This window comes from Cervus elaphus, chromosome 20, assembly GCF_910594005.1.
Source record: "Cervus elaphus chromosome 20, mCerEla1.1, whole genome shotgun sequence".
NCBI classification, from domain to species: Eukaryota; Metazoa; Chordata; class Mammalia; order Artiodactyla; family Cervidae; genus Cervus; species Cervus elaphus.
In genome coordinates, this window is record NC_057834.1 from 111,992,787 (window position 1) to 112,107,175 (window position 114,389).

Consider the following 114,389-nt stretch of genomic DNA (forward strand, 5'->3'; position numbering starts at 1 on the left):
AGGTTTCTCAAGAGGCAGGTCAGGTGGTCTGGTATTTCCATCTCTTTCAGAATTTTCCAGTTTATTGTGATCCACACAGTCAAAGGCTTTGGCATAGTCAATAAAGCAGAAATAGATGTTTTTCTGGAACTCTCTTGCTTTTTCGATGATCCAGTGGATGTTGGCACTTTGATCTCTGGTTCCTCTGCCTTTTCTAAATCCAATTTGAACATTTGGAAGTTCACGGTTCACGTATTGCTGAATATTTGTCCCATTATGACATAGTAATTCTCTTTAACTTACTCAGGATTAACAACATGCCTATAATGAGCCACAGTCTAGCCATTAACTATGAAATCACATGTTAAAATCACTAGTTATATGTTTTCTAAAAAATATACCCTTCAGTTTTATTCATGTACTACCTCCAATGCTTTCACCTCTCACAAGAGACAACTACCAGTGCTTGACACACACTGTACTGTGGTGTTAGCATGACAGTGAGACCATGTCTCTCACTGCAAAGCCTCTTAGTGAAAGGAGAAATCAGCTATGGGTTAGAGAGATTATGCTAAACCAGAGTGTGAAATAAAACTCTCTAAAACTATTCTCTTCCCTCCTCACCCAAAATTCTACCTGTCCATCCTGCCGAAAGAACAGGGAAGAGCATGCGAGCACCGCAGAAGGCTCCCGGGGAAGGACGTTACCTGGAGTCCTCGTGAAAAGCAGAGATCAAGTCCGACTGGGCATACTCCGGGTACAGAAAGAGCACAGGCCAGCTCAGTCTCCCCTGGTCGTCCACACTCAGCCTGGCTCCACAGGGGTTTTCAGAGCTGAGGCCATACAGGGCGAGCTCACTGAGACCTTCTGAGGCCGAGTCTTCATCCTCTCCAGGAGCTTCAGCGACTAGCCTGATGTTCCTAGCCTGGATTAAAGCAAAAACATACATGTTATGTGAGAAGGATGCAAACTCACTTCACTAAAACAGGGAAAACCGTAACATTACGAGCTCTGTGAAGGCCAGCTCTACACATGGTTTGTCTTCATTATCCCTGACACCTGTTGAACTCACCTTTACCGGCCTTCTACCACAAGCGAGACTCTTGTCACAGACATGAACTAGACATGGTAATAAGTCCAACATAAGGGAAGAAGTAAAGCTGTGGAACTGCAGACCATGAATGAATAATTCAGCCTGGAGGCTGGAAGTGACTGGGGAATGCTAGGTCTTGAAAAATGATTCTGAAAGGCAGAAGAATTGGGGCGCAGGGGGAGTGGAAGGGCATTCTAACCCAGGGAACAGTCAAGGAACAGCATGTGCAAAGGTACTGAAAAAATGCAGAGTGGCATGTATAAAAATGGCAAATGCTTTCAATTTGGCTGGGACGTGGGATACTAAAAATTATACATACACTGACTTAATCTTGAGTCTCTCCTAGAAATAAGGATAAATCAAAGATCTGAATGGTAGAGTCACCTCTTACGTATGCTGGGGGTGGTTTCCTAAGGCTAGCCCACAAGGGAAAAATGACATGTAATCAAAACTACCTTGATGGTATCTCCTACACCAGGGGTTTGCAAACTTTCCCTGAAAGGGTCAGATTAAGAAATATTTTAGGTTTTGTGGACCAGATGATCTCTGTGCCACTGTAGTGTGAAAACAGTCATCAGTAAGACACAAATAGGCAGGGCCATGAGCAACTGGCTGCAGCTTGCTGACCCCGGCTTTAAACCACTAAAATACAATATATTTGGGTATATTACTCTCTAGAGTAGTTCTCAAGTACACAGAAGTTTCAGATGCAGAGTTAAAGGAGAGTACCAAAATAATGTCTGTATGCCAATGTCTAGGCATTCTAATACTCCACATTTGAGAAAATGACCAAATCTCTCTGGAGTTATTCCCTTCTGTTTCATCTGTTAACATGTTGACAGATTTTCTGTTGTAGGGCAGGACTAGTGGAGTGCATCTTAGTACTGTGAAGTTCTTTCTCAAAGCCAACAAATAATTTTAAAGAGGTACATAATTTAACTCAACAAAGAATGAAATCAAGAACCAAACTCATAGCCAGTATTACCTCCCCTGTGAAGCCAAGGCTCAATAGGTGACATGTGAAATCAAGATTTGGATCAGACTTTTCCTACATTTATTTAGAATGTAGGAGAGGGAAGGGGAGGTAGAATTTTGTGTTATTGTGATAGTTAGGACAGCTACATCCTAAAATCACTTTCTCAGGATGCAGTGTAACACAGGGACTAAGACCAAGGACCTGGCTCTGACGTACACTAGCTGTGTGAGGTTTCTCTGAGACTATGTGGAATAAGAAGGAACAAGAAGACCCACCTCAGAAGGCTACTATGAAGATTAGATAATGATTAACCCATAGCAACTATTCAGTATATGTTACCTGACACCAACACATGCATACAAGTGAGACAGCTGACTGAACTCAGGGGGTCTGACTTTGTCACACTGCTTCACCAAAAGCAGAAACAAAATGAACAACTCACTCAGGTAAAGCATCCCCAGAAAGGTTCCCGATCAACTTCATGATGAGTGAATTCTGCAAGACCACAGGGCAGAAAGTTTGAGAACTCACCTTGATGGCCTGGAGTAAAGCCTCATTCTGATCCTGCTTCTTCTTTTCTTTCAACTTTGCTTTCCTTATATCCCTCTGTTCAGTTCGCTGAAAATGAAAAATTCAGATGCATCAGCTCTAGGGAACTTGCCTCCTCTCCTCTTCTGTTACTCCAGCCTGACCCTAAACAGCTATCTCTTGTCTCTATTCAACTCTGGCTCCTGTATATCAAGGAACACCAGTGGCTGGATTCAGTTTGATAAACATTTAAGAAGCACATGTCTGGGTGCTAAGACCAGTGGCAGCAGTAATGTTAAAACCTATCCAAGGAACTCATAGTCTACTGAGGGGAACAGACATATGAAAAGGTCCAGTGTTAGCCTGGTAGTATGAACTGAGTGCTATGAAACACAGAGGAGGGAGTAATGGCTGATTCTGCCCCATGGAGGTGGTTTAGACAGAAACCAGATGAAAGAGAAAGGGCATTCTTGAAAGAGGACCTGACATAAGGGCCAATGGGGCATTAAAACTTCTCTGTTATGGATGGAGTACAGGAAAACACACTGGGAAAAACCCAGGCCAAGAACATATCAGAGACTCTGCCCTGGGCCAAAAACTTATCACAGACTGCCTTTTGCACAATTACAGTTCATGAGAGAAAAATATCACCAGTCTACTTCATCTGTCAGAACTATAACTCAGATTTCCTTTTCCTAATAGTCTACCCAAAACCAGCTGATCCTACTCCAACCCTCAGGACTGTGATTAATAGGGGCCAACTTTTTCTGTAAAGGGCCAGACAGTAAGTATTTTAGGCTTTGCAAACCATGCACATGTTAAAGCTAAAAGATCTCCAGTCTCATCTCTCTGTACATCTATGTGTACATTATGCATGTAAGATGTCTCTATGGAAAATATTATCAAAATCAAATGTAAAAGAAAGCTCTATTTAACAGACTTAAAAGTAAACACAAATTAACTTTTTCTAAATATAATGGAAACTGGCCAGAATGAATTTCAGATTCACATCTCGGAAATATTCAATATTAAATTATATCTGATAATGAAACTAGCTTAAGCTTGTTGGTTTAACCAATGTAAACATCTCTTACTTATTGTACTTAGGCTAACCAAGTTCATGTTATTTCTGCTGCAGAGTCTGTTAGCAATTGTTGACTGAAAAAAAAAAAAGCATAACCTAAAAAGGTGAGAATTTTGTTTTATTTGCAAGATTTGCCGAGGACTTAAACCTGGGAGGCAGCCTCTAAGATAGCTCTAGGAACTGCTCTGAAAAGGTAAGGGAAGACTTCCCTGGTGGTACAGAGGATGGGAACCCACCTGGCAATTCAGGGGACATGGCTTCGATGCCTGGTCCCACATGCCACAACTACTTAAGCCCACACAACTAGAGCATGTGGCTTTGTCCTAGAGCTGACTGTTTCTAGATGAAAAATAAGGAACTAATATGGATATAGAACGTTGTGAGATTTGGAAAAGGGAACCTTGAAAAAGAAGTTTTGTACACAATCAGGTTGGAATTAAATTAGGTAAATTTAATTTACTAAATTAAAATTACTAATAGTAGTATGGGACAGGATTTAGTTCCTCTATTGAGAGAACAAAGTTTTCTTGGAATATTGCTTTTGCTAATAGACTGTATGAGTTTCTTTGCCTTTGCATGCTAAGTCGCTTCAGCTGGGTCCAACTCTTTGCAACCTTATGGATTGGAGCCCACTCCTCTGTCTGTGGGATTCTCCAGGCAAGAATACTAGAGTGGGTTGCCATTTCCTTCTCCAGGGGAATCTTCCTGACACAGGGATCAAACCTAGGTCTCCTGCGTCTCCTGCACTGGCAGGTGGATGCTTTACCACTGAGCCACTTGGGAAGCAGAGGCGATAGCTCAGAACATTCATACAGGACCTTCTAGATTCCCAGGAATATGCTGGAGCTTTTCAAAGACCCTACAGAATCTCATTCCCCAGTTTGTCCTTTTAAGTTTTCTGGTAAGCCTATTACTTGCCTCAACTGTTTTCCACTGCCTCAGGCAGATGAAATCTTACATAATTACCTCAAATCGTATTTAACAAATGCCTCCAATCCCAACCCTCTGTGAAAAAGCTTTTCATACTGGGATAGTTTCATGATGCCTCAAATAAAAACCACTTGTGAGCTGGGTCTTCTAGATGGTCAAATAATGACAATCCTCTGGGAATGGGGCTTAATACTGTTCTGCCTCCTCTGGTGGCCACCAGGATGCTCATTTTCACATAATTGTGGGCTGTTGGCTTTCAAGGCTACTATGGACCTTGGGAGACAGGCGATGGGATAGGGCAAGGTAAAGTGCCACAAAGCTTGCTGTTCTTAAGGAAGTTCAGCCATTACTTTCGAATAACCACTACCCAGATTGCTACAAGGCTTTGGTTCATTTCAGAGTTATGCTTTTGGGCCCTGAAATCTCCCTTTAATTATACTTGCGCTACAGGACATAGACGCTTCTACTTAGGTCCATAGAGGAAAACAACAGAATGGGAAAGACAGGAGATCTCTTCAAGAAAATTAGATACACCAAGGGAGCATTTCATGCAAAGATGGGCTCAATAAAGGACAGAAATGGTAGGGACCTAATAGAAGCAGAAGATATTAAGAAGAGGTGGCAAGAATACACAGAAGAACTGTACAAAAAAGATCTTCACGACCCAGATAATCACGAAGGTGCAATCACTCACACTCACCTAGACCCAGACATCCTGGAATGTTAAGTCAGGTGGGCCTTAGGAAGCATCACTACGAACAAAACTAGTGGAGATGATGGAATTCCAGTTGAGCTATTTCAAATCCTAAAAGATGATGCTGTGAAAGTGCTGCATTCAATATGTCAGCAAATTTGGAAAACTCAGCAGTGGCCACAGGACTAGAAAAGGTCAGTTTTCATTCCAATCCCAAAGAAAGGTAATGTCAAAGAATGCTCAAACTACCTCACAATTGCATTCATCTCACATGCTAGTAAAGTGATGGTCAAAATTCTCCAAGCCAGACTTCAGCAGTATGTGAACCGTGAACTTTCAGATGTTCAAGCTTGTTTTAGAAAAGGCAGAGGAACCAGAGATCAAATTGCCAACAACTACTGGATCATCAAAAAAGCAAGAGAGTTCCAGAAAAACATCTATTTCTGCTTCATTGACTATGCCAAAGCCTTTGACTGTGTGGATCACAATAAACTGTGGAAAATTCTGAAAGAGATAGAAATACCAGACCACCTGACCTGCCTCTTGAGAAACCTATACACAGGTCAGGAAGCAATAGTCAGAACTGGACACAGAACAACAGACTGGTTCCAAGTAGGAAAAGGAGTACATCAAGGCTGTATATTGTCACCCTGCTTATTTAACTTATATGCAGAGTACATCATGAGAAATGCTGGGCTGGAGGAAGCACAAGCTGGAATCAAGATTGCCAGGAGAAATACCAGTAACCTCAGATATGCAGATGATACCACCCTTATGGCAGAAACTGAAGAACTAAAGAGCCTCTTGATGAAAGTGAAAAGAAGAGACTGAAAAAGTTGGCTTAAAACTCAACATTCAGAAAACTAAGATCATGGCATGTGGACCCATCACTTCATGGCAAATAAATGGGGAAACAGTGGAAACAGTGGCTGACTTTATTTTTCTGGGCTCCAAAATCACTGCGGATGGTGATTGCAGCCATGAAATTAAAAGATGCTTGCTCCTTGGAAGGAAGTTATGACCAACCTAGACAGCATATTAAAAAGCAGAGACATTACTTTTCAACAAAGGTCCATCTAGTCAAGGCTACGGTTTTTCCACTAGTCATGTGTGGATGTGAGAGCTGGACTATAAAGAAAGCTGAGCACCGAAGAATTGATGCTTTTGAACTGTGGTGTTGGAGAAGACTCTTGAGATTCCCTTGGACTGCAAGGAGATCCAAGCAGTCCATCCTAAAGATCAGTCCTGGGTGTTCACTGAAGGGACTGATGTTGAAGCTGAAACTCCAATACTTTGGCCACCTGATGCGGAAAGCTGACTCATTTGAAAAGACCCTGAAGCTGGGAATGGTTGGGGGCAGGAGGAGAAGGGGACGACAGAGGATGAGATGGTTGGATGGCATCACCGACAATGGACATGGGTTTGGGTGGACTCTGGGAGTTGGTGATGGACATAGAGGCCTGGCATGCTGCAGTTCATGGGGCTGCAAAGTCTGACATGACTGAGCAACTGAACTGAACTGAAGGGCTCTTCTGCAGATAGGCTTGGCAATGGCCTTCCACAGTAGCCTTCTAGATACTCTCTCCTGTATAAGCCACTTTTGGAAATTCTGGCCATACCCAGTTGCCTGGGTTCAAAATTCTGTTACTGAATCATGTGGGTCCATACCTCTACTTATGTAGACATGACCAGAATGACTTCTGACTAAAACTTATCCCTGTTCAGGGCCAGCTCTAGGCTCCCACGGTACTGAAAATTCCCATTCCATACTGTAAGCAGTGAAGAGAGACCTAGACCAAGAATCACTAGAACTGAAGTCTAGTTACGGAACAAACATGTGAGACAGTATTGCAGAGGACTAAGACTATAGACTCTGGAGCCAGACTGCCTGACTTTGAAGTTCAGCCTCACCAGCTATGTGACTTTCTGATCTCTCTGCTTCAGCTTCCTCACTAGTGGAAAGTCAATCAGAATACTGACTACCTTATAGGACTATGTGTGATTTAGACAGATTCATATAAGTAAAATTTTTAAATAGGATTTGGAACATACATATAGTAAGTGCTAATGTTGAGGTTTTTTGGGTAGTGATGGTCTGTTATTACTATTGTTTTTATCATCACTTTTGCTGTTATGTACCAGAAATGTCACATTTCATCAGCAAATTAAAGATGTCTTAATGTTGGGAGTTACACAGCATTATAGACGCCTAGGGCTTCCATGATGGCTCAATGGTAAAGAACCCGCCTGCCAATGCAGGAGACACTGGTTTGATCCCTCAGCTGGGAAGATCCCCTGGAAAAGAAATGGTAAACCAGTCCAATATTTTTGCCTGGGAAATCCCATGGACGGAGGAGCCTGGCAGGCTACAGTCCATGAGGTCATAAAAGAATTGGACAGGACTCAGCAACTAAACAACAACAAACAAATAGAAGCCTAACATCGTAAGTGTTTAACTGTCTTTCCCCTCCTCTTTCAATGGCTATACTCCGTGTGCAGACTAGACTATGCCACTAGTCTATTTATTCAAATCATAATAGTCACAAATTTATCAAGTACTATATATTCTTCCTTACCTCTATCATGTTATAATTACTTATTTACTTCTCTGTATCCTCTAGAGCCTCATGGGTAGAGACTGATTCGGGGTTGTGTCTGTTGTTGTTTTCTTCTTTCTTTAGACTTGTGGGATCTTAGTTCCCCCACCAGGGATTGAATCTGGACCCTCAGCAGTGAAAGCACAAAGTCCTAACCACTGGACGACCAGGGAATTCCCTGGGTTTTGTTTTAAAGGAAAAAAAGTATACAATGACCCAAGATCCACTCTGGGAGATGCTAATTAATTTTGCCACCAACCTTCAACTTGTCTGCTTTAGCCCTCAGGTCCAGAAGCTTCTTCTCTGTGGCATCTATCTGCAGCCCCTCATCGCACCAGTTCACAGCCTCGACATAGTTTTTCAGTTCCAAATGGCAAGAGGCACCTGTAGAACCCAGTACCCTTAGTATCTGGGGACAAGATGCATGGAAAGAACCATCCTTGCACCTGACCCCCAATTTCAACCAGCTACCAGCCAGTACCCTGAAGTTCTGGAAAATGGATGATTAAGTCCCTTTTAATGCATTACCAGACAAGGAACACTGTTTCTTGTATTTTAGATCAGAAAGGTTTCTAGGTCCCATTCAGCTCAAAACTCTTTTTCTGGTATCAAGGACTTTTAAAGTAGGGAAGGCTACAGCTTAGTGGCAAAGAACACGGTCTTTGAAATCAGAGAGATCTGGGCTGGAAATCTAGCTGTCATTAACCAACTAAACATTAGATAGTGGATTGAGTATTCCTGAGCTTTAGGCTGCTCATCTATAAATGAGAAGAATAAAGTCCATCTCAGGTGACTTTAAATGGAGAGAGAAAGCAGAATTTGCCTCAGTCACTCACAAAAGCAATGGCAAAACCAAACATGTTAGGTATCTCCTAAAACTGTTCTTGATGGCTACTAGTTTAAGCTGCCTCTCCTTTAATCAATCGTGTTTTTCCTCCAGTTAGCCTCTTTGGGCTTTCTACAGAGTTTAAAAACATCTGAACTAAAAAAATTTAAATGTTAACAGAATTCAACCTCATCTTCCAGAGATAGAGTGGGTGTCTTGCCAAGGCCAGATAGTAAAGTAAAAATGGCAATTCAAGCATGCTACAGACTTCCAGCCTGTAGCAAATTCCACATGACTATACATAATTTATTTGCCCATCTTCTCTCCCTATAGCTGAAGGGCCTGGATCTACATAAACTCCCTAACCATGATTACATAAGCATAATTTTAATAAAGCATTTTAAGTTGGTTCATGGGGATATAGAGATTAATATATAATGAATAAATTAAAGTTTACAAAGCACCACTAAGCTTCTCAAAGTAAAGGTGAAGTATGCAAGTAATAAAAGCAAATTATTACATACAAAGGTCAGACTAGGACAGAAAAAATAATCTGGGAACATCTCAACATTAGAGTTATCAGCAAAAGTCCCATAACTTATCTTTTAATTAACAATAACATGGCATTTGAAGATCTTGTCTTTCAATCAGCTAATTTGGAAAAAAAATTAGAATGTGGCTTTCAGAACTGCTTTAATTAATTTTATTCTTTATTAATTTATTTATTAATTTAAAATGAGGCGTTTCAATTTCTCTACCAATTCTTAAAACACAGAGGGTTGAATTATTCTATGAAGAATTCTTTTAAAAATGGCATGTTGCTGCTGATAATGACTTAATACCAAGATTGCAAAAATAAGGTAACTTCATTAGTATCTTAGCACCTTAATATCAAAGCTTAAAATACTTCTGGTGCTGCGCATACCAACTTTTCCATGGTGACAGTCACACTGTAGCTCTACAGGACTTACCTCTTATTATTGCTTTGAGGTGGCAGGGTTTTAGCTTTCTGGCAGCCATCACATCATTGAGAGAAGAACGAAAATTGCCTGACAAAACACCATTCAGTAAACAAGAAAGCAAGTTTTGAGATCAAATTATTTCCAAAATTTTGTATGTAGAAACAAGAACACTCTTGGACAATCTTAGAGAAATGTAAATCAGAGCAACTGTTTATAGAAAAAAAATAGTTATGCTCATCAAGCACCTCAGAAATGTTTATAATAGCAAGCAACCCACCAAACAACTATAAATGGCTAGTAAGCACACGGAAAAATGCTCAAAATCACTAATGATTAGAGAAATTAAGATTAACATGAAACTGAAAATTAAAAACAGGTAATACCCAATATTGGTGAAGATATGGTGAAAGGGCACTCTGAGAGTAAACCAAGAGAGCAAATTGGCGTGCATATTGTATATTCACTCTGACCCAACAATACTCTTCAAAAAAACTGATCCTCAAAATGGCTTGCAAAAAAACGAAGAAATGCTTGCAAAAAATGTACAATGACAAATGTAAAAGCATGTGAGCTGCTGCATTATTTTTAATTGTGAAAAGCTAAACTAAATATCCTCAATTTAGTGATGAAATATAGTAAATCCATACTATTGAATACAGCTATTAAAGGAGTAAGATAGATCTGTATGTAAAAGGCATGATAGGATGTCTTTCCTACATTGCTTTAAGTGGTGGGTCAATGTGTATAGAAGCCTATCTTTATAAAATAAACAAACCAATCTAAATATACAGGCACATGTACACACATATATACTTGTGTGCAATCATGAACACTGGTTATCCAACCTAGTTTATACTGTAAGTATTACTAACAGTTTGGTATATACTTACTAATTTAACTTCTAAAGCTCTAGCCCCTGGGCAAAATTTTTCTCTAAAGGGCCATATAGTAAATATTTCAGACTTTACAGGCTACATATGGTCTGTTATACATTCTTTGTTTCATAATCCTTTAAAAAAACACTTTTAGCTCACAGGAGATCAGGGACCCAGATGTGGCCTGAGTCATAGTCTGCCAAATCCTGCTTTAGCCTAAATAATCAGAATTATCGGAAAAATTTTATCACTAACTTTGTTCATTTTTGCATTACTTAAAAAAGCCTAAAAGCAGCTATATACTCAACAACAGCAGTACAGTAAAACAAATAGTGTAAACACTGATATGTCCATATGATGCAACTTTAGTATTCACAAATAATTTAATGACAGGTGAAATTGTTTACATTATAAAATTAAGTGAAAACTGAATACAGAATTGGAACAACAGCATGATCTGTGGAAAAAATACATAAAGAGAAATCCAAAAATTTCTGCTTAAAGGTAGTAGACTGAACATATGTATTTCAACCCCTATCACTTGACCAAAAAAAAAAAAAAAAAATCCATTAATCCAGAGACAAGAACGACAAAACGGAACACATTTTAAAGCAGGAGAACAAAGAGACACAGGCTAAATGACTAATTAGGCTTGAGACAACTGAAGTCTAAGCCAGTAGAGAGAAAACTCAAAGCTACCAAGTATACTGAAAAGCCTACAAAGTACCCAGTACTCAGGAATCAACAGCAGCAGGTACCTCTGTGAGAGTGGATAAAGGGGTCTTTTGTTTAGTGTCTTCTGAGTCACACTTGACTCTGAATCCTAATCCTAGCACTGCATACTCTTAAGGCAATTTATTTTACACATTTATTACATTTTACTACAATCTCTTACTCTGTTAACTAGGGATAAAGCTGTTAACCTTATTTACCTTACATAGTTGCTATGAACTCAAGAGGGATAAAAAAATGTGAAAGTGCTTTGTAAGCCATTCCAGTGACATCATTTAAGGAATGTCTCTTGATTATTAAGCATTTGCTCCTCTGGTATTGCAAATACCTGTTTCTTGTTTTTTTTTTCCCTTGCAAGGTGCTTTTGGTCTTACTAGGCCTATACATAACATTCTTTAGTTCCCCAAAAGGAACTATGTACCTCTTATTCACAGTGCAGTCCCTAGCACACAGCAAATGCTTTATACTTACTGTCTGAATAGGTAAATGAATGAAACTCCTTTAAGGAAAAGTCAGGTCTTACTCATTTCTATGATGCTAGTGCCCAGCACAGAATAAGAACTCAGTGTGCTGAATGAAGAAAATGTATTCCTCCAGAAGACGACGACTGGGTTTCTAGTCCAGAGTCTGGCACTAATCAAAGGGGTTCTTTTCTAGGCCTTTGTAAAATGAGGGGGCTGGTTGGCTCAAATAATCTCCAAAGTTCTATACCACTCTTGCTTTTTAGAATTTTATAATGAAACAGGCTAAAAAAGAAAAAAATTGTAGATTATCACTGGAAAGAAACTCTGCTCCAAAGGTGATATGTCCCAATAGATCTATCCCAGCTGGACTTAAAGGCTTATTGTCTACCAGTCCCTCAGAAAAGGTTGAAGTCATTCCCAGGTCCTCTCTAAAACTGTGGTAAGAAACAAGGGTTTAATATGCCTAAGATTAGATACCAACAATGATGTCACCCAAATAATTAATCAGTGTTTCCCAAAGTCATGTCTGCAAAACAGTCCTGCATGTTAATAAGTGTTACTTGAAAAGGAGGCTCACAAAACCTGAGAATCACAGGATAAGGTTCTCTGCTGTATGTTTTCTCAGTATTAACATACTAATGTGCACTGCAAATCTCCAATGAAGAGGCAGCACTGTCCTATTTTACTTGTCCAAGGAACGTTTTACTTCAAAGGGCCCACAGACTACTGAGAAATTCTCCCGTGGATTAATATAGTTTCTCTCACACAAAGAACTTTATCACCTTAATCGTTCTGGCATCCTTGAGAGGAGGCCAGAAAAAAACAAACTTACTTTTGAGAGAGAAGCATCTGGGCTCAAAAATTCCAGATCATACCAACTCATGTATTAAGGTATTTGATGTTACTCATCTGGCTCAACAGAGAAGGCACTAGCAACCTACTCCAGTACTCTTGCCTGGAGAATCCAATTCATGGACAGTGGAGGCTGGTGGGCTGCAGGCCACGGGGTCTCCAAGAGTCGGACACGACTGAGCAACTTCAATTTCACTTTTCCCTTTCACGCACTGGAGAAGGAAATGACAACCCACTCCAGTGTTCTTGCCTGGAGAATCCCAGGGATGGGGGAGCCTGGTGGCTGCCGTCTATGGGGTCGCACAGAGTTGGACACGACTGAAGTGACGTAGGAGCAGCAGCAGCATTTGGCTTAAATAGTAAGAATTATACAATCTATCTGACATCCCTTTTCACCGTATCTACCTGGAAAATCAAAGTTCAGCTAAAGTAAGCTATCTTAAGATTTCTGGGATAAACAGCTCCTTTTCCTCTGACACCTCAAACCCTCCCCACTAGCCATCATGTAATAGTTTTTTATCATAAGTTAATCTTTCAGAAAGTACTAAATAACAGAATAAATTACCCAGATAGTATTGTGCTGCTGCCCGATTGGTATAAAGAACAGCATTCAAATCAGGGTCTGCACATTTCTTCTTTAATCCTTCAGTGTATGAAATAACAGCTTTCTTATAGTCTTTTTCTTTAAAGTAATCATTGCCCTCATCTTTGTAAGTCCTGGCCTGATCTGCAAAAAAGAGAAGAAAAAAATCACTATCCCCTATTTTTTAAAGGGCTCATTAAAAATCTAAATCACACAATAATGTAATGACAAACCAAAAAGAACCAATACGGAAAGAAAACTCAAAAATGAATGCTATAAAATGGGTTATCAATATGGAGAAATAAAATCACATGTACTTAACTACAATCAATTCTAAATATCCTACAAGGTAGATTATTAAGTGCTCACATACACAAAAAAAAGCATAAAGGAAAAAAGTACACTTATCTCTTGAAGAGAGGGCTTTAATTACAGAAGAAATGGGGGGAAATTACACTACTGTTTTTTAATATGTTGTTTGAGTCCCTTGAAGGCAAATTCCCCCCCTCACTTTAGCAAAAGCCTACAAAATTGTTACAATTCAGTTCAAATTTCCCACCCATTGAAAGCCCACTCCTACACCCACCCTCCGGTTGGTGTTCCAACAGCACCTATAATACCTTGGCAATTATTTCATAGGTTTGTCCTGATTCTTTAGGACAACTGAGCTATCCACTGGAGTGTGACCTTTGAGGGCAATCTCATTCCTTCCTCTGTCCCGGTGCCCAGTATTTAGTAGGTATACAAAGAAGTATATATGGAATAAATAGTGACAAGTTAGCTGAGGCTAACTACTTCTGTTATTTATCAAAACCTTTCTGACTCACACTTTATCTCAATTTAATGGAGGAGCTTAGAGTGTCACTGAAGATACCTTCTGGAGATCGCTCTTCATCAAAAATAATTGACTGCAGGCAGGCCAAGTCAGGATTCTCCAGGGGATCAATTTCTGATGGCGAGTTCTTCATAAACAGAGGAATCTTTTCAAATTCCTGGAGGTTGTTAAGAGAAGAATGAACTATACGAATACAATTTTCCACTGAGTAGACCCAATCCCAGGTCTCCACATCAAAGTTTTTTCTCACTCATCATAATTTGCAAACCCTTATGACATCTCTCCCTCTCCGGCCTCAGTGTCCCACCTGTAAAATAAGAGTGCAGAATACCTAAAGACCCTTCAGTTCTCACATTCTTACAAGACCAGCAGTAACTACCAAACGAGTTGAACGCTCGTTTGTTCCTGGCGCTTCACCCATCCTCTCACTTGAGCTTCGCCACCATCCTACGAGATTGGTGCTCCAGTCAGAGGAATTTTACAAAGGAGGGGACGGTCTCAGATAAGCGGTGAACTCACAGGTTTCTGACTCCAAAACCTGAACATCTAAACATACTGTCAGCTTAAGAAGACCCTCAAAGCTTCGGGGCCGATTTTTAACACGCAAGTAGAAACCGCCTATCCGCCGGCATCGCCAAACCTCGGCAGTAAAGCGCCTCAGCGCCCGGGAGGCCCCAGGAGTTGGGACGACGCCCACGCACGCACGTGCTGAGACCCCGGGCCCGCCCACCTCCTCCCACTGGCTCTCGTGGAAGCCGCCACGGTAAGGCTGACTCTGGAACTTTTCCAAGAACGAGTCCATGCCGTCGTCAAAAGTGACGCCCGGGTCCTGCTGCTCCATGTCTGCTCCCTGGCGATCCAGCCACGGCCCGGGCGCCGAGAACCTTACAGCAGCTTCCGGCGGCGCGGGTGCCCCCTCTCAATCTTCCGGGTGGCGCCGGCGTGCTGCTTCCGGCGTCCTGGAGGCGTGGCCGACCCGACTCCACCCCTCCCCCGGGAAGCGCCTACTCTCCCGCGTACTTTTCGAATACTTTCGGGGTCGTGGATGAGCCCAGTGCCCCACAGTAGCGCACGATCACTTAGTTCACTCGTTTATTTAACCAGTCAGCACGTTACCTAAGCTCCTTTCTCGTGCCAGTGCTGTTGTAGTCGCTGGGTATACAGTACTGGGCAAAGCAAGTAAACCCCTGCTCTCTAGGAGCTGATAAGGTAGAGCGGAGAAAGTGAAAGTGTTAGTCACTCAGTGGTCTCCGACGCCTTGCGGACCCCATGAACTAGGCCTGCCGGGCTCCTCTATCCATGGAATTCTCCAGGCAATAATACTGGAGTGGGTAGCCATTTCCTTCTCTAGGGGATCTTCCCGACCCAGGGATTGAACCCCGGTCTCCTGCATTGCAGACAGATTCTGTACTATCTGAGCCACCAGGGAAGCAGTAAGCAGAGCGGAGAGACAGACAATAAACAAGACACGGGAGTTTGTCAAGTGGTAGCAAGGACTGTGGGAGAAAAGTTTTAAACAGGGTGGGCACGCATTCAAGCAAAGAAGCTTGGAAGTGGCCAGGGGGTGTCTGGGGAAGAGCATTCCCCAAGGAGGGAACAGAGGGGGCTAAAGGTGTGAGGTGCAGAAAAGACGGTGAGTAGCAGGTAGGTGGGAAAGATAATGAGCTGTGACTCTGAGGGTTTGGGTTTTCCTCACAGTGCAGTGGGACCCTTTGGAGAGCTTTGAGGAAAGGAATGATGTGATCAGACTATTTCTGATTGGGATTCTGTGGTGGGCTAGTAGTAAAGAACCCACCTGCCAAAGCAGGAGACATAAGAGATGCAGGTTTGATCCCTGGGTCAGGAAGACCCCCTGGAGAAGGAAAGGGCAACCCACTCCAGTATCTTTGCCTGGAGAATCCCATGAACAGAGGAGCCTAGCAGGCTATAGTCCATGGGGTCACAAAGAGTCAGACACGGCGACTAAAGTGACTTAGCACACATGCACAAACCCATACCCCCCACAGCTGAGATGGAAACAAGGCCTCTGGGCCAGGTGTGCCTTCCTGCAGCCACTGGGTTACCCAGCAAATGGCTGCTCGGCTCTGCATTGGGTGCCACAGTCTCAGGAGCTCACAGCCTGGTCTAGAAGGAAAGACAGGCACACAGCAGACCAGTCTAAATCCAGTCTGGTCACAAGCCTGCTCAGTGGAGGAACAGAGGGATGGCTGTTCCTTGGGGGGGGTTGAGGAGGGTTCATTGAGGAAGTGATGCAGATCTCAGAGCAGAGATGGGGAAGGTCTCTGCAGATGGATAGGGGCTAGAGGGAAATTGGGCATTTTAGGCAGTGGAAGTCCACGTGCAGAGACATGGGTGTGGGCAACAGCCTGCATGCTGAGTTAAGAGGAAAGACAGCAAAGTGGGTGGGGTCATAGGGCCTGGCTGTCCTTTCACCCTTTATGCTGCAAAGGACGATGAGATACTGACAGACATAAGGGCAAATTTGTCTTAGGAAGGCCTGAGTTGCCAGGTGAAGGATTGATAGGGGATGCTGGGTTAAGAAATTGACAAGGAGGATGCTAGTGAGAAGCCAGGGAAGAATAGAGATCTGAAGCCCAGAAGCAGAGCTAGCAAGCTTGTTATTTGACACAAGAATGAGACGGACAGCAGGGCTCAGGATGACACTTGGAGGGGCCGTGAGCCCTTCAGGCCCAGGGCTGTGTCATTTACCTTCTATGTCACCTGTGCCCAGGGAACACCTGGTCCATATGCTCTCTTCTTCCAAATCTAAATCTCCTTTTCCATGCTTCCTCCTCCAGCCTAGTCCCTAATGATTCCTGTATTATTCTCGTCTTCATTTCTTCCCTTCTTGAATACAGAGCCTGCAAAGTCTCTTTGCTCCCATTTTAAAAGTGTGATTCCTATGAAATCCCATAAGAACTCGTTTTGCAGGTGATGATAGGGAAGGTTCAGAGAAGGGAAGTGCTCTTTGACCCTTCCAACTTGAGACTGTTTGCCAATAATCGAGCCTGCCAGGGGCCACTGTGCTTTGAAACTGCCCAGCCCTAAAACATGGCAGCTCTTCTTTGTCAAGGCCACCCAGACCTGGGCTCTGTCTAGTGAAAGTAGCAGTGTCTCTGGGTGGAAAGGGCTCAGGCATGGGAGTTGGGAGGCCTTTGGGATCCACACTTCTAATTGCTTCCTGATGTGACATTAGACAAGACCCACCCATCTTTAAGCCCTGTCCTCATCTGTAGAACATGGGTAATAAAGCCAGCCTGCCTTTCCCATGACTCCCTATGGCTACCGTGAGATTCAAACCGGGCAATGCTGATGAACATTCTTGGCAATGGACAAGGTTATGTTATTCTATCTCAGGCCCAGGATGTTGATGGCCTTGGCCCACATTTGTTGGAGATGACTGTGTGGTCATCTTACAGACTTACGTCTCTTCCTGCTATGCACACACACCCAGGGAATCTCAGCTCACATCTGTGCACAGGTGAATATCCCAAATCTGTTTACATCTTAGATCCCTCTGCTGAGCTCCACTGTGTGCAGCCAGTACCTAGGAGATATCTCCACTATCATGGCAGACAAGCCCCTCAAGTTCACCATGTCCAGACTGAGCTCATCCCTCCCCAAACCTGCTCCTGGTCCTGAGGATCACTCAGTGGGGTCATTGGCCTGGTCATCTGCCCTGAAATCTGGGCACCATCCTGAGGTCTTGCTCTCCCTGCTGTCAACCACCAGATTCTGAAAATTCTTCCCCAGTCACCCACAGATCCAGTCATACTGTCCATCTTGCATTGCAGCCCAGGCCCCTGCCACAGCCCGAAAGCCCCCAGCCAGGTGTCCTCGTCCGTGTTCTTGTCCATCCCCCACCCAGCAGCTCCCCTTCGCTCCTGCATGAGCTTTCTTCCTCTCCTTTTTTTCATTTATTCCTTTTTATGCCCCTGAGCCTTCCTTCTTTCCTCCTCCTATCACTGTTATGTGTTTTAATGTGCCTTTTTCAGTTTGTAAGTGTCCTTTGCAAATGTAACTTCTTTTGTACATGCATGTTATTTTTTTTTTCCCCTCAGCACTAGGTTTAGGTCCCATCCATGGTGCTACACGTGCCCTTACTGCTTCTAACTGCTGCATGGGACTCCACGGTGCCCATTCATCCCTTCAGGGTAGATCTCCAGGCTGCCTCCTGTCCCAGGCATCACAAATAACACTAAGAAAGACTTCCTCATACATCTCCCCTTACGGACCTGTGGGAAGATTCCCCGAGATGTGTGGCCACAGTGGAAGTGCTGAGTCATGGGCATGCATAAACTTAACGTGACTGAAGAGTGACAGATTCCTGTTTAGAACGGCTCCTGCCCTCCCCTCAGCAGTGCCTGTGTGTGCACAAGGAGGAAGCTCTCTAAAGCAGACACCCTCCTGCATCTCCCCCTGCTTGCCTCTCCCCTTCCCACCACGCCTTCCCAGGCTCGCTGAAGTCTTCTCCTTAACACAGCCTCCACGGCCATATAACCCAGCCCTTGTCCTCCTCTCCCCTCCCACTCTAAGCTCCAGAGCACCTTCAGATCTGCCGTTGATTCCTGGTCTCATGCCCTGCTCTTCTCCATACGTGCCTACTGTGTAGGCATCTTTGCAAACCCACTGGAGGGGGCGTCTCTTTTCTGGGATCCTTCCCTGATCTCCCACCCCCAGGTAGCCTCTGGACTTCACAGTCCCCACACTGCCCAGCACAGCATTGACCTGCTGGGCTGTTGGTGTTTTATATGTCTCTAATACTTCCATGAGGCCACAGTTTATCAGCCTCGGCACTTTTGACAGTTTACGATGGACATATCTTTGCTGTGGGACTGTCCTGTGCACTGTAGGACGTTTAGCAGCATCCCTGGCCTCTACCCGCTGATGATAACAGCCCCCTCCCCAAGTGGAAACAACCAAGAATGTCTTCAGACCTGTCCAAATCACCCCCATTTGAGAACCTCTGCATCAGACTATCAACTGCCCAGGGCCTCAGGCTGGGTCTCATTCATATTTTTATCTCTGGCACTCAGAGCAGGCCTGGTCCAGGGTAGGTGCTCAGTAAATGTTGCCCGAATGAGTGGTGGCCAACCTCTGGGCAAAGACTCGAGGGTGGGGCTCAGAGATCAGGATTCTGGGATGTGCATATCATGCGGTGGAGATGGGGGGAATCTCTTCTTTTCCTTCTCTGAAGGCTACCGAAATCATCTCCTTTTGTTCTTATTCTCTCCCTGGGAGGGAGGGGAAGCTGAGACATCTAGCTAACACTGTGTGACCTTGAACAAGCCATTCCACCTCTCTGGGCCTCAGCTTCCCCCTTTATAAGACAGCCTACGTGCATCTATGAATGTTGACTGAGTCAATAATAAAGAACATGCTCATCTCACAGGAAAAACTCCATGGGGAGAGGCAAGCTATGTGGCATTTATAGTGAGCATGGCTGGGGCCACGGCCACCTCCAAGGAGGGCTGGGGGCTCAGGAACATCACTGCTTCAAAGACATCTTCCAGGAACCCAGCACCTGCATGATCCAGGAGCGCCGCTGGTGGGAAGTGGGCAGATTCTCACAGCTAGGGCTCCAGCGGTGCGTGGCGGCCGGGTCACACACCCATGAGTCCCCGTGTGGCAGTGGCCAGGAGTTCCGCCAGCAGCTGGCCAGGATGTTGTCCTGGGCCTGGGCAGCATAGATGCACACTGATGCTTCTGGGTCGTGTCTCAAGTTTTCCAGAGCTGAGTTATAGGGAGGAGAGAAGTCACTTGTTAAGTCTAGGTCCCCACCTGAGTCTCACACCTCATCCTTCTCACTTCATATCTTAGCTTGGGTACTCTGCTCAGCATCCCCTCATCTCCAGCTCTTCAAATTGTTCATGTCTTTCAAAGCTTGGATCAAAACCTGCCTTCTCCAGGCAGTCTTCTTGGACTGCCCAAGCCTTCCTTCATGCTCCCATCAGCTTTCCCAGTTATGAAATTAACATGCCCCCTTAAGAGTCTGAACTACTTGCCCTGCACTAAATGGTTTTTTATCTTGTCTTCTGAGTCTGGTTTCCTGGATTGTAAGCTCCCCTAGCAGGTGGACTGTGTGTTCTGCGTCTTAGTGACTCCACAGTAGCTAACATGTACTCACCTGGTCAATGTTAGCACAGTTGGACTGAGCTGAAGCCCCTGGCATTGGGTCGTAACCCTCCCCTCTCCCATTCCCTGCTGCGAGCCTACTCATTCCCGCACTGACTCTGGAAATCTCGCCAATGCAGGGCAGGACTCACCAGCTTTAACTTCATTCATACGATCTTCCGTCATGCTGCTCTCCATACAGGGGACCAGGGACCCTTGAGCATAATCCAAGATGTGAGTGGGTCCATCTCCTGATTCTGATCGCCCCCCCCTCAGACCACACCTCCTTGGAAAAGCTCTCCTAGTCCCACAAACGAGAACACGAACAGAGAACTTCGTCTTGACCCTGGGACAGATTCCTCGAGAGGGGTCCTGGGAGGGGTGGAAGGTCCAGTGGGCAGAGAGGGCAACAGGACAGAGACAGGAGCAGGGCCGTAGCTGACTCTGAGAGGTGGTCCTAGGAGATCCCTTCCCTTGGCTGGTCTGTAGTGTCCTCGTCTAAGACTCAGGGACGTGCTGCCTCGGTGCCCCCTTCTCCAAGGAACAGTAACAGGAGGGTACCAAGTGCCTCGCATACCTTCCCCTCAGGTTGTTGGTGGGGTCCCTGAAGAGGCTGAAACTCAGTTTCTCGGCAACATAGCTCAGCCCTCCCCTGCTTCAGCGGCTCCTAAAGTACCTGCAGATCCTTGAATGTGCCCTACCTCTCAGAAGGCCCCTCCCTTACTTTGTACCTTACTAATTCCTATTTGTCCTTTAATATTCAATTTAACGTGGCTGCTCCTCTAGGAAATTTTTCCCTACTTTGCCCCAAGCTAGTTATAAATGCCTCTTAAGGCTCCCAGAGTCTCTGAGTCTGTCTCCTCCTGTGTACACACTGTGATGTATTTTACTTGTCATTCATGAACATCTCCCACCAGACCTGGGGTTTCTTCAGCTTAGATCTGCTAGAGATGGGGGAGCGGGAAGGATAGTCTGAGGGCCTTTGAGACACTTGCTCAAGTGCATGCATGGTGCATATTTCTAGGGCAAGTGTTCCTAAATTTCTGTAGGGTCTCACAAAAGATCTGTAACCCGCAAAAGGTTAGGAATCAAAACACCAACATTCTTGGAAGTGATTAGTTTGGAACAAGATTTAGAGAAGCCAGAATTTAGGAAATACATCACTCTGTTTGAGGAGCTCCCCCTGAGCACGTCCCCACAGCCCAAAGGATGCTCCCTCCAGCCTGGGCGTTGCTCATCTGTCCCAGAACTGACCATGTTAACAGCTGCCCCCACATCTCCCCAGTCCTGACCATCGGCATCACCTCCTGAAAATTTCTTTGTTTCTCTAGACTAAGCCCAGTGCCTGACACAGAGTAGAGGATCAATCAGTGTATGAGGCCGAAGCCAACGGATACATGCATGGATGACAGGACGAATGAGAAATTGCACATGAATTGGGCAAAGGTACAAGGTGGGGGGCCTCTCCAAGCCTCTCTGCAGTAGGGTCTCCTGCAGACCCTTGAAGGATATATGGCTGTTTGGGGGAGGGAAGGGGAGTGGCTGAGAGGAGACGGCATACCATCAGAAGTGTCCTATGGAGAGATTCTGAGTGAAGGGAACCTACTTGGTTTTTTCCCCAGAAAGATAGAGGTTGGGGCTGTGGGAAGAAGGAGGAAGGTGACTGTCACTGAGGGAGAACTTTTATCTGCCAGTCTTCACTTTTAAAAAATTCTCATCCAGGTGACAAAGCAGGAGTTGATCCCTATCTTGCCAATCACCTTACAGATCTTACAGAGGAGGCTCAGGTGGTATCACACAGAAAAGGGGACTATGGAGCTGAGATCCTAGTTCAGTTTCCCCCTGTGCAGACGGGTGCTTCCTGCTGCAGGGCAGGCTCCTGCTGCACCTGGACCTTGCTGTATTGGGGGCGGGAGGTGGGACAGGTGAAGCAGTAGTTCTACTGCCTACAAATGTCACGGTTATGACCTTGGTCCACTTCCCGAGCAGTGATCTCAGAAGAAGGGAGACCTTGCTAATTTATATCAAAGCTGTGTGCTGGCCAAGCCTTGCATCCAAAGGGAGGCATCCACCCTGGGCCAGAAGGGCCACTGCTTCCTTCCAAGGGGAGGAAGTAGCAGGACTAGGTCTGCCAGGGCAGGTTACCTATGAACATGACTGAGGACTTCCGGAGGGAGGCCCGAGGACTCTTGGCATACTCCAGGCTCTGACTGAGGAACGTGAAGGCGCTGTCTCGATGAGTGTCCACCTGGAACAAAGAGAAGCCAGAGAGTGCTGGGCCCTCAGAGGGACTAACCACCCATCCACCCCTCCCAGAGCTAGGAACCAGGACCCAGTCAAGCAGCTGAGCCCTGGCCATTTGCCTCCTAAATAACTCTGCTACCCATTCTGGACTCTTCCAGAAGCCAGACTTCATGTTCTCTTAGCTGACTGCAACAATCACGTTAATGATCTTCCTGCCTTGGGTGTCTCCTTTTCTAACCCACCCACCTGCTACAAGCCAGAAGGCAAGTTCTAAAATGCAAGTCCAGCCAGAGCTGAGAAAAGATATGGCATGTGAAGGACATGACTAAGGAGACGGGTCTGACTAGGTAAAGGATTCAAGTTACAAAGCAGTGGGAATAAACTACAGACTTAGGAGGGTCTTAAAAGTCCTTCAGATACAGACAGAAATAGGGCTTCCTTATGCATTAAAAAATAAGAAGCCAGCATCCATTCTTAATAGGGCAATGACAAAGTAATGTTTTAGGCAAAATAGTCTGACAGTGGTGTTCAGGTTGGGTTTGATCAAGTAGAAACCAGGGGGCAGGCAATCTGCTAAGAGACTGTTGAGGGAGATAAAGAAAGATCTGATCTGATCACTCTCCTATTGACAATCTGCATGTCGGGCAGTAACTGTGGTATTGGAGAAGACTCTTGAGAGTCCCTTGGACAGCTCGGAGATCAAACCAGTCAGCCCTAAAAGAAATCAACCCTAAATATTCATTTGAAGGACTGATGCTGAAGCTGAAGCTCCAATGCTTTGGTCACCTGATGCAAAGAGCCAGCTCATTGAAAAAGACCCTGATCGACTATATGGACACGAGTTTGAGCAGACTCCAGGCGATAGTGAAGGACGGGGAAGCCTGGCATGCTGCAGTCCATGGGGTCGCAAAGAGTCAGACACAACTGAGCGACTGAACAACAGCAATAGCAATGTCAGGGAGTAACCTCCTGGGCTTAGTGTGCAAAGTGTTCACGCTCACGTTCTTTCTCAGCCTCAGGTCTTTCTCTACCACTGCCTCCACGCACACCATGCTCCAATCCCAGGTCGAGGCACAACTCTGCCCAAATGCATGCCCGACACAAGCCACTGCTCCTGATTGGAGCCCCTTTCCCTCTTTCCTTCCTGATGAGTCCCCTCTCATTCTTTGAGGCTCAGCTCAGAAACCGTCTCCTCCCTGAAGTTTTGCACAACCCTCCGGCAGAGCTAATCTCACCACCTTGGCGTCCCTGCAGCATGTTGCACAGCCCTTGCCATGGCACCTATGACACTGGACTTATAATTACTTATACCTGTCTCCCCCACTGGATCTGTAGTTCCCCCAAAAGAAGGGACCTTCTCACTCAGCTCAGAGTCCTCAGCACCCTGGATGGAGCTCTGCATGGTACAGGTGCCCAGAAAGTATTGGATGGATAAATGAATGAATGACTAGGTTACTGACCCCTCCTTAAAGCTAAGGCTAGAGGTTGGCCTTCATATGAGCAGAACTGTTGATGCCTGGAGAGCAAAGAAGAGCCTGAGAATCCAGAGGGTCTAATGCAGAGGTCACAAGCTGGCAGCCCACAGGCCACAAATGACTGGCAGGGCAGAGGCCAGCGCAGCATTTTAACTAAATTGATTGTTAATTAAAGTCTTATAAAAATCTAGCTTTTCTTGTGAAACTGAAGGCCCTGGTGAGAGTTGGCTGTATGGTGGCTGGAGCTCTCTGTTCGTGCTTTCAACAGAGCCTGGCCCCTCCAGGTTGCCATGGCCCTATCACCCCTACATCACTTATTATCTGCCCAGTCACTGGGTCATGGTTAGTATTTGAATTAGCAGCACCAGCCAAACACTTCCTCCAGGCCTCTTTTTCCCTCCGTATAAGGAGGTAACAATATTAGGCACTGGATTGCAGAGGCTTTGAGCATTATTGATAATGATTATTACTGCAAAATAGCAATCTTTTGTTTTGTTTATTCCTGTTAGGTTGGTGGGGGAATGGGGATGCTGCATGCCCCGTCCAGACCTCCCTTAGAGTGTGAAGGATTTATTTCCCCAGGTGCAGATTGCCTTGGTGGAAGAGAACTGCTGGCCCAAAGTCACGTCCCTTCCCAGGCCAGCTGGCGACCGATGACGAGGCAAACCACAGCCTCAAGACCTTCTTCCAGGGGCAGAACCGGAAACTGACAGACCCCTCAGTCTGTGCCGAGACCTGACCGCCAGCCCCAACATGAGGAATCTTGGCATCATGTTGGCCGAGACCTTCCCTGAAACCGCACTGCAGCTTGACTCCTGCCACTTCCGCTCCCTGCCCTCCCTTCTACAGCGGCTGGTCCCAGGGTGCTCCCTAATAAACCTCCTGCATGCCAACCTCTGCCTCAGAGCCTGCATCCCGGGGAGCACAGCCTGTGACTACAGGAAAGGCAGATGCGCCTCTATGGCAAAGCGTCCGAAATGATACGTGAAGGAGCCCGGCTGCATCCTGCTGTGCAGCGTGTCACTGTGTGTAGGGCTTTCTCCTACCGTAGAATGTTCTTGGGTGTTACCTGGAAAGGGGGTTCTGTGCTTTAATAATTTGGGGAAACCATGAATCAATCATGAAGTTTCCTCGGCACAGAGCATTTCAGAGCTCTTTGGTGCTGGTGACACTGCAAATCTCCGAGAGGAAGATAACAGTGCAGTATTTCCCAAACTTACTTGTCTGGGATCTTTTCTCTCCTGTGGGGCATTTCTTGTAGGACTGACATCACAGCAAATACACACTGGAAATTACTGTGGTAGAAGAGGGAGCCGGTAGAGTCCCCCAGGCAGGGATATGATATAGACAGACTTGGGTTTTAACCAGATCATTCTGGTAGCCTGAGTCGGGAATGGATTGGAGGAGCTGAGATTCAAGACTGGGAGACCCACTGGATGGCTGGACCCATCTGAGAAACATTTATGATCTGAACTAAGGGTAATAATAATGGGGAGGGGGAGGAAAAAACAATTCAGAGGCATTTAGGATATTTAAGATTGATCAAAGGTGAAGGCGAAGGGGATGAAGAAGCCTTGGATGGTTTTAGGTTTCAGCTTTGGGAATTTAGAAGGAGAGAGAACTGACATTGGGAAGGCCATAAGTTCAGGAGATACGCTGATTTTAGTTGTGTGTAGTCATTGTGGGCAGGGGAGGGCTTTCCAGTTGGCCCTAGTGATAAAGAACCTGCATTGCAACGCGGGAGACATGAGAGACGCAAGTTTGATCCCTGGGGTTGGGAAGATCCCCTGGAGAAGGGCATAGCAACCCACTCCAATATTCTTGCTGGAGAATTCCATGGACAGAGGAGCGTGGTGGGCTACCATCCATGGGGTTGCAAAGAGTAGGACAGGACCGAAGCGACTCAGCACAGCACACACACAGTCACTGGGGGAGATGTCCAGTAAGCCTTGGAGAAGGAACACCAGAAGTGGCGAGAGAAGTCAGAGGCAAAGATGAACTTTCAAGAGCCAACAACTTGTAGGTGGTAATGGAATTGTCAGTAAGGATGCTCATGTAAAAAGGAGGAAGAGACAAGGAAAGAACTGGCCACCTCCAACATACTCATAAGAACCCACTGTAGTCTTAGAAGTACTCACAAGGTACTTGCAAATTTTAGCCACCGTCTGCTGCTGGTTGTCCCAGGGCTTCCGGCTGTAAGCTTTTTTTGGCAACTCCCAAGCCATGAAGCAAGAACAGCGGAACAGGGTCTTCACACATTTCTGGGGGCCAATAGAAAGAGAATACCAGAGCTATGCAATTCCAGAAGAGTTGAACTATGCTCCGGGGGTGGGGGGGGGGCATGAAACTGGATTTTGGGAAAACAATTCCTATCAATACTTGAAACATACAAGGAAAGTTGGCTGTTTTGAACAGAAATACTGGCTTGGGTACCTTTTGAAAACAAGCTTGGCCAGACTTGGTCGCATGATGGATTGTCTGTGATTCTAGGATGGGTTCTGTAAAGCGGGCTGCACCCTCAGGACTCAGGGCTCTGCACACTCACCTGGCTCACCTTGGCATTGCCCTCTTGCATGGTCAGCAGCAGGGGCACCAAGGTGCTGATCAGCTGCTCTTCCACAGCCGGGGTGCGGGGCGACCGCAGCTTCTGAACTACCTTGCCGTACAGGTTGATGCAGGAGGAGCGCACGTCCTCCCGTGACTGGGGCAGATCCAGAGGCTCAGGCAAGCTCCATCCTCCAGGAGGCTGCCTGCACCTCTGTGCCCCACGTAGAGGCTCATGGCCTTCCTTCCACTCATTCCAAGGGCCCCTCCAAGCGCAAGACACGCAGAGATGAAGAACACTGAAGGCCACCTGACGGGGCTGATCTGGGGCTGGCTTCCCCGTGGTCAGAGCCTGGGTCTGGAGCTCTGCCCGCTCTTCCCAGCAGGAACCCCACTGTCCTAAAAGGTGCCTTTGTGCCAAGTAGAAAAATGCCCCCCCTCTGCTGAGACCAAAGAATTGTGACCCCCTTGGGGGAAAAATGGGGGAAGGGATAGTTAGGAAGTTTGGGATCAACAGGTACATACTGCTATATTTTAAATGGATAACCAACAAGGACCTACTCTATAGCACAGAGAACTCTGCTCAATGTTATGTGGCAGCCTGGATGGGAGGGGAGTTTGAGGGAGAATAGATACATGTATGTGTATGACTGAGTCCCTTTGCGGCTCACCTGAAGCTATCACAACATTGTTAATTGGCTGTACTCCAATTTAAAAAAAAAAAATTCAAAGGAAAAAAATTGTGACTCCTTTAGATGGACCAATCACAGAGAGGCAAGTCTCTGGGGTAACGAGGACACAAAAAGATCTCCCTCTGTGAGAACCAATTAAAGAAGGAACTTTCTCTATGCAAACCAATTACAAAGAATTTGGACCAGCTGGGATGAGCACCCCTTCCCCTGGGCTGACTCAGCCCTGCCCAGGTCCCAGCAGGCCATGGGAGCTATTACGACCCCCAGAGTAGTAAAGAACTGCTCTCCAGGTGTTACACCCCCATCCTTCCACCCTCACGGAATTCCTTACATCACTGAAGTGTGGCAGCAGAATCTGCAGTATCTCCACATAGACTGAGTTGTCCATCAGCTTCCGATCATGCTTGAAAATGGTCTTGAGGTTGTGGACCGCCTCCACCACCAGCAGCCCATCCACACTCTTCAGACCCTTCACCATGGAGGGCAGGAGGGCCTGCACCTTGGCAGCCTGTGGAGAAGGAATATTTGGGATGGGGGATCCTATCTGATCTAACAGGTGAGGGACCCAGCCTCTGATTCACAGAGATGAACTTGGTCAAGCAAGTCATACCTCCTGGCCTTTGCTTATGTTATCCCACCTGCCTGGCATGCCCTCACTCAAACTCTTGGTGTCTCCAAAGCCCTCTTTGGCCTCACTGACTCCTTCTTAGCCTGCAACCCTGAGGGCTTTTGTTGTCTCCCCACTTCTTGGCACTATCTATAGATGATACCCTGTGTTGTTAGTTTTCTGTGTTGTTAGTTAAGTCCTGTCCCTTTGTCCCTCTAAATCATAAGCTGTAATGACAGTGCTTAGTAGAGAAAAACACAGCACTTTTTAAAAGGCTAATGAAATATCAACAACCTGTGACTCAGCTTCCTAATCTCTAGAATAATATTTTAGAATTTTAGAATATTTACTTATTATATTATTATATTATATATATTATATTATATTATATATTAAATATTTAAAATTTTAGAGTAATTATTGCTATCCCCAGCCCCTCCTAAATATACTGCTCTTAGGGTCATTGTGAAAAATCTGAATTCGGCAAGTACTTTTCAAAAAATAAAGCATATAGGGAATTATTAAGGGATACCCATTTTACAGATGGGATAATTAAGACAGAGACAGAAATGAGCCCTAAGTCCAGTCACCAGCACTGGAGAGTTGAGGATGGCCAAGCTCCATCCTTCCTCTTGTCGGGGCCCTGGCTGAATGGGCTCTCCCCTGCCCTCAACTCACCTTTTCAGTCCTTTGAGCCAGGATTACCAGGCCTCGGATGGACAGCACCTTCATGATGGGGTCCCGATGGCTCAGGCCTTCTGCCATTCGCCCCAGAGAGTACTCCTCAGGGATCCGCCGTACCTGCTCCATCCGGAGGAGCTGAGGGAATAAGGATGATTACTCCCCAACTCAAGGAGTACCCTCAGGCCCCATTTGCCCCTGGGGCCTCATTCACACCTATCCACCCTCTAGTCTGTATACCACCAACAAGCTTCTAACCAAGCTTCCCATCATTCATGGAATGACCCAGGCTGTTTTGTCCCTTCTGTGTGGGCAGGGATGCTCTTCTGCCAGGCCTCTCAACTCCACTCTAGCCCCAGCTCCACCCAAAAGTCAGCTCCCTGATGCCATGTTTGACAGTGTCCCCAGGCCTCACCTAGGCTGACTGCCCCTTCTCTGTGCCCCTGGGGGCCCTGAACACAGAAACATTATTGCCCCCATGAACTTATGCACCTGCCTCCTGAATCCTATCCCCCTGGAGCTTCTTTGAGGACACAAACTGAGCCTTTCTCCTTGGGCACCACTTACTGATGGAAGCTCTGGGATTGAATGTGTGCTCAGGGAACCCTAGTTGCATGAGTTCACAACCAAGAAATGGTTCCTTTCCTTCTTGGAATTGCCCTCCTCCAGTGCCCACCATTGCAAGGTCAGTACCACCAGCCCCACTTTGTCCCAGCCCCAAACCAGGCATCATCCCCATCTCCCTCCTCTCCCTCTGCCCTGCCACCTCCAGCACCCAACCAGTCTTCAGCTCCTGCCTAGTCACCCTCATAAGCACTTCTCCCATCTATTCCCTTGCCCCGCATCTACTGTGACTATTGAGACCGTGTGTCTGTGATGAAGAGAAAGGGGAGACAGCAGACAGGACAGCTGAGGGCGTGGGGTGGGGGAGGCAGGAAAGGTGGGGCTCCACCTACCACCCACCCTCCACCCATCCACAGAACTGCACTCAGCTGCTCTGTCCCAGGTTCTGGGCTGTGACTAGACACACAGAAATGTGGCAATCACAGCAGCAACAGAGCTGACTTGGGGAGTACTTCCTGCGCTGGCACTTTACATGAACTCACTTACTCCTCATCAAAACCCTATGAGGTGGGCAATTCATTATCCTCGTATTGTAAATGAAGAATGCAAGGCACAGACAGGTTCAGCAACTTGCCGAAGGTCACACAGCTCCCTTGAGGACTCCACCTACCACTGGGAGGAGCAAGGACCCCTCCAGGCACACATCTGAGCAACATCAAAGCATCACTATGAATGTGTTGAGACACCCCTTCTGGGGAGAGAGAGAAGGACTTGAAGCTGGGTGAGGACCCCTGTCCCAGAGAGGGAGGGCCACTGCTCAGGGCTCCAGGGGAGTGCTGGGAAAGATTAAGCCTACAGTCCCTGACCTTATGGATGTGGGAGGGCCAACCTCCACCCCTTCCCCCAAGGGCCTGTGTGGCAGCCACTAGCAGACAGTGAGGAACGCCTCTCCCACGAGACTAACCAGGGTAGAGGAGCCAGGCGGGCAGAGCTGGTCTGAATCTCTCTGGACAGCTTGAGCTGTGTGACCTTGAAAACTGCCCCTTATCTCACCAACACATGAGCGTCACAATTCCTGCTTTGTAGGGCTGCTGTGCACATGAGTGGGGTCGTATACGTAAGAGGTCAGCGTGGTGTTTGGCACACAGCAAGCCCTCAAGAAATGACGCTTTCCCATTTCCTCACCAGGGTCATGGGGACCATGGCAGAGCTGAGACTGTAACCTGGACTCCTGACCCCAAGCCACATGCATGTCCTCCTAAGGTGACACATTCTGCAGGTGCCTGCTGAGCCGGGCAAAGTGCTCACCTGGGTACTCACTCACCCATCTGATCCCCTCTTCTCAGAGGCCTTCTTGGGGCTGGGTCTAGGGATGCAGGCAAACATGATGTGGTTCCTGTTCCCCAGGCTTGCAGTCCACTGGGGAGGCAGTGCTGGAATTGCCAAGCTGCCCCTGTCCACCTGGCTGTCTTTACTCAAGGCCCAGGTCAAATGGCAGCTCATCCAGGAAGCGTCCTTAGCCTTCCACTGTCTGAGCAGACAGTGAGCCTCTGAGCCCCACTGTACAGACCCTGGTGATAGCCTAGACCCCCTGTGTGCCAGCTAGCACGTCACAAGAGGACAGGGTGGTGGTTAAGTGAGTGGGTTCTCCAAGTGTCATCGACTAGTGGCTGGAGAAACAAGATGTGGTATGTACATGCAATGGAATATTATTCAGACTTAAAAAAATAATGAAATTCTGACCTCTGTTACAACATGGATGAGCCTTGAAAACATTATATTAAGTGAAATAAGCAAGACACTAAGGGGCAAATATTGGTGGTTCCATTCGTGTGAAACCTAGAATAGGCAAATTCATAGAAACAGAAAGTAGAATGGTGGTTACAGGGTCTGAGAGGACTAGGGAAGGAGAGTTAGTGTTTAATGGGTAGAGAATTTCAGTTTGGGGAGGAAGATGAAAAACTTCTGAAGATGGATGGTGGTGACGGTTGCACAAAAGTGTGAATGCACGTCACACTGAATGTACAGCCAGTGAGCTGTACACTTAAAAATGGTTAACATGATAGCTTTTATAACATGTATTTTTTTATTACATCCATAAGCACACACACAAAGCTAAAGAGTGAGTGTGTATTTTAGAGCCCAGATGTCTGGCTTTGCATCCTGGATCTGCCACTTACCGAGCTGTGTGGCCTTGGGAAAGTTACTTGAATCTGTGCCTTGGTTTCCTTCTCTACAGTAGGGGATGGAATAATATGTGCATCATAGGATTATTGTGAGAATTAGATGAATCAGTATGTGCAAAGCTCTAAGAATACACCTGAAAGGTAGTAAGTGCTCAATGAAATTGTTGGCCATTATTATTGGCAAGTCTTCCCTTCTGGGGCTGACACTACCAACCTTCTCCTGACTTAACTCTCCTCAGTACCCACTTTAGTACCCCTATACACTCACTCAGCTTAGATGTCACTTCCTCCAGGAAGCCTCCCTGATGTTTCCCCACCCAATACACCCAAGATGTTCACCCACCACAGCCTGAATTGCCCCCATTAGCACAAATCACTCTAAGGTACCCTGTGATATAACCAGGATGTCCTCTGTCTCCCCTCCCACACCAAGAACTCCTGAGAGAAGAGCAGAACCAAGTTTATATTTGTGTCTCCAATCTGGTACCTGGTATACGGCAAAGGATGGTGGTTGCCCAAGGTACTAGGGGAGTCTGGGAAGACTGAAATGGGGTGGAGGGATGGGAAGAGGAGGAGAGATGGGAAGGAGGAGGGAGAAGACCCACAAGATCTTTTTACTCAAGAAAAGTCATGTTCAGGAAAGACTCTAAAGTATTAAGTACTTATCGCACAAGAGAAATGACCAGCAACGGGAACTGAGGCTTATGCTCCTGGGAAGGCCTGGGGTAGCCCCCGCCCCGCTCTGGGCACCCGGTCAGTACCTCCACGAAAAAGGCGGTGGCGGTGATCTTGTGCTTCTCGTCGCCTCGCTCCAGGAGTGGGATGAGCAGGTAGAGGATGCGGCACAGCTCCTGACAGGAATAGTGCACCATGGCCCTGGGGATGGGAAGAGCAGTGCCCTTAGGCTCTCCAGCCCCGTGGGGACCTGCTACACAGGGGCCTGGGCAAGCCCCAGTTCCCTGTGTTCCTGCATCCCCAGGGTTTTCCACCTGAACAGGATCTCGGAGGCCATTTGATCACATTGCTTCATTTTACAGGAGGGAAAACTGATATCCAGAGTGGAAAAGTGATTTGCCCAAGATCACAGAGAAAATCAGTAAGAAAGACAGGCCTACGACCCCTGAATGTGCAGGACCACTCCAGGAGGAAAGGACAGGAAGGAGAGAACGTGAGGACCCACTCACTAGGCACCAGGCTGCAAGCCAGATGCTTTCAGGTCCTTATTGCATCGGATCCTCACCATTACCCTTTGAGGCAGGTTACTGTTGTTAACCCATTTCATAGATGAGGAAACAGAGGCTTTAAGTGTGAACTGCCCAAGGTCATAGAGCTGGAAAATTGCAGAGCTGGCGCCCCAACCCAGGGGTCCCTACGGCAGCTGCCTAGTTCATTCTACTAAGCCAGCGATGTTCCAAGTGCGGCCTCCGGATCAGCAGTATCAGCATCACCTGGGAACTTGTAAAAAAAAAATGGACATCCTCAAGCCCCCATCCCAGACTAACTGAATTAGAAATTCTAGAAGTGGGGCCCAGCCATCAGTGTTTTAACAAGCCCTGTAGATGATTCGCCCTCGCAAAGTCTGCACTATGCTCTGTTAGTCAATGAATCCAGAAAAGTGTGTCAGCCATATAGAGTCTGGTATAGGATAGCCTGGGTTCAAATTCTGTTACCACTAGCTGTGTCACTTTGGGCAAATCACCTAACTTCTCTGGGCCTCAGATTCCTTATGGGTAACTCTGGGAAAGTAATAGTGTTATTTCATCAGTCACTGCTGTTGTTGTTGTTCAGTTGCTAAGTCATGTCTGACTGTGACCCTGTGGACTGCCGCACACCAGGCTTCCCTGTCCTTCACCATCTCCCAGAGTTTGCTCAGACTCTTGTCCGTTGATTTGGTGATGCCATCCAACCATCTTATTTTCTGTCACCCCTTCTCCTCCTGCACTCAATCACGGTGCAATTATGTCACGGTGAGGGTTAAATGGAATAGTCCGTGAATAGACAGCTCTTTGCAAGGTGCCTGAAGCATGCAAGTGGTCAATAAATACAGTTTTATCTTGAGACTGAAGAGGAGAACCCCACCCTGGACATTCAGGGTGCAGGGCTAAGAAGCAGGATCTTCCTGCAGGAACCACATGAGTGAATCAAGGTGCACCAGCCCCTCATCTCCTTTCCCTAAGGGAGGCTGTGTGTGACTGGGGGGAAGAGCCCTGATCTGGGTCAGGGGGTTATTTCCTGGCCTTGCCACTCCCAGGCTGTGTGTATCTTTGGTGCATAACTATCCCTCTCTGAACCTTGGCACCCTCCCCTGCAAAATGTGCATTAACAATCCTTGCCCCACCAGTCAGCATAATGATAACAGAAGCTAATGTGTTGAACTCTTTCTATGTGCAGAGGCTGTTCAAAGTACTTTAATCTTCACACCAAATCTCAGATGTGAGTCCTGTTATTATACTACTGATGGGAAAACGGAGACACAGAGAAGGAAAGGAACTTTGCGCTAGGTCACACAGCTGGAAAATAATAAGTTGGGATTCAGAAGCAGGCAGACCTGTTCTCAGACCACACTCTAAACTGCTCAGCTAGACCATCATTTCTGTATTAGCATGGGAATTAAATTAATAATGTGGTGAGAAAGGTGCTTTATAAATAACCTAAGTAGCTCCCCAATGCCAGGTACTGTTACAACCACAGTTTGTAGAGCATATGTCATCTTTCACATTTGTATTGTCTACTCGTTGATGGAGACAATACTCTGCTGATCTTAGAGAAGAGGTGATGGAGCAAGGGAAGGGTCTTGCCCAGAAAGAGATGCAAACCCAAGTCTGTCTGAAGACACTGAGGTCTCTTCTCTCCCTCTGACCCCTGCCCCGGGGTCCTCACCTGGCCAGCAGGGACACTCCGCGGTGGTGGTTCTCTGCCTGCCCCATAAGCTCCCAGCCGCCATGGTCCTCCAGAAAGTTAGCCTCGTATGAGCAGCCCATCTTCAGAAGCAGGGTTTTCACCACTTTGACCATCCAGCTGCCAAGACAAGGAGGCTGAGATCCCATGTCACCCTGCCCCCAGCAGGCCAGACCTTAATATAAAGAGCTCTTACAAATAAATAAGAAAATTCCCAAAAGTCCTATTTACAATTAGGCAAAGAACAAGAACAGTTGCTCACAAAAAAGGAAATAGAAACGGCATTTAAACTCAACCACATTCATAGTAAGAGAAATGCAATCTGAAATTACAGCAAAATACCTTTTTTTTTTTTTGTCAACTTTCAGATTGGCAAAGATGAGACTGTGATGGCAAAGTTGTGGGGAAATGAAGTGTCATATACCACTGGCAAGCTGGGTGCTTTAGGAGGTACTTCGTTTCCTTTCACTCACTGATCAAGAACTTTTTCCACCATATCTTCCTGTTCCACCGTAATATTTAAACACAGAAACCTTTTGATGCACCCATTCTACTTTCAGGAATTCATCCTATGTGTACAGTCACATGTAAATATCAAGACATATAAACAGCCTCATTCATGGCAGCATTGTTTGTAAAAGGCTGTGAAGCACCTAAATCGAAATGATCCTGGTTAAGTGAATGGTGGTATATTATAATGTACACAGAGGGATATTATGCGGCTGTTAAAAATAATGAGGCAGTTCTATGTGTAATGATCTCAAAGACACAGTATATAATAAAAGCAGAAACATGTAACTGTGTAAGGTTCACAACCACTGGTGTGAAAGTAGAGAATGAAAACACATTGGCTTAGCTCTGCATCAACCCCATCCGAAGGGCAAGAAAGAACCCAGTTCTTATGACAGAAAACTGGGGTAAAGAGAGGAACAGAAACTGTTTTACCATCTTTGAAGATTTTTACTTATGGGCCTATATTAACTATTCCAATTAACTAATGAAAATCAAATAGTTCAGCCTTGGTTATAAATCTAATACAAATCACATCTCTAGGGAGGGAGGAGAAAAATTGAAATGGTGATCTCCTTGGAGAAGGCTGATTCCTTCCTGCCATCCAGCCCTAAGCAGAGAACACATACAGCAGATGTTCACAAATAGCTCTTGAACACGATTGGCTCTGTCTCATAAAAGTGCACTTCTGTCTTCTTTTCTAGCTGCGGAGCTAATTTCTACCGATCAGTTGCCCTAAAGACTTCCATAAGAGCACTTGCTGGTGGCTGTCCCTCGGGGGACAGCAGGAACATACCGTACAGGGACAAAGCCAGAGGTCTGGACGTCCTTCTTGGCATCCTTGCGGGAAGCCACGCGGCCAGGCAGGCTGAGGCCGATGTGGTAATGGACCTGAATGAGCAGGGCCAGGAGCAGCTGTGGGTAGATGCGCCTCACACGGCCCATGCAGCTGTTGACGGACAGGAGCTCACACAGGCCACTGGCTGCCTGGAGGCGGAGGGAAAGCTGGTGAGACATCACCACCCACCATCCCAGCACTCCTGACTGGGCCTGTACTGATTCTCTAGGAGGTTGGTCCTGGATCTTTGCTCTTCTCTGGCCCAACATGGGCAAGGCCAGATTCCCCCACCACTGCATCCAGGCCCTCTGGGCGAGCCCTGTCCCAGAACAATCACAGTGACCCTTTGCTGTTGACACAGCCCTGGAAGGACTTCTTCCCACATTTATGAGGTAGAGTCTTGACCCCACTGTGCAGGGAAGGAGACAAGATCAGAGGCGTGAAGGGACTTGCCCAAAGATACCCAGCCCCTCGGGGCAGAGCTGGGACTTGAACCCAGGTCTTGAGATTACAGGAGCCCTGCCTCTTACTGGTTCATAACATAGGTGGGATATCAGTTGCCTCTTTGTTGGGGGCTGTTAAAACTAGATTTCCCTCACTGCCTCCTCTGAGTGACTTGAGAATATGCCAACACACAGTGATCAGAGGAGGAGTGTGTGATGTCCAAACCAAGGATGGAATGGGTGCTGGTCCTAGTCATAGAACTCGGTGCTGGGGGAGAGAGGCAGGGAGATCCAGAGGTAAAGCATGGGGCTCGGGGGCAGGAGACCTGGGTTTGAGTCCTGGAACCACTGCTCAGTAGCTGCGTGACCTTAGGTGAGACATGGAATGTCTCAGCTTTAGTATCTTCCTGTGTTAAGGGATAATACCACCCGCTCCTCTATCCACCATGTCTATTTATTGACTTTCCTCTACCAGATTGTCTTGCTCTCTGCTGAATCCCTAGAAACTGATGAGTATTCTTGGAACATAGTAGGTGCTTAATGTTTGAGTAAATAAACCAACCCAACAAAAAAATTTTTTGAGTGTCTACTGTATGCGCTGAATTCAGGCATCTCATAGATTAATCACATGACCCACTCTATACACACACACTATTGTTAGATCACAACTGGGGTGAACTCTTCCAAGATAAAGTATGTGATGTGTATCTGCTCAGTCACTCAGTCATGTCCAACTCTTTGTGACCCAGTGGACTATAGCCCACCAGGCTTTTATGTCCATGGGATTTTCCAGGCAAGAATACTGGAATAGGTTGCCATTTCCTTCTCCAGGGGATCTTCCTGACCCAGGGATTGAACCTGCATCTCCTGCATTGGTAGGCAGATTCTTTACCACTGAACCACCTGGGAAGGAAAGTATAATATGCACAGATTTGATCTGGTCAGAGAGGGCTTCCCTGAGGAGGTGATAGCTTAAGAGATAAGGGATGATAAGAAGTTAACTTGGTGGACAGAAATCTAGGTAGAGAAAACAGCATGTGCAAAGGCCCTGTGACAGAAGATAGCACCGTGATTAAGAAGACCTGACAAATAATGAGGTTGGAGCCATGCAAGCAAGAGGATCACACAGTATAGTGAGGCCAGTGAGGGTTGCAGGGCCTAGCAGCACCAGCAGGAGCTCTGTGTTACCCTCAAGGGCAGTGGGAAGCCATAGAGAGAGTTGAGAAGAGCAGATGCGCATTTCTCAATGATTTTCTTAGCTGTGATACAGATTGCAGGGGCTTGAGTGGAAGCAGGGAGGTGAATGCGGTATTATCCAGCTGGCTAGGTGACAGAGCCAAAGAGAAATCTGTCCACTTAGCCCCCTTCCCATTTCAGAGCCTGTTCCCTCTGTGTTCCCAGGGCCAACCTCTAAGAATGGCAGCAGATGTGCTTAGACATTTTATGTCTCTAAAAAGAATAAATGAGTTACCTTCTTTAATTTTCATAACTGCCATATGAGGTAGATATTATTTCTATTTACAGATGCAGAGACTGAGCCTCCGAGAGATGAAGTGACTTGCTCAGGTTACAAAATAGTAACAGAGCAAGGCCAGTTCTCAGCCTAAGGTGTGTGCATCCCAGTGCCCACTATTCCAGGCTGCCCCAGTCACTGTAAGTGGCAAAAAGATGGTGCTGCTGGTGGTCCAGTGGATCACAAACAAGAGCCCGGGGACAGACTTGCTCAAGGCCACCAGTTAGCTCCGGGCAGAGCCGGGCACTAGAAGACGGGTGTGCAGAGCTCAGCGAGAGTGGGAGGAGGACGTGTTGGGCAGTGATGGGGCTGCTGGGCAGGGGAGGAAGGGGGCAGGAGGAGAGCTCCTCACCGCCAGGGGCACGATGGAGGCCCGGCCCTTCTTGGTCACTGGCTTCTCCTTCAGGCTGGTCAGGAGCAGGTCCAGGAGTTCTCGGACGTCACAGCTGGGCTTGCGCAATATCAGCTGCCTCCACATCTCTGCTCCATTGCTGACAGGCCAAGAGTAGGGACAGTTAGTGGGGACAAGGGCAGTGGGGCCAACACTGCCGCCGAGTTGTTTTGGGAGGGAGAAGGGAAGATGCCTTTGAAATGGCATCCATGAGTATGCCGAAAAATTTCTTGAATGATCTAAGGAGCCTGGGACTAACAATGATCAAAAATCCTATTTCTCAGGTACTTTGCCAGGTGCTTTGCATACAAGTTATGACTTCAGCAAATATTGAGCATCTGCTGTCTGCCAGCGGACGTAAGCAAGATCTTCAAGAAACTCAGGGTCACTGAGTTCTTACAGGGACTCGCGGTGGATTGTCAGTCTCATTTTACAGATGCGGAGTTAAGGCTTAAAGAGGTAAAATCACCAATCCAGGACTGCACGCTAATGAGCTACAGAGTCCAGAAGTGACCAGGTCTGATGACTCCAATGCTTGTAACTGTTCCTCTATGCCTAGGAGCCCTTTGGGGCCTGGGTCTTTCATTTGTCACAAAATGTCAAGGAGCTCCCACTCCTGACCCTTAGAAGGCTATACACATCAGGGACTTCCCTGATGGTCCAGTGGTTAAGAACTCGCCTGCCAATGCAGGGGACACGGGTTTGATCCCTGCATTTTGGGAAGATGCTGCATGCCACAAGGCAGCTAAGTCCGTGTGCTGCAACTAGAGAGTAGCCCTGCTCACCACAACTAGAGAAAGCCTGGGAGCAGCAACGAAGACCCAGCGCAGCCAAAAATAATAAAAAGCTAACAAAAAAATTAAAAACAAAAAAGAAAGCAATACACTAGTCAGGGGAAAGCATCTGGATCAACCCGCACCAGCCTATAGGTTCTATCCTGGGGAGGTGAGAAGTGCTGACAGCCCAGGGCACTAAAGGGTTAACAAAAACCCTCTCCCCCACCCAAATCTGGTTAAGAGTTGAACCTTCCATTAACTTTCCAGCTCTGTTCCCCTGGAAACCTGATAAAGATAGTATGTCAACTATGTTGCTAGGCAACATTGCTTATGGTAAAAATGACCCAATTGGTAAATTGTGTCTGGGTGAGGAAGAACTGCAAATGAACTATAAGGACCACTGGGGACGCTGTGGCATTGAGCTTCTCAGGGTGCAGAGACTCTTATGACTGGGTTTGTCCCTGTGAGAATCTGGGAGGCAAAGTCCAGAGAGATTACAAGAGACTCTAGTTCCTTTAAAGCCCAAGACACTTAAGCCCGGGTAGCACCTACATCTTTCAACTGGGAGGCCCAGGGCCAATACTAGGGTGAGGAAAGTGAGGCATCTAGGGCACTACATTTAAGGAGGTCCTCACTCTCAGGCATGCACAGGAGTGGCACTTGCCAACAAGACCTCCTTAAATCTCATCCCAGCTCTGTCTAATCCTCCTGCACAGGGTGCTGTAAGGATACTGCCCTGTCCTACATCCTCCTGAAGTAAGTGAAGTCAGATGTGGTCCTGGAAGTCTTGAGTCTGAATGTTTAGTGGCTCTAAGAAGAAAATTCCCTGGCTTGCAGTGAAGCCAGAAAGGGTTAAATTCTTCCAGGTGGGAGATGGGGGTGTGTCACTCCTGCACTGCTCTCCCTGGTGTCTGTGGATGACACCAGGTCTCCTGGTTAGAAGTGCACCCCACTTGCACAGTTCTGCATAATTCTTTTCTGTTCACTCTCAACCAACCGCCTTAAGACATGGATCACACACTTCTGCCTTGTTTTCATTCAGAGGTGCGGGAGCATTTCCTGGGCCAGGAGCCTGGAGCAGCCAGATTTGTCTCTCTTGCCCACAAGCTGATCACCATCTGGCCACAGTCCCCTCTGCCATCAGACCAGAGCTCCCTGAAGGCTGACAACATGGAGCACAGGGCATGCACTCAGCATGACTTGCTGCTTTACTGATCATGCCCACCCATTTGGGGTGAGAATGTGGGTGTTATTTTCTCCTTTTACATATGGAGAAAACCTGAAGCCCAGAGAGGGCAATAAAGCTACCCAAGACCACACAGCATCTGGAGGCAGAGTTAGGACCAACATTCAGTTTCTTTTTCCCATGGCATCAGTGAAGAGCTCTGGGCTTGTAGTGGGTCAGATCTGAATTTAGGTCCTCATTCTGCTGCTTGTTCAGTAAGTTCCTAAGGCTAGAAATTTTCCGTGAGCCTCAGTTTCCTTATCTGTAGAATGGGGTGGTTATACTTGTGAGAGAACAAATAAAAGTGCAGCAGACACCTGGCAGGAAGGGCTTAAGGGTTGTCATAAGCAACGTCGATCATGGAAGGGGGACCACTGGGAGGGCGAGGGACTCCCCTGGGTAGAAGGAGGGATTCCCAGTCCTGGAATAGGGGGCTGTATCAACTCTGTGAGAGGTAGTGGCTAGAAGCACCCGTCACTTGGTACCTGTCCAGTGGGAGGGGACACATGAGCAGGGCAATGACGACCTCGGTCATGAAGGAGCTGGCCAGGAGAGAGACGGGCAGCAGAGCCACCTCGCGGGCCCGCGGCTCCTGGATGTGGCTCAGGTGCACATAGATGCCATGCATGATTTCTGGGATCTGGGGCACAGCCAGACCACCAGGGAGCAGGCAGAGGGCCAGGCGGAGAAGCCAAGTGGGATGGGGGAACAGGGAGATGGGAGGAGGGAGAAGAGGGGGATGAGGAAGAGGAGGGCACAGAGGGGAGAAATGGAGAGACAGGTAGGCAGAGCGCCTGCCCCTTCCCTGGAGACAGTTTGTCTTCACTGCCCTCCCGCACCCCTCACCAGACAGTTGAGCCCTTGGGGGCTGATAAGCAAGTTGAGAGCTTCTAGAACTCATTCACCACCCACCCTGCCCTGGCTGCGGGATGAGTGAGCCCTGTGGGGTTTCCCAGCCCAGGCCCTGCCCCCAGGGGACCTTACCACCTCCAGCGCCCTGTGCCGGTACCACTCCAGCACCGAACTGAGCGTGACCTCCGAGGCTAGCTGCATCATCTCCCCCGAGTCCTTCCCCCGAGCCTCGGAGCCACCTTTCAGCCCTTCCAAGGCTGCTAGCAGCAGGTCCTTTACCTGCTGGGGCCCCAGGAAATCCCCGAATTCCTGAAACAAAGGCAGAGAGATCCTGACACACGTGGGCAGACCTGGAGTGAGTCCTGCATCGATGCACAAACACCGCCATACACGGGCAGAGGTCAGCAAGGGGACCACATACTTGGTTAATCACTGAGTGTCGAACCCTTTGAGGAACTGTGACAAAAAGAGGGGGTGACATGGCCCCTGCCCCCCAGAACTGGGTGCCACAAGCTATGGCACAGACCAGAGGGGTGGGGAGCCCACAGGATGGACCTGTGTGGTTGAGGAAGGCATGTAAAGGAATATGAGGGGGGATTGAGCCTAGAGGGATGGAAGGAGAGGAGGCAGCACTGGGGCGGGCTGGTGCTGCCCTTCCTCTCTCGTCCCCATCTCCCAGGAAGGCCCAGGGCTGCTGGGCAGCAGGTGGTCACCGCAATCACACGCAGAATGTTCTGGCATGGGCTGAGAGGGTTGTAGGGCCCCAGGAAACGCTTGTTGCTCTCATACAGCTCCTTCTTATTGGTCTCTTCCTTATCTCTGGCTCCTGCAAGACAAGAACCTTTTCAGTGAGATCTAAACACCTATTTGGTTTCTTAACTTTTTGCTAAACATGGATATCAAATGTGCATAAATCATAGGTAACCAGCATGGTAAATCTTCTTGATGAGCACATCCATGTAGCTCTCACCCAAGTCAAGAAACAGAACACAGTCAATACCCCAGAAGGCCCTCCTATGCCCCTGTTTCAGGCCATAATCCCCCTCCCCCACTCCTATCCTGACTTCTAAATCCACAGATTAGAGCTCCTTGCTGTTGGATGTCAAATAAATGGACTCCTACTGTATGTTGTCCTTTATGTCTTGCTTTCACTCAACATTATGTGGGTGAGATTCTCCCACATTGTTGCAAGCTGCATGGGTTCATTCATTCCCAGTGCTGTACAACTTTCCACAGTATGAATATGTTACCATTTACTGGTCTACTGGTCTACTTCTGATAGACATTTGGGTTGTTTCTAGCTATTATACGTAGTGTTGATATGAATGTTCTAGTATATCTAGTCCATGCCTTTTGTAGGCATGTAGCTAGAAGCGGAGGCTTCCCAGGTGGCTCAGTGGTAAAGATTCCACCTGCCAGTGCAGGAGACATGGGTTCGATCCCTGGGTCGGGAAGATCCCCTGGAGAAGGAAAGGGCAATACACTCCAGTATTCTTGCCTGGGAAATCACACGGACAGAGGAGCCTTGCAGGCTACAGTCCACGGGGTCTCAAAAGGGTTAGACAAACCTAGCACCTAAACAACAACAACAGCAACAAGCTAAAAGTGAGACTGTGTCCTAAGGTGGGTAGAGGTTCTGCTTTGGAGGATATTGCCAGAAGTTCTCCACGGTGGGGGCCAGCTATGCTTCCACCAGCAGTGTGTGAGAGTTCAGCGGCTTCACATCTCGCCAGTGAATTTTCTGTTCCATTTTTGCTGGGTGTGTGGCAACACCTCCTTTTAAACTGCAATTCCCTTACCCCTGGTATTCCCAACCTCCCTTTCCAATTTTTTGTTTCTTCCTTTGATACTCATCATCATCTGACTTACTGTATATATTACTTGTTTATTTTGTTCATTGTGTTCTGACAAGAAGAAGATAAGCTCAACAGAAGGACTACTGAATTAATTTTTTTTTCCTTCTGTGTCCCCAGTGCCTAGAATAGTACTTGCAAATTGGAGACCCTTATTTTCTGCTGAAGGAAACACATTTCAGGCACATTTCCTGAGTCTTATGGTGGTCTGATTCGGGTCCTAGCTGGATTCCTCAGCATGTACAAGACACAAGACGTGGGCATGAGAAAGGGTCATTGAGGCAGAATAGCATACAGACCAAGCAAGCAGGTTGTCTGCAAAAGGAAGGAGCTTGAGACCTGATATCAGGTAGTGTACGTGCATGCTAAATCTCTTCAGTCATGTCCAACTCTTCGTGATCTCATGGACGTAGCCCACCAGGCTCTTCTGTCCATAGGATTCTCCAGGAAGAATACTGGAGTGGGTTGCCATGCCTTCCTCCAGGAGATCTTCCAGACCTAGGGACTGAACCCACACCTCCTGCATCTCCTGCATTGGGGCAGGTGGATTCTTTATCACTAGCACTACCTGGGAGGCCTAGTATCAGGCAGACCAAGGTTCAAATCCTAGCTTTGCTGCTTCCTACAGTCCAGAGGCCTGGATAAATCACTCCTTGAGAATCTAACAGTGGGAATTTGTCCTTAGAGTCACCACATAAAATACAAAATACCCAGTTAAATATGAATTTCAGATAAACCAGTAATTTTAGCAAGAGTATGTCTTAAATATACCAAAAGGTATTTACTGTTTTTCTGAAATTTGTATTTAACTGAGTGTCCTATGTTTTTATTTGCTAAATCTGGCAATACTAATTTGGTGTATACTATTCCTGTCCCCAAGACTGATCCTTAACATGACTTATATCACCTTTATCCACCACTCAGAAGATCTATGTGTCTCTTGGGCAGCAGGGGGAAGTCTCCTAGGGACTAAATGTTTGCCCCAGATGCTAGAGAACAAGAAGAGCAGGGATACAAGATAGATCCCAAAAGACTGAAACTAATAAGATGGGGAGGGATGGGGGGAAAAAAAACTTTGTTGGCCCATAATGTGTGGAATGAGCTAGTCATTTTACACATATGATCTCATTTAATTTTCCAGAAATCTTATGGTTTGCATCCTGTGTCCTTTTTACAAATGAGGAAACCCAGGCCTCGATAAGAAAAGTACTTTCTTGAATTTGTATAGCTAGGAAGGGCCAGAGCTAGGTGTGGTACCCAGGTCACTCTGCTTCCAGAGCCAGAGGACTTTAAACAATGTGCCAAGGTCCCTTGGTTTGGAGCAGAGTTGGGACGTTGCGGGGAAGGGGGGCGGCAAGTAACAGTCAGCACTGCACGCCTCTAAGTGCAGTGAGTGCCAGCTGGGATTCTGTGTCAGCCCTTACCATATCACTAGCTTCCCGCAGCTGTTTCAGAGATGTTCTCCCGTCTACAGGTTTTAGCCACTCCAGATTCCAAGATAGGATCTGTTCTTTGTTCACTTGTCCAATACATGTTCATTGAGCACCCGCCATGTGCCAGGCCCAGGGATAGATCTTGGGCATACCGTAATGAACAAGACATAGACTCAAATGAACTATAGACTAATGGGGAAGACAGATTAAAAACCAGGACACTGGGGCTATCATACCTGGCTGCACATGGTGGCATGGGAATGTGAAAATGAGAATCACAAATTAAACTAGGAAGGAAAAGAAGAGGCTTATATAGAAGCATTGCTTAAATCAAAATGTGTTTGTCACCTCTGTCTCCTAGTTCTGTGGGGACTAAGCTTCACACTGGTTTCCAGACCCCTTTGAACTTTGTGTTGGTCTTGTCCATCTCCCACCATTGCCTTGTTGCCAAGGGCCCGTTCAATTCCTAGGCTGAGTACCTGCTCAAAAGCCTTGTTTTAGAGGCACTCCAAAGGGCTTACGTTTTTGAAGCTCCAAGATGGTGTAAAGGATGGTAATGCCGTCCAGAGCCTCACGGCCAATCTCCTCATCAGGATCCCCGATGCGAATGATGAGCCTCCCCAGAAGAAGCCCCAGTGCCGGGAATCCCGAGGACATCTGTTTGTGTCATAATCTTAGGGACTGAGACTTATAGGTTCAATAATGCTATACAGTAAATGGTGAACAGAGCTTGATGGCCTGGCCCCGAGAGCTGAATCCTCTGAGGAGTGAGGACCACCTAGGAATCTCTGGGCGGATGCATGGGCTCCATCAGAGTTGAGAACATTCTCCCTAGCTGTCCTCCCCTCCCCCGTCCCAGAGCCACTCACAAGGAAAGGTGGGGTCTGAAGCGCATGGTTCAACACAGAGACATTGCTTTTCACAGCCCGTGCTCTCTCGTGGGCCTTCCCAGAGTTCATCCAGGGCCCAAGAGGCTGTGGGGAGAAGGGTATGACTCAGAGCTATGAGCCGGATGCTAGCCTCTGCCCCCTGGATGGGCAGGCCAGCCTTCACCAGTTATCAGGAAGCTTCCGGGGAGAGCATCAAGGCAACCCACCGCAGCCCTCCTCCTCTTCTTAGAGCATAGGGACACGTGGGGTCCAGAAGCAGAGGACAGAACTGGAAGACCAGAGGGAAGACAGAGGTCAGTGGGAGAGAGATGAAAGGTGGAGAGTCTCGAGGATAGGAGAGAGACATAAGGACAAGAATTTAGAAAGCAAGGATATGGGGGCAGCTATCGCAGGAGTTGCAGGAGTATGGGGAATAGGGAGAGGGAGAAGGAGTTTGGGACACAACCTGTGAGAGGGGCAGGGAAACAGAAATCTGGCACAAGATTACATCCTGAAGTCAAATCATTCTTTCTGGGTCCAGACCCCAGTTCTCCTGAGTCAATTCCCCATCCTCCTCCACCCTTCTTCTCCTTCCTGCCCCCACACCTCCAAGATGCTCTTCAGCCCAGCAGGAGTGGGGTCCTCAACAAAGAGGGCATTGAGAAGTGTCTGCAGGGCATCCAAGGTCTGACAGTAAAGTATCTGTGAACAGGAAGAGGACCAAGTCACTAGGGAGCCTCTGGGGCAGACCCCAACCCCAGGCAACCCCTGATGTGGGTCAGGGGAGGAAGGGGTACTCAAGCCCAGGAGTGCTGCTTTCTGGTCCCTCCATGTGAGACTAACCTTGATGTGTGATATTGGGCAACTGGCTTCCCCTCCATAGGTTACAGGTTCTTTATGGAGAAACTGGTAATTATTATCCCTGCACTTCTTAGCTTATAAAGGGAAGAAGCAGAGGCCCAGGGAGAATCTACTGAGAATTACAGAGAATCTACCACGGGCCAGGTGATTGCCTCATGATTGGCACAACCCTATCTTAGGAGGGTGCAGACATGACACCTACACAAAGCTAAGGGGTGTCTTTGAGGCCCTCTCTTCCTGCCTCCCTTCTTTCCATCATCTCCACATCTTCCTTCCAGGTCGTCTTAGTCCAGGCTTCCTGAGTCTGAGCACACCAGGCTTACACCACAACCACCAAGGAAGCCTTGTTCACCAACTCCCTCCTCCTACCCGCCCAACTGCAGTCCATCACCATGCAGCGCTGACCTCTGCTGGCCTGGCCTGGTACTACAAGAAGGCTGCAGGCTCTCTTCCTACCCACCCCCGCCTCCCCTTTGGGTCTCCTCTCAAGGGCACCACCTCCAAGGCTCAGAGCCATCAGTCTGTGGCTGGTCTGGCTCCAGCTGCTCTCTCACCTCACCCTCTGGACTCTGGCCACTCTGCCTCCTTAACATCCTTGCAGTCATCACGTTCTCTCCGTCCTCAGGCTGCTGCACAGGCCGTTCCCTCGGCCTCTCACACTCTTCCTTCTGCCACCCTCTTCAGCTAATTAACTCTTCTAAACCTCTTGCCTCTAGCATCATGACCTCTGACCCCCAACACGGTCAGGTTCTCTCCATTCCAGGCTCTTCATAGTATCATGTACTTCTTGCTTGCACCAAGTACCGTTGTAATTCTGCATTTATTTGTACGATACTTTGATCATCTGCCCCTCAGCCCTACAGTATGTCAGTCCTGTACTTCTGGGTTATTAGTTAAAATTTGCTGGATGAAAGGATGTATGCATGTGCCTCACCCAGAGCTGAAATCTCTCTCCCTAACCTCCCCTACTGACCCCATTCTACATGAAGGGTCTCCTCTGATCGCTCTTCCAGGGACCATCCTGCAGGGGGTTGAGGGTGCTTATGAGAGCCCCTTGAGGTTCCACTTCCAGGCCTCAACCCAAACTTGCCCAATCCTCAGGCCTTTTCTTCCTAATCCTGGCCACCTCCTGAGCCATGCCACCATATGCCCACATCCTTCTCATGGGACAGAGCCCAAAGTGGACAGTGCTTCAGATGAGGGATCCTTTATTCCACAGACTCACTCATTCACCAATTATTTATCAAGTGGTTGCTCGGGCCAGGAGAGGGGAGGTGAATTACCCAGCTGCTTAAGTAGGAGGTTGAAGATTCCAATCTACCTCTCACAATGCCCTTCCTCTCCCTGCTGGGAGTCCAGGGACGTGCCTCCCTCTGAGGATAGCAGTCAGCCCCAAGGCCCTGCTTGGGAGGGCCCTGCCTCACCTGTAAGGCATCTGCCTTGGCCTGGTCTTTCTCCTGCATGGCCTGCACAGTGGGCAGGGAGAACACACTCTTCACACATGTGTTCACCAGCTCCAACCGTTCCTGCAAACCCAGGACAGGCTGGGAATGACTGGGGAAGAGACAGAAAGTGAGGGCATGGAGTGAGGGGGCACCTGAGGCTGGAGGCCGGAAGTGAAGGGTACAGGGCTGAGACAAGGGCTGAGATTCAGATCCACAGAAGGGCAAAATGAGGTAGGGAGGAGGAGGGTGGTGGGGTACAAGTCAGATAGCCCCGGCAGGGCCTGGGCAAGGGGAAGGGAAAAGGCCTGGGACTAGGAAAGGGCCACGCACAGCAGAGAGGCCTCTGAAGATACAGGCAGAGCCTGAGGGTAGCGGGGAAGGGGCTGAGGCTTGGGAAAGGGGCCAAGGTCACCTCAGCTGGGTCAGGGTCTCCATGGCCTGCTGGCGGGCAGAGCTCGTGAGAGAATCCTGCGGCTCCTCCTGGATCTGCTTCTGGATGGGGGACACAGAGGTGTCAATGAGGGGGGCAGGCCACCACAGACCACCAGTGCCGCAGCCGCTCCTCAGGGAACCGGGCCACTCTTCAGCCTGGGCCGGCTCCACTCCCTGCCTGGCCTCCAGTGGAGGGAGCCAGCTGACTGCTCTAAACCCGGTCCAGAGCACTCAGTTCAAGGCCTTCAAAACAGGCCTCACTCCAGGGCCTGACCCGCCGCACACATGCAGGGCTCAGCAAGAACTGTTTCAGCAGCCCTGTGGTAGGGAAGTCTAAACCGTGGACTGGCCCCCAAACACCATGTACGACCCTTGAAAGTGGTCCAGTTGAATTCCTTTAAAATGTCCTTCCAGTTACTTCTCACTTTTGATCTAGCCCAAACTCCCAATAGATGCTCAATTAATGTTAATTAAATGAACATATCAGAGGCACAGATTTTTTTTTTCTCTCTTTATAGCTAACTATTGATATAATTCTGGAAACTTCAGTGGCTATCCCAGCCCAAACACTGTGGTGGATAACTGAGAAGTGACTGCATTTAGCAGAGAGAAAGAAAGTTCCTTCAGAAGTTCCCCCATCAGAAGAACTATGGGGGGAAATAACAGATAAAATAATAATGACTGCTCCCAGGGGCCTAAGAATTTACAGTGAACTAACCTTTGGGTTCTGTCCTCCAATGACACAGGTTTTTTTAATCACAGTCACTTGTGAGATATTAAGAGTGAGACTCAGGGAAGGGAAGTGACTTGGCCAAGCTCCCTCAAGGTAGATGGGGGGCAGTTCAGGGTGGAGCTGAGACCCATGCCCAGATATCTGTGCCTTGATGTCCTCTGCCCACCCCACCCCAACCCCGCCTCATCAGTGGGTGGACTCAGGACTTCCGCCCCCTCCCCACCCTGATGCCACAGACCCGCAAGCTGCTTGCGCACCATCATCTTCTTCATCAGGGTCTTCTTCTCTTCTTCCTTGTCCAGCACATTCTGGCTCTTCTGGAGGCTGAGGGCACTCCCGACCTCAGGGGCAGCAGAGGGCGAAACCACAGGGTGAGAGCCACACAGAGCCCAGCCCTGGGGCTGCCCTTACACCCCGTCTTTGCACCTGCCACTTGCAGTCAAGCTGCCTGTTCCTCCCCAGCTGCCAGCCCCCAGCATCAGCCCAAGAGAAGTGAGAAACCGCAAGGGAACTCGGGGTGGGGGGAGGGGTAAAGATTTGAGAAGATGGTGGTGGCAGCAGGTTGAGGATAATCCCTGCAGGTCAGATTTGGGGGAAAACCAGATATCAGGTTCAGATTGCAAAGCATCTGTCAACTAAGGAAGAAGGGGCAGGAGCTGGTGGGACAGAAAGGGTTCCAACACCTCAAGTTGAAATGTCATCATTAGAGATACCTCGTGAGGGCCTTCTAGCATCAACCCTTTGTAAGGACACCCACTAGTCGGATTAAGGCATTCTGCTACCGGAGAGGGAATACATTAACCAATGTCCCATTAATCTATCAGTTCTCTTTATCTTAAGGTAGAAGAAAAAAAAAACATGAAAGAGATAAAATATATAGTAAAGAAAGCAAAACAAGTGTATCTGATGGGCAGTATGGTGGGTTAAAGATGCTGCAAGTTCTTGCCATTCCACCTGGCAAGAAGACAGGTTGTATGGCCTGTCCTGGGCAGACCCCTTGCCTCCAGACTCTGTCTGCCAGCTAGGCTCACCCACACTCCGTGTGTTACACTCACTACCAGCCTGTCCCACTGGCCCTCACCAAGTCCTGAAGATGCTGGCTTTCTCTGGCCTCCCAAGGCCTGCTACATGGCCAAGACCCGGGCTGGGGCTGTGTCCTGAAAAGGGTCATTCCAACTTTTCTTTCCCTTTTAGAGACCTTCACAATTCATTCAGTTGTTTAAAAAAAAAAAAAAAACTGTTATCAAGCACTTAGGATGTGCCAGGCACTGCTCTAGATTCTAAGAATGCTGCTGAGAATAAGACAGACAAAACTCCCTGATTTATGGAGAATGGATTCCAGTGCGAGGGACTGACAAGAAATAAGATAAACTAATAAAACCATAGAGCAGAGAAGAATCCGGCAGAGAAAAGAGAAATGCTGAGGGTGGAGTGGGAGGTGGAGGGAGAGGGCATCCCAAGAAATCAGTGGCGGGGAGGTGGTTTGGCAGGAAGCATACCAGAGCCATTTTGCCGCGATCGTCTCTCTGCCCTGGCACCTCCACCAGGCATGCAGCTACTTCATCGAAGGCTCCTGCATGTCATAGTTCCATTGAAGAAAAGAAGAGGGAGGGTAAAGGTACAGTGCAGCAGAATCCCATCTCCCCTTCCGCATGGGGCCCCTCCAAGCTTTACCTCCTCAGCAGCCAGACTGAGCCCCTATCCCTAAAACCCGAAGGGCACCCCATGTTCCAGAGCATAAAGCTCGCATCCTTATCAGTGCCTTCAAGGCCCTGCCAGGTCAGTCTCCCCTGCCCACCTCCGCAGCTCACTTCCCCCCACTCTCCCCTCACTCACCACGCTCCCACCACACTGGCCTCCTTCCAGGCCCAGCAGGCTTTGCTCTCAGGCCTTTGCACAAGCTGTTTTCCTCTACCTGGGCCCTTCCACTGTCAGACCCCCTTGCCCAGGTTGAGGATAAGGTCTGCTTGCCCGCCACTCCTCAGAGCAGCCTCCCCTGACCTTCAGAGTAATGGAGGGCCCACTGTGATCCTGTCATGCATCATTCAGTTCTCTTCTCTTGGTTGTTATCACATTTTATAGTTAAACTCTTACTTGTTATAGTATTGGTTGGCCAAAAGTTCATTCAGTTTTTCCCATAACATCTAACGAAAAAACCTGAACGAACCTTTCAGCCAACCTAATAGATAATTGCTATTTTGTTAGCCCCACAGTTCCTCATCTTTCTTCTGGTGGCCAAGCCTCTGTCTTCCCTGCGGGCTATTCATTTCATATAGGTAGGTGAAGCTACAAGGCCTACCCATCACCCCTCTTCAAATAAGGATGGGCTTTACTCTTGAAATCAATATAATATTATACATCAACTATACTTTAATAAACACACAAATGGATAAAGGTGGATCTGGAAATCATGCTTGCTCGGTATGAGATTTCCATGCCCCCAGCCACAGTGACTGGTCCAGGTGTGGGCACTTGGCTGAGCAGGGCCCACAGAGTCCTTGACTCAAGGCGATGAGGGGAAGCCCAAGGAGAGAGACCCTGGAGCTTCAGGGACATCTTGGCCACCAACCTCCGGGGTCTACTGGAGGATGGAGTCAACAGTGAGAAGCAGAGACATCTCAGTGATAGTGAATACAGCTAGTACTAAAACATTGGCTTCTTCTAAGCATTCTTGACCACTAAAGGGAACAAGTCTCCTAGGAGAATGAGGTGATTCTAAGGACTTGGGCAGAGAAAGTGCAGGTGAGTCTGAGACATCTTGTACCAGAAAACAAGGAAATAAGCCCAAGAAATTGTGAGGATATGTCAAAAAGACGTAAAAGCTGGCTCAAAGAGAGCTTCTGTATCACAATAAATGATGGTAACAATAGATTATATAGTCTATCGAGTAAACTAAGAAATTATAAGTCCATGCTAATATAAAAAAAGAAATAACTAAATTGAAAGTTTGATGAGAAATGGGATATTTACATAGTTTCAAAGGATCTCTCTAGTATTTTTTGTGTATTTATGACAAAGGGGTAAAGAATGACTTTATAGTGGAAAACCTTGGCAGCAACCATTGAACTCAAGTGATCAAAGTGAACATCACCAGTAATGCAACAAATCAAAATCATACACCACCAGATAGAATGTAGTGAGAAAAACCCAGCATCATGTCTGTGCTATTTCCACCATCTTTGGGAATAGCATGAATAGCATGACATGAATCTGATCATGAGAAAACATCAGACAAGCCCCAAATCAGGCAAATCTTATAAAACAGCTGGCCTATGATCTTCCAAAGTATCAAGGACATGACAGTCAAGGAAGGTCTGGTGGCTGAGGGAAACAAAACAGATGAGATCGAAAACTGCAATGAATGATTCTGACCTGGATCGTTGTTTTTTTTTTTTTTTTTTTTAAATTTATTTATTTATTTTTTCATTTATTTGGCTGCACCAGGTCTTAGTTGCAGCATGTGGGATCTAGTTCCCTGACCAGGGATCGAACCTGGGCCCCCTGCATTGGGAGCTCAGAGTCTTAACCACTGGGCCAGCAGGGAAGTCCCCTGGATCGTTTTTTAATAAAGGATATTTCCGGGACAATTGGTGACATTTGAATGGAGCCTGAGGATTGAATGGTAGCAGTGTATCAGTGTTAATTTCCTGATTTTGATGGTTAATTTTTATCCTTTTTTATAAGAAACACATACTAAAATTCAAGATTGATAGGGTATCACTTAGCAACTTATCAATTCAGAAAAAACATTTTATACTGTACTTTCAACTTTTCTGCAAGTTTTTATTATTTCAAATTTTTAAAAGAATGATGGATAAATAGAGGCATTTTCAGTAAAAATGGAAAGAGTTTGCATCAGCAGAGCTCACTAAAGCAAAAGGGTGTATTTCAGCCAAAAGGAAATTAATCCCAGATGAAGGTCTGAGATGCAACAAGCAAATAAAAAAAAAAAAAGAGCTTAATATTTGGGTAAATATAAGAACATTAACTACATAAAATAATAATAATGTTCATAGAGTTGAGAAAAAGAAAAGATAAAATTAATATACATTACCAGGAGAGCATATAAATGGGAGAGGAGGTGTTAAATGAGGTTAACATGTTTAAATCATCTGGGAGGAAGAGAAATGCATTGACTAGTTTGGACGTTGTGATTAATTAAATACACACATTGTAGCTTCTCGAGAATTAGTAACAGACTTTAAACAGTATATAACTTCCACACAAGTAAGGGAGAAAAGAGGGAGGAAAAGCAACCCGAAAACCAGAAAAGGAGAAAAAAGAAATATAGACCAAACAGAATAAAGAATATAATTGCTAATCAACTATAGGCCAATTAAAAATTTAAAAAATGTTTGACTATGCATTATTACATTAAATATAAATGAACTATGGGTTGGAAACAGTATCATCTAATTCACTTTCTTGATCTAGATGCCATTTCACTTTTTATCTGTTTGTTTATTTTTGGCTGCGCCAGATCTCAGTTGCTGCATGGGCTTTTCTCTAGTTGTGGAGAGCAGGAGCTACTCTCTAGCTGCGGTGCACGGGCTTCTCATTGCGATGGCTTCTCTTCTTGCTGAGCTCAGGCTCCAGGGGCGTGAGCTCAGTAGTTGTGGCACCTGGACTCAGCAGTCTCGGCTCCCCGGCTCCAGAGCACAGGCTCAATGGTTGCGGTTTTAGCAACACAGGCTTAGTTACTCTGCAGCGCGTGGGATCTTCCCAAATCAGGAATCCAACTCGTCTCCCGCATTGGCAAGTGGATTCTATACCACTGAGCCATCAGGGAAGCCTCAGAAACAGTATTATATAGAAGACAATGCTGCATAAATTGATTTGTAGTTTCAGTGAAATTCCAATGAAAATCTAACAGATTTTTATTTTGTTCTATGGAAATTGACAAGCTGCTTCTAGAATTAAAATGGAAAAGTAAAGCACCTGGAACTGACAATCCTGACAAAGAACAAATAGACAATCTCGACAAAGGGGAGGAGTCATACTACTAAATAAAAAGACTTACTCTAAAACACAGTAATTAAGGCAATGGTTGAGGATAGACAAACGAAGGATTAGAAAGAGTCCAGAAATAAACCTACACATATACAGTCACTTGATTTACCTCAAAGTGACACTGCAATTCAGTGGGGGAAATTATGATCTTTTCAATACATGGTCCAGAGCAATTAGATATTCACATGGGGGGAAAATGAGCCTTTTAAGTCCCTCTCTCAAACTATTTTCCAAAATTAATGCACAATGCTTTATAAATTTTATGTGAAAGACAAAACAGTAAAACTTATGGAGGAAAATATAACACTATTTTCATAACTTTTGAATACACATAGCAGGATTATATAAAGAACTTCCACAAATCAAGAAGAAAAAGACATCACAAATTTTTTAAATGAACAAAAGACTTGAACGAGCCCTTCATTATAAAGGATATACAAATTGACAATAATCATATTGAAAGATGCTTAACATCAGTAATCATCAAAAAATGCCATTGAAAACCACATTGAACTGGCATTAGATGCCCACCAGAATGGCTAAAATTTTAAAAACTGACTACCAAATGTTTGTCAGAATGTTGAGCAATTGGAAGTCTCACATGTGAGAGAGTAAATTAATTCAACCACTTTGAAAAATTTGCAGTATCTATTAAAGCTGGACATGTGCTTATGCTATGACCCAGAAATTCCTCTTCTAGATGAAAAAGTATATCTTTGCACTAGAAGACATGTACAGAAGGGTTCAAAGTAACTTTATTCATAATATCCAAAAAGTAGAAAAATTCCAATGCCCATCAGAATGAATCAACAAACTGTGGTATGTTCATAAGATAGAATACTGCTGCTGCTGCTGCTAAGTCGCTTCAGTCGTGTCGGACTCTGTGTGACCCCATAGACGGCAGCCCACCAGGCTCCTCCATCCCTGGGATTCTCCAGGCAAGAACACTGGAGTGGGTTGCCATTTCCTTCTCCAATGCCCGAAAGTGAAAAGTGAAAGTGAAGTTGCTCAGTCATGTCCGACTCTTAGCGACTCCATGGACTGCAGCCCACCAGGCTCCTCCGTCCATGGAATTTTTCAGGCACAACAGAACAATAAAAAGAATCAACTATGACACATGCAACCATGTGGATGAATCCGCTAGATATAATGGGCTAAAGAAGCCAGAATCAAAACAGTATAAACAGTAGTATCCTATTGATAGAAAGTTTAAAAACAGGCAAAACTAGTCTATGGTGATACAAATGCAAAGAATTGTTCCTTCTGTGACTGTTGATAACTGAAGGAAATCCTGACCCCTATTTGCCATTTGGCAATGTCTGTAGACATCTTTGATTGTCACAACTTGTGAGGGAGAATGTTCCTACTAGTATCTTCTGCAGAGTCTAGGGATGCATCTTGTGATGCATAGAACAGCCCCCATGCACCCACACCCACAAAACAAAGATCTATCTAACACAAAACGTCAATAGTGCCAAGACTGAAAAACCCTACACGAAGAGCCAACCCACTGGAAAAGACTTTGATGCTGGGAAAGATTGAAGGCAAAAGGAGAAGGGGATGGCAGAGGACGGTTAGATAGCATCACTGACTCAGTGGATATGAATCTGAGCAAATCCCAGGAGATAGTGAAGACAGGGAAGCCTGGCATGTTGCAGTCCATGACTTAGCAACTGAACAACGAACAACCCCAGAAGAAGGGATATTGATTGGAAAGGGTCACAAGGGAAGGTTCTGGGATGCCGAAAAAGATCTGGGTCTTGATATGGGTGGGAGTTACCAATGTGTATATGTAGGTAAATATTCACCAAGCTGTACACTTTAGTAGTGTGCTCTACATATTTTACTGATACATGTTATATATCTTGGAAAACTTTTTAAAAAACAAATGCAGTTTGAAAATACATTGTTTTTAAAACTACAATTTTATACAATTATCCTACTAAAAAGCAAAGATTGATCCTAAATAGCCAAAACAATCTTGAAAAAGAACAAAGTTGGCAGACTCTTATTTCCTCCTTTCAAAGTTACTACAAAGCTATAGAAACTAGAACAGTGTGTTACTGGCATAAGGACAGACATAAAGACCAATGGAATAAAATAGAAATAAATCCTCATATATATGGTCAATTTATTTTTGACAAAGATACCAAGACCTTTCAGTGGAAAAAGAATGCTCTTTTCAATACATAGTGCTAGAAAAACTAGATATCCACATGCAAAAGAATGATGTTGGACCCCTTCCTCACACTGTACACAAAAATTAACTCAAAGTTTAAACTTAAAAGCTAAAACTATAAAACTCTTAGAAGAGAACATAGGAAGAAATCTTCATGACATTGGATATGGCAATAATTTCTCTTATTTTTCAGACTACAGAATTATTCCATTTAATTCAGCTCAAAAAATACAATTCTTTTCTTTTTTGCATGTTGTTTGTTTTCAGCACTTTAGGGAACACATCGTTTTTTTAAAAGAACTTTTTATTTTGTATTGGAGTATAACCAAAGGCAAAAACTTCTTAAACATAACACCAAGGTAACAGATAATAAAAGAGTAGACAAATTGATTCTCATCAACTTAAACACTTGTGCATCAAAGGACAATGTCAAGAGAATGAAAAGACAGCTCACAGAACGGGTGCCAGTATTTACCAATTGTATATCTGATAAGGAATTAATATTCAGAATATACAAAGAACTCCTAAACTCAACAACAAAAAGCGACTAAATTTGGGGACTTCCCTGGTGGTCCTGTGTCATGACTCCCAGCTTCAAATGCAGGGGGCATGAGTTTGATCCCTGGTCAGGGAACTAAGATCCCACATGCTGTGTAGCATGCCACAGAATTAAAAATAAAAAATAAAACAATCATATTTGAAAATAGGCAAAAGACATTATACAAATGTCCAATAGGCATATTAAAAAATGTTCAAAGTTATTCATTAGTCATTAGGGAAATGCAAATCAAAATCACAATTGAAATATTACTTCACACTCTTTAGGATGGCTATTATAAAAGTGTTTTCTAAAATAAATAAATAAATAAATAAAAAGTGCTGGCAAGGAGAGTTTAGTAGTGCAGCAATAGAACCCGTTGTACATGAGAACCTCTGTACATTGTTGAAGGGAGTACAAAATGGTACAGCTGCTATGGAAAATAATTTGGCATTTCCTCAGAAAGCTAAACAAGAATTACTATACGATTCAGCAATTTCACTCCTAGGTATATATCTAAAGGAATTGAAAGCAAGGATTCAGAGACTTGTGAGCTGATGTGTATAGCAGCATTATTCATCACAGCCAAATATTCGTCCACAGACAAATAAAATGTGGTCCATTCATTAGAATACTATCCAACCACAAAAAGGAATGAAGTACTGATTCATGTTACAACACAGATGAACGTTATGCTAAGTAAACCATATACAAAAGAACAAATGTGTGATTCCATTTCATGAGTTACCTAGAGCAGGCAAATTCGTGGAGACAGAAAGCAGGTTAGAATTCATGTGGGACTGGGGAGAGAGGAATAGGGAGTTACAGCTTTATGGTGAGACCTTCTATTTGGGATGACAGACAGTGGTAATTTTACACAATATTGTGAGGTGACTAATGCCACTGAATTAAACACTTAAAAATGTTTAAAATGGCAGATTTATGTTATATATTTTTTACTACAATTTTTAAAAGATTTATCAAGTAATATACCAAGAGCCACTGAATTGTGTACTTTAAATGGGCAAATTGTATAGTACGTGAATTAGATCACAATAATAACTGGACTCCACAAGTAAAGGAATGAAGCTGAACCCCAGTTTCACTCCATTTCACTTGAACAGATGGATATATTAATAACACTCCAACAAAAATGCCAGAAAGATTTTTTGAGGACCTAGACAAACATATTTTAAAATGTATACAGAAGAAGGAGGATGTTTGAATAGCCTCCAGGGCATGGTGTGGAGTCTGTTGTTCTTGAAATAATCTTAAGAACTTTAAAGAGGCATTCTTTCAGATATGAATGCATATCTGTAAAGCCATGGTAATTTTTAAAAATTGCAATGTGGTATTGGTAAATGAGCAAATAAAAATATTTGGAGGTATAAATAACTGGGAAGAGATCTTCACAACATCAAAAACTTATGGGGGATTCATTTACATAACTCGTGCACATCAGAAGTGAGTCACAGGTTCCAGACAGGACCCCAAGGCTTCACTCAGGTGGGAACCTCAAAACCTCAGGTCTGCCTGCTCCACTGGTCAAGCTCTGACCTGAGAAGCCAGACCTGAAATTCATCAAGAAAGAAAGGAAGGTATAGTTAGATGACTTGTAATTTGTACAGAATGAAAGTATCATAAGGAATATCATATTACAGTTAAGAAAATTGGAGCTCAGAGAGATTAAGTAACTCATCCCAAGTCATACAGCAAGCAGGGGCTGAGCACTAGATCTCTCGTGTGTAATTAATGTATCGTGTGTTATCCATTATATGGTGTTTCCTTCTTTCCCCTCTCCTCTTCCCTCCCTGCCCTACAAATCTGAAGAGAGTTCTTCCAAGTCAGTGCCTTCTCTGGGGCTGGCACTCTGGCCTTACTCACCCTGAGGGATGCCCTGGAAGGCCGTGGAGTCCTTGTTCGTGGTGTCACCGGTGGGGAGCCCCGGCGGGAACTGGCCCACCTCCACACTAGTCATCTCACTCCAGCTCCCCAGATTCCCCTCCAGAGGCACGGTGTGGATGCTGCTGTCCTCGAAACACTCCTGCTGGCTGCTCAGTGTCAGGGTGGAGGTGTCGCTGAAGATGAGGCTGGAACCCAGGCTCAGAGTCTCCTTGGAGCCCAGGATCAGGGTCATGCACGAGGGTGGCGAAACGGTGGAGCTGGGTCCACGGGTGCTGGAGTGCAGGCTGACGACGTCGTTGGAACCAGGAACCAGGGTCAAGCATGAGGCCTGAGTGACGGTCATGTTCAAATCAGACTTGGGGTTGCCATTTGAAGCCACGCTGATTGTTCCCTTGGAACTTGTGTTCCAGACTGCACCAAAGGCTCTATTTGAAACAGATCCAGAGATGTTATGTGAAACCAAAGTGATGGTCTCGTTTGTGTCTGGCATAAGGGACTCAGGAGAACCTGAAGCCGTGTTCAGGTCCAGCTTGGATATGTTCCCTGAGTCCATGCTAGGCAGCTGATTGGAGTCAGGATCCAGAGAAGAAGTTGAGGCTGGAATAAGGAGAGCTTTTGAACCTGGCCTGGAGATGCTGTGGCCCAGAACAAGGGAGTCTTTGGAATAAGGCCTTATAAATGGGTTTGTCTCAGGCCTGGAAGGATTGGAGTTGCTCTGACCCAAATCAAAAAGATCGCTTGAGCGGGAGTTGACAGCCTCCTCCAAATTTGGCCCAGCGTGGCTCCCCAAGCTCATACTCTGGGCCTCTATAGAGCGGGGGCTCAGAATGAGGTTTGAGGCTGGACTTAGGGTCCTCTGTGAGTTAGGCCTTGAGAGGTGATTGGAATCCAAAGCCAGGGCTTCACCAGAGTGGGCAGCAGTGATCTGGAGGGAACCTGGAGTCGTGGACCTGCTGTCATCAAGTCTGGGGGTGTTATCAGACTCCAGGCCAGGGGCCTCCTCTGAGATCAGAATCAGAGTTGGATTAAGGTCTGGAACAACAGCCACGCCAGGACTCAGGGGTGGATTCAAGAGAGTAACAAGGTCTGTGTCCAGACTGGGCCCAGAGATGATGCCAGAGCCCAAACCAGGGGCCTCAGTGGAGTTGAGATTGGGTGTCATGTTCGCGTCTTCACAGAGGACCAGACTAGCCCCTGGACCCAAGGCCATGCCCGGTCTGGAGGTCTGTCAGCGCCACTGCCCCTTCTGTCCAACAGCTGACTGTCGAGCTCCCTGCAGTGCTCCTGAGAGAGAGAAAAGGCAAGTTCAGCCTCACCTATTGAAACCTTTCCATGGCTCCCCATGGATGACCTCCATGACCATGCCCAGCCCACCTGTCCAGCTCCATCCTACTTGGCTCTCCCCCAGCTCTCTCAGCTCCAGCCCCATCCCCTGTGTTCCCTTCTTTGAACACACCCCACCCCCTTTCAGCTCACAGTCCTTAAATGTATTTTCCTTGGCCTGGAACCTCCCCCTACTCTCCTCCCTGATCCTACTCCTCCAAGCAAATGATACATGGCAGTTAATTCCAGTGACTTGTTTAGTGGTCCAGCCCCTGCTAGAGATGAGTGGGGACATTGGCGAGAACTGTGCACGTCTTAGTCCCTGGGGCATCCCCAGCACTTAACATAATACTAGGTCCGCAGTAGGAAGTCCATGAATACTAGACAAATGAGGAACCTCTCCCACCTTAAGGTAGAAAAGGAGAAGGGGAAGTCTCCTTATTTACTACTTCCAGCCAACTCCTAAGTTGCTAGAACTACTCTGTGAATGGCTGTGGCACTAGATACCCAAAGGAGCCTGGGCAGAGCTGCCCACTGCCCTTAACAGTTTGCTCTGGGTGAGGCAGACTAAATGGAGGAGAACCTGGGGCTATCATCCAAAGCAAGCCTGTCTCAGCCCAGGAATCTCACTGCTGGGTGAACTCCACAATCCCCACACCCCATCCCATCCCAGAAAGACTAGACAAAGGAGGAAACGCTCCGACCTTACCCTACCCCACCCCCACACCTGGGCCACCCTCCCTATGGGAATCGTAGGGACAGCTCACCTGCATGCATGGTGTTCTTAAGCAGGAGTGGGCCCCTGTGAGGAGATGTGAAAGGAGATCAAGTCAAGCAAGAGTGGCTTTTTCGGTACTTACTGAGCAAAGTCTAAAGGCCAGGCACACACTTGTGCTAACAAAATCCCCCTGTGTGCACACACACACACACACACAGAGTCCCGGAAGTTAGATATGCTTACTCCATTGTATGCTCAAGGAAGTGGAGGTCAAGGGGAGGAAGGTCACCCCACAGGCCCTCAGGGAAGCCAAGACCACCTCTTTATGCCACCTGACTGCCTACCCTCCATGGCTTCCCACTGTCTTCAGGACAGCATCCCAAATCCATAAGGGACCTAAAAGGCCTTTCTGCATCTGGCCCCAAGTCCTTTTTCACCCTTCTTGCCCCTTCATAATCCCTCTACCTCTGCACCCCCTCATTCCAACATCCCTAAACTACTTTGAGTTTCTACAGAGTCACACTCCCAGGTTAAGTCTGGCCCTCCACAGGTTGAGCATCCTTCAGTCATTTTCCTTAGCTAACACCTACAGCTTCACCCCTTCAGATTTCAGCTTATATGCTACAAGCCTTTCAGGTCCCACAGACAGGTGAGGTCCACCTGTAAGTTCCCAGGGCATTTTGCCCACTTCCCCTTTCTTGGCACACAATATCCGGTTTCCTCACTAAACCATAAGATCCACAAGAGTCTAGCACCCCCATCCCGTCCTGGAGCCTGTGCTCCACAGCAAGAGAAACCACCACAATGAGAAGCTCGCACGATGCAATTAGAACATAGTCCCTGTTCGCCACAACTAGAGAAAGCCCTCGGCAACCACAAAAACCCAGTGCAGCCAAACATTACAGTAAATAAATAAAATAAAAGAGTCTAGCACAGCACCAGGCACATAGTAAATGTTCAATAAATGAGCTTGTTATTTCATCCTTTTATCTCTTCTTCATTCATTCATCCATTCCGTCACTAGCTCATTTCATAACGTGTTCATTTCTTATTCATTCATGCACTAACTCATTCACTAAATCATGTACTCATATCATACATTTTGCTGTGTACCTTATGGCTTGGCTTTGAAAAAAATATAGATTCATAGTCACATTGTCCTGGGTTCAAATCCCAGCTCATCCTCCTAATAGTGTTAGTAAACTTGAGCAAGAGACACTCCCCTCTCCAATCCTCCTCATCTCTAATATGGGGAACATAAAGCCATAATAATGGGGGACTTTTAGCCACCCAGGGTGGTTAAAGTCTCAGCGTCTGGCATGGAGCCCACTTGGCCCACTGAAGGTCTTCTCTAAATTACTCATTCTGTTACTGTCTGTGAGGCACTATGAGCAGAGTAAGGTGCTTAGAGCCCAGTGGGACCTTCCTTCACCCCCAAGCCAGCAGTCCATGCAGAGCTTTGCAACTTGCCTCAGAGGAAGGAAGGCTCACCTACCATCAGCACCAGCGGTGATTTTACCCAGAAGCTAATGAAATTTAAAATTTCAAGGCTCCTTGCTCGTACAATTCGTTTCCAAAGGGCCTGCACGTAATTTTGTATTCATAATTTTGTCTTCTTCTACTTAAACAGGAGCCTGAAAACTGTAAAAAGCCTTAGGGCTCCAAAATACCCTGGATCACCCCTCCCATATTCTCTACTCTGTACACACACATACACATACAAACACACGCCGTATTTATCAAAAGGAGGCATTTTCAACCTGGAAAAAATCTGAGTCAGGTACAGCCTATGATACAGTCAGTAGAATTTTGGAAGGCCTACCTGGTTTAACTTGTGAAAGAACATAATCTCTACTCCTCTGACACAACAAATGCATAATACTGGGTCACTGGGCAAAAAGCCATGGGTCTCAAGCCAGGCTGAACCTCCTTTATCTATGAGAAAAGAGCAGAACTCCTTCACTTTCTCCTGTTTCCTCAATCCTCCTCCTCCACCCTGCAACACACAGATGAGTCTTCAGAGCTTAGATAGTCAGCCCACATCTTAGCCTCCACCAAAGGGATATTGTGCATTAGGAAGACTGGTGATTGCGGAGGTGGGACCCAGGGGAACTAAAGGAGGTTGCTATATAGCTGCTTACTGGTCTTTGCCCCCAGGTCCTGGAGCCCCAGTTGAGGAGAACAGAGGGTGGCAATAAACCACCTAGCCCTATCAGAGAGTGAGAATCATTGACTGAATCCCATCCTTTCTCCTTCACCTTTATGAAACCTTCCAGGCCCTTGATAAGGGTTTCTGGGGCTCTCAGGAAGAGGAACTATCAGTGGATCTTCCAGTTCCTCATTGAGAACGTATTTATCAGATGTATAGGCCTGGAATGTGTCAGGCACTTGTATGAATATGTACATACACATGCACGCACACACGTCTGACATTGTTATACGTCGGTTCTAGAAAATCCAAAGCAGACTTTGCCATCATTCCTCCAAATCAGATCCTCTTATTCTCCTACATTGCAAGGCACTGGAATCATAATCCAAGCCAGACACAATATCATCCTTGACTATGCTCTTCTTGACTTGCTGAATCCAAATTTGGCTGAGTTCTGCTAATTCTAGCTCCAGAAAAGTTCCCAAGTATCTCCTCATATTTCCATCACCACTGCTAAACCCTAGTACAGCTCCCACTGCTTTGGGACTCTGTCTTGGAATTGCCCTGTCAACAAGGGTCCCTGTGCACTGGGTCACTCCCAACAAACCATTTTCCAAATTGAGCCACAAAATTCTTCCTTTAAAAGTGCATTCAAAAAAAAAGTGCATTCAACAGTATGGTACTGGAAAAAGATAGACACATAGGCTAATGGAATAGAACTGTGAGTCGGGAAATAAATCCATCCATCTATGGTCAACTGATCTTTGACAAGGATGCCAAATCTGTTCAATGGGGAAAAAATATTCTCTTCAACAAATGATGCTGGGATGACTGGAAATCAACATCTGAAAGAATAGAGTTGGCCTCTTTCACACTAGATATAAAATTTAAATCACAATGGACAAAAGACCGAAATATAAGAGCTAAAATTGTAAAACTCTTGGAAGAAAATATATGGATAAATCCTCATAACCTTGGATTTGGCAATGGTTTTTTAGATATGACACCAAAATCACAAGAAACAAGAAAAAATAGACAAACTGAACATTAGCAAAATTAAAAACTTGTGTATCAAAAGGCACTATTAGAAAGTGAAAAGATGACTTACAGAAAAGGATAAAATATTTATAAGTCATACACCTGATTAAATCTAGTATCTAGAATAAATAAAGAACTCTTACAACTTGACAACAAAAAGATAAACAACCCAATTTAAAAATGGGCAAACAACTTCAGAGATAAATCCACGAACCTATGGACAACTTATCTTCGACAAAGGAGGCAAGGATATACAATGGAAAAAAGACAACCTCTTTAACAAGTGGTGCTGGGAAAACTGGTCAACCACTTATAAAAGAATGAAACTAGAACACTTTCTAACACCATACACAAAAATAAACTCAAAATGGATTAAAGATCTAAATGTAAGACCAGAAACTATAAAACTCCTAGAGGAGAACATAGGCAAAACACTCTCCGACATAAATCACAGCAAGATCCTCTATGACCCACCTCCCAGAATATTGGAAATAAAAGCAAAAATAAACAAATGGGACCTAATGAAACTTAAAAGCTTTTGCACTACAAAGGAAACTATAAGTAAGGTGAAAAGACAGCCCTCAGATTGGGAGAAAATAATAGCAAATGAAGAAACAGACAAAGGATTAATCTCAAAAATATACAAGCAACTCCTGAAGCTCAATTCCAGAAAAATAAATGACCCAATCAAAAAATGGGCCAAAGAACTAAACAGACATTTCTCCAAAGAAGACATACAGATGGCTAACAAACACATGAAAAGATGCTCAACATCACTCATTATTAGAGAAATGCAAATCAAAACCACAATGAGGTACCATTACACGCCAGTCAGGATGGCTGCTATCCAAAAGTCTACAAGCAATAAATGCTGGAGAGGGTGTGGAGAAAAGGGAACCCTCTTACACTGTTGGTGGGAATGCAAACTAGTACAGCCGCTATGGAAAACAGTGTGGAGATTTCTTAAAAAACTGGAAATAGAACTGCCATATGACCCAGCAATCCCACTTCTGGGCATACACACTGAGGAAACCAGATCTGAAAGAGACACGTGCACCCCAATGTTCATCGCAGCACTGTTTATAATAGCCAGGACATGGAAGCAACCTAGATGCCCATCAGCAGATGAATGGATAAGGAAGCTGTGGTACATATACACCATGGAATATTACTCAGCCGTTAAAAAGAATTCATTTGAACCAGTTCTAATGAGATGGATGAAACTGGAGCCCATTATACAGAGTGAAGTAAGCCAGAAAGATAAAGAACATTACAGCATACTAACACATATATATGGAATTTAGAAAGATGGTAACGATAACCCTATATGCAAAACAGAAAAAGAGACACAGAAGTACAGAACAGACTTTCGAACTCTGTGGGAGAAGGTGAGGGTGGGATGTTTCGAAAGAACAGCATGTATATTATCTATGGTGAAACAGATCACCAGCCCAGGTGGGATGCATGAGACAAGTGCTCGGGCCTGATGCACTGGGAAGACCCAGAGGAATCGGGTGGAGAGGGAGGTGGGAGGGGGGATCGGGATGGGGAATACGTGTAACTCTATGGCTGATTCATATCAATGTAGGACAAAACCCACTGAAATGTTGTGAAGTAATTAGCCTCCAACTAATAAAAAAAAATAAAATAAAATAAAAATGGGCAAACAACTTGAATAGGACACTTAGTCATTAGGGAAATGCAAACCAAACAACACTAAGATAGCACTTCACACTCACTATGGTGTTTATAATTTTAAGAATGGAAAATAGCAAGTGTTGACAAGGATATAGAAAAATTGGAACCATCAAACGTTGCTGGTGGGAATGAAAATCATGTGACCTCTGTAAAAACCAACCTGGCTGTTCGTCAGGAAGTTAAACTAGAATGGCCGTATAATGCAGCAATTTCACTCTTATGTATGTACCACAAATAACTGAAAATTGATGTTCCAACCAAAACTTGGACACAAAATTTCACAGCTGCAGTATTCACAAGTAGAAACAACAAACATGTCCATTGACTGGTAAATGGATTAAAAAAATGTGGTATATTCACACAATAAAATATTATTTAGCCATAAAAAGAATTGAGTACTGATACATGCTAAATATGGTAAACTTTGAAAATATTATGCTAAGTGAAAGAAGCTAGATGCAAAAAGACACATATTATATGATTCCATTTTTATGGAATATCTAGAATAATCAAATCTAGAGAGATTAATAGCAGATTAAAGCAGACAGACTGTCATGGGCAGGAGAAATGGGAGAGTGGGAAGAGACCTCTTAATGAGTATGGGGTTTCCTTTTGGAGCAACAAAAATATTATAGAGCTAGATAATGGTGATGATTGTGCAACATTATAAAGGTACCAATAGTCACTGATAGTAAATTCTATGCTATGTGTTTTGTACAACAGGTTTTCTTTTTAATGCATGTAACAGATACGAGAGAGTCCCTTGAACTTCAAGGAGATCAAACCAGTCAATCCTAAAGGAAATCAGTCCTGAATATTCATTGGAAGGATTGATGTTGAAGCTGAAGCTCCAATACTTTGGCCACGTGATGCAAAGACCTGACTCATTTGAAAAGACCCTGATGCTGGGAAAGATTGAAGGTGGGAGGAGAAGGGGATGACAGAGGATGAGATGGTCAGATGGCATCACCGACTCAATGGACATGAATTTGAGTAAGCTCTGGGAGTTGGTGATGGACAGGGAAGCCTGGTGTGCTCCAGTCCATGGGGTTGCAAAGAGTCTAACACGACTGAGCAACTGAACTGAACTGAAGGGAACTAAGATCCCACATATGCTACACAGTGTGGCCAAAAGTATGATAAAGGAAAAATGAGTGTGAATTCAACCATGCCACACCCCTCTTAGAATCCCTCTGTAACTTTTCATGGCTTTTTAGACTGTGGAGGTGTGGGTTATATTTTCTAAAAGACAGATTCCCAGGGCTTCCCTGGTGGTCCAGTGGTTAAGAATCCATCTTGCAATTGAGGGGACACTGGTTTGATTCCTGGTCTGGGAAGATCCCACATAACTCGAGGCAACTAAGCCTTCAAGCCACAACTACAGAGCCCACAGAGCCCTAGAGGCCATGCTCTGCAACAAGAGAAGCCACTGCAATGAGGAGGTCAAGCACTGCAACTAGAGAGTAGCCCTGGCTTGCCACAACTAAAGAAAACCCGCTCAGAGCAACAAAGACCCAGCACAGACAAAAATAAAAGCTAATTAATTAAAAAAAAAAAAAAAAAAGATTCTCAGGCTTCACCCTTAGAAATTCCACTTTGCAGCTCTGAGGGGACCCAGGAATCAGCCTTTTCTCAAGCTCTCTCCCTCCACTCCTTCCCAAAGTGATAATCACATAGCTAATGGACAGTTCACAAGGGGAGACACTCGGATCTTCAATCTGATGTCTATGTTTCATTTGCCAAGACCCTCAGTCCAGGCTTTACCCTCCATCTCTTCAGTTACATTCATCCTTTCCCAAGCTGCATGCTTGAGCCCCTTTCAAACTTCTTCTGGTGCTTCCAAAGGGGCCTTTGCAAATACTCTTTCCTCTTCCTGCAGCCTTCCTCCAGACTGCCCACCACTTCATCGCTCCCCTGGCTAACATCTAGTCATATTCCAGATGCCAGAGGAAAGGAAACATTCCTTTCCTCTAGGAACATTCCTAGGACCCTCAGATCTGGCTGAGGTGCCCTCCTCATGTGATCACCTGTACCAGAGAATTGCTCTGTTTACCTGTGTGTCTCCAGTTTAGAAAATGAGCTTCGTGGATACCTATTACTCCTGTTTTCCCAAGACATAGCACAGTCCTAGTACCCACAGCAAGATTCAGAAAATATTAACAGAAGAAGGAAATGAATGAATGACAACTCTTCAAGACAGGTATCATCATCCTCATTTACTGGCATGTCAATTCAGACTGCTCAGGGGACATAAGTAGATTTTTACAAAGCCTCCCGCAAGTGGCAGAGGAAGGATTCAAACCCAGGTATTCTTAGCTCTCAAGTTTCCCTCCAGGATCCCAGAGATTTCCAAGGTACGAGTCACTCAGTGAGACCACATCTTCCCACTTCTCATTCCTTATTCCCTCTGCCACTCTTAGGCCTCTGTGATGTGTTGTCACTTCAGTTGTGTCTGACTCTTTGCGAACCCATGGACTGTAACCCATCAGGCTCCTATGTCCATGAGATTATCTAGGCAAGAATACTGGGGTGGGTTGCCATATCCCCCCCTTCAGGGGATCTTCCTGACCCAGGGATTGAACCTGTGTCTCATGTCTCCTACATTGGCAAGCAGGTTCATCATCACTAGCGCCACCTGGGAAACCCTCTTAGGTCTCTATACTACAGGAAAAGTCCAGTAAAAACAACACATCTCTCCTAATGCCCAGCTATAACGCACAAATCCAGGGCTTTGGAGTCAGCTGAACGTGAATTCAAAACCTGCTTTCTCTCTCACCAGAGGTGTGAGTCAGGGAAGGAAGCTTCCCCACACCACATATCTATCTTAATACTCAATCCGTGAGATAAGCATAGAGAATAAAATGTGATAATGCACATAGGAATTTTCATAGCATCTGGCCCCCAGCAGTTCCCCAGTAAATGTCCATCCTCACTGTCCCTTCCTCCCTATGGGTGACGGTTGGGTGGGGGCCTTGAGCAAAAGGCCAAGTCTGGCTTTCAGTTCTCTGCACCCTTTCCCCCTAGTCCATGGTATTCCCTCCCTGGATCTCACTCTCCCTCTCCTCCCCCAGACTCCCACCCACCACATTCTCAGAACTTGATATACTAAATGCTTTGTCCATGAGCTTTAAGAAACTGTTGTAAAGTTCAATGTGTTACCTCCACCTGGGGCATCCACATGGTAACAGAAAATTCAGCCTTAAGTCAAAGGTACGAAGTTCTAAGAGTGGAATTACAGCCAGAGGGAGACTTTTACCCAGGGGGGTGGGGTCAAGATGGTAACTGCCTTGTGGAGGCTGTGGCGGCTGCCCCCACCCCGGGACTTTCCCAGAGCCACCCTCCTGCTTACCTAGGCTCTCCCCCCCAGCTCTGGTGTTGTGGTCTTTGTGAGGTCACCATGACTCAGAGTTCCCAGCCAATGAGGCCCCTTCTATGCCTACACAGTTGGAAGAAGCAGGGAGATGTCCTTTCTAAGGAGGCATCTTCAGACCCTCCACTGCCTGGAAATGACCTAGCTCTGTCTAGCTCAGACAAAGTCTGATTTCCTCACCTGGCATTCAAGTCTCCTCATAAAATCCCCTCACCCTGCAACTCTATTGTTGCTGTTTTTCAGTTGCTAAGTCAGGTCCAACTCTTTGCGACACCATGGACTGCAGCACGCCAGGCTTCCCTGTCCTTCACCATCTCCCAGAGTTTGCTCAAACTCATGTCCATTGAGTTGATGAAGCCATCCAACCATCTCATCCTCTGTCGTCCCCTTCTCCTCCTGCCTTCAATCTTTCCCATCATCAGGGCCTTTTCCCTGATGAGTTGGCTCTTCACATCAGGTGGCCAAAGTATTGGAGCTTCAGCTTCAGCATCACTCATTCCAATGAATATTCAAGGTTGATTTCCTTTAGGGCTCACTGGTTTGATCTCCTTGCTGCCCAAGAGACTCTCAAGAGTCTTCTCCAGCACCACAATTCAAAAGCATCCATTCTTCAATGCTCAACCTTCTTTATGGTCCAACTGTTACATCCGTACATGACTACTGGAAAAACCATAGCTTTGACTATACAGATCTCTGTCGGCAAATTGATGTCTCTGCTTTTTAATATGCAGTCTAGGTTTGTCATAGCTTTTCTTCCAAGGAGCAAATGTCTTTTAATTTCAAGGCTGCAGTCACCGTCCACAGTGATTTTGGAGCCCAAGAAAACAAAGTTGTCACCCAACTCTACCCCATTCATCCTGGCTGAGGGCCTCAATGTCAGAAGCCCAGACTCTGGCCCGTCTTCTCAGTAATGTCCTGCAGAACAGGCTCTCCCCTCTGCCAGCCACCTCCAACCTGCAGCAAGGTCATGTCCATGCTCCTGGTCTGGTCTCTTCACAGTCTGCTTTTGCTTGCCTATCCACCTTGTTTCTGCTTCCTTTTCAACATTTAAAGTATATACTGGAGCATCATATACATGTCAGATTCCCTGGTGGTTCAAACGGTAAAGAATCTTCCTGCAATGCAGGAGACCCTAGTTCAATCCCTGGGTCAGGAAGATCCCCTGGAAAAAGAAATGGCTACCCACTCCAGTATTCTTGCCTGGAGAATTCCACAGACAGAGCCTGGTGGGCCCCAGTCCATGGGGTTGCAAAGAGTAGGACACAAGTGAATGGCTAACACAAAGCATGATATACAGGCAGAAAATTGCACATACCAAGTCAATTTTGGATGACTCTTCACCAAGAGAGCACACCCGTGTAGCAGGCACCCAGATCTAGAAATAGAAACTACCAGGATCCCAGAAATCCTCCGGTCAGTATCTCCTGCACCAAGGGTAATTGCTAGCCTGATTTCTTATAGATCTTTTAGACTGGCCTGCTTCTATACTTTATACAAATGGGATTATTCAGCACAAACTCTTTTGCTTCTGGCTTCTTTGATTCAATATTAAGTTTGTGAGCTTTTACATATTTTTGCACATGGTGGCTGTCCCTTCTTCTAAATGTTGGCTCTCTTCTAGTTTCTTCCTCCTTTTAATCTCTTTCCAGAGCCTCCAGGTAGTTAGTTGTTCTTCATATTTTGTCCAAAGTTCATAACTGTTATCTCTAGGGGGTTGGTCTGATAGGAGCTACCTTGACATTACTGGAAGTACAATAGAATCTCTCCTCTTTAATATTTTTTCTTTTTTCCTTTCTTTAGGATTACTGATTTTGCCTTTCTTCTGTCACTTCTGTTTTTTTCCCCCTTTTCTATTTGTATGAAATTTACATATTCTATGTCTATTCCTTACAATTACTCTAGCCATTTTAATGTGGATACTTTAAATAGAAAAATCCAAAATTATACTCCAAATATAACAGATAATACTGTTATCTACTATCCTCTTTCAGAAAAATCAAGAAACAAGAGACAGCAGGAGAGTTTAACACTAATTAGCCAACTTACATACCATTGTTATCTTTTATTTTAGTCCTGTTCTGATTTTTAAATCCTACCAATTAGAAGTATTGGCAGCTGAAGCGTCAATACTTTGGCCACCTGAAGCAAAGAGTCAACTCATTGGAAAAGATCCTGATACTGGGAAATATCGAGAGCAAAAGGAGAAGGGGACGGTAGAGGATGAGATGGTGAGATAGCATCACCAACTTTATGGACATGAATTTGAGCAAACTCCAGGAGATAGCAAAAGACAAAGGACCCTGGCATGCTGCAGTCCATGGGGTCAAAGAGTCGGATATGACTTAGCAATTGAACAACAACAATTAGATATCATGGTTTTATGCAATCAGGGTTTAGATTTAACCACTGTGTGTGCATGTGTGCTAAGTTAGTTCAGTTAAGTCTGACTCTTCTCAACCCTATAGACTATAGCCCGCCAGGCTCCTCTGCCCATGGATTCTCCAGGCAAGAATACTGGAGTGGGTTATTGTGCCCTCCTCCAGGGGATTTTCCCGACACAGGGATCGAAAAGAGGTCTCTTACATCTCCTGCCTTGGCAGATGTTCTTTACCACTAACGCCACCTGGGAATCTTCAGATTTAACCACTATCCCACAAATATTTTGTCTGATCATGTAAGCAGCAGGACTCTATCGGCCTTCCTGGGACAGAACCATCCCCTCCTTCCCCTTCACTTATCTCTTGTTTGTAGAAAAGCTTTAGTCTCCTAGGCCTACCCAAGTTCCAAAGAATAAATTTAATTAGAGAAGTGAGAAAGTGCAGAAGCAAAGGAAAAGCCAAGCAAGACGAAATAATAAGTTTAGCCACTAAACAAAGGGCTTCCCAGGTGGCACAGTGGTAAAGAATCTGACTGCCAAAGCAAGAGACACAGAATCTAGGGTTCAGTCCCTGGGTCAGAAAGATTCCCCTGGAGGAGGAAATGGCAACCCACTCCAGTATGCTTGCCTGGAAAAATCCCATGGACAGAGGAGCCTGGTGGGCTACAATCCAAGGGACCGCAAAGAGTCAAATACGACTGAGTGACTGAGCACATTAAACGAAGTCAAGGGCCTTTCATTCCTCCTCAAGGGCTATAGATAATATCCTGAGCCATGTCCTTGGAGCTGTTTTGCAGAGAATAAAACCTCCACCAGGTGGAAGAAGTTAACTGTGTGCTGCCCACAAGCATGAAGACCCCAGGCTGCTTGGAACCAGAAGGTTGATGATGTTGACTCCCAACTACCTCACCGTCAACCAATCAGAAGAATGTCTACCAGCTAATCGCACACCCCACAATCTGCCTCCCTCACCCTGTCTTTAAAATCCTTTCCCTAAAGCCATTGGGGAGTTTGGGTCTTTTAAACACTAACTGCCTAAACTCCTCACTTGGTGCTGGGTAATAGATACTGCACTTTCCTTCACTGCAACCCACTGTCAGGAGATTGGCTTTATTGCACACAGCGGGGTGAGTGGACCCAAGTTTGATTCAATAATGATCATTTTTTAAAATTTAATCTCAGATCTCCTATCTGGGATCAATTTCCTTCTGCCTGAAGAATGAAAAGTGAAAGTTTTAGTCACTCAGTCGTGTCTGACTCTTTGTGAGACTGCCAGGCTCCTCTGTCCATGGACTTCTCCAGGCAAAAATACAGGAATGCTGGAGCCATTCCTGAAAGACCTGAAGAATAGCCTTAATAAATTCAATAAGAATTTATTAGTGATGGGACTTCCCTGGTGGTCCTGGGGTTGAGAGTCAGCCTGCCAATACAGGGGACTCAGGTTTGATCTCTGGTCCAGGAATATGAGCCCCTGCACACCAGCTGCTGAACCTGCGCTCTAGAGCCCAGGAGGTGCAACTGCTGAGCCCAAGAGCTGCAGCTACTGAAACCCGAGTGCCCTGGAGCCCCTGCTCAGCTACAGGAGAATATAAGAGAAGCCCGTGCACCCCAATGAAGAGCAGCCCTCACTTACTGTAACTAGAGAAAGCCCACACGCAGCAATGAAGGCCCAGCCCAGCCAAAAATAAAATAAACAAATAAAATTTTTAGAAAACAATTTATTAGTGATAAACTCTTTTAGTTTTTGTTTACAAAAAAATATTTTATCCTCATTCTTGAAAATATTGTCACTGCATGTAGGATTCCAGGGTGTCTGTTACTCTGTTTTAGCACATCAAAGTGAATCTCCCACTGCCTTCTCGCTCCCATTGACATATCTAGTTCATTATTCTACTGGAATCATTTCCCAGTCTCATCTCCTACCATTTCCTTCTACACAGTTTCTGCTTTAGCAGCACAGTGGTCTCCCCAAACTCACAGTAACATTTCTTACTTTTATGCCCTTTCTCAGGCTGTTCCTTCCATCCAGAATGCTTTTTTCCTCCTTTTCATCCCCATTTCATCTGCATGACTCCTACTTATCTGTCAAAACCCAGGGGTACCTTCTCTAGGAAGTCCTCCTTGAGCCCCTCCCCACAGCTCAGTAGGACTTTCTCTCTGCTCTTGCGGCATAGATTAGAACCGTATTACAATGTGCTATAAATCTCTGGAAACTTGATTGTTTCCCTCTCTACACGGAGAATGCTTTAAGAACGGAGACCATGACTTATTCATCTTTGCACACCAGGTACCCGAGGCCTGTCCTGTACGTGGTGCCAAGTATACTTGGCAAGCATTTCAATTCTTCAGTAAGTATTTCCTGAAGAAATGTTTTACTCTCACTCTGGCCTCCCACACCTCACTCCCTGCCCTGTTCTTTAACACTTAATCTGTTCTCTGCCACCTCCTCTCCACTGAGGCTCTCCTCTGAGGACATGGCTGATTTGAAAGTCTTGTCCTCTGTCTTCATTCTCTGCCTTCCCTAGAGCATCTGCTTTACCATGCTCCAAACTTAAGCCATTCTCCTTCCTTAGTTCCTGGGGCACTTCACTCTGCTGGTTCTCTCCCTGCCCCAGATTCTTTTTCTCTCGTGTCCCTTTCACTGTCCCCATCCTCCCCCCGCCCCCCAGTTACATTTGCATCCCCTGGAATTTTAGGCTTGGGTCTCCTCTTTCTCACTTGGGACCTTGTCCATACACCTTTCTTTAAAATGGTATCCATGCTTGTGATTCCTGGTTCAGTCAGGGTCCGTCCTGGAAAACAAGAAACCACACTCCATATTTAAAACAGAGGTAATGTTTAAAACAGAAGAAGCAGGGTCTTCCCTGGCGGTCCAGTGATTAAGACTCCTGCTTCCACTCCAGGGGACATAGGTTCGACCCCTGGATGGAGACCTAATTTTGCGTGCCTCTTGGCCAAAAAATAATTTTAAAAAGAAAACAGTTTCATGGTGATAGCTGAGGAGCCAAATGAGCAGGAGGCAGGGATCCCAGAGTAGGAGTGTGAGCCATTCCTTGCTAGACACATTCCCTGAAGCAGAGGGAAAGAGATGACAAAATACACTGCCTCTCCCTTTTCCCACCCTCCTACTGACATGGAGCAGGACCTTATGGTCCTTGCCCCCCACCCCTCACCATGTTCTCTGTCTGCCTTTTGTCTGTGGAAAACTTTAGTATATTATATTAATCAGAGAAGTGAGAAATGCTGAAACAAAGGAAAACAGTCAAAGGAGACTAAATAATAATAACGTAGTCATTAAGCATATGACTTATGAGCCCAAGAATCTTCAGTTCTTTCCCAAAGGCTATAGATAATATTCTGAGCCATATCCTGTGAGCTGTCTTACAGATACCAGAACACCAGGTGGAGAAGTTAACTACATGATGACCAGACTATACCCAGGACTTGAGCTGCCACAATTCTGAGAACTGATGCCAAGAAATGGGAACAAGTGCACCCCGGAACTGAAGATTAACTGTACCTAAAACAACCAAGATGATGTGATGATGCTAGTCAGATGACCAATTTGAAGATGACTGTTAGAGATGACTGTACTGTTTCTGCGTGTAACCCCCTCCCCCCACTCTGTCTATGAAAGCTCTCACCCCCTGCTTCTCAGAGGGTGAGTTGGCCTTTGGATAGTTGTCTGCCACCCTCCCCCTACCCTCAGTTGCCGGCATCTAAAATAAAGCAAACTTTCCTTTCCACCAGCCTGGCCTGTTTACTGTCTTTTGAGTGGTGAACAGCCGGACCTCTCAATGCACACCTTTGGTAACACTACTCCTGCCAGTACCGGCCCTTGGTTGACGCAGCTGGAAGACAGAAACAAGGAGGCAGGGTTTAACTCAGTGCAGGGCCAGGGAAGAGCCAGGAGTGGATCTGCGGATACCCTGGGCTGAGACTAACGTAGCCCCATCCCTGGGCTTCCTGCCCCAGCTTGTTCACCATCTACATACCCCACTTGTGACTCATCACGTCTTACTTGAATCTTCATCCCACAAAACAGTTTCCTCCTCCCAGCTTTCTTATTTCTATCAGCGATCCCTGATTCTCCAAGAGACAGGCTGAAACCTTCCAGCAAAGCCTCTGACTCCTCCCTCCCTCCCCTCCTTTCTCCATGTGGTGTCAGTTTCCAGGTCCAAAAGATTCTTTGATGAAAATATACACAGATCCTCCCCTTTCCTCACACCCAATTCAGACCTCCTCTTTTGCTTGTTTTTTGTATGTGTGTGTGGCATGAGGCTTTCTCTAGTTGTGGCACACAGGTGTACTTGCCCCACAGCATGTGGGAGTTTAGTACCCAGACCAGGGATCAAACCTGTGTTCCCTGCGTTGGGAGGTGGATTCGCAACCACTGGACCACCAGGGAAGTCCCTTGTCTGGCTTCCGACAAGAGCTTCTTCGCTGGCTTCCCTACTTCCGTTAACCTTTTCCTGATTCATCTACACCACAGCCTGCCCATCACCAGTGAATCAAATATGACTTTTTCCACCCTGCAGCCTTGTTGCCCCACCACAGGCTCACTCAAACCTCATGACTTAACAGCCTTCTCCCAGTTCCCCTAGGGGGTCCTGTCCTCTCTCCTTCTGAGCCTTGGGTCATCCTGTTGGTTATCTGGAAAGGCACTTGCTCTTTGCCTCTCCCCCAGTGGAAACCCCACCCAACCCTGCAGCTCCACACTGATGTAAATCTTAGGGAATGAAATTTTAACAGAGATTCCAAAAGTCTTAAAAATATGTATTACACTTCTGAGAATCTGTCCTGAGAACATCATCAGGAATATGGCCAAAGAGGCTCATTGGAGCATTTGCTCATTAGTCAAAGACTGTAAACAATCCAGGTATCCGACATGGAAGGTAATGGTTCCGTAAACTAGGGAAACAGCCATTGAATGAGATTTTATACATCTATTAAAAGTGAAAATTGGGGGACTTCCCTGATAGTCTGGTGGCTAAGACTCTGAACTCCCAATATTGGCAGCCCAGCTTTGATCCCTGGTCAGGGATCTAGATCCCACATGCCTAAAAGAAGACAGAAATCCTGTGGGCCACCAGTAAGACCCAGTGCAGCCAAATAAATAAATTTTTTTAATGATAAACGTAATCATATAGGGAAATGCTCATATTATGTATGTGTGGAAAAAAGGAGATTACAAACTCATATTTTATAAATTACATACATACATATACAACAACACATCATCTTTATCAAGCACTTGGTTGATACCAGGTACTGTCCCGAGTGATTTACATGTGTTTATTCATTTAACCCACACGACAACCCTGCTGCTGCTGCTAAGTCGCTTCAGTCGTGTCTGACTCTGTGAGACCCCATAGACGGCAGCCCACCAGGCTCCGCCATCCCTGGGATTCTCCAGGCAAGAACACTGGAGTGGGTTGCCAGTTCCTTCTTCAAGGAAAAGGGAAAAGTGAAAGTGAAGTCACTCAGTCGTGTCCAACTCTTAGCGACCTCATGGACTGCAGCCTACCAGGCTCCTCCGTCCGTGGGATTTTCCAGGCAAAAGTACTGAAGTGGGGTGCCATTGTCTTCTCCGACACGACAACCCTACAAGATAATAAATGAGGAAACTGATATACAGAAAGGTGAAGTGACTGCCCTAGGTCACACAGTTAGTGGGTGTCAGAAGGAAGGACAGGCAGCCCAGAGTCTATGCATTTAGCCATGCTGTCTCCCACAGGCAGTGGAACCCCAACCATTTTTTTTTTAAACAGGCAAATTCAAATATTCTCCAGCAGATTTTACTACCTTAAAACCAAACAAGTACGATAAATGTTGGGATGTGGTACAGTATCACAGGACAATTCCTTTTTTTTTGTTCCCTTGTTTTTTTCTTTTGTTTTACATAAGAATTCTTTTTTAAGGTTGTTTTTTGGTTTTAAAACTTATATACTACATATGCCTGGAAAAAATCTAGAACAATATCCATCACAACTTTAACAATAACTTTCTCAGGATGGCAGTATTATTATTTTTTCTTTCCTTTTTTACTACCTTTGGTTTTTCTTCAAAATCTACAATATGTATATATTATTAGTTTACTATTGTTTGGTTTCAAAAACAATATACGATCTAATTAGGGCAGCAGCTGTGCCATGCTGGTGTCTCTGTCCCCGACATCTAACACAGTGAGTCGCATAGAGTAGGTGCTCAGTAAAAGTGAACTGAATGTCCTTTAGTCATAGATCCTGCCTCCTGGACAGTCACCCTATAAAGGGATTTCAGGACAATGTGAGTCCACAGAGCTCAAGGATATGAAATGACAGCAGGCAATTTTCACAGGAAAGAGGCTTCTACGTATAGGAAATCATTTCAAAGCTGCATTCTTAGGAATCGGTAACCACTTTTCTCTTTGAAACTAAGCATTTTGAGTGATTTATTACAAATTTACAGTGACAGTTGTGAACACCAGTTGGCTTTTCTTTTTTTTTTTCGGCGTGAGGAAAGACTCTATTGATTGCCTTGCTGCTCAAAATAAAATAAAAAGGGGAAATAAAAGCTAACCCTTGCCATGGCAGGTAGAATAATGGCCCCCCAAAGACAGCCACATTTTAACCCCTGGAAGCTGTGACCTTACTTTATATGCAAAAGGAATTAAGATTACAGATGGAATTAAGGTTTTAACTAGCCAACCTTAAAGTGGAGAGATGATCCTGGATTATCTGGGTGGGCCTAATCTAATGATAAAGGTCCTATTATAAGTGGAAGAGGGAGGCAGAAGCAAGTGAGACTGAGAGATGATAATATGCCCAACCTTGCTGGCTGTGGAAATACAGAAATAAGGCTGAGAACCAAGATGCAGGCCAGCTCTAGAAGCTGGAAAAGACCAGGGAACAGATTCTCCCCTAGGGCCTCAGAAAGAAACTCAGCCACACCTTATGTTGATTTTGGCCTAGAGAGACTGGAAGATTAAAAATGTGCTCTTTAAGCCAGTAAATTAACACAGCCACCAAAACAAAATTCTGGTAATAAATGTGCACTAAAAAAGGCTGAAAAAATCTTGAATTGAATGAAAGCAACCAGTTAAAACTGCTTGGTGAAACTCTTTTTAAAGAATGATCACTTCTTTTAGGGGAAAATTCTCGCTAAGAAATCCTACCCAACCTTCACTCAGTAAGTTCAGTCGCTCAGTTGTGTCTGACTCTTTGCAACCCCAAAGACTGCAGCACACCAGGCCTCCCTGTCCATCACCAACTCCCAGAGTTTACTCAAACGCATGTCCATTGAGTCGGTGATGCCATCCAACCACCTCATCCTCTGTTGTCCCCTTCTCCTCCCACCTTCAATCTTTCCCAGCATCAGGGTCTTTTCAAATGAGTCAGTTCTTCTCATCAGGTGGCCAAAGTATTGAAGTTTCAGTTTCAGCATCAGTCCTTCCAGTGAATATTCAGGACTGATTTTCTTTAGAATGGACTGGTTGGATCTCCTTGCAGTCCAAGGGACTCTCAAGAGTCTTCTCCAATACCACAGTTCAAAAGTGTCAATTCTTCGGCATTCAGCTTTCTTTATAGTCCAACTCCCACATCTCACATTAAAGGACGCTTACCCCATGGGAAAAAAGTTATGACCAACATAGACAGCATATTAAAAAGCAGAGACATTACTTTGCCAATAAATGTCAGTCTAGTCAAGGCTATGGTTTTTCCAGTGGTCATGTATGGATGTAAGAGTTGGACCCAAACTTCAAGGTCCAGGTCAAATGCCACCTCCCCCAGGAAGCCTCCCAGATGCCTTAGCCTTGGTCAGGGGCGGCCTCTCTTCTCCCACGGCCTTAACACTGCACCCAGATTCTAAACACCTCAGAAGAATCCATGTCGTATTCTCCCTGTGTTTCAGGGGCCCCAACTGGTGAGTGTTGATTGTTTAGGAACATTCAGTCATCTTCCCTCACTGAGGGGCCTCTAGGCTGTATTTCCCCACTGCCTCTCTCAGGGCACAGTGGGCAGAACTCCCTGCAACACCAGTTCTAAAGATCACTGTTCCACATCTGAAAAGTGGGTGCTTCCTCACAACCTCCATTTCTATCCTTACCGTATAGGAGGAAGGTATAAGCAGATATAGTAGGGGAGACATGCCCAGAGAAAGAGAACTGGGCTTGACTGTCTTGACATAAGAGAAGCCATTTTGTGATCTAAGCCTGGCCACAATGCTTGTCCTTGAACACATCTCAGTTATCTACAATCTTAAGGGAAGTCAGGGAATGTAGGAACAAAGGAAAAGCCCTCAAGAAACAATAGTTCAGATAAAACAGAGCCCTAGTTCTTTCTCAAGGGATATGTGTAAACAATCTGACAGGGAATTCTGCCAGGACTAAGGCTTGCACCCAGGTGGAAGATGGAATGATGTTGACCTTCCCTTATCTTCAAGGTTTCAATCAACTAAAACTTAGATTCTGTCATCATTAGCCCCAATTCTATGCAGAATTTTCCTCTGCACAAGCCCCTTCATGAATATACCTGTATCCTTTCTTACTAGCTGCAAATAATAAGTCCTTCCTTCTCTGAATTTTTGGCTTGGTTGTGTCTTTTGACTTGGCACCAGTGAGAGGTGAACCCAGTTTTCCAGTAAGGGACAAGGTAAATGAAGTAACCTAGGAAAGAGGCTGGGCCTGGATGGACCCGTGTGGTTCTGAGTGGAATGGACTGGGAGGTCATGCAGCTCTGTGGTAGGGAATGGGAGGATGGGAGGTGTGGAGGGGTGCTGAACCTGGATGGCCTCAGGGCTAGGGACAGGAGGGGCCCCCTCCAGCCACTCCTCAATAGCAGTATCCAGAATCATTTCCAAAATGCAAAGCTGAGCCTGTCTCTCTCCTGATTATCCCACAGACGAACCCTCCTGGTTGGAGTCAAGCTCTTTATCAGGGTGACCCAGCCCTGCTAGCCTCTCCAGCCTTCTCTCCCGAGCATCCCTGTCTCTCACCTGGCAGGGTCCAGTCCCACTGCACTGCTGCCCTCCCGAGCAAGCCCTTCTCCCACATGCTCTGCTCCCTCCACACACACTGCCTCCTCATCTAGAACATTCTTCCCTAGCCCTGGTCCCCTATGGCTCTCCAAGTCCTCCACATCTCCCCTGAAAGCCACGTGGTCCTACCAGGAGGCTGGGACTCCTCCTCTGTGTTCCCAGTTCCTTTGCGTCTCTTGATCCATCAGGCTCCACCTCACAGGTCCTGCTAGTAACCATCCTTTACAGGCTGTAACCCCACTCCCACAGCATCAGCTCTAGAACAGCAGCTCCACCTAAGAGATGCTGGAGTCCCTGACAACCCCCATGTTCTCCTCTCCTATCATATGTCACAGGGGGCTGACGGGTCCCCAGAGCTAGCATGGTACTCGGCACAGAATAGGGCTCAGTACCGTCATCAATTATCTGTCTCATGAGGAGTGTCATAGGCAATGGGGTCCTTTGTGGCCTGAAGACCAACCCAGAGCTCTTCCTCCTGCCAAACGCCAGAGCTGAATAAAGTCCCTCTTCCTCATCCAGACTTCCCTAGCGGCTCAGATGGTAAAGCATCTGCCCATAATGCGGAAGACCTGGGTTCAATCTCTGGTTGGGAAGATCCCCTGGAGAAGGAAATGACAACCCACTCCAGTATTCTTGCCTGGAAAATCCCACGGATGGAGGAGCCTAGTAGGCTTCAGTCCATGGGGCCACAGAGTTGGACACGACTGAGCGACTTCACTTTCTTTCCTCAAAGACAGCCTGCAGAGGCCACAGAACCGAGAGAGGCAGCTAAGCTAAGTGCCTCAGAACCCTCCAGCATCCTTCCCAGGGGTGGACAATACTCAGTCTGCTGGGCAGAAAGACTCAGATTCATAACCCAGCTCTGCTGCTAACAGACTCCGGCTCCCTTATGTGAAATGTAGAAGTGATGCTTCCCTCAGAAGAGTGTCACGAAGACTAAATCAGCTCACAATTCTAAAGTTGATAGCATGAAAAGATGCTCAAAATCTCTCATTATCAGAGAAATGCAAATCAAAACCACAATGAGGTACCATTACACGCCAGTCAGGATGGCTGCTATCCAAAAGTCTACAAGCAATAAATGCTGGAGAGGGTGTGGAGAAAAGGGAACCCTCTTACACTGTTGGTGGGAATGCAAACTAGTACAGCCGCTATGGAAAACGGTGTGGAGATTTCTTAAAAAACTGGAAATAGAACTGCCATATGACCCAGCAATCCCACTTCTGGGCATACACACTGAGGAAACCAGATCTGAAAGAGACACGTGCACCCCAATGTTCATCGCAGCACTGTTTATAATAGCCAGGACATGGAAGCAACCTAGATGCCCATCAGCAGATGAATGGATAAGGAAGCTGTGGTACATATACACCATGGAATATTACTCAGCCGTTAAAAAGAATTCATTTGAATCAGTTCTAATGAGATGGATGAAACTGGAGCCCATTATACAGAGTGAAGTAAGCCAGAAAGATAAAGAACATTACAGCATACTAACGCATATATATGGAATTTAGAAAGATGGTAACGATAACCCTATATGCAAAACAGAAAAAGAGACACAGAAGTACAGAACAGACTTTTGAACTCTGTGGGACAAGGTGAGGGTGGGATGTTTCGAAAGAACAGCATGTATATTATCTATGGTGAAACAGATCACCAGCCCAGGTGGGATGCATGAGACAAGTGCTCGGGCCTGGTGCACTGTGAAGACCCAGAGGAATCGGGTGGAGAGGGAGGTGGGAGGGGGGATCGGGATGGGGAATACGTGTAACTCTATGGCTGATTCATATCAATGTATGACAAAACCCACTGAAAAAAAAAAAATAAAGGAGAAAAAATAAATAAATAAATAAAGTTGATAGCAAGCAGCACCCTGTGGGACTCCTGGGAACAGAGGCCTTTATGTCCATCATTTCTTACAGGCCAGACCCAGGCTCCATGACCTTCTCTTGGCTCCAACTGTCAGAACAGTTGCTAATGAAGGAAGGAACGGCAACAAAACCACCTGAGGCAAGATTAAAGGGACCATAGAAGCTTATCAAGATTAGGAGACCGGACCACGTAAGACCCTTTTGTTGTTCAGTCACTCAGTGGTATCCGACTCCTAGTGACCCCGTGAACTGCAGCACGCCAGGCTTCCCTGTCCTTCACCATCACTGTGTCCGTTGAGTCGGTGATGCCATCCAACCATCTCATTCTCTGTCGTCTCCTTCTCCTCCTGCCTTCAATCTTTCCCAACATTAGGGTCTTTTCCAATGAGCCAGCTCTCCGCATCAGGTGGCCAAAATATTGGGGCTTCAGCTTTAGCATCAGCCTTTCCAATGAATATTCAGGGTTGATTTCCTTTAGGATCGACTGGTTTGATCTCCTTGTTGTCCAAGAGACTCTCAGGAGTCTTCTCCAACACCACAGTTTGAAAGCATCGATTCTTCCGTGCTCACCTTTCTTTATGGTCCTACTCTCACATCCGTACGTGACTACTAGAAATACCATAGCTTTGACCATATGGACCTTTGTACTGCACACACCTTAATCTTGCCAGCAACCTCACCCTTTTGAAACTTTGCAGAAGAAATGAAGACTGTTACTGCATTGATCCTTATCACATACCCCTGCCTGACTATGTAACCTCTCTTGATTCATCAGGAAGGGGGACATAGTTCTTGAGGTGCTAGCCTTGGGATCCCCCTTTGCCAGGCAAAGTAATAAAGACACTCTTTCCTTCTCCTCAGTAACTCTGTCTCCATATTTTTGTTTGGCATGGTGCACAGAGAGCCAAGATTTTGGCAATAAAATGAGGGCTGTTTGTACGTGGAGAGCCTAGTTAATTGTACGAGCTAATTTCTAGATTTTTCTTTCAAAAAAGAGATTTGTCTAGTGTTAGATATTGTAACCAAAAAAGTGACCATCGCACTGTAAATGGAGTGTGGACACTGCCCTCTACAATATCACCTTTTCTCTTATTGTCAAGTTTAGCAGCACCTTGCTGTCCTTATGGGCCTCCATCTCCAGGAACAGGTAACCACCCTTTTCTTCTCTAAGTGACCCTTCTATTGGCTCCCTGGACCTTCCCCACTTCCTGTCATTCTATCCCACAGCACTTAACTGGTTTCTCTTCCCCCACCATCCCTAAGGTCTGTAGTCCCCAAAATCTGCCTCCACTCCCTTCTCTCTTTGCTTTGAGCAGGAAATGATGCTCACAGCTTTGTGTTTTGTCCAGAGTCCTAGACCTTTACATCCAATTCCTTCCTGAGCAGCTCTTAAGAGATGATCCAGAGGAGGCCTCAGCCAAATTCCCTCCTGAGCTTCTCCTTACTTCCCAGATTCCCTGAATCTTCCTACCTGGGTATCCTTCTAGTCACTCCTACATACACACACATAGACACACTTGAGTAACCAGGGGCTCTACTGGATTTTTCTATGCACCTCTGTAAGCCCCAAACCCCATGCACATGACAGGTACTTCTTGCACAGATTTAAATTCCAGGGTCCCTGAAACAGGGACAATCTCTAACTGCCTTCCTATACCAGGGACCGTACGTAGGACACCCTCTGTGCCAGGCAGTGACCAGTCCCTCCCCTATGGACTCAGGAGTGGCCTGCAGCAACCCAGGCCAGCATGCCAGTCTTATCAATTTCAACCCCAGGTAGATAATCTATCTGGGATGGAAGGAAAATTCATGTTCCCTGGGCGGATCTAATCTGTTCCTGTCACTCACCCTTGCCTGAACTTCCTGACTCTCTGGAATAGGGCAGAAAGAAGGAAGGACCAACTAGGTACCTCCTTTTATGCAGGGGAAGAAAACCTCCTCGTCTTCAGGAAAGCAAGGTCAAGCTGGGTCCAGATCCCTAGGCCCCCAACTCTCAGGCTGGAGCAGACAGGCAGCAGGTTGCTGGGAGGGAGGGCAGTGGTGGGCTCCATCTAACATCTGCTGCTGTCTCTTACTGTGCTCAAAGGTCATTTTGGAGGTGGCAGGATTTTCTGCTTGACTTGTTAAGATCCTGGGGGAGAGAGAGGAGGAGGAGCACAGGAAGGTAGGCGGGGCCTCCAAAGCTGTCTTTTGGACATTCCAGGCCTGCAGGAGCTGTCCTGCCAGGGGAAGAATTAGGTGCTGCTAAGGCTCCTACCTCCCACCTGATCCCAGCTCTCAGAGCCTCAGGAGACACTACCCTTCAAGGGGTATTCTCCCCAGAGGGTCATCATGGCCAACAAGAAGGGGTGCTGGAAGTGGGCGATTGTCGGCGGGGTCAGTGCAGCTGTGGTGTTCGCCATCGCGATGGTCCTGGGCTTCTCGCTGCAGAAGCATACCATCCTGCCAGGTAGGAGCAACCATCATGCCATCTGCTTGGCCCCCTCCATCCCTCACTCTTTGCCCCCAGAAGGTTCTGTCCCCATCGACAGCCCTGATGGCCTCTGCTCTCCTCCCTGTTGTTGTTCAGTTGCTAAGTCGTGTCCAACTCTTTGTGCCGCCATGGACTGCAGCACACCAGGCTTTCCTGTCCTTCGCCATCACCATGTCCATTGAGTCGGTGATGCCATCCAATGGTCTCATCCTCTGTTTCCCCCTTCTCTTCCTGCCCTCAACCTTTCCCAGCATCAGAATCTTTTGTAGTGAGTCGGCTCTTCTCATCAGGTGGCCAAAATATTGGAGTTTCAGCTTCAGCATCAGTCCTTCCAATGAGTATTCAAGGTTGGTTTCCTTCAGGATTGACTTATCCTCCATCCACAGCTCTACTTGCCCCTCCCATCACCCCTCCCATCACCAACCCCACCGAGATTTGATCTCCAACAAGCAGGCTCATTACCTTTGTTTCCCTTCCTCCTTTACCAGGCGTCAGCTCTCCTTCCATGCTCCCAGATGAACACTTCTTGTTGGAGGGTCATTCAGGCATCACACTCAGCAGACTGGGCTGAACTTACCCTCACCCCCCTGCGCCCTCTCCTGATGAAGGGTCCTCCATCTACATGGGGACCTGGGAGCAGCCTCCTCTCCTGCCTCATGCCTGTATCTTCAGTCCTGTGCCTCGAGGCTTCTTCCTTCCCATCCTCTATCTCCATTCCCTGCTCACCCTAACCTCTCAGCTCCCCATCTCCTGCTGGACCCCTGCCTCAGCCCGCCCCTTCCCACATAGTCTCTGCCACCAGCCTGCTCTTGCCCATCCATTCTCGCCCTGACACTAAGGAGCACTTTCTAAACACAAACCTGTTTGCTATCTCCAGCATATACCCCACATTTTTTTTTGCTGGAACCCAGGGAATACCAGACCACCTTATCTGCCTCCTGGGAAATCTGTATGCAGGTCAAGTAGCGACAGTTAGAACTGGACATGAAACAACAGACTGGTTCCAAATCAGGAAAGGAGTACGTCAAGGCTGTATATTGTCACCCTGCTTATCTAACTTATATGCAGAGTACATCTTGTGAAATGCTGGGTTGGATGAAGCACAACCTGGAATCAAGATTGCCAGGAGAAATATCAATAACCTCAGACACACAGACGACACCACCCTTATGGCAGAAAGCCAAGAACTAAGGAGCCTCTTGATGAAAGTGAAAGAGGAGAGTGAAAAAGTTGGCTTAAAACTCAACATTCAGAAAACTAAGATCATGGCATCTGGCCCCATCACTTCATGGCAAATAGATGGGGAAACGGTGGAAACAGTGAGGGACTTTATTTCTTTGGGCTCCAAAATCACTGCAGATGGTGACTGTGGCCATAAAATTAAAAAATACTTGCTCCTTGGAAGAAAAGCTATGACCAACCTAGACAGCATATTAAAAAGCAGAGACATTACTTTGCCAACAAAGGTCCGTCTAGTCAATGCTCTGGCTTTTCCAGTAGTCATGTATGGATGTGAGAGTTGGACTATAAAGAAAGCTGACTGCCAAAGAATTGATGCTTTTGAACTGTGGTGTTGGAGAAGATTCTTTGATCTCCTTGGACTGCAAGGAGATCAAACCAGTCAATCCTAAAGCTCCAATACTTTGGCCACCTGATGTGAAGAACTGACTCATTTGAAAAGACTCTTATGCTAGGAAAGATTGAAGGCAGGAAGAGAAGGGGATGACAGAGGATGAGATGGTTGGATGGCATCACCGATTTGATGGACATGAGTTTGAGCAAGTTCCAGGAGTTGGTGATGGACAAGGAAGCCTGGCATGCTGCAGTCCATGGGGTCTCAAAGAGTCAGATATGACTGAGCGACTGACTGAACTGAGGGTCATTTACGCCTAGATCATAGGCCTCTTTCCCAATCTTGTCCTATCCCATTTCTCTGTATCTGTACCAAAGCAATGGTCATTCTTTTATGCAACTACACATTTCCTATGACCATACCTTTGCTTATACTTTCTCTCTGTCTGGAATAACCTAGATCCCCTCTTTTGGTCAAATTTACACAGCCATCCTTCTAGGCCTCCCTTAAATGTTCCCTTATCAATGAACTTTCCAATGTCCCCAGGCTGGTCCAGAGAATCCTTGTGCTCAGGATCCCACATGTTTCTCTCTCACAGCACTGATGACTCTGGGGTACACTGTCTATGCTAGATGGCAGGCTGAACATGGCCCTAGGGCCCAGAGAGGGTTACTAGGATGTACAGACAAGATTCTTGGGCTGGGGCAAGAACTGATGCTAACAGCCTCCTTGTCCTTGATTCTAGACTGTGAACAAGATGGGACCTGCCGCTCTGACACAGACATGCTGGACTACCTGCTGAGCTTGGGTCAGATCAGCCAAAGGGACGGCCTGCTCGTCACCTGGTACCACCGTGCCAACAGCCAGGAGCAGATGCAGGCTGCCCTCAGCAGTAAGTCCAGTTGCCAGGATGGGGCAGGCTGGGGCAGAGGTGGAGAAGATGGAGGGAGAGTGGAGGCAGGGCTAAGACAGCATTACCTGTGAGGTAGCATTAGGATGGGTGTGGCCGCGTTCTTGCCATCATCCACTTGAGAAAGTGAGGGCTCACTGGTTATGTGACTGGCTCAGGTTGTAGGGAGATGTTTGGGCCCAAGGTCACATCCTGCTCTCCCTCCCAGGCCTTGCCAGGAGACAACTTGCCTGCTAAGGAGGCCTTTGCTCTCAAATCTGAGGAGCCAGAAAATGTGTTTGAGTTCTAGTACTACCAAAACGAGTGTAAAAGTCTGGGCGAGTTGTCTCAATATAACTCCTGAGCCTCTGATCCACAATGATGATGGCAACCAGTCAGCCACGCTGCCTGCGGGGACACACTCACTCAGTCATGCTGGGGCTCCTGGAACCACAAGCAGCCTGTTCTGTCAGTGCCATCCCACAGAAGGAAAATGGGGGCTCAGAAAAGCTAAGTGACTTACCAAACTTCACACTAAGGTCACACTGTTTGCAAGTGGCTAAGCCAACATCGTGGGTTTCCATGGTGGTTCGGTGGTAAAGAATCCGCCTGCCAACGCAAGAGACGCAGGTTAACCTGGGAAATCCCACAGACAGAAGAGCCTGGTGGGCTACAGCCCATGGAGTACCAAGAGTCAGACAGGATTTAGTGACTAAACAATAACAGCAAGCCAGCATCGGAACCCCCAGGGGTTGGCCCCCATACTCTGAATCACTGCATTATGCCTGGCCCAGTTCAACAGAGGAGACCACTTTTTCAGCACCGTGGGAAAGCACGTTAAATCATGTTCATGAATGTGCTTGTTAATTCTAAAGCAGTGACTATTTGAGATGAAAAGAAGGGTCCCCACTTTGAGCATGCTTCAGAAGAGAGTTTCAGATTCAGTGGCTCTGGGGCGGGGCCTGAGAGTTTGCATCGCTAGTAAGTTTCCAGGTGGCGCTGATGTTGCTGACCCCGAGATCATACCTTGAGAACCACTGCTCTACCCAAACCCCTCAGTTTTAGAAAAGTGAGATCCTGAGTGGGAGAGGGTCTTGTCCAAGGTCACACAGTAGGTCTGAAGCAGAATAAGACCCAGGCTCAAGGCCTCTGGCTTTTACCTCCTTCAAAGTCATCAGGGCCTGGGAGTAAGTGACTGGAAAAGGTTTGCTGAGTGAATGAAAGAGTCCTTAGAAAGACTTCCTGGAGGAGGCAGGCTTGGTGGTCAGCAGAGGGGAGGGCATCGCAGGCTGGGTGGAGCCAGTTTGCTGCTGCTTCAGGACTAGGAGGCTAATGGTCAGACTTGGGTGAGAAGGAGGAGAGAGAATTCCCTGACAAGATGAGGACTCTTATCTGGGAGATAAGGTCTGAGGGAAGGCAAGGAGGCTCTGCCAGCCCCAGGCTCATCTCAGGTAAGTCCTGGGGCAGCAGATAGGGATCAAGCCCCACCAAGTTGTGACCTTGGCCTAGAAGAAACCTAAGGGCCCCAACTAGGTGGTGCCCAACAGCTTGGAGCATGCAGAGCAACCAGTCAGTATAGCCACAGGGGTGGGAAGGACCTGAGGCCTTCCACAGGTCTATGGGAGGAGGGTGGCTCCACAGCTCCTGAGGGATCCTGAGGGGAAGCAATGGTAGGCCAGAGTTAGGCTGGTGAAGTCACACCAGACATCTTAGTGGATGGGAGGGGCCAGAGCAAAGGCCTGGGAGGCAGACAGAAGTGGGCTCCATTTCTACATTTTACCATTTACCAAAGGAGTGGTTTGGGACAAGTGACTTCACCTATCTGCAGTTCAAACCACTTCCTCTGCCAAATGTGGACAGGTAGGATGAGGCCAGGGCACTTTTGGTCATGAAAGAGGTCATGAATAATTATGCTGAAACAACAGGAATACACCAGATTATCCCAAGCAAATAGGGACATGTGATCACCCTAGTTAAGTGAGTTGCTTGTCAAGTAAAAAAGATGCACAACTTGAGAGCTGCAAGTGTTCAAGTCCTATTTTGGTCACCACAACTGTTAATGAAAAAGATGCACAATTTAAGAGTTATGAGTTAAGTTTTATCTGGAGCAAAATGAGAACTGCAGCCTGGGAGGCATCACCTCACATAGCTCTGAGAGACTGCTCCAAAGAGGTAGTGGGGGAAGGTCGACATAAAAGATTTGGTGAAGGGGGAATTCAGTGCAACCAAATGCTTACTTTACAAGAGGTTTTCTCCCAGTCATGAGGATCTGATGTCATCATGAAGGGACTTAGTGCTTTTATTGATACGAGGAGATGAAAGGATGGGGATCACAAAGTCAGTTCCTAAAAATACCGACCTATCCAAAGATCTGTCAGACCAGGTTCCCTGGAGCACAGAGTAGCTCACTCCACCCTGAGCTCCCTCAGCGGGTATTGAAGGGTCACCAGCTGCAGCAGCACCGGGTTCAATCTCCACAGAAGCAGAGGGCAAAGGCCCTTGTTCAGTCAACGTCAGTGCTCTTGGCAAGTGCCGATTTAGAGTTGACAGCGCCCCCTTGTGGCCATAAACCAGCCATGCTTGGTGATAGTTTCCTCGCTAAGTCGTGTCCAACTCTTGCGACCCCATGGACGGTAGCCTGCTAGGCCCCTCTCCTCTGTCCATGGGATTCTTTAGGCAAGAATACTGGAGAGTGGGTTGCCATTTCCTTCTCCAGGGGATCTTCCTGACCCAGGGTTGGAACCCAGGTCTCCTGCATTGCAGGCAGATTCTTTACTGACTGAGCTATGAGGAAACTTGGGAAGGCATTTCATCATCATTTTGTCTCATATTGCTAGGATGGCTCATTCCCAATTCTGAAGGTTTTTGTTGATAGGCCACACAATGCACTATTACTGGACTAGTTCTTAATAGTCAAAGATCTCTGGACACCTGTCTTCTACTTATGGTCCAAAAATGTAAGATTCCCTCTAGTATCTTCCCATATCTAGAGTTACACTATTATAATCATTGATCACATATCAAGCTACACATTTGATCAACTGCTTCAAGTTTAGTCAACATTATTTTTATTGGAGGTTCAGTCATACACTTGGTAATACAAGAAAAAATAATCTTGTAAAATAGGCAGATACAAATAATACAACTAACAACATTAGCAGAATTATAAATAAATATTTCAGCCATGAGCCTCCTGCACCAAACCAGTTTCTTTTCTTTTTTTTTCCAAACCAGTTTTTTAAAAGAACATCAAGAACAGGGAATGGATCACTTAAGGCAGAAATCTGATTTTTCATGTGGTTCATCAAATGTGTTACATTAAAGGATTCATCAGGTATGAAAACACAGCATTCAGTTTGAATTATGGCACAGGTACCTCCCTGAGATGCTGCAATGATGTCAACAGCCATGGGTTTGCAGTACCACCTTTCTCATCATTGAGACCTCAGAGTTCAATAGGCTAATAGCCTGGTTACTATCATTTGAAGTTTGTTGAGTGAAAGTTGTTAGGGCTTCAATATGATCAATTATACCCTCCAATCCCACTGAAGTCACGAAAAATAGCTGCTAAATGATCATACCAGTAGAATACAGATGTCTTGACTCATTGAGCTTGCATCAGTGTTAGATTGGCTTGAATTGGCTCTAACTTGTTATGTATATGACCTTGAGTTCGTGGTAATCCCAGGCTACACCTTCCTATCCATTCCAGATGCCAAGGCCATTAATTAGAACCACAAATCTACCGAGTTCCATATCAGTCACTCTCTCTAAGGGTAATAGTAGGCATAATTCATAAGGCACCCAGCCTAGTTTCATAATATTACTAGGTTGATTATTCTTAGAGGAGCTTTTAAACTTAAGTGACCATAGCTTGGTGTTAACCATATAGATCCATCCCATAATTATGTGAGTTTTCCTTTTAGTAGACAAGAGGTTACAATTTTTGATTGAGACTTAGCTTGCCATTTTAACTGGAGTTTGAGTAACCCTAAGAGAAAACCTAAATCTATGGCCGGGGTCAGAGCAGGTATTATTAACTGGCTAGGTGAGAGGATCCCGTTTAATAATATCATGAATAGACAGAACAGGACTAAATTATTTTCTAAAATAAATTTGCTAAGCGCTATCCAGTCAGAGCCCTGGAGGGGAAAAATCCACCAAGGTAATCCAGAAGTATTAGACACAGGTAATTGGCCACAAACCCAACAGTTGGATTTAGTTTTAAACTAGCATAGAATCATGTCCATGATAGAAAACATTTAATTTATAGGCAAAGGTCCAAGAATTCAAGAAAACATTATAACTGATCATACGAATCAGGTCCAGCATCTTGGGCAAGCTGTCTACTTCTGGTGTCATTTTCGTTTTGTCCTAGCATACTACAGCTTCCTTTGAAAAAAAAAAAGTCCTTCCATCCAGGTAGGAGACAGTTCCTTAAATTATGTCTTTTTCTGGTCTTGGTTGCAGGTTATGAGGCATCTGATCTTCATTCAAAGACAGATTACTGAGATAAGCTTCAGAAACAAATTTAGTGTCCTTTAAAAATTCAGTTAAGTTTTACATTGTGGTGGTGGTTTAGTTGCTAAGTCGTGTCCAACTCTTGTGACCCCATGGACTGTAGCCCACCAGGCTCCTCTGCCCATGGGATTCTCCAGGCAAGAATACTGGAGTGAGTTGCCATTCTCTCCTCCAGGGGATCTTCCTGACCCAGGAAACAAACCCGGGTCTCCTGCATTGCAGACAGATTCTTTACCAACTGAGTTATGAAGGAAGCCCAAAATTTTACATTAATACAGCATAATAGCAAAGAACTACCAGGAAATGAGTCTTAGTAGATACAGACCTCCATTAACAAATTGGGATTTAACAATCATTGAAACATCTTTTTCTCCCTAAATTTACCCTTGTTTTTACCAAATATAACCGAATTAAGATTAGTTTATTTGTGAAATAGGTGTGGTATCGATAAACTTGGCCTGATGATTTATGTAACCATAATTGATCATAGGCTTTTTTGCTTTGCCGAAGCTTTTGTAGCATCTCAGACTGAACTTTTAAAATAAAACCTTTCAGAGCTAGGAAAGTCACACCAAAAGCTGATCACAGATTTCACCTTTTACCTAACAGATCTAGGTGGATTCCTCCCTTCTCAAGGTCTTCAAAATTCCTTGAGATTTTTGTAGCTGTTAGTGATATAGCTTTCCTAACTTATCTGCTAAAGTTACTAGAAGCAGAGTTTCCAATTTCTGGAGGGGTCAGATAGAGAAAAAAGATAAATGTTTCAATTTGTTTCTGAAGTATAATTTTACCAAATTATTGTCATAATTAATTTGAAGGGAAGGTTTTTCTTACACCTGGAAAACACAGGTTCAAACCAGTAACTTTACATATAGAAACCATAAAAGTTATTAGCATGTTCGCCAGTTCATTCAGTCCTTTTGCTAACCTTTGTGAAGTCACCAGGTTAGAATCCTTTAATTACTTACCCAGTTCAGAAACTTGTATTTATCCAAAAGTCCTTTTTATAAATCTTCTTGAAGAGGAAGCATTTTTGCAAAACTTGGTTAAGTGCTGTGACAACACTTTAAGATAGTAGCTAGAATTATGACTGATAACATTTACCAAGATATATCAGAACTTTAGGAACTCCATATAGTTTCTAATATATCTAAATTAGTAACATTTACCATACAATATAACCTGAGATTTATTACTCACTTAATACTTACCATGTGATTCTGCACTCAATATGAATCTAGTGTAACATTTCTCTTTGGGATGTTTCAGGGGCCCTCTGAAGTATCCCAAAGTTAGCTAGACACCAAAAGTACATCATTAGAATTATTTAGGAAGTTTTGTCAACAAATATCAAAAAGGCTTAGAACATTCAGTCAGGTAGGATTATAGGTCACTGTGAAAAAATAACTATTCTACAATGAAGGATTTCAGAACAGATCATTTAAGAGATAAAGAAACTTAAATCTATTACCAAGGCAATTCAACATCTGAAGATAGAGAAAAGTCAAATTCAAGCTTTTGTACCAGCTTACTTTTAACTTCATTTAAAAGTAAACTTAATTAAATGTATTTTAAACTTAGCCCTAACCACGCACAAAATTCTTTTCTCAGGGTCTGCTTTCCACAAATCTTCTTATCACTTTCTGTACCCAAAACTTTGTTCTCCCATTCTGAAACAGCCACCTGTAAGTCAGACCTACTTGCTTTTCCCTTCATAAAATGCAATTCCGTTCCTCATACCTTCTTTGCTGAAAATACACATCCTACTTTCCTTAAGCAACCAAGAACTGACCTTTATATTAGCATTCTGTAGATCGGTGAGCATAAATACCAGTGATAATTTCCAAAAACCTTTTCTTTCTTAGAGAGAACATTTTAGGAAAGCACCAAACATTATTCATTAATAGTCCCAAATCTCTTGAGTTTTTCTGTAGGGGGAAATTAGTGTTCAGTGATAAATGCTTCAAAATCTTATTTTATTTGGAAATGACCTAGCTATTCAATAGACTCCCATCACTTAGTTTAAGTCCAATGCCTTAACCACTCGGCAATCCCGGTTATCACTTAGTTTAGTATAGCCTTTAGAATTTCAAGCTACCCCAATCTAGAGGGTATTTTAGACAGACATTCCTAAAGCATAATTATTCTTAATAGAGTTTATCTAAAAGTTCACCTCATTTACATTTTTTAGAAGTTTTTTCACTTGAGGAATTTTGCTTGCTGACAAAATTGTAACAGATATAATAATATTTAACTTACATTAAACCTAGACACAATGAAAATACTCTGCTTAATGTTAATGTTAGTGACTCTTAGAATTAGGTAGATTAACAAACAAACATTAATGCCAGGTATTTAATACTTGATATGCCAGCAAATTTGGAAAACTCAGCAGTGGCCACAGGACTAGAAAAGTTCAGTTTTCATTTCAATCCCAAAGAAAGACAATGCCAAAGAATGTTCAAACCATCACACAATTAATTGCACTCATCTCACATGCTAGCAAAGTAAAGCTCAGAAGTCTCCAAGCCAGGCTTCAACAATACGTGAACCATGAACTTCCAGATGTTCAAGTTGGGTTTAGAAAAGTCAGAGGAACCAGAGATCAAATTGCCAACATCCATTGGATCACCAAAAAAGCAAGAGAGTTCCAGAAAAACATCTACTTCTGCTTTGTTGACTACACCAAAGCCTTTGACTGTGTGGATCACAACAAACTGGAAAATTCTTAAAGAGATGGGAATACCAGACCACCTGACCTGCCTCCTGAGAAATCTGTATGCAGGTCAAGAAGCAATAGTTAGAACTGGATATGGAACAACAAACTGGTTCCAAATCGGATAAGGAATATGTCAAGGCTGTATATTGTTACCCTGCTAATTTAACTTATTTGCAGAGTACGTCTTGTGAAATGCCAGGCTGAATGAAGCACAAGCTGGAATCAAGATTGCTGGGAGGAATATCAATAACCTCAGATATGCAGATGACACCACCCTTGTGGCAGAAAGTGAAAAACTAAAGAGCCTCTTGATGAAAGTGAAAGAGGAGAGTGAAAAAGTTGGCTTAAACCTCAACATTCAGAAAACTAAGATCATGGCATCCGATCCCATCACTTCATGGCAAATAAATGGGGAAACAGTGGAAACAGTGGCTGACTTTATTTTTTGGGCTTCAAAATCATTGCAGATGGTGACTGCAGCCATGAAATTAAAAGACGCTTGCTCCTTGGAAGAAAAGCTATGACTAACTAGACAGCATATTAAAAAGCAGAGACATTACTTTGTCAACAAAGGTCCATCTAGTCAAAGCTATGGTTTTTCCAGTAGTCATGTATGAATGTGAGCGTTGGACTATAAAGAAAGCTGAGTGCCAGAAAATTGATGCTTTTGAACTGTGGTGTTGGAGAAGACTCTTGAGAGTTCCTTGGACTGCAAGGAGATCCAACCAGTCCATCCTAAAGGAAATAAGTCCTGAATATTCACTGGAAGGACTGATGCTGAAGCTGAAACTCCAATACTTCGGCCACCTGATGCAAAGAACTGACTCATTGGAAAGACCCTGATACTGGGAAAGATTGAAGGCAGGAGGAGAAGGGGACAACAGAAGATGAGATGGTTGGATGGCATCACCGACTTGATGGACATGAGTTTGAGTGAGCTCCGGGAGTTGGTGATGGACAGGGAGGCCTGGTGTGCTGCAGTCCTTGGGGTCGAAAAGACTGAGCGACTGAATTGAACTGTACTGATTTAATACTGAATATTTCCCAGTTCACATGAACTTGAAATTCTTTTAGGTTGATTTATCTTTTATTTAGAATTGCTTGATTTGTAAGCACTTACTTTTTTTTAAGTTATGACAAACCTAGACAGCGTATTGAAAAGCAGAGACATTACTCTGCTGTTAAAGGTTCTTATAGTCAGGGCTGTGGTCTTCCCAGTGGTCACATAGGCTTATGAGAGCTGGACCATAAAGAAGGCAGAGTGCCAAGGAATTGATGCCTTCAGACTGTGGTGCTGGAAAAGACTCCTGAGAGTCCCTTGGACAGCAAGGAGATCAAACCAGTCAATCGTAAGGGAAATCAACCCTGAATACTCACTGAACCATGGGGTCGCAAAGACTTGGACATGACTGAGGGACTGAACAACAAAAGTGGTTTTTCTAGTAGTCATGTATGGATATGAGAGTTGGATCATAAAGAAGGTCAAAAGCCAAAGAATTGATGCTTTTGAACTATGGTGTTGGAGAAGACTCTTGAGAGTCCCTTGGACTGCAAGGAGATCAAGCCAGTCAATCCTAAAGGAAATCAATCCTGAATATTCATTGGAAGGACTGAGGCTGAAGCTGAAGCTCCAAAACTTTGGCCACCTGATGTGAAGAGCCAACTCATTAGAAAAGACCCTGATGCTAGGAAAGATTGGAGGCAGGAGGAGAAGGGGACGACAGAAGACAAGATGGTTGGATGGCATCACTGACTCAATGGACATGAGTTTGAGCAAGCTTTGGGAGATGGTGAAGGACAGGGAAGCCTGGCATGCTGCAGTCCTTGGGGTTGCAAAAGAGTCAGACACTAATGATCAACTGAACAATAACAGATAAGTTATCTAGAGAACTCTGGTCTCAGGGCATAGGAGGAGTTATTTCCTCAGGGCAAGAATTCTTAAAGAGAGTTTTTTTCTTAAGCTTTCTCTGGAGTCTAAAGAATATTGTCTTTTCATGAAGATGGCGCCGAAGGTGAAGAAGGAAGCCCCTGCCCCTCCTAAAGCTGAAGCCAAAGCAAAGGCTTTGAAGGCCAAGAAAGCAGTGTTGAAAGGTGTTCACAGCCACAAGAAAAAGAAGATCCGGACGTCACCCACCTTCCGGCGGCCCAAAACACTGCAGCTCAGGAGGCAGCCCAAATATCCTCGGAAGAGCGCCCCCAGGAGAAACAAACTTGACCACTATGCCATCATCAAATTCCCCTTCACCACCGAGTCAGCCATGAAGAAAATAGAAGACAACAACACACTGGTATTCATTGTGGATGTCAAGGCCAACAAGCACCAAATTAAACAGGCTGTGAAGAAGCTCTATGACATTGACGTGGCTAAGGTCAATACTCTGATCAGGCCTGATGGAGAGAAGAAGGCATATGTTCGACTGGCTCCTGACTATGATGCTTTGGATGTTGCCAACAAAATTGGGATCATCTAAACTGAGTCCAGCTGGCTAATTCCAAATATAAAAGTTTTCACTATGTAAAAAAAAAAAAAAAAAAAAGAATATTGTGACCACACTGTCAAAAATCGTCTTTATTTGTCTGTGATCATAGTTTTATAGCCAGAATTTAGACCTGATATTGCTCAAATTGGCCCTCATAACAAGGGCAGATTGATCCCAACAGGGATTGTTCTTCTGGGGAAGTGGGGTGGGGGGGCGGGGGGTGGTGTCTTAGTTTGCTTAGCCCCAGGCTGTTGATTATAGGAGAAAAGTCCTGGATATAAAGGAACTTCAGTCCATTTCTCTATCCTGTGTCAATAAAGATCTGTTATTTTTAGGTCATTTTTCTTGTCATTGGATCATAGCTATAGGTTGACCAGTCATTTGAAATTTTTTCCCAAGGGGTTCCCAGGTGGCGTGTAGAACCTTAGAGGAAGCGCTTCCCATATAAGCTCAAGCAGTTTGTACCAGATGTCTGCATGCTCAAACCAAACCAGAACCTCACCAGCTGGGAGTCACACTCCAAATAAAATAATAAGGCAAAAGGATGCCCAGAAATCAAAAGCCAAGTGGTAAGAGTGCCCCCAAAAGATGGCAAAGTGACTGCCCAAAAATCAAAAGTCAAATGGCATAAACGCCAAACGTGACTTCCCAGTCCCACTAGACCTGTGACCTGGCGGAGTAAGTGCTAGCAGCCTTTTTTAGTTCTGATATAGTTTCAGGCAATTTCTTGTTGGTTTCCTGTGAAGAAATTACTCTATAGTTGCCTTTCTTAGACACTTCTAGATACCAAGCAAAGTAGTATGGCTGGCCTTTTCTAATCGTGGGCACAAAGATACCAATTTTGGAATATCGAAAGAGCCCCAGTTTGGCCATTTTAGGTTGAGAACTCTTTTAGTATAATTTCCCCAATTAACTAGGTCCTTGCAAATACCAGCTCCATACATATTGTACGTGAATCTGGCTGGAATGTTAGTCAGAGGTTGGCTTTCTGACACCCCTCTGTGTATGAGATTCTGTTTCCCACTTTAAGCTGAATTTTTCAGGGATAAAAATCACTAGTGAAATTGTGTGGTGGGCCTGTGTGCTGTTTGTGAGCGGAACTCCTCCAGGAGTCACCTCTGAGTCATTTTAGCTCCTCTTATGTGCCTTAGATTTTCCCTCCAGCACTCTAAGATGGCTGCTCAGGTTGCTGAATGGCCAGTTCTTATGTGCGACCCCCAGATGAGCAAGCATTTTAATTAATAAGTGACTTTCCCTATGGGACCACTGTGCCGTACGAGGACTAGGCCTTCACCACTCCCATAAATTTCTCAGTCATCTGAGAAAACCATAACTGGCCAGTAGAAGCCTTGTCCCTTTTCTTCAGAGCGAAGCTCTCATATATTCTCACTTTTAGCCCGACAAATTCTATAAAGGCAGTCTAATTGAGGTAAAGTGTCAGATCAGTCTCTTACCTAACCACTCAGCCAAGACCACTCAGTTCCCTACAACGGAACGACCTGGCATCTTTCAGCTGAGCCCTGGGTATTCCTCAATTTTTCTTCAATCAAGGCCCTCTCTCTCCCCCAGGACCTTTTTATTGGATGAGTATTCTCTGGCATCTTTCAGCCAGTCTTTCAACTGTGTGGAAATTTCTTGGTATTTTTCAGCCGAACCCCAGTCAGTGTCTAGGATCCCTCCAGTATCTTTCCAACTGGAAGTGGGCAGGTAACATGCTCCACAACCAAATAAAACTCAGAATCTCAACCAATACAGGAGATTTGAAAACCAGGAGAGACTTACCCAAATTCGTCTGCACTCCCTGAGGAGACAGATGGGCTCAAGGGGCCACTGCTGGTACCACTCTGGTACCAGGCTCTGGTTCCACGTGGAGTTCAGGCGAGGAGGGACGTCCACTCTGGGTCCTTCGTCAGTCATCATAATTGTCAGCTAAAAAAGATGCACAGCTTGAGAGTTGTGAGTTAAGTTTTATTTGGGGCAAAATGACAACTGCAGCCCAGAAAGCAGCACCTCAGATAACTCTGAGAGACTGCTCCAAAGAGGTAGTGAGGGAAGGTCAATATATAAAATTTTGTTGAAGGTGGAGTTCAATGCTATCAAGTGCTTACTTTGCGAGAGGTTTTCTCCTAGTCACAAGGATCTCTTGTCATTGTGAAGGGATTTAGTGCTTTTCTAGATATGTGAAAGTGTTAGTCACTCAGTAGTGTCCAACTCTTTGTAGCCCTCGGGCTGTAGCCCACCAGGCTTCTCTGTCCACGGGATTCTCCAGGCAAGAGCACTGGAGTGGGTTGCCATTCCCTTCTCTAGGGGATTTACCCAACCCAGGGGTCAAACCCCGGTCTCTTGCATTGCAGGAGGATTCTTTATCACCCAAGCCACCAGGGAAGCATGTCAAATTCCCCTATATGCAAGGATTGGGAACATAAAGCCTGTTCCTGAAAATATTTCCCTGATAGCTCAGCTGATAAAGAATCCACCTGGAATGCGGGAGACCTGGGTTCAATCCATGGGTTGGAAAGCTCCCCTGGAGAAGGGAAAGACTACCCTCTCCAGTACTCTGGCCTGGAGAATTCCGTGGACTGTATAGTCCACGGAGTCGCAAAGAGTTGGACATGACTAGGAGACTTTCACTTCACTTCAAAGACTTGTCCCGCCAGCTTCCCTGCAGCAGAGTGCCTCGCTCCACATGAACTCCTTCAGGGGGTGTTGAAGGTCAACAGCTGAGCAGCACACTACCAGTCTTGGGGTCAGGGTCTGCACACTCAGCCATGGCACCCCTCTGCCGGATGTGATGTGTAGAGCTCCTGGTATGTGAGGGAGGGGAGGGAGGGCCTGGGAACGTGCTGTGAGCCCCCTGTGGAGAGCAGCACTCTTCACCTGACTGCACCTCTGAGGACCAGGGCTCCTATTGTGGAAGCAGGCACCTGCTCCTTTCCTCATCTCCTCTTCCCTCATTTCCCACCCCCCACCACTCCACCCCAAGTTGACTCCCAGATTCAGGATCTGGAAAGCCCCGAACAGGTGTGAATGGTCTTGCCGAAGGAAGCTGGATCCAGGCGCTGATCACAAGGAGGCAGATTAGGTCCATCCATCTTTAGTCCCCCTCACTGAGCATTTGCTGGGCCCGTACTCTGCACCCAGCTTGAGAGGAGGTGTAGAAACGAGTGAGACGTGGTCCTGAGTTCAGGGGCTGCCAGCATCTCAAGGGAGGCAGCTGGTGCAGGCCAAGCAAGGCAGCAGTTTCAGACAGTCATCAGGACTGAGACCTGGGTTCCAGCCCTGGCTCCCTCCCAGTGTACCGCCGCCTTCCCCAGACTGGACCTGGCCCCTGTTAGATGGGGGAAGAGACCCCTCAGCATCCATTCTCCTTAGCTACCCTCTTATCTGCCCAGCTACCTGCCTCAGGCCTGACTTTTCTGGGCCTTGCAGGGCCTCAAACCCCTCTGGATCCCTCTCTCAGCATTTCTGGGTAACCAAGTTAAGACAAGGAAACCATAGAAATAAAGGTTACCTTCATATAGCCCTTCACAGTTTACAACCTGTTTTTTTTTTTCAGTTCAGTTCATTTCAGTTGCTCAGTCGTGTTAGACTCTTTGCGACCCCATGGACTGCAGCATGACAGGCCTCCCTGTCCAACACCAATTCCCGGAATTTACCCAAACTCATATCCATTGAGTCGGTGATGCCATCCAACCATCTCATCCTCTGTCGTCCCCTTCTCCCCCTGTCTTCAATCTTTCCCAGCATCAGGGTCTTTTCAAGGTCTTCACATCAGGTGGCCAAAGTATTAAAGTTTCAGCTTCAACATCAGTCCTTTCAATGAACATTCCAATGAACATTCAGTGAAAAACAACTGTTTTTTAAATTTTTATTTTTTAATATAACATAATTTATGTCCATGTGCTGTTAAAGCCCAGAGAGATTCATCCCTATCTTGCCAGTGAGGATACCAGGGAGTCCGGAGCACTGGGCCAGAGATATAAATGAGGATGAAATGGGACAGTGTAAAGTGCCTGAATCAGTGCTGGGGACAGCCTGGCACTCAGCTTCCTCTCCCTTCTGGAAATCCAGACACCTAGGCTTTAGAGAATTTTGCAAAAATCCTCTGCAACTTTGTGCAAGCTCTTTTACTTTTCTGGACCTGGGTTGGTTGAACTTAACTTTTTTCTCTTTTGGCTGCACTGTGAGGCCTGTGGGATCTTGGTTCCTCAACCAGGAATCAAACCTATGCCATCTGCACCGGGAAGACAGAGTCTTAGCCACTGGACTGCCAGGGAAGTCCCTGATATCAGCTTTTTCTATCATTCATTATTCAGTCTTTTCAGTTCAGTTCAGTTCAGTCACTCAGTCATGTCCAACTCTTTACGACCCCATGAACCACAGCACCCCAGGCCTCCCTGTCCATCACCAACTCCCGGAGTTTACCCAAACTCAGGTCCATCGAGTCGGTGATGCCATCCAACCATCTCATCCTCTGTCGTTTCTTTCTCCTTCTGCCCCCAATCTCTCCCAGCATCAGGGCCTTTTCAAATGAGTCAGCTCTTCACATCAGGTGGCCAAAGTATTGGAGCTTCATCTTCAGCATCAGTCCTTCCAATGAACACCCAGGACTGATCTCCTTTAGGATGGACTGGTTGGATCTCCTTGCAGTCCAAGGGACTCTCAAGAGTCTTCTCCAACACCACAGTTCAAAAGCATCCATTCTTTGGCACTCAGCTTTCTTTCTAATCCAACTCTTACATTCATACATGACTACTGGAAAAACCATAGCCTTGACTAGACGGAACTTTGACGACAAAGTAATGCCTCTGCTTTTTAATATGCTGTCTAGGTTGGTCATAACTTTCCTGCCAAGGAGTAAGTGTCTTTTACTTTCATGGCTGTAGTCACCATCTGCAGTGATTTTGGAGCCCCCAAAAAACAAAAGTCAGCCACTGTTTCCACTGTTTCCCCATTTATTTGCCATGAAGTGATGGGACCAGATGCCGTGATCTTAGTTTTCTGAATGTTGAGTTTTAAGCCAAATTTTTCACTCTCCTCTTTCACTTTCATCAAGAGGCTCTTTAGTTCCTCTTCACTTTCTACCATAAGGGTGGTGTCATCTGCATATCTGAGGTTATTGATATTTCTCCCAGCAATCTTGATTCCAGCTTGTGCTTCCTCCAGCCAAGCATTCCTCATGATGTACTCTTCATATATGTTAAATGAGCAGGGTGACAATATACAGCCTTGACATACTCCTTTTCCTATTTGGAACCTGTCTGTTGTTCCATGTCCAGTTCTAATTGTTGCTTCCTGACCTGCAGAATGTGGTCCACTGGAGAAGGGAATGGCAAACCACTTCAATATTCTTGCCTTGAGAACCCCATGAACAGTATGAAAAGGCAAAAAGAGAGGACACTTAAAGATGAACTCCCCAGGTCGGTAGCTGCCCAATATGCTACTGGAGATCAGTGGACAAATAACTTCAGAAAGAAGGAAGGGATGGAACCAAAGCAAAAACAACACCCAGTTGTGGATGTGACTGGTGATAGAAGCAAGATCTGATGCTGTAAAGAGCAATATTGCATAGGAACCTGGAATGTTAGGTCCATGAGTCAAGGCAAACTGGAAGTGGTCAAACAGGAGATGGCAAGAGTGAATGTAGACATTCTAGGAATCAGTGAACTAAAATGGACTGGAATGGGTGAATTTAACTCAGATGACCATTATATCTACTACTGTGGGCAGGAATCCCTTAGAAGAAATGGAGTAACCATCATAGTCAACAAGAGTCCAAAATGCAGTACTTGGATGCAATCTCAAAAATGACAGAATGATCTCTTTTCATTTCCAAGGCAAACCATTCAATATCACGGTAATCCAAGCCTATGCCCCAATCAGTAACACTGAAGAAGCTGAAGTTGAACGGTTCTATGAAGACCTACAAGACCTTATAGAACTAACACCCAAAAAAAGATGTCCTTTTCATTATAGGGGACTGGAATGCAAAAGTAGGAAGTCAAGAAACACCTGGAGTAACAGCAAATTTGGCCTTGGAGTATGGAATGAAGCAGGGCAAAGGCTAATAGAGTTTTGCCAAGAGAATGCACTGCTCATAGCAAACACCCTCTTCCAATAACACAAGAGAAGACTCTACACATGGACATTACCAGATGGCCGACACCAAAATCAGATTGATTATATTCTTTGTAGCCAAAGATGGAGAAGCTCTATACAGTCAGCAAAAACAAGATCAGGAATGGACTATGGCTCAGATTGTGAACTCCTTATAGCCAAAATCAGACTTAAATTGAAGAAAGTTGGGAAAACCACAAAACTATTCAGGTATGACCTAAATCAAATCCCTTACGATTACACAGTGGAAGTGAGAAATAGATTTAAGGGACTAGATCTGATAGACAGAGTACCTGATGAACTATGGACAGAGGTTCGTGACATTGTACAGGAGACAGGGATCAAGACCATCCCCAAGGAAAAAAAGAAGAAATTCAGTCTTTTACCATCCAACAAACATTTCTGAAGCTCCTTTCTTAGGCCTGGTACCACCTTAGCACTGGAAATCCAAATGATGGGCCGCATAGAGCTGGAGCCTGCTCCTAGCCCTCAGGCTCAGGAAGGATGGTGCTAAATGAGTAGTTAATGGGGGCTGAGCGCTCAAAGGATAAGCTGTCAGCCTGACTTTGACTGAGTGTGTGCTTTAGGGATGGCCTCCTTGATATTTTAAGCCAACACCCACAAATGAGCTGGAGGTGGCCTAGCAAAACTGTGGAGGGAAGAGTGTTGCCGTGGCAACAGCCAGGTGTAGGAGCCCAGAGATGGGAGACAAGATATTTGAGCTTTGAGGCTCAAAGTGTGTTCTGTGGACCAGCAGTCTGGGCATCACTGGGGAGCTTGGTAGATGTCTTGGGCCCCACCCCAGATCTGCTGAGCAGAACTTGCATTAGGACAGTTCCTGGCTGGTCTGTGTGCATACTGATGTTGGAGAAACAGGAGTGGATGGAAGCTAGATATTGAGGGAGAGAGGCACTCGAGGTGAGATGGCAAAGTTTGCCAGGCCTGGTCCTACAGGACCTCACAGACTATGGGCAGGCATTTGGATTGGATTCTCAGGGCTAAGAGCAGGGCTGTTTTGATTTTTTAGCAGAAGTGACAGGATCAGGTATGTAGAACACTCACTCTATCGGCTATACGCTGAATGGACAAGGAGGGGAGCAGGGCTGCAAGTATAAAACAGAAGAGACCCCTCTGATGCCAACTGTCTTCGATGGAGCAGGCGCTCTTAGCAACCCCACCCACCCTCCACTTCACTCCTTGATCAGAGAGCCTGGCCTGCTCTTCCCAGTCTGCGTCTCATTCAAAGTCCTTGACTCCCTTCTGGACCAAACTCTCCCAATGGGCATCACATGGCCAATGGATGTGTTAACTGTGTACATTTAAAAGACAAAAATAACAATTCTCAGTACTGTATGGGTGCCTGGAGATGGACCAGCTTATGTATTTCTGGCAGGAGTATGAGTTAGATGAATTTTTCTAATAGTACTTTGATAATGTGGGCTCTAAAAATGACCCTGCAGACTTCCCTGGTGATACGGTGATTAAGAATCTACCTGCCAATGCAGGGACACGGGTTCCATCCCCAGCTCAGGACTAAGCTGATGAGCCATACTGAGCCTGCGTGCTGGGACAACTGAAGCCCGTGCCTCTAGGGCCTGTGCTCCACAACAAGAGAGGCACTGCAGTGAGAAGCCCACACACAGCAAGGAGAGGAGCCCCTGCTTGCCACAACTAGAGAAAGCCCGCTCCCAGCAATGAAGAGCCAGCACAACCAAAAATAATGAATTAATTTTTTTTTAAAAAAAAGACCCAGCATGGCCCTACTCAGATTCCTCAAGTCATGGTAAAAAAATAACCAGAAAGTCAGAATAAAATATACATCATTATCTGTTAGTAATAAAAATTCAGAGACTACTGAGTCTTCCTAAAAATTGAGCATCTCAGGAATGGCAGAGGAGTGGCTAACTGAAACAGGATGACTGCCCTCAATCAGGGCTTTTGCAGCTTTTTCCTTTTTTCATGAAACAGAAAAGACTGCGAAAATGTGTCCAAATCGAAAGAAAAAGATTAAAACTATAAATGCTGAGTGGTCTCAACTGTGGAAAAACTATGCATAGATAAAAAATAGAAGAAAATACATCAAAAAGTGAACTATGATGGAAATGTAGGTGAATATTTCCCTTTCTGCTTTTCTGTATGTTCCAAATACTCTATAATAATTGTGTAATACCTTGATGATGAGAAAAATTGCTTTAAAAAGTTTGTCTGTCCAATGCAACAGGTAATGTCATGGTCCTGGAGGCAGACATCACAATAGAAGGGCTCGGCACAGTCAACGAGACCGGAGTCCCCATCATGGCGCACCCCCCAGCCATCTACAGCGACAACACCCTGGAGCAGTGGCTGGATGCTGTGCTGGCCTCTTCCCAGAAGGGTAAGGCCTTCTCTCAGCCCCTGCCCACCCCTCTGGTCCTCAGGCCACATGTGCAGGGGTCCCTCTACTAGGAGACAAGTCCAATGACTATCAGGAGTTGCTCTTGCCTCAGCTTTCCACTCTAGAGACCTGGGCTCGGGGAAGATGGGTGAAACAAGGGATGTAAAAGTGCAGGATAAGCTGCAAAGGGCCAAACATGAGCATTCAGGCTCTGAATCCATGGAACGGATACAACATGCTCAAAGCCAATTCCACCTTCCCCTCCCATGTCTTTGCCGGTTACAGTCAGAATCCAGGCATCACCCTAATGCCTCTCCCTCATCCCCTGCATCTACTCAGCTGCTGCTTCTGCCAATTCTAACCCTGAAGACTTCTCCCGACCCAGTCCCACTTACATCATCTTTCTCCTGGACCTCCTTCCTCACTGGCTTCTTGCCTCCAAACTCAGCCCCTACCTGGGTGAGCTTTCCAAAATGCTGTCATGTCACTCCCCTGCTTTAACCCTCCATGGCTCCCCATGTTGTCAACATATTATGATCTCCTTGGCCTGGCTTTCAAAATTCTTCTCTAATTCTTCAGCCTGACTTTGTGCTATTCAGGATCGGGTGGCTTAGGACCCTCTGAGCCTGCCTGTTCAAAAATCACAGTCTCTTTTTATCAGATGCTTGACAACATCTGCACCAGCCCCAAGTCCCAAGCCCTTAGCCATCATTTGCTTCCTCCCCTTGGGGATGAAGGATGGAAGATCACTCCTACTCAGGCAAGTCTTTCTCTCCAGGAGGGCTCCGCCTGTTTGAAGCCTTCTTCACACCCACCCAGAATTCCATCCCTATCTTCCCTCCCATCCCTGACACACACAGCATACCTGCTCTCTTTGTCCCAAGAAGTCATGTCTTCTGTTTCCTTCTTCCTTGAGCACAAGGGACCAATTTCCCAAGCCCTTGGCCCTCTCCCCACAGGCATCAAACTAGACTTCAAGAGCATCAAGGCCGTGGGCCCCTCCCTGGACCTGCTTCGGCGGCTGACAGAGGAGGGGAAAGTTCGAAGGCCTGTGTGGATCAATGCCGACATCCAGAAGGGTCCCAATGTGGGCATCTCAATAGAGATCAATGCCACACAGTGAGTGTTTGCCTCTCTGCTCCAGCTGTGTCCAGTCTGTTTCCTTCAACGTCTGGTACAGCAGGTGCTCAGGGGACCTGTGCTGAGTTTGCCTCCAGCCACACCAGGTCATCTGACCTCTGAACCTTCACACATGCTGTTCCCTCTGCCCTGAGTGCCCTTCCACCATTTCCTGGTGAACCAGCCATTACCTGCCCCAGAAACGTCCTTGACGTCCAAGGCTGCTGAGGACCCTCCCTCACACTTTCTCCTAACAGTCCTGATTTCACTGGGCTCTCACTGTCAGATTATGGATTTGTGCCCTACTGGAGTGTTTATTCCTGGACGGCAAACAGTGACCAGGGCAACCCTTGGCCTGCTAGAAAAGTCTGAAGCACTAACTCCTTCCCCAGCCTCCCCCTCCCACTCCACAAACAACCCCCAGATCCCAACACTGCCAACAACAGCACTTACATAGCACCAGCTGCGTGTTGCACTCAAGTTTACAGAGGGCCACATGAAAGGAGAGAATATATTTGAGTTCATCTTCCCATAGAAATGCCAGGTTAGGAGCATTTTTTTTCCCATTTTGCAGATAAGAAAGCTGACAATAATTGAGGCTCAGTCTGTTGAATGTTTATTATCTGTCACACACACTGTTTTAAGTAGTCTAGCTGTAGAATACCATTTAACTCTTAGAATGATAATGAGGTAGGTACTATTATTTTCATTTTAGAAATACAGCATATCCTACTGAGGTTAAATGACCTGCCTAAGTCTAATAATTGGCAGAGAAAACATACAAAGCCAGGTCTTTCTGACTCTAACCTCCAGCTCTTCACTGTCCATCTCCATTCATCCATCCACCCATCCATCCATCTTTCCAACCAGTCAGCTAACAATCCATCCATCCAATATTTATCAAGTCCCAAACTGAGGTGCATTTGGTAAGCAGCAATTTGAAACTGTAGTCAGTGGCCCAAGATTAAAAAAAAAAATGGTTGATCTTCTTGTAGTGAAGTTACTCAATAATCTGGGAAAGGGGAGAGGGTAACATTATTTGCCTATTAACATTTGTAAGAGTTCAAAATCTGAATGAAATTTTTAAATAATATCTGAAAGTTCAGAGACTCTCACAGCTGAAAAAGCCCAGATCCCACACCCAAGGCTTTGAATTGCATCTCCACATCCACATGAGGATGTTTGAGAAGCCCTGCCCTGCCTGAAAGGATGCCATTTTTAAGAATCAAAGAGGTTGGGTGAACTGTCCAAGATCATAAAGTCAAGATTCAAATCCAGGCCTCCCCAATTCCAAAGTCCATGCCCTAACATGGGACTTGAAGCAACTCGTAACCCACCCTGTTCTTCAGGACTGTACTCTAATATCTAGATGCGATAGACCCTGCCTCTTCCTAGAACTCTGATGAGAACCCAGGAGATGAGGAAGGGGCTCTAAAAGACCAGCATCTCTGATTCTCTGCAGGTTCCTGGCCTTGGTCCAGGAGAAGTATCCTGAGGCAACCCTGTCTCCAGGCTGGACCACCTTCTACCTGCCCCTTTTCCCAAATGTGACGTACACACGGGCCATGGTGGAGAAGATGCAGGAGCTGGTGGGAGCACTGCCACAGAAAGTGACCTTCCCTGTGCTGGCTGTCATGGCGAGGGCTGCCTGGCCCCACTTCAGCTGGCTGCTGGCCCAATCTGACAGGTGAGAACTCCCAGGCCCCCGCCCTGGCCCCCACTCCCTCCAAACCCACTCCCAGCCCTGATGCCCCAGCAAGATCCCAGATGCTGACGGTTAGAAGGGTCTTCATGATCATCTGGCCCAACCTCTTCTGGTGCTCACATCCTCTACAATATCCCTGCTTTCTGCTTGTGCACCTCTGGGACAGGCAGGTCACTATCACCTGATGCAGCCTTCCATTGGAAAGTATTGCTTTTTTATTATTATTATTTTCTGTTTATTTATTTTGACCGCACTGTATAGCATGCGGGATCTTAGTTCTCCAACCAGGGATAAACAGGCGTCCCCTGCAATGGAAGCACAGTCTTATCCACTGGACCACCAGGGAAGTTTTAGAAAGAGTTTATATTGAGACTCAATTTGCCTCCTACAGCCTGCTCCCTTGGGAACCACCTATTCCCTGAGGTTACACAAACTGCACCTAGAGACTCTGCCCCAGTAGCTCTGTGGGATTGAGGAAGCCCACCCTCCCCCTGGCTCTTCACTGCCCGCAGCGGCCCAGCACCACCTTTCTCAGACTTTCCCCACTGGAGGCCACTCCCTTTCCTCTTCATACCTGACCTCTAATCCACCCCCACCACTCCCAGCCCCATGCCCATCTCTTCTGTCCTTGTCTCTTTCCTAAGAGAGGACCCACAAATAGACACTCCAAGTGAAGAGGCAGGCCAGTCCATCTCTCCTCCTTCTCAGCCTCTGCTCTCGGTTACCCAAGGCCTCTGTGGCTTCTTCTGCCCCCAGGAAGCGGGTAGTTCCCACCACTCTCCCCCCAGCTCAGATTCACTTCTGAGCCTGGGAGAGGGGCTGAGGGCTGCTGGGCCCAGGCAGGCCCTAAGCTGACTCTCTGGACCCCAGGTACACCCTCACAATGTGGCAGTCCGCCTCGGACCCCGTGTCAGTGGACGACCTCCTCTACATCCGGGACAACACCGCCACCCACCAAGTCTACTATGACATCTTTGAGCCTTTCCTGTCGCAGTTCAAGCAGCTTGCCAGTAGGGAGGGGCCTGGGGAGGGTGGGAAAAGGTCTATGTTTATGCACGCTCAGTTGTGTCTGACTCTTTGCGATCCCATGGACTGTAGTCCACCAGGCTCCTCTGGCCATGGGATTTTCCATGCAAGAATACTGGAGTGGGTTGCCATTTCCTCCTCCAGGGGAAAGAAAAGGTGGTTTGGTGGAGTGGATTCTGCCCACAAAAGCACTGAGCTAGGTGGGGCAGATCATTGGAAAGGGAAAATCCCATATGAGATAAGAGGAAAGAATCATTTGAAGCATGCATTGTATGCCAGACCTTGGGATGGAATGCGAAGCTCATAGATCTGAGAAGCAGGAATTCCATTTTACAGATAGATAAACTGACATTCAGAACAGTTATGTAATTTATACGAAGTCGTTCAGCTTGAACATGGCACAGCTCCTACTGGAAACAGCAAATTCCAAACCCCAGATGCTTCCCCTTGCAGTACTGTTCTCTGAGGGTTGCTCTAGCATTTCAGAGAACAGTTCCTCCACTGTACCTGCTAATCAGTGATGCGTGTTCCTTTGTCCGAAGCCCCTGTTCCCTCGACTCCAAACCTAGGAGAGCCTGCCATCAGGCCATCTCAAGGGGACCCATCAGACCCAACATTCCTGCTCTGGGAGCCATCTAGGTGAGGGGGAGGAATACCAGCTTTGGGGCCTGACTTACTTGGCTCCATCAGGCTTCAATCCCAGAAACCCTGCCCACTGGCTGTAGGACCTTGGGCAAGTCACCCAGCATCTACAAAACAGGGAACTCCAGCTCCCTGGAAGTTCACTGTGAGGCTTAGAGAGGACTCATGGTTTACAGAAGGCCTCATGACTGGTGGCCTCTTCATCTTGGCAATCTGACCCACAGTGAATACTTCACGGAAGCAAAGCTACTACACCGGGGGCAGCCTGATCCCTGCTCTCCAGCACCCTGGGGACGAGGGTCTGAGCGTGGAGTGGCTGGTTCCTGACATCCAGGGCAATGGAAGCACAGCAACAGTGCGGCTCCCAGGTAAGGTCTGCGTCCAGCCCCTGTGCTCCTAGCTCAACTGCAAGGGTTACCTCGGGGAAGCTACCTCAGGTCTCTGTTACCATAGCAACGTGGCAGCAAGGTAGAGGAGCAGTGTTGTCAAAGGTGCAGGGGCTCCTGGCATTCAAACTTGGGAGGCTTCAGTCACATGGTGCTGCAAGAGAGGCAGGCACAGGCCCAGAGCTGAGCCAGAGGCTTATTGGGCCATTCTGATGAGCCCCAGGCACATCACAAAGTAGCCCTTCCACCTGGAACCCAGATCCAATCAGCAGACCCCATTACCTCCTGCTGTCCCTTTTAACTTCAGCAAGGGCCTCTGACACCCCATGATAACCCTAACCCCAGACACTGTTGCCTCCACTGCCTCCTCCAGACCAAGAAGGCATGATCCTGCTGGACGTGGGCCTCCAGAAGCCTGCAGCTGGAGACCCCGTGCCCATCGTCCGCACCCCAGATGGCCGTGCCCTGACGCTGGAGTCCTGCCTGCAGCAGCTGGCCACGCACCCCGGACGCTGGGGGGTCCACGTGCACATAGCAGAGCCCGCCGCCCTCCGGCCGTCCCTGGCCACGCTAGCCATCCTCTCCACCCTTGGCCGCCTGTCTAGGCCCGTGTGGGTCGGGGCCACAGTCTCCCACGGGAGTTTCATGGTCCCTGGCTATGTGACTGGCAGGGAGTTGCTTACAGCTGTGGCCGAGGTGTTCCCCCACGTGACAGTGGCCCCAGGCTGGCCCGAGGAAGTGCTGGGCAGTGGCTACAGGGAACAGCTGCTCACAGATATGCTGGAGCTGTGCCAGGGCCTCTGGCAACCCATGTCCTTCCAGCTGCAAGCTGGAACTCTGGGCCAGAGCCCCGCTGGAGTCGTGGCCCGGCTGCTGGCAGCCTCCCCCCGGGCCACGGTCACGGTGGAACACAGCCCTGGCCGGGGCCACGATGCATCTGTGCAGGCGGTGCTGCTGGCAGCCAGGGCCGTGGAGAAGACCCGAGTCTACTACAGGCTACCCCAGAGCTACCGCCAAGAATTGCAGGCAGATATTGGCAGACACTGAGCACCCAGGGGTGCTGGCCCGGTGGACCCCAGCTTCCCTCGGGGGAGGCAGGAAGGAATAAATGCCTCTGCTTCCTCAGTGCACTGCACGCATGTCCTTGGGGCAGGATGGAGTGGGAGTGGACGTGAGGTGGCCAGCAAGGATGCTTAGAGGGTCTGGAGGCTGGGGGCCAGGTCGTTCCGGTTGTCCAAGAGGAACTGTTCACAAGCCTAGAAGGTGGTGTAGAACTCAGAGGAGAGGTCGGTCACATTGGTGGTCATGTACTTGAGAAGGCTGGGGTGGCCTGGTTATAGTAGGACACTGCAGGACAGGGAGCCACAACCAGGGAGGGTGGGGAGGGGTGGGGGGGGCACCGAGTGAACATGAGGCAGGGGGACGGCAGCCTTGTTGCCTGCTAGGAAGGCAGCAAATACCAGTCAGCACCTGGGCCACACAGGACTGCGTTATTGGCAGGCATGACCAGCTGGACTCCCCTGACCCCTCCTCTGGGTGCTCACAACCCTGGCTTCCCTCTGTCACCACACACTATACTCTCATCATGTGTCTCCCCTCTCAGCTGGGAGGCTGTCCCCAAACTGAGACCCAGAGTGGAGGTGACTTACCCATGGTCACATAGTTAATTGGGCCAGGCGCCCAACTCCAATTCCAGGCTCAGTCCCTTTCCTAGGGCTCAGAATATCCTTGACTCAGATACTCACCTAACACACAACCACAGTACCTCCCTTCCCATCCCCCACTCCTAGCTAAAAGCAGGGGCCCAGTGTAGTGGGGGATAGCTCAGCAGAAGGAGAAACCTCAGGGGCCCCTTCCCCACCCCCACCCCCCGGTACCCCCACCCCCCGGGACCCCCACCCTCACCAGCAGTGCTTGTCCCACTCAGGCCTCCGGCGGAGGTCAGAGAGCAACAGGAAGGCCTGGGCTGTGTCCACGTGCACCAGCATCTCCATGTGGAAGGAGAGGAACTTCTCCTCTAGAGTGTACAGGCGGACCTGCATGGGACAGAGGGCAGCCTCGTTCCCTCGTCTCCTCCTCAGACTATGCTGGGCACCCGGGCTGGAAGTCAGGGCCTCACTGATTGCTGTGTGTCTGTGAACAAGTGACTCAACCTTTCTGAGCCTTGGTGGCAGCCCCGTGAAAAATGGGCGATTCAGCGCAAAGTGGATAGTCTGAAGAAGCAGGGACTGCATGGATAAACACTAGTCAGATGGAATGGTACTCGATGTGAAACGGAACATACTCATCACACAAGTGAATGCACTGTGCCTAAGGAAATTCGTCAAAGGTTACCTACTGTATGACTCCCTTTACTGGACATTCTCAAATAGACCAAATGAAAGGCATAGGAAGCTGGTTTGTGGTTTCCAGGGATTGGGGTGGGAAGAGGCTTGAACACAAAGGAGACAGAAAAATTGGGGTTATTATGGAAATGCTCTGTATTTTGATTACTGTAGTGATGAAGTAACTTCATGTGTTTTCCACACTAGTAGGATTACACACTAAAAATGGGAAGTTTTACTGTATGTAAATTATACCTCAATTTTTTAAATGTTGAAAATTTTCTTTTAAAAAGAAAAGATAAAGAAGCAGTAACTAATGAGGAACCAGAATGGATCCTGAGAGCCAGGCGTCCAGCCAGCCACCGGTGTCACTGTGGGGAGGTGACCCATCCCAGGACACAGGCAGAAGCGGCAGAGCTCAGCCCACCCTCAGCCCACCCCTGCCCCCAGCCCCCATCCGAGCCAGGCCAGGCCTCGAGGGGACAGGTGGGCTTCTATAAGTGGGTTGGTTTCATGACTCACCCAGGGCCTCTTAGGGAATCCCCCTCTGACTTATGTGGTTCGAGAGGGTTTCACAGCTCACAGTCAATACCTCTGGCTGCTCAGAGGAGGAAGGAGAGCTGGGAGGGTGGGGTCCGCTACCTGGTTGCTCTCCGAGGACAGCACCCAATCGTCCTTGGCCACGAGCATCTTCAGGGAGGAGACGTTGTTGTAGCTCAGGTACACCTGCACAGACACACAGCAGCCTCAGCACCCCCTTCCTCGGGGCTCCGTGCCAGGCCCACTCTGATGTGTGGAGAGGAAACTGCACGTGAAGGAAGGAGCCCTGGGCTTTGGGAAAGGAGGCCGGGCTGGGCCAGACTCCTCCTCCCCTTGGGACCTCAGCTCTCCCCTGCCAAGCAGGGGGACACAGGAAAGCCCTTGGCTCACTGAGCCAGTCCTGACGCAGAGTATCCTGTCCCCTTTGGGCCTCCTCCAAGAAGGGAGGATTGGGGGTCCCCGACAGGTCTGAGGACTGTCCACTCAGAGCAGAAGGCCTTACCTGGTTGCTAGGATCCCAGGGGACAGAGAGGGGCATCTCCGCCTGCTTACAGGACACGATGTACTTCCTGGGAGAGAGGGAAGACGACAACCTTGGTCCCTCTGGGGCCCACCTCTTCTCAGCAGGCTTACTGTTTGCCAGGGTTCAATCCCTGGGTTGGGAAGATCCCCTGGAGGAGGAAATGGCAACCCACTGCAGTACTCTTGTCTGGAAAATCCCATGGATGGAGGGGTCTGGTAGGCTACAGTCCATGAGGTCGCAAAGAATCGGAGAGGACTGAGCGACTTCACTTCCTTTTCTTTTTTTCTAAAGAGTCAGAGAGGACTTATCAACTCAACAACAACAACAATTAGATATCACTGTATCATGCAATCAGTTTTTGTTTAGATTTAACCACTATCTCACAAATGAATATTTTGTCTGATCATGTAACTGAGCAGGACTCTACGGGGCTTTCCCGGGAAAGAATCACCTCCTCCTTTTCCTCCACCTTCTCTTGTTTATAGGAAAACTTTAGACTCCTAGGCATTCTTCAAGTTCCAAAGGGTAAATTTAATCAGAAAAGTGAGAAAATGTAGAAGCAAAGGAAAAGAGTCAAACAAGACAAAATAATAAGTTTAGCCATTAAACAAAGTCATAGACATTTTGTACCTCCTCAAGGGCTATAGATAACATCCTGAGCCATGTCCTTTGAGATTTTTTGCAGAGAATGAAACCTCCACCAGGTGGAAGAAGTTAACTGTGTGCTGCGCCAAGCATATAGACCCTAGTCCACTTAGAACCAGAAGGTTGGTGATGTTGACTCCCAATTACCTCACCATCAACCTGTCAGAAGAATGTCTACCAGCTGATCACACACCCCACAACCTCCCTCCCTCCCTCCCTCACCCTGTCTGTAAAATTCTTTCCCTAAAGCCATTGGGAGTTTGGGTCTTTTAAGCACTAGCTGCCTAAAGTCCTTGCACTTTTAAGCACTAGCTGCCTAAAGTCCTTGCTTGATGCTGCACTTTCCTTCACCGCAACCAGTGTCAGGAGATTGGCTTTACTGTACACAAGGTGGCAAGTGGACCCAAGTTTGGTTCAGCAGTGATCATTTTTAAAATTCAATCACAGACCTTCCATCTGGGGTCAATTTCCTTCTGCCTGAAGAATAGCCTTCATAAATTCCTCATAAGAATTTATTAGTGATGGGGCTTCCTGTGGTTGAGAGTCTGCCTGCCGATACAGGGGACTCAGGTTCGATCCCTGGTCCAGGAACATCCTGCATGCTGCGGAGCAACTAAACCTCTGCACACCAGCTCCCGAGCCTGCGCTCTAGAGCCTGGGAAGTGCAACTGCTGAGCCCAAGAGCTGCAGCTACTGAAGCCTGTGGGCCCTGGAGCCCCTGCTCAGTGACAAGAGAAGAGCAGCCCGTGCACTGCAACAAAGAGCAGCCCCCACTCGCTGCAACTAGAGAAATCCTGTGTGCAGCAACAAAGTCCCAGCACAGCCAAAAACAAAATAAACAAATAAAATTTTTAGCAAATAATTTATTAGTGATACTCAGTATTGTTTACAAAAAAAATATTTTATCTTCATTCTTGAAAATACTGTCACTGCATGTAGGATTCCAG

General features: G+C 46.4%; 4 protein-coding genes across 5 annotated transcripts in view; 2 read left to right on the plus strand and 2 right to left on the minus strand.

Annotated features, from left to right (window-relative positions):
* Nucleotides 1-14,930, minus strand: part of TTC4 (tetratricopeptide repeat domain 4) — a 23,735-nt gene extending 8,805 nt beyond the window's left edge. The window contains exons 1-7 of the mRNA XM_043876647.1: nucleotides 14,741-14,930; nucleotides 14,050-14,167; nucleotides 13,158-13,319; nucleotides 9,679-9,756; nucleotides 8,141-8,265; nucleotides 2,580-2,666; nucleotides 687-904 (exon numbers count right to left, since the gene is read on the minus strand). Coding sequence (XP_043732582.1) covers nucleotides 687-904; nucleotides 2,580-2,666; nucleotides 8,141-8,265; nucleotides 9,679-9,756; nucleotides 13,158-13,319; nucleotides 14,050-14,167; nucleotides 14,741-14,851 — 899 coding nt within the window. The 5' untranslated portion in view covers nucleotides 14,852-14,930. The remainder of the gene's footprint in view (nucleotides 1-686; nucleotides 905-2,579; nucleotides 2,667-8,140; nucleotides 8,266-9,678; nucleotides 9,757-13,157; nucleotides 13,320-14,049; nucleotides 14,168-14,740) is intronic.
* Nucleotides 14,931-19,409: 4,479 nt separating this feature from the next.
* MROH7 (maestro heat like repeat family member 7) lies at nucleotides 19,410-68,094 on the minus strand. Its single transcript, XM_043877552.1, has 24 exons — nucleotides 67,907-68,094; nucleotides 59,912-59,946; nucleotides 57,801-59,105; nucleotides 49,689-49,762; nucleotides 48,447-48,530; nucleotides 47,437-47,516; nucleotides 47,004-47,133; nucleotides 45,325-45,420; nucleotides 44,719-44,823; nucleotides 44,371-44,506; nucleotides 41,277-41,389; nucleotides 40,696-40,872; nucleotides 40,197-40,351; nucleotides 37,672-37,810; nucleotides 35,322-35,512; nucleotides 33,998-34,135; nucleotides 31,879-31,993; nucleotides 28,365-28,505; nucleotides 27,411-27,587; nucleotides 26,389-26,544; nucleotides 25,982-26,104; nucleotides 22,270-22,372; nucleotides 20,277-20,339; nucleotides 19,410-19,743 (listed from the first exon to the last, which is right to left on the minus strand). The coding sequence occupies exons 3-24, from the start codon at nucleotides 59,029-59,031 to the stop codon at nucleotides 19,499-19,501; spliced, it is 3,972 nt and encodes a 1,323-aa protein (XP_043733487.1). The 5' UTR covers nucleotides 59,032-59,105; nucleotides 59,912-59,946; nucleotides 67,907-68,094; the 3' UTR covers nucleotides 19,410-19,498.
* A 15,234-nt stretch (nucleotides 68,095-83,328) lies between these two features.
* On the plus strand, nucleotides 83,329-110,540 carry LOC122677227 (protein FAM151A-like). 2 transcript variants are annotated; one of them, XM_043877166.1, is made up of 9 exons: nucleotides 83,329-83,344; nucleotides 83,590-83,835; nucleotides 86,178-86,324; nucleotides 104,380-104,532; nucleotides 105,492-105,651; nucleotides 107,114-107,338; nucleotides 108,227-108,366; nucleotides 109,249-109,392; nucleotides 109,784-110,540. In XM_043877166.1, exons 2-9 carry the CDS (start codon nucleotides 83,718-83,720, stop codon nucleotides 110,455-110,457), a joined length of 1,761 nt encoding a protein of 586 aa, XP_043733101.1. In that variant the 5' UTR covers nucleotides 83,329-83,344; nucleotides 83,590-83,717; the 3' UTR covers nucleotides 110,458-110,540. The 2 variants fall into 2 exon arrangements, with proteins under 2 accessions (XP_043733101.1, XP_043733100.1); XM_043877165.1 differs by lacking the exon at nucleotides 83,329-83,344 and having other exon boundaries at nucleotides 83,549-83,835.
* LOC122677229 (60S ribosomal protein L23a-like) lies at nucleotides 95,541-96,076 on the plus strand. Its single transcript, XM_043877169.1, has one exon. The coding sequence runs from the start codon at nucleotides 95,556-95,558 to the stop codon at nucleotides 96,030-96,032; it is 477 nt and encodes a 158-aa protein (XP_043733104.1). The 5' UTR covers nucleotides 95,541-95,555; the 3' UTR covers nucleotides 96,033-96,076.
* Nucleotides 110,541-114,389: the final 3,849 nt, after the last annotated feature.

Coding starts and splice junctions, on each gene's coding strand:
- LOC122677229 (XM_043877169.1), top strand. CDS start 95,556: ATGAAGATGGCGCCGAAGGTGAAGAAGGAAGCCCCTGCCCCTCCTAAA.
- MROH7 (XM_043877552.1), bottom strand. CDS start 59,031: ATGGCCTTGGGTCCAGGGGCTAGTCTGGTCCTCTGTGAAGACGCGAAC. Junction 47,134..47,436: donor GAGACCCTGACCCAGCTGAG/GTGACCTTGGCC, acceptor TCTCTTCCCCAG/TCATTCCCAGCCTGTCCTGG. Junction 27,588..28,364: donor TGGCTCAAAGGACTGAAAAG/GTGAGTTGAGGG, acceptor CCTTCTCCACAG/GCTGCCAAGGTGCAGGCCCT.
- LOC122677227 (XM_043877166.1), top strand. CDS start 83,718: ATGGCCAACAAGAAGGGGTGCTGGAAGTGGGCGATTGTCGGCGGGGTC. Junction 86,325..104,379: donor GATGCAGGCTGCCCTCAGCA/GTAAGTCCAGTT, acceptor CCAATGCAACAG/GTAATGTCATGGTCCTGGAG. Junction 105,652..107,113: donor ATAGAGATCAATGCCACACA/GTGAGTGTTTGC, acceptor GATTCTCTGCAG/GTTCCTGGCCTTGGTCCAGG.